Source organism: Asparagus officinalis, chromosome 10, assembly GCF_001876935.1.
Source record: "Asparagus officinalis chromosome 10, Aspof.V1, whole genome shotgun sequence".
NCBI lineage: Eukaryota > Viridiplantae > Streptophyta > Magnoliopsida > Asparagales > Asparagaceae > Asparagus > Asparagus officinalis.
This window is the reverse complement of record NC_033803.1, coordinates 69,411,903-69,544,329: the sequence shown is the minus strand read 5'-3', so window position 1 is coordinate 69,544,329 and position 132,427 is coordinate 69,411,903. Positions and strand designations below refer to the sequence as shown.

The 132,427-nt window shown below is 37.0% G+C and overlaps 12 protein-coding genes, 2 long non-coding RNA genes and 1 other non-coding gene across 18 annotated transcripts; 10 read left to right on the top strand and 5 right to left on the bottom strand.

Moving 5' to 3' along the window:
• On the top strand, positions 1,647 to 4,427 carry LOC109825318 (pentatricopeptide repeat-containing protein At2g27610). The gene has a single exon (XM_020392154.1). The coding sequence runs from the start codon at positions 1,750 to 1,752 to the stop codon at positions 4,321 to 4,323; it is 2,574 nt and encodes an 857-aa protein (XP_020247743.1). The 5' UTR covers positions 1,647 to 1,749; the 3' UTR covers positions 4,324 to 4,427.
• LOC109825319 (probable uridine nucleosidase 1) lies at positions 4,560 to 8,336 on the bottom strand. The gene is made up of 9 exons (XM_020392155.1): positions 8,119 to 8,336; positions 7,166 to 7,281; positions 6,967 to 7,026; positions 6,567 to 6,749; positions 6,251 to 6,355; positions 5,589 to 5,685; positions 5,187 to 5,294; positions 4,964 to 5,099; positions 4,560 to 4,877 (listed from the first exon to the last, which is right to left on the bottom strand). Exons 1-9 carry the CDS (start codon positions 8,180 to 8,182, stop codon positions 4,769 to 4,771), a joined length of 978 nt encoding a protein of 325 aa, XP_020247744.1. The 5' UTR covers positions 8,183 to 8,336; the 3' UTR covers positions 4,560 to 4,768.
• LOC109825760 lies at positions 17,647 to 19,250 on the top strand. Its single transcript, XM_020392648.1, has 2 exons — positions 17,647 to 18,052; positions 18,633 to 19,250. Exons 1-2 carry the CDS (start codon positions 17,943 to 17,945, stop codon positions 18,862 to 18,864), a joined length of 342 nt encoding a protein of 113 aa, XP_020248237.1. The 5' UTR covers positions 17,647 to 17,942; the 3' UTR covers positions 18,865 to 19,250.
• On the top strand, positions 24,362 to 25,457 carry LOC109825762 (protein LITTLE ZIPPER 4-like). 2 transcript variants are annotated; one of them, XM_020392650.1, is made up of 2 exons: positions 24,362 to 24,665; positions 25,107 to 25,457. In XM_020392650.1, exon 2 carries the CDS (start codon positions 25,118 to 25,120, stop codon positions 25,310 to 25,312), a length of 195 nt encoding a protein of 64 aa, XP_020248239.1. In that variant the 5' UTR covers positions 24,362 to 24,665; positions 25,107 to 25,117; the 3' UTR covers positions 25,313 to 25,457. The 2 variants fall into 2 exon arrangements, with proteins under 2 accessions (XP_020248239.1, XP_020248238.1); XM_020392649.1 differs by having other exon boundaries at positions 24,366 to 24,668; positions 25,109 to 25,457.
• Positions 28,654 to 45,493, bottom strand: LOC109825759 (diphosphomevalonate decarboxylase MVD1, peroxisomal-like). Its single transcript, XM_020392647.1, has 11 exons — positions 45,143 to 45,493; positions 44,914 to 45,071; positions 44,501 to 44,565; positions 39,834 to 39,896; positions 39,634 to 39,714; positions 37,618 to 37,704; positions 37,028 to 37,076; positions 31,577 to 31,596; positions 30,227 to 30,335; positions 29,781 to 29,899; positions 28,654 to 29,028 (listed from the first exon to the last, which is right to left on the bottom strand). The coding sequence occupies exons 1-7, from the start codon at positions 45,148 to 45,150 to the stop codon at positions 37,041 to 37,043; spliced, it is 498 nt and encodes a 165-aa protein (XP_020248236.1). The 5' UTR covers positions 45,151 to 45,493; the 3' UTR covers positions 28,654 to 29,028; positions 29,781 to 29,899; positions 30,227 to 30,335; positions 31,577 to 31,596; positions 37,028 to 37,040.
• On the top strand, positions 41,446 to 41,533 carry TRNAS-GCU. Its single transcript is given in 2 exon segments — positions 41,446 to 41,483; positions 41,500 to 41,533. It is a non-coding gene; the product is annotated as a tRNA-Ser (tRNA).
• On the top strand, positions 57,189 to 70,012 carry LOC109825758 (cell division protein FtsZ homolog 2-1, chloroplastic-like). 2 transcript variants are annotated; one of them, XM_020392645.1, is made up of 8 exons: positions 57,189 to 57,347; positions 57,635 to 58,345; positions 58,909 to 59,208; positions 60,153 to 60,243; positions 61,565 to 61,689; positions 68,673 to 68,765; positions 69,521 to 69,586; positions 69,710 to 70,012. In XM_020392645.1, exons 2-8 carry the CDS (start codon positions 57,719 to 57,721, stop codon positions 69,839 to 69,841), a joined length of 1,434 nt encoding a protein of 477 aa, XP_020248234.1. In that variant the 5' UTR covers positions 57,189 to 57,347; positions 57,635 to 57,718; the 3' UTR covers positions 69,842 to 70,012. The 2 variants fall into 2 exon arrangements, with proteins under 2 accessions (XP_020248234.1, XP_020248235.1); XM_020392646.1 differs by having other exon boundaries at positions 57,202 to 57,347; positions 57,688 to 58,345.
• On the top strand, positions 70,405 to 76,705 carry LOC109826876. Its single transcript, XM_020393892.1, has 4 exons — positions 70,405 to 70,575; positions 73,307 to 73,384; positions 75,881 to 75,928; positions 76,437 to 76,705. The coding sequence occupies exons 1-4, from the start codon at positions 70,405 to 70,407 to the stop codon at positions 76,482 to 76,484; spliced, it is 345 nt and encodes a 114-aa protein (XP_020249481.1). The 3' UTR covers positions 76,485 to 76,705.
• Positions 77,476 to 81,150, top strand: LOC109825763 (60S ribosomal protein L10a-like). Its single transcript, XM_020392651.1, has 6 exons — positions 77,476 to 77,567; positions 77,691 to 77,773; positions 79,161 to 79,380; positions 79,506 to 79,704; positions 80,466 to 80,647; positions 80,893 to 81,150. Exons 2-6 carry the CDS (start codon positions 77,769 to 77,771, stop codon positions 80,944 to 80,946), a joined length of 660 nt encoding a protein of 219 aa, XP_020248240.1. The 5' UTR covers positions 77,476 to 77,567; positions 77,691 to 77,768; the 3' UTR covers positions 80,947 to 81,150.
• LOC109825276 (iron-sulfur assembly protein IscA-like 2, mitochondrial) lies at positions 82,128 to 95,509 on the bottom strand. Of its 2 annotated transcripts, none has more exons than XM_020392094.1 (4): positions 95,227 to 95,500; positions 90,282 to 90,412; positions 90,072 to 90,180; positions 82,128 to 82,385 (listed from the first exon to the last, which is right to left on the bottom strand). In XM_020392094.1, exons 1-4 carry the CDS (start codon positions 95,497 to 95,499, stop codon positions 82,323 to 82,325), a joined length of 576 nt encoding a protein of 191 aa, XP_020247683.1. In that variant the 5' UTR covers position 95,500; the 3' UTR covers positions 82,128 to 82,322. The 2 variants fall into 2 exon arrangements, with proteins under 2 accessions (XP_020247683.1, XP_020247684.1); XM_020392095.1 differs by lacking the exon at positions 82,128 to 82,385 and adding an exon at positions 82,411 to 82,977 and having other exon boundaries at positions 90,015 to 90,180; positions 95,227 to 95,509.
• Positions 83,375 to 88,266, top strand: LOC109825277. Its single transcript, XR_002242955.1, has 7 exons — positions 83,375 to 83,947; positions 85,460 to 85,545; positions 85,682 to 85,908; positions 87,355 to 87,660; positions 87,739 to 87,812; positions 87,889 to 88,005; positions 88,084 to 88,266. It is a non-coding gene; the product is annotated as an uncharacterized LOC109825277 (long non-coding RNA).
• LOC109826875 lies at positions 99,041 to 105,116 on the top strand. Its single transcript, XM_020393891.1, has 4 exons — positions 99,041 to 99,077; positions 99,787 to 99,962; positions 103,531 to 103,752; positions 104,562 to 105,116. Exons 1-4 carry the CDS (start codon positions 99,041 to 99,043, stop codon positions 104,775 to 104,777), a joined length of 651 nt encoding a protein of 216 aa, XP_020249480.1. The 3' UTR covers positions 104,778 to 105,116.
• Positions 109,783 to 118,844, top strand: LOC109825981 (ferredoxin, root R-B2-like). Its single transcript, XM_020392913.1, has 2 exons — positions 109,783 to 109,927; positions 118,119 to 118,844. Exon 2 carries the CDS (start codon positions 118,128 to 118,130, stop codon positions 118,584 to 118,586), a length of 459 nt encoding a protein of 152 aa, XP_020248502.1. The 5' UTR covers positions 109,783 to 109,927; positions 118,119 to 118,127; the 3' UTR covers positions 118,587 to 118,844.
• On the bottom strand, positions 120,739 to 121,521 carry LOC109826874 (pentatricopeptide repeat-containing protein At2g36240-like). The gene has a single exon (XM_020393890.1). The coding sequence runs from the start codon at positions 121,519 to 121,521 to the stop codon at positions 120,739 to 120,741; it is 783 nt and encodes a 260-aa protein (XP_020249479.1).
• LOC109826252 lies at positions 127,186 to 132,421 on the bottom strand. The gene is made up of 2 exons (XR_002243255.1): positions 132,193 to 132,421; positions 127,186 to 127,440 (listed from the first exon to the last, which is right to left on the bottom strand). It is a non-coding gene; the product is annotated as an uncharacterized LOC109826252 (long non-coding RNA).

Here is a 132,427-nt window from a genome sequence, read left to right as displayed (position 1 = left end):
GCACTGTTCAGGGGGACACCTCACATGTCACCCACTTGGGTCCCCTATTTGGGGTCCCTGAGGCAACACCCTTCTAAACCTAAGCAGGGTTGGGGTCTTTCAACCATAAAACTAACGGAGAGACTAATATCAGCATATTAATACGTACAATTTTAGGGACTAATATCAAAATGTGAAGATTTAAAAGACTAATATCAAAATAAAGATGATTTAAATCGAAAGAACCCTTTTTTTAAATAACATATAAACCAAAATGAAGAAAAATTTATGCATTCGCTAGCAACATATATAAAAGATCCTTCCATTTTAATATACACAATAGCAACTGAGATAATCTACCAGAAAATGAGATGAGCCTAGCGTGCCAAATAAAGGTTTAACATCATTTTTATACATCAAATAAAGATTTTATTTATCTGTTGTCGAAACTCTAGGTGTACTTTATATTTCAAAAAAGAAGAAAGAAATTGTAAATAGTTATGATGGAGATTTTTTTTTTACTAATAAAGATCAATTTTAACATTTAATATAAAAAAATTGACCAAGATAAAAATTTTATTACAAAATCCAACAATTATAGAAATACCTTAGCTCAGTTACACTGTTAAAGTATGCCTCGAAATTTTTACTCTTCTTTTTTAAAAAAAAATTATATGTTAATATACAATGTTTACTATTCACGTTGATAATAGTTTGTTCTGGGAAAATGTTACAGGCACACTGTCTGCCACACCACCAACCATAATCTCTCTATGTCTACAGTGCAGTGGGGTCCACACATGATTTTTTTAAAAAAATCATGTGTGAACCCCACTGCACTGTAGACAGAGAGAGAATGTGGTTGGGGGTGTGGCAGGCAGTGTGCCTGTAACACCACTCCCCCCTGCACTGTAGACAGAGAGAGAATGTGGTTGGGGGTGTGGCAGGCAGTGTGCCTGTAACACCACTCTTTGTTCTGAGTGAGATAAACGCACTTGGGATTGATTAATGGGTTGACAGAAAGAACAATTTTTCAAAACAGTCTCATTTCAAAAAAAAAATTAAATCGACCCTTTTTTTTTATTTACCAAAACCAACCCGATTTTTTGATTAACAGCTTAATCACCTTCCTAAACAGTCGGGGTTGCCAATCCCGACTATTTAGGAGAAACACTAATTAGAAGTCTTAAACCCTAAAAATTAATGTCCTAAATAGTCGAGGTTGGTAACCCCGACTGTTTAGGAAGGTGATTAAACTGCTAATCAAAAAATCGGATCGGTTTTGGTAAATAAAAAAAAGGGTCGATTTAAATAAAAAAAATTAAAATGGGGCTGAAGTGACAAATTGTTCTTGACAGAAATTGGATAATATATACTGGGAAAAGCAAAAAAGGACTGATGGGTCATTTTTTATTAGTTGTGGCTACAAGGATTGCAGCCCAATGGGCTAAGTTTGGTTCTTTGTACTTGCAATTTGTCCTGATCTGCTTCTAGCATAATCCAAAATTTCAGAAATTGAAAAAAAAGGGGTTTTAGCTACATACACACAATAATCAATATTTATTATATTATCCCCAAAATCTTGATTCTTAAACTTTGGAAATTTGTTTTTTCCACCCCAAACAATGGTCTTCTGAAGTTGTTTTCTTCCAAAAAAAAACAAATTATTTATTCCTAACCCCATTATCTTATCCATTTATAGCAAGCCCCCTCTAACAAACACCCTTTGTTTCCCCCTCCACTCAACATTTCAAATTTCCCAACTTCATCATGATCCCAAGGCCTCTTTCAAAGCTTTCAGAGAAAACCCACATAGACCAAACCCTGAGATCCACGCTGAACAGGCTCAGGCTAGATAACCAAACCTCAACCCACCATCCGTTTGACGAAATTCCCCAACCAAACCTCCCCCAATGCAACCACTTGCTACTCGAATACTCCCGCAAAAATCTCAACCGCGAAGCTCTCGATCTATTCATCGAGACCCACCGATCATCAAACCCCATCAACGATTTCACCCTTTCGTGCATTCTAAAGGTCTCCGGATCGATACGTGACCAATTCCTCGGTAGGCAATTTCATTCTGTAGGTATCAAGTTTGGGTTTGACGATGCAGTAAGCGTGGGCACTTCTCTTGTCGATATGTACATGAAGTGCGATATGTTGGAAGATGGAAGGAGAGTTTTTGATTTGATGAAGGACAAAAATGTGGTTTCTTGGACTTCATTGCTCACTGGTTACCTGAACAAGGGGGTCATAAATTCTGTGTTTGAACTCTTTCTCAAGATGCAATATGAAGGAATTAAGCCAAACTCATTCACTTTCGCCAGTTTTTTGAGTTCTTGTGCGATGCAAAGAGAGATCAAAATTGGGACGAAAGCACACAGTTTGTTGATTAAGCTAGGGTTTGAAACAACCACATTTGTCTGCAATTCCCTTATCAATATGTACTCGAAATGTGGGATGATTCAAGAATCAAGATTGGTTTTTGAGGAAATGGAGAATTTTCGAGACGTTGTATCTTGGAACGCTATGATTTCTGGGCTCGTGCTCAATGGATTCGATCTTGAAGCCCTGAAGTTTTTGTATTCAATGAGAGTTGATGGTCATAGATTCTCACAGCTGAGCTTTGTGACCGCCATAAAGCTGTGCGCAAATCTTAAAGCACTTACCCTCGCAAGGCAGCTTCATTGCTGTGTATTCACAGAAGGGTATGGCCAAGATTGCAATATATTGACTGCTCTTCTAGTTGTCTATTGCAAATGCGATGAAATATCTGATGCATTTGAGCTTTTTTCGATAGTTTCAGAGGATCGTAGCGTTGTTTCATGGACTGCAATGATCGGGGGCTTCATCCAAAACAATGAATCTCACCGAGCAGTGAAATTATTCAACGAAATGATGAGAAATGGAATCGAACCAAACGATTTCACATATTCAACCGTATTAACCGCTTCTCCTGCTTGCATTTCACCGTTTGAAATCCATTGTCAGGCTATCAAAACAAACTACCTTTGTTCCCTATCAGTTGGTTCTGCTCTTCTTGCTGCATATTCTAAGCTTGGAAACACATATGAAGCAATATCGATTTTCAAAAGGATCGATGAAAAGGATATTGTCACTTGGTCTGCAATGTTATCAACTTATGCTCAGGCCGCAGATTCTGAAGGCGCAATTGAGCTATTCAGAGAGATGGTTAGAAAAGGGGTTTTCCCAAATGAATTCACATTTTCAAGCGTTATAAACGCTTGCTCGAGCCCAACATCTTCGTCTGATCAAGGAAAACAATTCCATGCCTTCTCAATCAAGTATCGGTACCAAGACACTCTGTGTGTCAGCAGTGCTTTGGTCACGATGTACTCGAAGAAGGGGAGCATCGAGAGTGCTCAGAGAGCCTTTGAGAGGCAACCCGAGAGAGATTTAGTCTCTTGGAACTCAATGGTCTCTGGCTATGCTCAGCATGGCTATGGAAAGAGAGCTCTACAGATTTTCCAAGAAATGGTCGAACAAGGACTCGTGTTGGATAGTGTCACCTTCCTCGGTGTCCTTGTGGCCTGTACTCATACTGGACTTATTGATGAAGGGAGAAAATACTTCGATTCGATGATCAAAGATCATGAAATTGTTCCAACGATGGGGCATTATGCTTGTATGGTCGACCTATATAGCAGAGCTGGGCGACTAAAAGAAGCGATGGAACTCATCACAGACATGCCGTTTCAAGCGGGCCCCACAGTGTGGCGAACGCTGCTTGCGGCATGCAGGGTGCACAAGAACATAGAGCTGGGTGAGCTCGCAGCGAAAACCCTAATTCAGATGGAGCCAAACGACTCCGCTGCTTATGTGCTCTTGTCGAATGTTTACGCGACTGCAGGAAGATGGGAGGACAGAGATGCAGTGAGAAAGCTGATGGATGATAGGAAAGTAAAGAAGGAAGCAGGAATCAGTTGGATCCAGATCAAGAACAAGACGCATTCGTTCTTGGCTTCGGATAAGTCTCACCCGTTATCCGATAGAATACAGATAAAGATCGAGGAAATAATGAGTAAGCTTAAGCAGAGAGGGTACAGGCCTAATACAGAATTTGTGCTTAGGGATATGGAGGAGGAGCAGAAGGCGGCGACTCTGGCTCAGCACAGCGAGAGGCTTGCGATTGCTTATGGATTGATTTCTACACTGAAGGGGAGTCCTTTGCAGATTGTGAAGAATTTGAGGGTTTGTGGAGATTGTCATACTGTGATAAAGATGGTGTCGGCGATGGAGGACAGGGAGATAGTTGTTAGAGATTCGAATCGGTTTCATCATTTTAAGGATGGGTCTTGCTCTTGTGCTGATTACTGGTGAAACAGAGCTCAACTATGTCATGTTTCAGAAAATGATGGATGATCAAGAAATAAAGAGATGAGATTCTTTCTTCCGTGCTCGTTATCTGAATCAAAGCTCCAATTATTTAACAGAAGCTGAAGCTTTTCCAGCTCCTACAAAAACTCTTAACAAGGTATGTAGTTGGTCATTATAACTTGTGAATGGGATCTAAAATGCTTCGGAATGAAATTTACAGTACTCAAAACTCATCGACATTGAAAGAAATTTTCAGTTATGTAATTTCATTTACATAAACCGTATCAGTACAGAAGTTTTTGATGCCAACACAACCCTCTAGAGAAATGCCAACAGCAGATTGGTAATGTAAATTTGGGATTTGATGTTTTATTTAAATGTTTTTAACACATCCCCAACATGGAAATGATAACAGAAGTTTTTCGAAATGATGTGTTCACCCAAGCCTTCAGGGTTTCATAAGCAGCTCTTTAACGTAGGCAATAACCTTGGGCACATCGACAGTCCAGGCAACTGAGACCGGAGAGTAGCCTGACCAAGGATTACTCGAATTCCACCTGCATATCCAATGGTAAATAGTTGAATAACCGATAAAATTAAAGAAAAACAAAGAAAAGGGAAAGAAAAGTAGGCATATCGGTACTTCTTCAGTCCTTGGTCCATTAATGTGTGCCCAGCACAAATTCCTTGAGTTTCAACCCTCACAACCCCCTTTTTAAAAGTAAATAGATCAGGCCTGAGGAGTGCAGTGAAACAAACTGGGTCATGGAGAAAAATACCTGAAGAGTAAACTTAAACAAAGTTAAACAAAATCCACACACTTTCCTTATTTCACGTAAAGAACAAATTACAAAAAGCTTGTTCACCATGAACCCCATCAGATTTAACGTGCCAGTCTCTGTAGAACTTGGTTATGTCACCTAAGAACTGTGCATGCCTTCCTTTGGAGTTTCTTATATCAAAGATATCTGCATCTGCGATCATGGAGAAATTGCGTTAGTGAGTCCAAGTTTCACACAGTCATTTGATGAAGGGTTAATTGTGGATAGACTCCCTGTACTATCACCCAATTATGGGTTTGACCACCAGTAGTTGCAGATAGACCCATAACCGGAACTTTTTGGCTCCGTCAGGGTAAAAGAGTCAAAAACTTTCACTGGGAGGGTTCTATTTACAACCATAGAACTATAGCGGGTCTATCTGCAATGGGGCAATAGTACAGGGGGGTCTGTCCGCAATTAATGAAGAAAGAAAAGAAACATGCTTACCTGAAAGAATGGCTTGAGTTGTAATATTAATGCCCACAACCACAATCTCTGCTCCGCAAGTGAACACTATGTCAGCTGCTTCAGGATCCCCATAAATCTGCATTAACAGGATTTGATGCATGTAAACCTTTTGCATGCTCTTAGCTGAAGATACTTAGAGCAACTTTAGCAGTTATTATGAAGCTGGTCAACATTCTACTGAAAAGCCTAAGATATGTCATCTGGAACACTTCTTAGCCTTCATTCAAACAAGAATGATCGGAAGAACAAAAGTGATTTGCCCAATGGTTATTATTATAAAACATGGGATAAAGCAAATTTCCTAGTCTTACATTGGTACCATTCTCCAAAACTTAACTTTCAATACAGTTTCAGCAGCATTTTGTGGAGTGAAAAAGCCGTAACAATTAGGCGAAAATCAATAATAGACATCTTAAGAAGTGTCTCACCGTTCTTACAAGTTAAAATTATTGGAGAATGCAATGATACTAGGTATTATGGGAAGACAAGTTCTTTTTAAAGAATAGTTACATTTTAATTATTATTTTTCATTCTGTTTGATAAGAAGCTGCTATAATCGAGCGAGTTGCAGTCATAAATTCAAAGTTTGACAACACTTAATGGGAAGTTTAAGGCAAGAACTCAGTTTAGCGTGTCTCTACATTTGCTTCAGCAGCGGGATTAACATTTCCAGATGTAAAGAAAGCTCCTCCAAGTATAACAATCTTCTTCACCTTGCTTGCAAATGATGAATCTCTTTTAATGGCCTGAAAAAGTTAATAATCAACGAGTTGTTAGCCCAATGCTAATAAGGTAAAGGATATCAATCAACATAGAGAATACATATCAGGTTATCTTAGATATAATCTATCATTACGTTTATCAAATCTTGTATTGTTAGTATGATCTAAAGATAGAGTTAGATAACATTGTTGTTGAAAGATCAGGGTAGACAATAAAGGGTTACAATGTACTTACCAATGCTAAATTTGTGAGAGGCCCCAATGCAAGTACAGAGACTTCACTGGGATACTGAGAAACTTTGTCAACCAAAAACTCGTATGCACTTTGTTCAAGTTTGTTCCCTGAAGGCGGTGGGAGAAATAAATTCCCAATACCATCAGATCCATGTACAAAATCAGAAACACAGGGTTTCCCGCCCTATCAATGAAAAATAATAATGTCAACCGATGCAAGTCAAGAACAATTAGCCTCATTATCTGTTTTGAAGTTGGGGACAAAAAAAAGAGGAACAACAATCGGTTTTTGTTTTCTATATATGCTGCAAAACTAAGAATAATCCTAAAGGGTAACATACAAGTTAAAAAAAAAGTAGTCAATTAAAACTTATGCTCACTAGAAAGCATGAAGTATCTACCTTTAGTGGTTCCTGGCTACCCTCTGCAACTGGAATTTCAGGATGCCCTGCGATCTCACACTATCCTTTTCCACATTACAATTAATAAGCGATGATGGGTATGTTTCCAGGCATATAAAACTAATAATGTAAGAATAAAAGAAACGAAGAAAACAAGTAGTTTTAACTTTTAACATACGCTAGGTGAACATTTACATACCAGAAGTAAAGCATTGCGAGTAGCATCTTCTGCATGGCAATTGCCAAACACTGTTGTCAAACCTATGACTTCTACCTCTGATGATTGAAAAGCCATCAAAATGGTCATGCTGTCATCTGTTATCAAGGCAAGAAAAAGTTTTAACAGACACCAGACTGATAAATTGCATGAATCCGGTAGTTTCATTACAGATTTCAAAAAGATTAAATTAAAATGCCTCAAGGCCTTTATATGGAGCGAAAATTTGCGTAATCTAACACATTCGATAACCTAAATAAGAGCAGATGGAGAATATGAAGCAGATTAAGCTATAAATGCTTATACTTCTGACAAGTGCATATTTCACCTTGCCATTTACATATTTCACGGCGGGGCATGACCTTGTACTTACAGGCTATTTTGCGGGTAGACCCTCGCACCGGCCAATCAATGGGAACTAAAGTGATGGTGAACCAGATCACGGTTGAGTGATGGCAAATTATGATGAATAACATAAAGATTAAGTTTTGCAATTTAGCTCAGAAATTTCCCCTTATTAGACCATCCAGCTCAGTATCTTGTCAACAGGCTAGTTGAGGGGTTCGCATCTTCTCGACATAAGCTTCAGTCTAAATTGAGTAAAATGCTTTAAGTGTCTGCTGACACGATGATTTTTTTTTTTTTGATAAATATGGGAATAGTTTTGTTTGATAAATTGCAAATTTGAGTAAATACTAATTTCGCCATTAGGAAATTAAAATAAAAATAAAAATTCACAATTATTCAGTGAATCAGGAAAAAAAAAGCAAGGCGTATGGAATATTGGAAAAGGATCGGTACTTTTCCAAGGAATCAACTAAAAAAAAGTTGAGGTCTCAATTCACTTTTCCCTAAGAATTCCACCATCAATTAATAAACAAATACATTAAGAAATCGAATAAATACAGCCGAAAAAATAGTGGAAAAAACAGTACCGATCCCTGGATCTGTGTCGATGATGAGCTTCTCCTTGGATCCACCACCATTAGCGCTCCCCATTGTTTTCCCTCTCTCTCGTTGGATCGAATTAGGGTTAGGGTTTACGAGAGGGAGTAACTTTATGGGGTAAAAAAAGAAATCCAAGGAGAGATTTTTTTTTTCTTTTTTTTTTTTGGTTCTTCCCCCTTTTTTAGTCTTGCTTCTCGTTTCCAAATTCGCCGCGCTCTCGTTGCTTATAAGGCTGACGTGAGCCACGTGTCAGCATGTGGGTGGGTGGAAGATCCCAAGATCTCTGGGGGCTCCTCTTTTGTCCTCGCTCTATAAATTTGCAATTTTTTATAGGAAGTTTTCGTTTTTCAGAAATTGGTCCCTTACCTCTTTAATATTTTGAAGTTGGTACCAACTGTGACGCCCCAGGGTTCACACAAGGCTGCAGTTCAAGGTGAAACCCGGATTGTCAAACCTATCAAGCACCAAACATCATGCTACGACATGTTTCACCATCGCAGACACTATCTCTCTAGTGAAAATAACAAATAGGTGAATGTACAAACCTGTCAAGCACCAAACATCATGCTACGACATGTTTTACCATCACAGACACTATCTCTCTAGTGAAAATAACAAATAGGTGATTGTACAAAACAGGCAAATAATAGAAGTAGTACAAAATCAATATGCACAGAAGAAGTATATCAACAAATGAGCACAACTGAAATAGAATGAAAATGTCTCTGAGTCTGAAATACATCTCAACACAATGAGTCAAATGAAATCTCACTAAGGTACTCAGCCTCTACAAAATGAATACAACTTTAAAGTCTGAACAATGAACATAACTATATAGTAGAGCTTCAACTGTTAAAACTGTGCGACGGCGACTATGCTAGAACTTCGTCATCCTGCGGCTCTCCGAAACTCTAATCTGCCTGAAAGATACAATTTAAACAAAACGAACAACAACAAGAGCGTCAGAGCGCTACAGCAAGATCACCTCCATCCGCCCCCAGGGGAAGGGCTGCTAAATGAAGTGGAGGTTCTATCTATTAAGCATAGTCTACTGTCTCAAATTGTAGATCCCTAAATACCAATTCCAACTCTATGAATGAAAACAACACTCAAAAGAAAAATACTCCAAGCCTAAACCATATAGGACCAATGTCACAATCTCGAACTACTTCTCAAATAGTTGGCGCAATAATAAGAGAATATCATCCAACTCAAAATTTACCATAGGTCATATCTTGTATGCCACAAATCAAAGAATGTACCCTACTCATGGGTAATCTAACATGGGAGTAACTACAACTGATACATGGGTAATCTAACATGGGAGTAACTACAACTGATAATACATATATGTGTACATCTCCTTGTGCAATAGCGATACTCTTGTAATATATGTGTACATCTCCTTGTGCAATAGCGATACTCTTGTAATATTCTTACTCAATCGCTCTGCGGCAATAGGTTTTATCACCCTATTCCAGATACATAAAATAACAATACTATTGTAATACTCTTACTCAAGCAAGTCATGAAAGCTGCTATTTAGTCCCCAAAGTTATGGATATTACGTTATAGTAGTCCTGGTAGTTAGCTAAAATTTGAGAAGAATATTCCATTTAACTTACCTTTTTTTAATTATGAATTTTACGTTATACCCCCCTGTGTTTAAGCCACTCGGAAGTGCAAACAAAATTTGTCTATTTAAACCCCGTTTTAGTACGGGGTTTGAGTTCATAGACCCGTTTCTTTAAGTTTTCTGGGATTATGAGGGAGAAAACTACTTGTTGCGGATATATATTTAACTCGCTATGTAGTTTGCAATTTTGACGGGATAACTAATTTTCAATTATGTTAAGGACCAGTTTCAAAATATTAAACTCTTAAGTTACCAATATGAAATTGCGTTGACGTTGGATCATGAGATGGACACGTTCACGTGCTGTATCATTATAGAGCACGTGGTAGGTTTAGTCAGGAGGATCAAGATTGAACTAATCTTGAATCTTCTTTAGATCTCAATGTCACGTGACACCGACTAATCCATTAAAACAAGGCTCTAATGAAATTATTGGGTGAAAAGTGATTAGATAATCAAGATCTTCGATATGGATCTATTATTCTATTATTATAAATTAAGAAAGGCAACACTTCTTACTCTAAATCCCACATGGGTTAAGATTTCAAAAAGTTCAATACATGTTCCCAATAATTTAGTTTACATTAAAATTAATTAGAATAATAAAATTGGAAAGATATAAGAGCACCTAATTATTACATATGACAATAATTTTCTAAAAAATATATTCATATTAGCATTTAAGGTGTTAAAAATATTTTTTTTTATACACAAGTTCATTGTGTAACGCACGCCTCTAGGGGTGCATATGGTTCGAATACTTCTCGGGTATGATACTTGCGATATCCGCTTCCGCTTAGCAACCACGGATACGAATACAAATACAGATATGCCTCGGTTAGGAAAATTCATATTCATATACTCTAAAATCAGATACGAATACAGATATGCATGCCAATATATAAGCGGATATACACGCGGATATAAAAACGGATATCAAAAACCTGGATAATTTTCAACACACACAGCACAAATATATTTAAGTTTGTATGATACAGGAGAGTTCATTGATATGTTATTATATCTAAAAAGCTAATAATAAATATCTTAATTATCAACATTAACCTCAAATCCGTAACCATATGCTATCAGTTATTGGTTTTAGTAACACAATATTTCCTCAGATATTACTGTACACCTCTACGCATCGCTGGCACAGGAGAGTAGGCTTTGTGTGTTCGTAAGATTCGGTCACCTGATAATTACTCAACAAGGATAGTTTGCATATATAGGGAATAAACTTGTATAGATGAAGCTGACAAGCGAATATTGTTATTTGAAAATTAATTTCCCATGTGCACTAGTGAAAAAATAATCAAAGGATGCGGTGTGATTGGATGAGATGGAGTCCAGAATATAGCATATCCATCTACAATGAGCCGTCCTATGCAATATATATATATAGTATATATATATTATCATATATTATCATATATATATATATTATATATATATATATTATATATATATATATATATTATTTATATATATATATTTGACAATTATAACAGCCTAGAACTTGAATCGGACCAATTAACATTCGAAGTTAACAATGTGCGGATTTGCTTTGTAATCAAATTTTACTTTGAAGTTTACAGAATATCCCCCTTGACGTGGCCCACTGTTTTTTTTTTTTTTTTTGACATGGTGGTAATTACCTCTATTTGTTTATAAAGTTTGGAATAAACAAAGTTGAAAGAGCGTTACCAGCAAAAAAAAAAAAAACCCAAGTTGTATGACTGCTCTAAGAAAGGGCGGTTCTAAGGCATACATTCGGAAAATTACCAATTTGTCTCCCTATTTTTCCCATGTGTAACTTAAGACCCCGCCGCTTGCCACCGGAATAGTTTGAGTAGGGGTGTGCAACGGTCGGTTCGGTTCGGTTTTTACCAAAATTTGAACAACCGAACCGAACCGCCTATAATTCAAAACCGAACCGAACTGTTGCAAGTCGGTTCGATACGGTTCGGTTCGGTTTGTTCGGTTCTAACTTCATCAAACTTCTTATCAAACAACAAACTATGTTAAAGAAAAAAAGATATCAACAAAGTAGGAGATTATGAAGCATTAAACACTGATATAATGATATTGTTTTCAACCCATAATGATTCAGAAAATGAGTTTAGGGTTTGAGTCTTTGACTCTTTAGGGACGGGTCGAATAGGGTTTGAGATCAGAATGGGTAGTATTGCACTATATTCGGTCGGTTCGGATCGGTTTGGGTTGAAAAGTTTTCAAACCGACCCGAACCGCCCTACTCATAAAACCGATTTTTCTAGGTCGGTTCGGTCGGTTTTTTCGGTTTGGACCGAACCATGCTCAGCCCTAGTTTTGAGAGTTCGAATAGTTCTGAGAGGATCCAAACTCAAGTTGCGTTTGCGTTTTGGTGATGGTGGTTATTTGTTTATAAGTTTGGAAGACATTATACGTGTGGACTTATTATTATTATTTTTTTATAAGATACACGTAATCTAAATATTTATTGACTTAAGAGATAAACAATTACAAGCATAGTTTGCGTAGGTTAACTCAGACATTATTAAATAATAAGCAAGGATGCGGTGGGATTTGATGATGTTGCTTCAAGAATTTGGCATATCCATTTATCTAGAATGAGGCCGTTCCAACTTCCAAGGGAGATTTCGTTAGATTTGATAAAATACGCAACATAGGAGTTGAGTTCCCCTGGTTTCATTGCTTTTGAAATTAAATCATATCAGAGTTCTCCGTAGAAAATCTACAGGAGAAAGAAACTGTGACATGCTCTCGGCTAAAATGCATAAGTTGAATCATGGTATTATATCAGGACAAATCATCAAGCTTGACATAAAATATTAAAATGTGAGTTGAATCATGGTATTATATCAATACAACTTTGGGTCCGTGCTCTGCAAGACTGCAACTCACGTCCTCAAACTTAGACAAAGCTCCATATAAGTTTGATTGATTTTTGAGATAACTCCCTCTAAGCTTTAAAAATGTCGCTTTAATACCCCCGCGCAGTTTAGGGCGCTTTTCAGAACTTTTAACCAACCCCCCTAAAGGTGTTAAATGCAAGGTTTTAAATGTCGGATGTCGGGTTCATGTCGGATGGCTGAAATCCATGTCGGATAGCGGAAATCGGGGATATATCGGGGGACATTGACTAAATATCGGATTGTCATATCGGGTAGTGCGCATATATATAATATCATGTCCTAAATGTAATCTAAGCATTCATAAATTCAATATAAGCATACTTTATAAATTCTATAGACTAAACATATAAAAAAGTAAATAATATATGGATTTGGGTTCATAAATTCTTTCTATCGGGTTTATAAGAAACCCTTAAACATGAGAACTGGTCAAATAAGTTTGAGTATTTATCACTAAACCCAAACCCGATAACAAAAAACAGATCTTAAAAAAAGTATCATATCAGCCGATTTTTCAAAGCTAAAAAATAAGATGATATGCCCGATATGACCCTGATATTTCCAATTTGGCCCTGAAAACCGACATACGAGTTGAAAACGTTAATGTCGTGTCGTTTAAACCCTCAAACCGATATGTCGACCGACATGTCGGACATATCAGCTGACATTTAAAACCTAGGTTAGATGAAATGGTAGAAAAGACCAATCATCCTCTTCAAATTAGCACCAAAGCAATTAAATTAGGTTAAGTTAATTAATCAGTAATTAAATTAATTAAATCTCTAAATGGGACCAAATTTAAGGCGGTTTCGTGAAAGTTACCATTAAAATTATTAGATCAGTAATCAAATCAATGCTCGAACAGGATTTAGAGGTAGAAAATGTTCTATTCTAGTAAAGCTGTCAATTTCGACCTCATACGATGAAATGTCAGAAGACATGGAAAAATCATGAGATCTCTGGCATACCTAGGTTTAGCATATGAAAAATCAACATGAATGGTTACTAAACTTCACGACTCCCGTGAAGTTTCGGAAATTTTTTTCAGAAACCGACCTGGTTTCAGCGCTGAGGCTGAAACCGGGTTGGTTTCTCAAATTAAGTTGAAAACGGGTCTTTTTTGGGGATTAAAAGTTCAAAGAGGACTGTTTTGAAAATTTGTCCATAAATTATAAGATGGATAATACCTTAAGAAGAATTTTTCAAAATAGCCCCGTTTTAATTTTTTTTAAATCGACTGATTATTTATTTATTTATTAAAACTGACCCGTTTTGTGTCACGTCAGTTTAATCACTTTCCTAAACAGTCGGGGTTGTCAACCCCAACTATTTAGGAATGTGTTAAACCTTAATTAGAAGCCTTAAACCCTAAAAAATTATGTTCTAAACACTCGGGTTGGCAACCCCAACTGTTTAGGAAAGTGATTAAGCTGACGTGGCACAAAACGAGTCAGTTTTGATAAATAAATAAATAATCGGTCGATCTAAAAAAAAATTGAAACGGGGCTACTTTGAAAAATTGTTCTATGCCTTAATGGCATATTGGTAAACCGCCACCTCCGGCACAACACTGTTTCTCTCCGTCTCCAAGAACGTCTCTATCCTCGATCTTCGTCTCAACACCGAGCTCTCGCCAACCATTTGATCGTGACATCTCAGAACAATTCCAAGGCCAACACGCATCCTCAGAGGAGCACGCTAAAGTTTCCCGATGGGGTTTGAATCGGTCTATGCATTTCATCGAAAACTTGTGGACAATCATTTCGTGCAACGCTTCCTAACGTATTGTAAAGAATCAAGGCCGAGCCCCCATCCTCGGAGGAGGATACTAAACGTTTTCATCTCGGGCATGCATTTGATCGAATACCTTGTGTGTTTGCTTTGCGTATTAAATAGACTGTTGCCATCCATTCCACGAAACACTTGCAACATTTTGGGAGATTTGAGAGACTAATTTCGAAATGAAAAAGAATTGAGAGAACAATATCCAAAAAAAAAAAAACACCCTACCCAATTTGATTTCATTTTCTTCTCTTCCGAAACTACCCCCACGTCTAAAACCCGGCTGTTCGAAACCCGGGGGTCGGTGATAGTAATTTCACCTACATGAAGCCTTTTAACTTTCTCAGCCAAATTTTGAAAACCATCTGATTAAAAAAAAAATCGCAAAAAACGACATCTTCTAAAAATAATTGTCAAAACTAACCTAGTTTCAGTCGTCGGGTTGAAACGGGGTCGGTTTTGACAAAAAAAACTATGAAACTTCACGGAACTTTATGGGAAAGAGACTAATTTCAAAAAAAAAAAAACCCAATTTGATTTCATTTTCTTCTCTTCCGAAACTACCCCCACCTCCAAATCCCCGCTGTTCAAAACCCGGGGGGCAATAGTAATTTCACCAACCGGAAGCCTTTTAACTTTTTCAGAAAATTTTTGAAAACCATCTGATTTACAAAAAAATTCGCAAAAAACGACCTCTTCTAAAAATAATTATCAAAACCAACATAGTTTCAGCCGTCAGGTTGAAACTAGGTCGGTTTTGACGAAAAAATTATGAAACTTAGCAGCTTATAACGAAGTTAATCTATTAACATTAGGCGGTACTAAACTTTATGGAAAAGTCCCGTGAAGTTTTATATTTTTTTGTTAAAACCGATTTGGTTTTTCAGTCTGACCGCTGAAACTAGCTGAAACTAGGTCGGTTTTGACAATTATTTCTAGAAGACGTCGTTTTTTACAATTTTTTTAAATTGGCTGGTTTTCAAAATTTCTCCCAACTTTCTCTCTCGCGCGAAATATTCCTTCCCCAAATCCCGAGCCCTAGAATGAGACCTTTTCTTCTCCTAACGGAACTCCCCTCGATCAAAATTATGGCTTCGATCCCCACTACCAAACCCTAGCGATCAATGGAGACCTACGCTGACGAGGTCGGAGCTCCGGACTCGCGGGAGACGGCGGACCTCGGCGGGAGAGTGAGTCGGTTGATGATCCTCTGGACCAAGAAACGCTCGGGTTCTCCGTCGCAGGCGCCGGATTCTTCAGTTTCGACTTCGTCGGCGGCGGTGGCGGCGGTTTCTGGGGATGGAGGCGGAGGGATCTCGTAGGTAGCGCTGAATCAAGCGGATCAGCTTCTTAGAGAGGAAACCTTGAGAGCGGTTATCGAGTAAGCGGCGACTACGCAACTACAATTCTTTTTTTCTTTTTTTTTCCTTCTTTGGTTATTCTTTGGTAATCTTGAAAAAGTTATGATTTTTTTTTTCATCTATGGTTTGGAGTTAGGGCTAGTTACTTCTCTTGTACGTACCGCTGAAGAGAAGTTCAAGAGACTGACCATTTTATTTTTTAGCTTTAATTTGAATTTAACCTCGTTACAGAATTTAGGCATTTGAGATGAAGCTTATCATTCAAAACTGTAAAGGATGCCACATATACCTCTTTTGATGGTTGGGGGAAATATCCATGGCCAAAATACATATCGGATTGCAGATGTCAAGGATACGTGGTAAGTGTGATATCCCACCAACATTCCCAGAAAAAAATATTAGTCCCACATCGGTGAGAATGAGGGAATTTAAAGGGTTTATATGGTGAAGCTAAAGACTCAAGTGTAACATCGGCTAATCGATTTTGGCAGTGGTTTGAGCCAAATAGCACATTACACTCGGTGGTTCCCACGGCTTGCACGCACCAACGAGCCCGCGGGCCCGGGGCATGACAGTAAATATTGGAGTGGTAAATATTGGAGTCATATCAGATGATTTGCATATATAATATATGTCATGAAATGTAATCTAAGGACTAAGCATACAATATAGTAAATAATATATGTTTATATCACTAACTGTTATAGAAACTTAGGGAAAAGAGCCAACTGGAATTTTGCTAAATACCTTCATAAGGCTGGAATTTTTGCTAGAAAACGTTAAAAAATTTTTGCAGAACTATATTGTTTTGTGACAAGTCACATGAAAGAACATAACAACCAACATATGGACTTACATATCGGCCATGTCGGGAACATTATCGCCCAAAAGATCTTAGCAAAGTTAACTAAAAACTCTGGTCAATTGTTTTCCTCGACGCAGCTAAAGAGTTTAAATTATTGAAATTAATAATTTGACTAGGCCTAGCAAAAGAGCAAAGTAGTTAAAACCAGAAAGTAGTGTTTCATCCTTCACCCATTTGGCTAATTATTTTTGTCTCACTTCTATCCCTTCTGGAGTATAGTGGACAAAGTCTTCACATCATGTAAAAGTGGAAACAACCTCAATGACAACTTCACCAACATCAATAACAATAAAGCTTTTTTCCTGATCTCTAGGCCCTGGGGTCAAATATAATTAGTATTCTTGATGCAGGGCTATTTAATGGATAAACAGGAAATAAAGAAGATAAAATAACAACTGATTAGTAATGTTAAATAACTAGATGGTGGTATACAATTATACATGAACCACCCGTTTTTCATTTTCCTCCATTCTTGATTGTTATTTTCATGTATCAAGAAATTTTTTTAATTAAGTTTTATTATCCATTTTATGTGCAGCAATTTTGAGTTTCCGTGTACTTCTGTCAGTATCATGTCATAGTGTAAGAAACTTGTAGTCTTCATTTCATCAGCATCCTAAAATCTAGGAGCTAAGTTATTCTTATATATATAAAGCTTTTTATATGCAGAGTACCTGACATTTTCTCTCTTTCAGTTTTGTGGATGAAGCAAGATGTAGAGAAGTTTCTTCGTGACCCCGCCCAACAACAATTGGCATTTGATGCACTTCATACTTCCTTACCTTCGATTAACAGCAGATCGTATAGCCCAGCACTATTGCCTACAGTCTTTGGCTGTGCCAGGTAATAGCTTGCCTGATGGGTCCGGCTCTCTAATTGTGCTTCAGAAAACCTCAAGAGTCTCGTTTTCCTGTAATTCATCTTGCAGGTATTCCGGTGAATCTCCCGCATGATGATGGGAACACAACTGTCAAAGTGGCAATCAAACAGAGAAGGGTTCACAAAATATTAGCAAATTAAGTTCCCATTCTTCTAAGAACAGTCATCTAATTGAAGAAAGAAAAGAAGAATAAAACAGAGCACGTGCATGCATATTTAGCAATAGCAGTAGCAGTGTAGTGGTTTACGTTACTGCTCCAGGATGATGTGAAGGCCTGATGAAGGATTTGCATTTGAAGGACCTGAAAATAATTCGAGGAGGGGTTTTGGTGGTTCTGCTTCAGGTAACATTAGGTTGAGCAGAAACAAAATGGATAAAGAGCCAGATGTCAGCAGACACAGGACAAGCAATAGAGTGGCAATGTTCCATGATTGTGTAGTGGAGCGCAAGGATCCAGACTTCGATAGATGCTATGACAGGCAAGTTTTCTAGGTGGTTGTTCTAGTCTGTTCATTAAACCTTTGGTGTTATTCATCATATTATCTAAAGATGTAGATTTCTGATCGTGTTCTCCTATTTTCTTTTGTTTTCTTCTGATGAAATTTTAAATGACTCTCACCTTTTGTTGCTCTGATGGCACAGGATGCACAATTTTGTATTATTCTCCTGTTTTGAGCCATGGAGTTTGTGTTATTGATTTTGTATCTTAAGAACTTTCCTGGAATCACAGTCTTTTTTCTAGTTATAATACGAAAAAGGTACATCCTGGATATTATTTATAAAAGAAGTCACATTCTTTCTGGCTATTCTTACAACTGCTGCTAAATTTTTACTACCTTATGTTTTTGGTTCTTTGGCGATCAATCTAGTTGGTTACCAAGAAGCTCCATGACTACTTTCTACATTCACCTGTTAAATCATGTTTCTCGTTAAATAATTGTTGTTTATGATGATGATATTCTATGTTTTCTAGAGAACATAGTGATCATATTTATCAAATCATATCGATTTAACAAGAAAGTTGTATCTAAACCTTATCCATTTTGTATGTGTTTTCAGATACATGAAAATATATGATCCTGGCTTTGGATTTAGTGCAGGCTCATACCCTGTGCAACCGCTATTTTCACCTGCAGTGAACTATAATACAGAATTTCACAACTTGGTGCAGGCCATAGGCCTCAAATTTGCATTGATTAGACTCACTGGTCTGTTCCTGAACAAATACATGGACATGGGCTTGTACAATCACCGCGTTCTCCAATTGGCTATGGTCCCCCAGACGCTATGATCACATCATTTAATCCAACTCGTGCTGGCTCTCATCCTGCGTCACCAATATATATGCATCCATCCCAATACTCTCTCCCATTGCGCCCTGGTATTTCCTTTGTCCATCCACATGAACATGTTCATATTTTTGCACGGGTAGGTGCATATGTTGTTGCTTGGTTTAAATCTTAAACTAGCAATGTCTAATAGCTCCTCTATTGAGGAGCATCTCCGATCTAAGCGATGGAGACTTAGACATGGAGGAGATGGAGATGGAGATGGAGATGGAGATAAAGATGAAGAATTTGGAAGGGAAATGGTGCTATTTATAGCCTTCTCCAAGTGATAATATAGTGCTAATTGTCATAGTACTTTTTTGCTGATGTTTGTTCCAAACAGTTATATTTTCATTTTGTGGTGGTTGCATTTGTGATTTTTTGAAGTTGGCTACCCATTCAGTTCCTTCTTCTTACAAATCTTGCTAATCAGATCATTTCGGTGAATAGGCTACTTACATCACTATCAAGTTGTCTGCACACAGACAGTTTTCTATGCCCATGGACAGGCTACTTGATCAATTTAATAAGTCGATAGTCTAATGTAAGACTTAAACTGATTGGCCCAAGTTGCTTGATGAGTACCCAATCCATATGCGGATTGTCGCAACATAATTTGGGTATGTTGATATTAAGTTTCTCATTATACGGATTTGTTAGGTTGTCAATTCTGAATATTTGTCTACTACCGCTTCTTTAACCCAGACCTTTCTTGGACACATGATGGAACTCTCAAGTGCCCGGGTTTTTTGAGATGGACACACAACCCTTCTTAAAAGCTAATGTGAAAAGGTCTGCTTAAAAGTTTAGTGTATAGGTCTATAAAGCTGATTAATGGCATTACCTGATAAGAAGTTAATATTAGCACCACGATCGTGATATAATTTCATGATTGCTAAGTATTGTGAAGTGTATTCAATTATAGTGATTGTCAACATAACACTATCTAGTTCTTTGTCTAGACAATCTGTGAGAGGGATGTCAAGGTTTATGTCAGTATATTACTATCTGTAAGAATAAATCAACTGCTATGTTCTTAAAGAAGATGACATAAAAATTTGATCTGCGAGCACTGACGCCAAAACTTTTAGTTTGCCTAATATCTCTTGGAATTGACATCGGGTGTTTTTCTTTCTTAAGAGATTGTTTTGTAAAAGTTGTACTCACGTTGCTCGGTAGCTTCACAAATGACATTAAGAGACTGTTAGGTTTGCTGCAGAAACAGCTCGAAGCAAATTTTGCAGAGATATTGTTGCATGCAGCATTTGTTGCTGGAAATCAAATTCAATTCAAATTTATTGTTTGCATATCTATAATCTTATTGTGGGAAAGGCTGAAAAACAATTGGTGTAAAAGCTGTGTAATTTTATCACATAAGGAAAAAGGATGCGTAGTTTTATCACATAAGGAAACGGGTGTGATCGTTTTCTTATTTGGAACAGGACAGATTTTTTGATGAGGTGGGATTTTTTTTTTTCTTTTAATCTCTATTTTTTGGAGGATGCAATTTTTGCTCCCTCCAAATTGGCTGTAATTTGCTACAGTTTTTTCCTACAAATGTAAGTTTGTTTGCCTTTCCTAGTTAAAATCTTGCAGACCAAACAATTGAAATATGAATTTGGTTGCAGTATTTACATCTGCAACTTTATTGACAGCCCCTAAGCTAAAAGTAAAACCAGGAAGATCTTTTTGCATGCTTTTAGTCGTAGAAGTAATGTTGTTTTATACATTCTTGTATTGAGTTTCATATTTTTAACATAACTTCATCAATGACAATAGAAGTAATGTTGTTTTATACATTCTTGTATTGAGTTTCATATTTTTAACATAACTTCATCAATGACAACCCCATGTTTTTGATATATTTTTGTTTAATATTGAGTTTCATATTTTTAACATAACTTCATCAATGACAACCCCATGTTTTTGATATATTTTTGTTTACTTTTACTGAATTTAGTCTCCTTTTCTTTTCTCCTTTCGATCCTCAGACTCATCAGCAGCAATCTGAATCAAGTTTTGGATTAGCCCGACCCTGGTAAGGGGCTTGGGCATGCCTGCACCTGCACCTGCCAGCATGAACTCTAAGCTTAAATCCATGGACTGCCTTGGCTGAGGCTCTTTTACATGCTGGCAGGATGCTAGTGTGTATCATCTTTTATTTTCTTAGGTCAAAATTTTACAGCGAGGAATGAACGCAGAGGTCCTCATTCTTCATGATGGCTTATGATGATGCTGAGTTCAATCAAGTAACCTGCCCAGCTTTAAGGCCATCTGCAACCCCTGACGATGCTATCTTCAGCTTGCGGGACAAAAAATGGGGTTATTTTTCTCATTTTTAAATCACTGAGAGTTAATTTGGATACAGCTTCATCAAGCAGAAGGAACAAATCTAGGGATCCCCACCCTCTCCCCTCTGCGCCCATCATCATTATAAGTTTGGGGAATAAACCCATGTAAATAAGAAGCAAAAGCCTGGAATCGAATTATACCTTCGATCCTCAAATGCTCACTTGGGATCAGCGGAGGGTTCTCCTGGTCAAAGGGTAGAAATTTGCAAGGAATGGTAGGAGGCTCTGCAGAGCCTTTGAATTGACCCCCAGGACCCTGCACCTCTTGCAGAAATTTCTTTCAACCGTTGTAGCTTGCCATGATGGTTGGTTGAAAGTTGAAACCCTCACGTTGAATGTTATTTATTATTATAATCTGGATGCAACCAAGGCGTGAAGTGGGTGCTAACTGAATTGGATGATGGGTGTACTGTATCTACTGGACAACCGGTGGTTAAAGAGAGAATCAGCATCAGCATGCTGCTGACTATCTACCTAACAAACGTGCACCCGTTAAATTTTTCTAAAAACGTAACCTACCATTATCGTTACTTTCTTTTTTTATTATCTCTATAAATTAAAGCCAAATTTTCAATTTTGTTGGATACTGGCTTAGGAATTATGAGTAGAGAAGTTTTTGAACCGTGACATAATGAGTTGTCTCCCTTTTTTCCCCCCTCTTCTTCTAATTTTTTAGGTACCTTATAAACTAAATTAAAGCTCAAGGGACCACATCAAGGATCACAGATAAATCATACTATTACAGAGTTCGCACAATCTATTCTAGCTTGTTTGCTATTGTTTTTTGGTGCGTTCACCTCATGGTGAGGAGCAAATCTACCGACTCCAACTTTAAGAATCATGCATATTTTATTATTGCTATACATTAACTAATAAAGCTTTAGTGTTTTGATTAACCACATCCTCATCCTTTTGGTTGATGCCTAACCTCATCCTCATTGTTTAAGTAGATTAATAAAGAAATTGGTAGTCTGTACTTCTTTTAGGTGATCAGGGTCCAAGAATCTCATACGATTCAAAGAAAATTGGTTGTCCTTCTTGAAGAAGGAAATATTAATCGCTTGGATTTGAATCTAAATTGCTCGGGTGTCGTATTAAAGTCCCTGTATGCGTGGGAAATTGCGAGAAACTTGAGAATTGAATCTGTATTATTCTATCTAACTGACTTAGAAAAAGAATGATTAACAATCCTCTCAATATAACTCTCTAACTGACTTAGAAAAAGAAACTATAATTCTCTTTATTGGTTCCCCGATTTACAAAATAGGAAAGGATGAAACCCTCCCTTTGTTTAAAATTAGGTTCTTCTTTGTGGCGATGGGAGTTTGAATCTTGTATCCCGTTGACGATCCGAACACTTCAACTTCGTGGGGGCGTTGGTCTTATCTCCTTGACTTAACGCATTGAGATAGCAAGTTTATAACTCCAGCCGAGTTTTGAGAACTCTCTGTGAGAGTGTTAAGAACTTGTCAAACTCTACACGAGTTTGGGGGAACTTGTTTGAACAAGTTGGAAACTCTCTGTAAGAGAGTTAAGAACTCTAGGCGAGTTTGAAGGAAACTTGTTTGAACAAGTTAGAAACTCTCTGTAAGAGAGTTAAGAACTCTAGCCGAGTTTGAATCCCTAAGAATGGTTGATTTTAGAGAGGAGATGAACCTCCAAGAGAACTAACTGAAATGGGTTTAAAGAGCAAGCCAAGAGCTCTAAGAATGCTCCAAGAAGACTCTCCAAGAAACCCCTCTCCTTCTCTTTCTTCTCTCTTTTTCTCTTATTTTTGGCCCCCCTTTTCTCCTCATTTTTGGCCTCCTGTTCTTGCTGGAGATCCAGCCCTATATATAGGGCAATCAGGAGGTAAGGTGCCCCTTAACACGCCTTTAATTGTGTCCATACCTTGACAGGATAGTTTTGAAAACTGTTCTTGAGTCAAAAACGCAAGGGTCGTGTTCTAGAGAGAAAACGCAGGTAAACTCTGCGTTTGAGTTCTGAAAACGCAGGGCGAACTTTGCGTTTGGTCTTGGCAACGAATAGCGACCTCTGTGTTTGAGCTCTGAAAACGCAGGGCGAACTCTGCGTTTGGTCTTGGCAACGCAAAGCGACCTCTGCGTTTGAGCTCTGAAAACGCAGGGCGAACTCTACGTTTGGTCTTGGCAACGAATAGCGACCTCTGCGTTTGAGTTCTGAAAACGCAGGGCGAACTCTGCGTTTGGTCTTTGCAACGTAGATCGACCTTTGCGTTTGAGCTCTGAAAACGCAGGGCGAACCCTGCGTTTGGTCTTTGCAACGTAGATCGACCTTTGCGTTTGAGCTCTGAAAACGCAGGGCGAACCCTGCGTTTGGTCTTTGCAACGTAGATCGACCTTTGCGTTTGAGCTCTGAAAACGCAGGGCGAACCCTGCGTTTGGGATCTGAAACACATGGCGACCTCTACGTTTGAGATCTGGAACGTATGGCGACCTCTGCGTTTGAGCTCTGGAAGCGCATGGCGACCTCTGCGTTCTGAGCTTCTAGGACGCGGAAGAGGGTTTCCGCGTTTGGATTTGTAGAGATCGTCAATTGTAATCTCTTTTCTTTAACTTTTGTGCAGATTGTTATCTTGTAATCTTTACACTTGGCGCTTGTGGAATGTAAGAGTCGTCAATTTGTAACTCTCGCACGTTGTCGTTAAAGTCTTCACATTGTAACTTTCATCGACTGTTGCGGAGGTCGTCATATTGTAACTTCCGCTTGTTGATGTGAATGATGTCAGATTGTATCTTTCATCATCTGTTGTTTTGTGGGGATCAGCTATCTGCAGTAATTTTTAGACAACCTACATCCCCTTATCTTTCTTCAAAATTACAAAACAACGGTGAATTTCGAAGGTTATAATTCTATATTCTAAAGTTATCAAGCAATTACAATCCTCATTCATGTGACAATAAATTGTATTTAAAGATTTTTGGAAAACACTAGTTGACTCATTTGTGAAAGGGAACAAAAGAGCATCATCACAACGAATACGAGGGTGATGGCGTGTGGGGACTAGGAACCAAGGGCTTTGCGTGGAGGCCCTAAAAACCCTTCTAAGTCCAACCTCTCTCTCCTTTCGATTCTTGAAAGAAAAAAAACCCATCATTGCAAATCTTGGGCCCAGCCGAATCCATCATCATTCTAATTGCCCTCCAAAGCCCCCATCATCACGTGATACGCCATTAGATCTTCTCCCCCTCATGATGCCTCACATTTATAGAGAAGTGAAGAGAGAAGACTCTCTCTCTCTCTCCTCTCTCTCTCTCTCTCTTCTATATATACCCTGCCAAGCTCAAAGCTAATCACAACTCTTTCCTTTCCCTTGAAACTTTTTCTCTCTTCCATCCATCCATCAAAGTGGGCTAAAGTTTTTGTTTGGTGAGAAGAGGCCCAACTACCAAAAAAAGGTGAATGCATGAAGCTTCTCCTAATGAGAATGCATGCCTTTTTCGAGCTCCGACTATAGTACAATATGGAAACTTTTTTGGTGGCCGTCGTCGCTTTTTCATAAATATAATACCCCCCCTCTCTCTCTCTCTTCTCTTTTTTATTTATCTAACTATTGCAGATCAGTCAATTGAAGCGTAGAGTTTGCATTGCATTCTTTAATTCTGTTTTTATTAGCAAAAATAAAGGCTTTCTCTAATAATGCATGACAAGTGTTGTGGTTCTTTGGTTGATTTATTTTTTTATTGCTTTTTTTTTGGGTATAAAATAGTATAAGAGAGACATGAGAGAATTTTTTTTTTTTGGTATAATATTGGTTCACTTTGATTAATATTTTGAGTATTTATTAATAGCAATAATAATTAACTAAAATTAACCTTGCGTTGTTGTTGTTTTTCAGGGCCGGGTGATGGAGAGGCTCAACAAGTTGTACCTGCAGAACTGCTACATAATGAAGGAGAATGAGAGTCTGAGGAAAAAAGCTCAACTCCTCAACAAAGAGAACCAGGCTCTCTTGTCTGAACTCAAGCAGAAGCTCTCCAAGCCGAGCCCGAGCCCTAACCCTAACCCTAACTCCTGCAATCCTAGCGGGAGCAAGCCCTGATTTGTTAATTGACATAGTAAAAGATTGTGACGGGGGACTTTTTTTTGGCGCTTAATTGAGGATATATTATGTATTAATCAGTTGAATGTCACATGTGAAAATATATATGCATCAGCTTTACTAGCTTCTTAATTTGTTATCTTAATTCTCTGTGTGCTTCACCACAGCGTAAACAAGAGAAGTTTGTTAGTAGCTCAAATGTTAATTTATCTTGGCTTTTAGCAGATCATATATGTATACCAAAGATTATGGGCATTGGTGAAGGAAACAATTAATATGGTTAGTCTATGTCAGCAACATGACTTTTTTTTAATGGACGATTGAAGAGGAACAGAGAAATGTCGTAATTAAAAAGGAAAATGATAGGGGTACACCCTCAATCACAACTCCAACCACACGTCATCTCTCTCTTTTGTGCTACAGTATACCGGACCCCACATGAGATTTTAAAATTTTAAAATCTTATGTGGAGCCTGATGCATTATAGCAAAAAAGAAAGAGGATGTATGGTTGGAGTTGTGGTCGGGGCACAGCCCCTAGTGCCACTCAATTAAAAATGAGTACTTTTGGATCCCCCACTGCTTTTTATCCCAAAAACCAAAAAACATAAATTTTAGTTGAATTGAAGCTACGACAACTGTGACTTCAAAAACTAAAGAGAGTAATCCTAGTATCTTTCAAACTTGGGTACAGAACAGTGTCAGGCTTCCTCAAAGCTGGCCCTTATATTCTCAATCTTGACAGCCAGTAGCATTTGAATAACCAGGTGAATTGAGTTTGCAATGCACGTGGTATAAATTTTTAGATTTAGCTAAAATTGATAATTCAGTTTAGCATTTCACTCCGATTTATTCATTGAACCCTTTTAAACTAATTTGGAGATTATGTATATGTTTAAACAAACATACGATGGACTAGTGAAGATCCAGAAGGAGCAACACTTTTTTTACAAATCTTATATCACTATCAAACAATGTACATGAGAATATAAATCAAAATAGTTTACTACACTTATTTCTAAATGAATATAAATCAAAACTCTCTCTCTTCTATATTAGGGGCTGTTTGGATGCTTTTAAGAAACCAGAGTATTTATGACACAAAATAAAAAGTGGTTATCCACCTCACCACTTTCCATTTGAGTGTTTACATTGTTTGGTTAGAAATCTTTGTGAATCCTAAAATAATAGTATTACATTGTTTGGATAGTATAATATAAACTAGAGTATTTATGACACAAAATGAAAAGTGGTTATCCACCTCACCACTATCTACAAAGTTTTGACTTTTTTTAGTTTTTTGGACACATTTATAACATTGTGTCAGTTTTCCAACAAAAATCACTCCTAATTTTGGTGATTTTGGGCCAGTTTGGTTGCTGAAGAGGGCTTGGGAAAGTCTGCCAAAACTGACAAAAACTGTCAGTTTTGGCAAGCTTTCTGCCCATTTCAACTCTTCTTTTCAGCAACCAAACGGGCCCTTTGCTTTCGGTGACAACTCATCAAAATGTGTAAGCTTTCCATGTAAAAAGGAAATTTAAACAAACAATATAAAGTGATGAAAGCTAACATTGAGACCCACTTTTTTACACTTTCTATCCTTTTACACGGTAAAAACATACAACCAAACAGCCCCTTAGTTGCTGCCTTAGAGGTCAGATCTCTTTACCCTTCTATCACACTCTGATTTTATGTCCGAGATATCAAATGATTATCAATAATGATTCGGAGGCTTTGAGGCGGGGTGTAGCCGCCGCTCGGAAACAATCGAAATCCAAGGGATGTGACCTCCGTTGCTGTCCGTACACCTAAGGCGACCTTTGTGAACTCTGGCTTCGTGATTCCCTTGATATGTTGTGAGTCTAATCAGAAAGGGTGGGTAATTTGGTCGAGCATCTCGAGTTTGAGGGTGTCAAATATTATGCATGATGATGAGTTTCGGGTGGGCAGATCCTATAGGTGTGACCTTCTTTTGCTAGTATTTGTAATCATGTTGGGAAGTGAAAAGGGGGGAGTAGCGTCTTGAAACTGATGGGGGGAACCTACTACTGAGGGGCACATCCATTATAGGCTAGATAGAACTTATACACCCCTACCCTATTGTTTCATCTGCTTGTCACTTATGTATCCTCGTGTGACATCCCACTAATTTAGTCCAACGTCGGTGGGAGAGTGAAAAATTGAGGTGTTTATATAGTGAAAAATAAATACTCAAGTGTAACATCAGCTAGTCGGTTTTGACAGTGTTTTTACTAAACAGTACGTTACACTCGGTGGGTCATACGGCTTGCACGCGCCAACGGGCCCGGGGCGTGAGCCAACGGGCCCGGGGCGTGACACCTCGTTGCCCTAAAGTTTTGTAAACTTACACTCTTATACCATCACTTGTTTTTGGTAGCACTTATATACCCCAAAGTTATTAAAACTTGTACCTAAATACCCTAAAGTTTTTAAATATGACACTTAAAAACACCGAAGTACTTAAATAATGTTGATGTCAGATGCTTAGCAGCGGGGTTTAGGGCTAATTTTGAAGAGCTTAGGATCCTTTAATCTCCTTTGATGGCTGATCTCCTAACATGAAGAGAGTCCTGCATATGTACAACTTGTTAGAGGACCGGAGTTAGGTTCTCTGGTGATTCCTCTGACGATCAAACTAGTTATGATCTGAATATGAGAAATGAATTGGTATAGTTCTAACTAAGTGTGCAAAAATCACATACCTTTATTTAGTAGGCGATGTGCCTATTTATACCGAGTTTTACGAGGGTATTTATGTAATCTTAGTCGAGTCCATGTAGTCGGGTTAGTCAGTTGATACCTTTATAGGTGTCGGCATTAGGGGTTCGAGTCACCCATGTTAATGCGACGGAGACAAGTAGAGTAAGGTGTTGACAAGTCTGATGAGTCATTAAGACTTTTGGCATGGGTGTAATGATGACTCCGACTGGCATTTAATGTGACAATGACTAATGATAAGTGCAAAGATCATCGTCTTTTCTTTTGTCTGAGCCTTCGAGGGGGACGAGAAGTGTGATGCCTTTCATCTGAGCCTTCGACGAAGACAAGAAGTCGGTGTGTCTGGGTTGAATTGGTGTGTAGTCTGCTTCAGACACGTGTTAGCTAGTTGAATGTGATTAACACTTGTTTATTTTTATAGCACAACAAACACCCTCAAATTTGTATAGCTGAGGGTATTTATGTGCAAATTTTAAAAACTTTATGGTATTTAAGTGCTAGTTGTAAAAACTTAAGAGTATTTAAGTGCTAGCTGTAAAAAAACAATAAGGTATTTAAGTGCCACTAAAAAAATAAGGGAATATAAGTACGAGTTTAAAAAGCTTTAAAAAAAAAATTTCCTCCCAAATAAAAGTTAGGGTTTAGAAGTGAAAAATAGTTCAAACAATAAGTCATATAAGCGTCATTTAGCCTTGTGTGGTGAAGAGAGTGTCGTTTCAAGATTCATGATGTAAATAACACTAATGTCTATTAGTATAGTCTTTAGGTGTCACCATCTCCTTTTCCCTATATGACTTTGTATTGGCCTTAAAATATCTAGACCCAAACCAGTTGATTTTGGGTGGGAGCTTGATCGTGTCAAGGGCTAAAGCAATCCTACAGCCCATTTAATCAGATAGCTGGGCCTGAAAGTAGTCCCCCACACAACAGTATTCCCTTTTTGCATGGTTTGTAGGTTGGCAGCCAACAACCTCCTTCCTGTTCACAAGCACACACAGCATCAAATAATCATGTGCATCTTTAACATTCACAGCATCTGGTTTTTCTACATCTATATAGAAAACACCTAGATAACTAGTAACTTGAGCTTTATTTGGATTTCAAAAAAACCTCAATATTTACGTCCCTACACTTTTTCTACCTCCTGAACAAAAACTAGATCCCGCATCCATGAACATTTTCAGTGCGAGCATAAGCTACATGACACATCGATCTCAAAATCCAAGGACGCAAAATATAGAACATTTTGTCGTCGTTCATATTATTGTTTACATTCAAAAGGAGCATCGATACTGAAGACGATCTAATATCAAACATCAGAAACATATGGCGTGGATATAATCTTAAGGTTTAGAGGATCCAACAAGATTACCAATTTTCTCTCTCCAGTTTCTTATCCGTGGAGCCCTACGCTATGAGTTCTATAATAGTTATGAAGATCCATTAATATAGAAAGGTAGCAACGTAAAAACAAGGAGAACGAATTGTACAGCATTCTAGATTTCGTGTAAATAAAAAAAATGCATTTACCAATCAATTGCAGTTGCTTAAGATCGTATAACTACAGCATAATTTAAAACAGCCCCAGTACGATCAAGCCGTACTTTCAAATCCTCAATAATGCCAAATCACAAAAAACTTATTCATCACATCAAGGGAAAGACAGAATAAAATAGAAGTTGTGAACTAATTTAAAACTTAAAATATCTATTATGGCTCACTTATGTTACCTGCAGATCTTTGAGCTGGGGACTTATCCTTTGTCTCAGAAGGAGGCTGCAAGGATTCAGTATCTTTCACTGATTGCACTCCAGCTTCATGCAGTATTGACTCGTCTCCTAACACACAGCTGAAAAGTACAATGAGAAACATGTACAGTGTTAGGACCTGTTTGTTTGCATGAAATTCTTGACAAAAGTGGGCCTCAGACCAAGAATTTTGTCAGCCACAAAATCCCAACCGAGGGTTTGGTTAGTTTATAAGGAAAAGTTTGATGGGAAAAGTGGTAGGACAAGTGAGTCTCCTGTTCAACTTTCCGCTCAACTTTACATCCGACCAAACAAAAAGCTTTCGAAAATGTTAAGAATTATGAAGAATTCTGATATTGTGAGAATTTTAAACCCCCTTTATCTGTTGGCTAGCAGAAAGCAGCAAAATCTGGAACTAGCACTTATACCTCTGTTCAATTCAGCGTCAGGAGGTCTTTGAAGCAAAAGAGAAGCGAGTTTTCGATTAGGTGCGATCAAAACAGCATTTGGCCCGGCATCAAAGGTGCATGCCGCCTGTCACGGAAGATATGTCGTATTCTTCTCTTAGTATAGCAGACATGGCGGCAAGAAAAAAAACTCAAGGTGTTGAACTTGGTAGGAAATTCAATGAGAATCAAAAGAACCAAACAGTGTTGGTTAACCTCCATGTCAACGTTTTTGTATGCAATGCATTGAGTAAGTGAATGCGAGAACTTGCCAGCAGCCATAAATGTTATCCTATCTGATGCGCTAAATAGATGGCCATTATTTTTACCATTGTAGGGTGTGTACCACAAGTCAGAACACCCATATAGCAAAAAAGATAGTTCTTTATCACACAAACCATCAAAATTATTTTCTGAATAAAAGAACGGGAATAAAATTGCAGAAGGAAAATCCCAAGATAATCTTATGTCATAATGAAAGGAGAAAAAGATCTTTTTTTCGTGAGAAAAGTCTCAATTTGAGACTGTTGGCACAAAGCATTTGACTATGCCTCTACCAACAGATATCCCAACTTGTAAGTTTACGAAATTTGCTCTGACCAGCGACTGACAGATCAGAACACCCATCCCCATCATCCCTTCAATGTAACATACACTTTAGATCCGTCAACATGAGATTGGTACTCAAGCAACATAACAACTACCGACTCAGTAAAAATTTAGTGCTATTTGCGGAACATATTCCCAACTTTGTTCTCTGCTAGAACACATATAGACGCCAACATAATCACGTAAATCCCCATATGAGATCACAGCCAGGATAAATAACAGATTGTCATTGACGGAAATAAATATTTTCCAAAAAAAATGTGAAAAAAGATTGAAGCACGCCACTTACTACCAGCAACCTTATGGAGAAGTAAGCTAACTAAGACTTTCTTTAAGTTGAAGCCAAATAGGATAAACAAGTATTATGCTAGCTTTATATGTGTCCCCTGAATAATGTGTTGGTAAGCATATTGGCAAAGCTAGTTAACTTAGCAGACTTACAAATGAATTGAAGATATAGGATCTGGAGCATGGCCTAAAGGAGAATGAAGGTGAATGACTAAATGTTGCTGGCTCTCTTTTCCTACAACATGTAATATGGAAGGAGTGATGCAGAATGGTATCTGTATCATATTATTCTTAAAAAATCAATTCAGATGACAGATGATCAAGACGTGTGAAATTTTGTCAAGGAGAATATAATGAAGCACACGAAACACAAGAGGATGTGGCATAAGGAAATCAAAAGGTTTATAGAGTCATATATGTCAACTTGTATATCTTATGAACGTTTTGGATTGGTCCTGAAAAAAAAAAGAATAGAACGTTAGTAGGCAACAACAGAATTCTATAGCATCGACGAAACAGACGGAACAACTAGGCTCTGTGAAATGTACACCAATGCTACACAAAGATATCCTAGGAAAAGAAATCCAGTTTTGCTCGGTTTAACCAATTTTCAGTATTTCGCTTCTAACCTGTTAAAGGAGAAAGGGGAAGTTTCTTTAGGGTAAAGGTTCTGTTGTAGATACTTCCCCTCTTTTTACTGTCAGTGGAAGTTCATTTCAGAACACTGGAGCCAACATCTACAGCTACCAGCTTATGTGCTGTTGGAATTATGCCACAAATGATGGGTATAGTTGTAAATACTGCAGCAGTGGGTGGCAGAGGAAGAACAGTGATCTAAAGTGCAAAAGTTGCAGTGGATCTCGAGTCTAGGCTCTGATAATTGAAATTACTCATCACGAAATAATCGACTCAACCAGTAATCAAAATGCTCCAATACTGTATTTAGTTAATTTTCTGTATTTAGTTTAGTTCCACGTTGGTTACAGTCAAATTACTTTATAATCATAATACTATTAATAAGACTTGAGAGGAGAGATACAAATCAATCCTTTCTAATTACTCTTTCTAAGTGGTATCAGAGACGCATCTCAGTGCTCCATCAAAACCCTAACCCCCATCCACAAATCTCAGCCTTTAACTCTACCGTGGTACTGTTCATCAATAAACAGTACCCAGTACTGTTCACAGTTGAAAACGGTGGCATGTACTGTTCATCAGCCCTGTTCCCCAAAAAAGACCCAATTCATGTTCATTGGTACTGTTCAGCAACAGGAAGCAGGTCCGATTCCTGTTCATTGCACTGTTTACAGACAAAAAACGGAAGGGACACGTTTACAAATTTCCCCTTCATATTGTTACCGGATATGCTTGAGATTGGTTTGTTGGATTGTACGTTGGATGTGCTAGTTTTCATTGTTGATTGATATGGTTGGTATTTATCAGAACTTGTTGGAGTTTGGTTTGTTGGGCCAGTTGATGATTGATTGTCACAGTTGTTTGGAGGATCTTTTATTTGATGGCTTCTAATTAGAAGAGTGAAGAGAAAACAAAGGTGAAGACCACTTCGAAAGTGATATCTATCAAAATCACCGATAGGAAGTTGGATGGTGATAATTACTTATAGTAGAAGCAAGTAATTGAAATTCATGTTGCGAGGCGTCAAAAGACACGACACTTGACAAAAGGTACTCCTGATCTAGTGATTGAGTGGATAACTGACGATGCGTTATTTCTTGGACAGATCATCAACACAATGAAGACACGAATTCAAGATCTGGTGCTTCATTATCAGAACGTGAAGGAGTTTGGGCATATTTAGGCCGGTTATATTCAGGAGCAAGATATGTGAATAGAGCTTACAACCTCATTCAGGAGATCCTTCGCATAAAACAGAAGGAACCGACATTGGATGGGCATTATGCAGAGTTTGATCGACTAGCTGAGGAACTCCAACAGATTTTTCCCATTACATCAAATGCGAAGCAGAGGCTGGATTAGTGGAATTAGTTGATGGTCTTGATCTTCTTAGGGTTTCAACACCCTATTTGTCATTCAGCACGACCATAGGTATTAGGCAGTACAGCAGTCTCCTACTTGCAGAGGTGAAACAAATGACTCCTACAATCTCATCTACACCTCCGATCACCTCATCTGATTGATCTGCCTTATTATCCCAGGGAAGACAGACAAGAGGCTGCGGTGAGTTTCTTAGGCCGTGGCGGTAGTCATAGGGGTGAAAGCAGGTATGGGGAATGCTTTGGAAGACGGGGAGGAAGAGGAGATAGTTCACGAGGAGTCATCAGAGATTGTTCCTTTGTTTACTGTCATTACTACGAGGAGTCACGTCAATGAAGTTTACTTGTCCTCAGTTGTAGGGCAAACAACCTCAGAATGCGCATGTAGCTGCTCAGGAAAGTCCTTTATAGATGATCAAACTCGTCGTGAGCTTGAGCAATTCCAACTACAGCTATTCCAGCAGTTTAAAAAGACGCAATCCTCTCCCGCTACATCTATACTTGCCCAGTCAAATAACCCTATTGCTTATCTTATATCATCGTCGTCCCGTATTTGAATTGTAGCTTCCGGGATAATTGACCACATGACTGGGAACCGAGGTATCCTGTCTTCTTGCACACCTACAACTTCATTTTCCCTTGTAGTTTTAAGTGATAGTTCCAATACACTTGTGGAAGGAATAGGTTGATACTTCTTCTTTTCCCTTTTCATCTGTGCTATATCTTCCTCACTTTCCATTTAATCTCTTGTCTGTCAGTAAGATTACTAAAGCATTAAATTGTACAGTGATATTTTTCTTACATGTATTTTTCAAGTACTTAGGATGAGGAAGACGAATAGCACAAGACACGAGCGGATCGGTCTGTATGAATTGGACCTATCTTCAAACCAAGTTGCATATATCAGCTCTACATCAGCCTTGGATAAGCATTATCGGTTTGGTCACCCTCCCCTTTCTATTCTCAAAACAATAACTTCAGATCTGAGTCATATTGAGTCTTTAGATTGTGAGTAATGTCAACTAGGAAAACACCAGCAAGTGTCCTACCTAGTCGTGTCAATAAAAGGGTCAATAACCCGTTTGATTTGGTGCGTTCAGATGCATGAGGTTCTTGTTCTATTTTGTGAAACATTAGTTTTAAATATTTTATTAGTTTTGTGGATGATTTTTCTTGCATGACATGGGTCTGTCTAGTGAAAACTTGTTCTAAAGTATTTTCTATTTTTAAAGTTTTTTTGCTGAAATTAAAAAACAATTTCATGCTTCTATTAAAATTTTGAGGACAAACAATACTAAAGAATATTTTGACAAATCATTCACAATTTTTTTGGATGAAAATGAAATTTCACACTAATCATCTTGTGTTTACACACCTCAACAAAATAGGATAACAGAGCGCAAAAATACACACTTGCTAGAATTGCTCGAACATTGTTGTTTCATCAAGGTTCCAAAACATTTTTAGGGGTGATGCTCTTTTAACAGCATGTTATCTGATTAATAGATTACCATCATCTGTTTCACAAAATAAAACCTTTGTATAACTTTTATACCCCAATAGTGAGCCTTTTCCATTACCCCCAAGATGTTCGATCATTTGTGCTTCATTCACAATCATAGTCCTCACATGACGAAATTAGATTCAAAATCCTTTCAGGAATCTTTGTTGGGTATTCTCGAACACAAAAAGGATACATGTTACTGCCCTTCTCTAGACCGTTATATTGTTTCCGTCGATGTTACTTTCTTTGAAAATAAATCAGGACATATTGCATTTGATACACCCTCACATGCTCAAGATGATTATGATTTTTCTTATTTTTCGAGGAATAATTGTCAATACTCCTTCCAAGCTTGATGTGCAGGCTGATCCACCATCTAAGTTTGCCGAGCCGGTCCATGCTTATACACGACATGCTACTCAGAAATATGTGCAAGAGTCCACCTCAAACCAAGGGTACAATTTACAAGTTAGTGAAGATGTTGCTATACAGCTAAGTGATACCGCTACTAATGATCTTCCAATTGCCCTTCGAAAAGATAAGAGATCTTGCCCTTCTAGATGTTCTCTTGCACACTATGTCTCTTACTTTTCATTATCATCATCATATCTTCTCAAGACTCACTCGGCTCCTAATAATACGTCGGAAGCACTATCTATCCCAAGTTGGACATCAGCAAAGCAAGAGATAACAACATTAGAACAAAATGAGACTTGAGATATTGTTCCTCTACTGCCTAGAAAGAAAACTATTGGATGCAAGTGGATTTACATGGTCAAAGTAAATCCAGATGGATGTCTAGCTCGCCTTAAAGCTTGACTAGTTGCAAAGAGTTACTCACAGATATATAGACTAGATTATATTGACACTTTCTCTCCTGTAACAAAAATGTCGTCCGTCCGCATTCTTATTTCACTTGCCGATCGCATCACTAGCCACTCCATCAGCTAGATATTAAGAATGCTTTTCTAAATGGCATTCTGGATGAGGAAATTTACATTAAGCAACCACCAGGATTTGTTATTCAGGGGGAATATGGGAATGTTTGCAGGTTTAAAAAATCTCTCTATAGCTTAAAACGATTTCTAAGAGCCTGGTTTGGAAGTTTTGCAATAGTAGTTTAGCAGTTTGGTCTTCATCAAACTTAGAAAGACCGCTTGTTTTCTAAAGATTTCATGGTGAGAAGCGAATCCATATGGTTGTATATGTTGATGATATTGTGATCTCTAGAGATGATTTACAGGCCATCAGAGAGTTTAAAAAATATCCACAATAACAGTTTCAAACTAATGATCTTGGGCCCCTAACGTATTTTTTGGATATATAGGTGGCTAGATCAAAGAAAGGAATTCTCTTATCTCAAAGAAAATATGTGCTTGACATGTTGACAAATGTCGAAATGTCAGAATGCAAGGGTATGATTCACCCATGGATGACAAGATCAAACTTCTACCAGATTAGGGGGAGCCATTGAAAGATGTTGAGAAATATAGGAGATTGGTTGGGAAGCTGAACTCTTTGATGGTTATCAGACCAGATATTGCATTTTTAGTTTGTATAGGTAGTCAGTTTCTATCAGCACCCAGGATATCGCACATGGAGGCTGTGAAGAGGGTTCTTAAAAATATCTTAAGAAAAGTACGGGTAAGGGAGTTCTCTATTCAGATAGTGAGCACACGAGTTGTAGGTTTCTCTAATGCAGATTGGGCAGTCAGCTGATAGAAGATTGACTAGAGGTTATTGTGTATTACTTAGAGAACATCTAGTTTTATAGAAGAGCAAAAAAGCAAAATGTAGTTTCTCGACCTACAGCTGAGTCCAAGTATCGATCCATGGCAAATCTAACCTGTGAACTTATCTGGGTTAGAGCTATATTGACAGAAATTGGTTTTCCTCCTAAATGTCCAATGAGCTCATATGGAGACAACAAGGCAAAACACATAGAGATTGATTGTCACTTGATTCATGAGAAAATGGAGAAGGGAATCATGAGAATTAAATATATCCTTTCAGAGCATCAGCTTGCAGATATTCTTACAAAACTTCTTGGGAGAGCAAGCAAGAATTTTATTTATGACAAGCTGAGCATGTATGATATATATGCTCAGCTTGAAGGGGACTGTTGAGAGTCTTTCCTGTATTTAAATAGTTTCATGTATTTAGTTTACTCCCATATTGGTTAGAGGCAAATTATTTTGTAATCACAATACTATTAATAAGACTTGAGAGGAGAGAGATAAATTAATCCTCTCTGATTATTCTTTCAATGAATACCTTCAGCACGGGCTAAATAGATACACTGTTACATCAACATTATGATGCACGTGATATATAGATGGCAAAACTTAGCACACAATGAAACCATACCTGAGGTGTTCCTTCAGAACGGTTCCATCTCTCCACAAGGCTGGTTTTCCTGATAAGCAGTTAACTTGCAAAGTCATACTTCTTAGGTTAAAATATGTGGCGAAAACTTTTAAGTTATCCACAACCTACATGCCTAAGAATTGATGAAAACCAGAAAATAAACTGAATGAACTAGAAAGCATATAAAACCTATGAGATGTGTCATTCATGTAGAATATAGGTGGACTAGTATCTAAGCAGACTGCATGAAATTTATTACTATCTGCACAGGTCAACTGGGTAAAGGATTTAAAATCTCAATTTTTTATTGCTTCTTCCATTTGTAGTATCTGGCTAGGGACTATAACCTGTCAATGCACAAAATAAAACGTATTAACTTTCTTTCTTTTCTTTTTTTTTTTTTTGACATGTAGATATTAGGTGTTCTACTACGAATTCACAGTGGCAAGAAGACCAATACATCAGGTAAGTCTTCTAAAGCACCATCGGTGGAAAACCAAAGAAAATAGAAACTGATTCTAAATGAACAAAAGATAGAAATTTTGATATGATCTGAACAAAGGATTATCATGAATGTAGAAATGGAATACCTCGGCCCGGTGTCGTAAAAGAGTACGGGTCTTAACACTCTCACGCCTACCCGTGGTACTACTAGTTTCTTTCTGCCTTGAACTTACCTGGAACACAATGAATTTGGTCAACAACTAAATGAACATTCCAAACTTCTGATGATCACAATACTAAAACATGACACTATAAGGCATAACCAAATATATCTATTTGGGAATTGGTCATGAATAATAAGCCAGTTGAGCTATACATTAAGTTATATACATAAAATGGCCACATGAAGTATTTGATGTATAGTAAACCATGTCAAGAGCTATTAGAATAAACAGTTACTAAAATACAAGTGACCTAGCAAGAAGTCAACTTGAACTAATGTAGAGACAATAAAAGAAACTCAATATGCCAATGATTAAGCCTTATTTTGTAATGGGAGATAATAATGGACTAAATGTCAATGACCAGATCCCAATAACCATTCAAAAGGTAGAGGCATAAGAACGGACTATGTGTTGATGATCAAATTCCAGAAACAGTTACTAAAATACAATTAACCTAAGCAAAGAAGTCAACTTGAGGCTCGGTCCAGGCATGCAATTCCCCATCATAGATATTCTATCAAAGCCATGCTAGGACTTCATTTCAGTGCTCTAGTTTTCTTTTCAATGAGCGAGAGCTAGTGACAATGGGACCTTTGGTTCATTCATAGTTCTGTACGCCTCACATGAGGCGGAATCATAGGCAAGTGCAAGTTAAATAGATTAGCTTCTATCTATTCATTAAGATGATGACATCCCTTCCCTTTGCTGGTTAACAACAGAAAAATTCAGCAAGTATCTTCCATATAGAACCCCCCCCCCCCCCCTTTTAGGTTCTCGAATTTAATCTAGAATAGTGGAGGTATCCATCAATGCATATCATTAGGATGAAAAGGCCAAATGATTCCCAATTCCAGACGATTCATGGAGTTATCAAGCTTTTCACTGATGTGATGCACTTCCTCGTAGAGCTTCTACTCGAATTCCAAGTTTTAGTATTGATATCATATAGCTAGAATCAGCCAACTTAATTGGAGCATTCTGTATGTAGAAGTATGGAAAACACACTACCAAATCCTCTTAAAATTTTCAGACAGATTATGAGGAAAGTTATGATTTAATTTAAGGTTCCCTGACATGGCCATCCCTTGCTCTCGGTTCCCTTAACTGGCCCCAACTTGCAAAAGGTTGATGCCTACATGAGAACTGTTTGTAAATTTGATTTATGTCTATGCTAGATGAGAACCTGTTAAAGGAGATTTCTAGATCCTTGTCATGTTCCATAGCCAACCCTATTTTATGGAAAAAGGCTCAGAAAATGTTGGCTATGGTGATTAACATAAGCAACTAAGAATGTGTCAGCATCTAGGTTGCATGAGTACGGGTACGGGTACTGTTATGGGTATGGAACAGGGCAAATTTGCAAAAGTTAGGGTAAGGGGACACGGTTATATATATGCATGTTATGTATATTAATATGTATTAAAATTAATAATTTATATAAAATCAATATTGTTTTTTCATTTACATAAGATTAGTGTATAAGAAATAGATGTGTAAGTGTAGAATATACATTAAGAAGCGTATGAGGAGAGTTTTAAATTAAAACATGTATTATATAATTGAGTATAGGCCCGAACAAACATATGCATATATTCAAGCAGTGTCCAAGAGGTTCGGGTACGTGTCAGGTACTTATTAGAAGTAGCCAGGTGACAATGGTCAGCATACAAGTATGTTTAGACTTATGCTTGAGAGGTCTCAAATTTTGGTACGGTTGTTCATAATGCCAGTAAATTTCTTTCAAGAAAACAAGCCCCATGTATTGAAATTTAATTTGCCAATAAAACAATGTAGAACGTAAAATGAAAGAAATTTTGGGTAAAACCTACATAACCTTTGTTGAGATTCAAGGAATAACAAAAGATCATAAGCTTTATAGCAAACAATCATTTCATATATGGTTCACTAAATAATAAAGAACATTGACATTCCACATACCACGGCTATGATAATAACTAGGTCTTCCCAGTGTCTATCATTAGTAAGTTGTACTTCTAAGCTTTCGCTCCCATTTGCATCCTTATATTTAGAAATATTCAACTATCAATTGATTAGAGTCAAAAAATAATTCTTCATATACTCACAAATATTTGCCAAAACAATTTCCTAAAACTTCAATCATCTCCTTGTAGCCTTACATTTCCCATTTTCCACTTGACAAAACCACCATATAGACTTCGGCATGCACTACTTGAACCTTGTCATTCCAACACAAAAATTGAAGATCTAGTTACGATTGGAAATAAACTTTTGTATCTTCATCCATAGATCCTTAAATTGAAGATCTAGTTACGATTGGAAATAAACTTTTGTATCTTCATCCATAGATCCTTTACTCATACTCATTCAATTGGAAGATTTGATCCAATTCAAATCAAAAAATTATGCTTCGCGACTCCATAATTCCATTTTTTATTCAATTTGAAATTGACCCTTGGATACAAATCGTGAAAATGTATATTCTTCCTCAAATATACTATTGCAATTTGAAATTGACCCTTGGATACAAATCGTGAAAATGTATATTCTTCCTCAAATATACTATTGAGGGGAAAAGGATTAAACTTTTTTAAGAAATAAAGTTTTTTTGATCGTAATATGAAAAAACCGAAAGACCCCTTAACTATTTAAGTTATAATAAAGTTTTTTTGATCGTAATATGAAAAAACCGAAAGACCCCTTAACTATTTAAGTTATTAATTGAAGGAATCGCACTTTTACCACTAAACTATACCCGCTACATATCTCCATTATTATATATGAATGGATCTTTTGTCCGCTACATATCTCCATTATTATATATGAATGGATCTTTTGTCGAACAAAAGAATGAGATAAAATTAAGGTAGCATCTTTTATTTTCAACTTCCCTTCCAACTGCCCGATCCTATGAATTTGAATTCAGATCAATTGTATTTTTCAACTTCCCTTCCAACTGCCCGATCCTATGAATTTGAATTCAGATCAATTGTATCTCAAATAAAGTTTGTCCCTTGAACAAGTAAATGAGTTATGTTATATATGTTATAACATATGTGTGTTTCATTTTTTATATAATATTTTCATTTTTTTATATAATTTAATATTAATATACGTATGTGTTCTTTTCCAGTTAAATAATTAAGGAAATAAAACAAAAAAATACTTAATTAATAAGAATTGAAAAAATATGCATATTCTATATTTCTATAGTATTAATAATAAGAAACGACACTTCTATCATAGGAATAGGGATGGGCATTTTCTTTGTTGTTGTTTCAATAACAATTGAATTATATTTGATTTAATATCAAATCAAAAATAATTATAAATTGTTTGATCTATGAAATGATTCATCAGAACAAAACAAGTAATGGCCCGGCCAGTACTTAACCAGGCCGGGGGAATGAACCTTAACCTTATCTTACAAAATCAAAGAAGTGAAGTAAGATCTTTTTTCTATATCTATCTATTCTATTGGAGATAAGATCTCTGTTTCGAATCATTAAATCATTATCTTAATTGAATTACTGATCAAATTCGTAGATATCTTATTTATTTTTCTTTTTTATTTATTTAATTATTTTTTTATTTTTCATTATATTATTTTGCTATTATTATCATTACTATATTATATTATTAAAGAATGAATTATATTATTAAAGAATAAATATAATAATTATATAACTAAAGAATGAAGAGAAAATGAGGTTTTTTTAATCTTTTTACTTCATGTGTCACATCATCTAAAAAAATTTCAATTTTGAATTGGGAGAGATGGCTGAGTGGACTAAAGCGGCAGATTGCTAATCCGTTGTACAAGTTATTTGTACCGAGGGTTCGAATCCCTCTCTCTCCGCTTCCTCTGATTATTTCAGACTTTCCAATGTGAAAAAATTTCGATTCTTTTTTTCATCATAGGTAAATGTATTGAATATATAAAAAGTAAAGAAAAACTCCAACTTTTTTATTCCTCACACCCAGGATTACGGCCCGGATTGTTAGATAAGAATCCGAAGATGAAGAGAGAAACAAAAAATATCACTACTGTGTAAACGAAGAGTTTGAGAGTAAGCATTACATAATCTCCAAGATTATTTTTTTGGAAAAAGGAAATAGATTGCCTATTTTTTCTTACATACGCTATTTTGACATAACCCCCCCAAAAATGAAGTCTTTTCTTGAATCTTGAAAAAAAAAAAAGTAATTTTCACGAATTTCTTTGTAATAAGAAAAGAAAGACTCTGATTCCTCCATTACCAAAAATTTTGGCCAAATCCTTTATTAGGTATTGTGGGGTCCTTAGAAAGTCCTTGTTTACTAGAAGGTCAGAACGGGGAAATAAGTTGATCCAAATTTATCACCACGATCATTCAATTCAATATACAAAAATTTTGACTTTTGAATGGAGGGTTTATAATGTAAAACTTATCTGATCTTATCAATTTTTAGAATTTTGTTTCGGATAAATCATCAATTTTGCAGAGTATTAAAGATTTTATCGAAAACTTACCACAGCTTGCCAAACAAAGGCTAATAGAAGAAATAGTACAGGTATAACAGGCATAACATCTACGATTGGATTCAGCTTGCCAAACAAAGGCTAATAGAAGAAATAGTACAGGTATAACAGGCATAACATCTACGATTGGATTGAAAAAGGCATAAGCCTCGGGCAATTTGGCGAAGACAGGCATAACATCTACGATTGGATTGAAAAAGGCATAAGCCTCGGGCAATTTGGCGAAAAAAAAACTACTCGAATAAAGGGTAGAATTAAGACAGATACATATTAAACTAAAGATATTAAGCATAACAAAGATTTTATTCTTGTAGATTAGAAAATTTGATTTTGGTTTAGTTTTTTTATGAAAAATGAAAAGGTGAGTCAAAAAATCCTTCTTTTTCTTCGAACTCTCCCCAATCCAAAATCTTTCCTTTCATTCTCAAATGAGAATACAAGGAATTATAGTTTCATACAATATCTTAATTGAATTTTCTGTAATGATCAATAATTTTTTTTGATTCTATATTTACATGTGTTGAATCCCAGCAACAATGTATTTTATATGTATTTGGGTTGGGATTGACGAATGACCAATATTAATATTAGTCTTTATTAGTGTCTAATATAAATCTAAATGGGGCGTGGCCAAGCGGTAAGGCACTGGGTTTTGGTCTCGTTACTCGTAGGTTCGAATCCTTCCGTCCCAGATTCTTTCCATAAGAAACGAAATATTCTTCTCTTTAACTATTTTATCTTTAATCTTGGATATTTGGATATAATCTGACTCAAACTTTTGTTCTACATTCGAGCACTAGGAAGAATTCTAAGAATTTTCTCTTTTCTTTCATTTGGTTTATCACAAACATGATCGAGTGTACGGGTAGAAATAAAGATATTTCTTTGAATTCTTAATTCAAAAAAGAATTGGGGGTGGATCATTTCCATTCAGAGTATGCTTATACTCATATTCATATTGACGTTACTTACTTAGGGAAATTTTGTGTTCCATATCCGTGAAATGGGAATTATTACATGGTGTATTCTGAATTGAAATAGAAAAAAGACCTTTTTTCTATTCCATGCCCCAAGGAATGCCTAAAGAAAATAAAAGGTGTATTCCATATTTATATGCAGACTAAAGATTACGTAGTTTTTGGTATTAATTGCATTTCATCGTTCGTCTTAAAACTTCGAAGCAAAAAAATAGGAAAAACGAATTGATCTGGATCCCATTTTCTTTTTTTGTATTTCAGCTTATTCAAATGAATAATTGGAAATCAATATAATGTAACGGTTAGATGGATGAAAATTTATATATTCCATTTACTTGACTTTATAGAATTGGCAGAAAGGTTCTTGAACCTCAAGTAAAACAAAATCTGTCTGTATAATATATTATGTATTGTTATTGTATTGTTCTATTTCAAAAACAGCGGCCCTTTCAAATCAAAATAATATATTATGTATTGTTATTGTATTGTTCTATTTCAAAAACAGCGGCCCTTTCAAATCAAAAGGGTATGTGCTTCTTTAAATATTCATGATTACTTCTGGTACCAATCGTTCGTTATATATGATGGATACAAAAAGATTAGGTTCTTGCGACCTTTTTCGCGTCATCGAAATAGCTTATATTTGGTTAATAACTAAGTTCCGAAACTGAAAATCTATTAAGAGCCTTTCTTTTGCGGTTTAGAATTTATTTGTTCGAGAAAAACAGTTTTCATGATTCACCATCCAGAACAATCTGTTGAAGATGTAAATAATACTTAAGTAAACCCATTTTTCGTATTTTTTTCTCTTTTTCATTCATATGATAGAATATGGGACTTAAATCTTTTCTAAGACTTTTCTAGATAACTATTTATCTATCCATAGATACATAGAAAGTATTATATACCGTTGATCCAATGACTATTCATGATTCTATCTTGAATCAATTCCATACCGGTTAGAAATTTAATTAGAGGAATGTTATGGTAAAACTTCGTTTGAAACGATGTGGTAGAAAGCAACGTGCGACTTGAAGGACATTATTCGATGTGGATTCTTACATCCACCATTTTCTATAGGAATGAAGATGCTCTTGAATTGACATAGTTTGTTATGTTCCTGGTAGGAACCTAATTTGTGTTGGGTAGGTAAATAGGAACAAAGCTGGTTGATTGTGGGTAGCTTTGATATGAAAATACAGATGATAGACAGAGAAGGAATCAACAAAAATGCAAATTCATGTATGCATCAATGAGATAACATACTATGAAAATCAAGTGCCATTGAGAATGTACATGTCAAGAATTTTTTTTTTTTTTAAACTGACCTTGCAATAGCAGAAAGAGGGCCAAAATCATCCTTCACATTCATTAGCTTGGCGAGGGAATACACTGCAAACAGAATTTATTCAACTTAAATCATACTCAACAATGTATCATACCTGTACAAGCTTGTTACATGATTTTTCCCCCAAAGATCCTACTGTAGTCGCATGTTAATTTAACTATGCAAAAAATGCTATGAATATACAGAGGTTACTCAACTAAACAGTGTTTAGCCATGAGTTAATATATGGAATTGATCAAAGGTGCAAAAATTATGTATGGCTAGTTCCAATAATGCCTACCACGAAAGTAATTCTTAATTCTTACTGACGAGCTAACCCTAATCTAACTACAATCCATAAAATTCACACAATGAAAGTAAAAAAGGAGTAAAGTTCAATCTTTTCTCTTTACCAAGACAAGCAAAACCCGCTGCTGATGAAGCCAATCCAGCCGCGGTAGGAAAATTATTATACGATGCAATGTGCACATTCAATCTCCCCCGATCTTCTTTCTTGATCTTAACCTCCTCCTTCTCATCCTCAAAATCTTCAGCCCTCACATTCAATTTCCTGTATTCCCAAAAAAATCACCTTAAAACCCTAAAAAATAAAGAAAATAAATGAAAATTAGAAAGCAATACCTTTCCATTCAACCGCATGCGATCGCTCTCGAATCTAGGACGGCGACTGTCGTGGTCGCCGAGAGATGATCGGGATCGAGAGTGACGCTGATGCTGTCGTTGATAGGTAGAATTAGGGTTTCGTCACGTTTTCCCCAGTATTTGATCACGGCGATGTTCGTCGGAGCTCTCGCTGTCGCCATGAGAATCCAGCTCTCTTGATCTCTCGTCATCTTGTACGGATCGATGAATCCGAGCAAGAAAACGCTCGGATCGAGAAACTAAACCCTCGCTCTTCGAATTGTTTACGGATCTGAGAACCGAAGAGAGAGAGCGTGATGAAAAGAACCGCGAGATCGAAGCTTACCTCCTGTTTGGATTCGTAGCGGGTGAAGGGAAGTCAACGGAAACTGAGTGAAGGGAAGTGAAGGGAAGGGAAGGGAATTCACTTTTTCTTGATTACACCTCAATTTTGGGGTAACAATTTTTATACTTTTAGAGGATGAACCAAGGTGAATGGAGGTGAATTAACTTCACCTCCTAAGTGTTTCCAAACAAGGTGAATGGAGGTGAGGTGAATTAACTTCACCTCCTAAGTGTTTCCAAACAAGGTGAATGGAGGTGAATGGTTCCCCTAACTTCTCTTCACCCTCATTCCCCTCAATCCAAACAACAAGGTGAATGGAGGTGAATGGTTCCCCTAACTTCTCTTCACCCTCATTCCCCTCAATCCAAACAAGCCTTTAGGAAAGGAGAATTTTAGATTCAGACCCCTGCAGCACCAAAAATTAATATCGCGTTGTTTATTTGTAAACATAAAATATAACTTTTATTTATTTATAGCTAACTCACTAATCCAGAATTATTCTTAAATCTTAAACCCAAAATTCCATAACTAAATGATTTTAAGCTCAACTTCTATCTCAGTTATCATACTAATCTTTAATTTTTTTTTATTTGGTTTAAGAATGACTTGGAAAGTTCATGGGTTTAAAAATAAATCAGAGTATGGTTTTGGGTTTATAGAGAACTATTTAAATAGAGGACCAATGTGCTTCCCATGAAAAGCACGGGCCCTGTTTTTAAGCAGTACATTTTGAACTTGTTTCTCTCTAAGTTTTAATACATCTGATACATTTGGTTATTGTATATTTAAAATTAGAAATCATATATATTCATCTATACTTAAAGAAGAATCCAACTTTTAATACATTTGATTTAGAAATCATATCTACTCCTTTATACTTAAAATGCGGATCCAAGTTTTAATACATTTGATTTGCTTTACTGGTTATGATGCAGTAAAATTGTAGCATGAATAACGACTTCAAGTAAAGGAACAGATTTGATTCACTATTTATGATAAAATAAAAAACTACAACGTAACGTTTATATTACAGTAATTTACTATATTATAAACAGTAACTCTTTGGATTGTCCTTTAGTTATAGCGGAGTATGTGTGGATTTGGATGACCGGAGGATGTGAATCTCCTGCCCCTCAGTAGGAAATCAGCCTGCCGGAATAGATATGTCCTCGAATGAAAATTTGACACGTAGTCCGTCGCAAAAGCAGCGGTTGGTGTGGATTCATGCTGTGTTGTTTTTGATGTGCGTGGGGAAACAACTGACACCTCGGGTTGATGTGGATTTAATATTTTGAATTATGTTACATCAAGAATAGTTTTTATTGTATCATGAATAGTAATTTTGAGATTTTGCTTAGAAATAGCAATTGTTATAGTGTTTTTAGTCGCCAATTTATGACCCATTGCCGACAACATGTGAATATCCTTCGTCATGCAACATTTAGTCAGCTCAACACTTAGGACCGCCAAGGTCGACCTAGCCGACTCGCCAAATTGTCGTCTCGCGAAGTAGACTCAAATGGTGATACTTGCCGGTCCTCCCATTGAAGGCGACTAACTACAAATCCACTCAATGGGATAATTAGCTAGCGTCTCGTTGTGTCGATTCGAAAGACGTTACTTCTTGGCACCCCTCTCTACAAAGTTAAAAGGCAATTTCGATCTCGAATCCCCCGATGACAGCGTGTCGACATCACATTAAATGATTAGCATGCGCCATCATTTCTCCATCCTCAGCACTATTTATGACACATTAGACCACGCCGGCTTTGCCTATCCCATCTCATTAATGTCGAAGTGACAACGCCCATCCCGTGACCGTTCTTCGTCTGACACCTGTAAAGTCGACGCTAACTCAGCCGTCAGCTCAAGCTCAACCAAAAAGACTAGACTACCCCTCTTGCATGGTTATAAAAAGGGAAATTATTCTAAATATAAAGGTAAGCAATTTCTCTGTATTTTTCTCCATTCCATTGCACTTCAGAACTAGCATAGTTCTCATTTTTCCACTCAAGTATATAGCTGACTTGATCGTCGGAGGAACAGTGGGGGAACTAGTCCCCGTCCTCTTACGAATTGTTACACGTGCAGGGACTAACAGTCCAAGTCTCAACCGGATATTCGTAGAAGTGAGCGAACCCCCATCTCAACCCCGTCCATACTACCTTCTCTTTTACCCGTGTGATTATTAACATTAACAGCAATAGATAACAATTTGATTTTTGATGCCAGCAAAAAATAACAGACATTTGTAAAATGGACCTAGGCTAATGATGAGGTAACATTAAGAACATTCACTAATGACTTACAAATATTAAAAATCCAAATGATATTTGGTTGATACGTCAAGGACCTTCATTGAACTACTGCATATTATCTATGTTTAGAGGTTAAATTTAGCAAAACCCACGAATTTTAGATGGTGTTGCACATAACCAACAAACTTTTTTTTAATTAAAGCAAAGCCCTGATGTTTGGGGTGTTTCAAGTGGGACCCCTAAAAATTTTTATTCTAGCAAACCCCTCAGATTTTGTCATGTCTTGCAAGCGTCTCTGAACTTTAATTTTTTTTCACTTGTTCCACTATGGGGCTGTTTGGTTCGCTATTATAAGTGGTGGAAAACTCAGAAAACCCCTTCACGTCAGATTTTTAGCCCTCCATGTCAGTTTTTTTGTTTCCGTCCATTTCTTTGTGCTGCTTTGGTTCGCTCAAATGGAAGAGGAAAAACTCTGCTGAAATCGCCGCCAACTAAGATTTTTTTCCCTCTCTGATTTCCTTCCCCAACCAAGTGAAATTGATGAAAACTCTGCCACGTCAGATTTTTTTCCTTCTCTGCTTTGTTTACAAAAGTTTCCCTTTTTTTTCTATGCGAACCAAACACAAGAAAAATAAATACATTGGTTTCCCACCATTTTTTATGTGCGAACCAAAGCAAAACAATATATTTCTTGGAAAAGTTTGAAAAACTCAAAACTTGTGTTTCTTTACATGGAATTGCGTTTCTCTATATCAAAGAAACGAATCAAACAGTCCCTATATGTAGTTGCAATAAGTTAAATGTTGTTGAGAGAAAAAGCTCAATCTAGCCACCTTTTATTTACAGATATCATAGCCCCAACTTCCTGAAAAGTGTTAGTTTATCTCTCGAGAATATGTTTGTTATTTGTTATTTATAGCTATGGATCCGGTGGAAAAAGTTTAAAAGCTCATTGAAGGTTTTGTAAGACAAAGTAAAGATTTTCATATGTTTAATAGGGGGTAAGAAAAGTGCGAGGCGGCATTGGCAAAATGTGTATAGTGCTCTAATGGGCAGTTGCAACCTTAGAAATATGGAAAATGAAATTTACCATTTTAACCCTTGCAAAATTATAACCCCCCCAGTGTAAACTGCTGTCAAAACAATAATAATATAAAACAAATTAAAGAGTTAGAAAATTCAGGCCTGATTGGGAGCAGTCGTGATATCACTGCCCTAGAATATTAAGGACCCGCCTATCGCCCTGGCGCAGTTTGTCCTCTCTCCCCTAGCGGTAAAAACCCCCGGAATCGGCCGGCCTCTGCACTCGGGCGTGAGACACAGAGCTTATGCTCAGACGAAAACAGTTGCCCAGAAAATAGAATATGTAAATATGTAGCCGAAATCTTTTCTTGGAGGTATAAAAGGCGCGGCGTGGCGCGCGCGCGCGCGCTCGCGTGTGTGGTAGAACCGCAAAGCCCACAAAACCCAAAACACTATTCAAAGCCCAATAAGGAGAGAACCATTATATACCCTTTACTATTCATCTCATTTTCCGATGTGGGACTATTCACAAAGGCAAAATTGCCTTTTCATGAACAAAGCTTCCAACAGTCCCCCCAAAAGGCAATATTGACTGAAAATAATAAATCAATAAATAAATCACAGAATAAATATAGGTTGGGCAACCTTTCGTATCGTGAATTCGGGAAAGGTAGCTTTCGGCTTTGAACCTTTCTTTAGTGAGTTCATCGCCACCTGAGGGACATAATGGACTAGGCCTTGAATTAGGCCCCTTTAATCAGGTATTGATGAAAACACACACAATACGCTTCATCTATTGAGCTAAGCGGGTTGAGCGTTAAAGGCCATGCTCACAAAAAACCGACTCATGAGAGTTTCTAGGGGTCAGCCCTGCCCCCCCCAACCGCGGCCATCACGGTTCCTCTCACGTAGGTAAGTCCTCAAAGGGTACTACAGCTGTTTATTTAATACCCCCCACAACACACGCGTTGGACTTATTAAGAGTAAAACTCAGCCTAGCCAGCTGTATCATAAGAGCATCGTTACCATAGAGAAGGGGTAGTAGCAAATGCTACATAATGATATATAAATATATCTAGGTCGATGCTCCACACGAGAGTCACTTGTCCAGCTTGTTTCTACCACATTGAACCGACATTGGGACTACGTCTCCAAATAAGGGTTGGGTTACCACTGTCAGTGACCTCATTTATGGGCTTAACCCCATCTCCCTCGATGAATCCAGAACCACACTCCTGGATAATCCCTTAGTCAAAGGGTCAGCAAGATTTTTCTCAGACTTTACAAAGTCCAAGATCACAACTTTGCCTAATAGGCGTTGTACAGACTTATATCTTATTTGAATATGTCTGTTATGTTTTTTATTTACATGTACTTGCTTTAGAAGCTCTATGGTAGATCTAGAATCAGAGTGAATGGAAATAGGAGGAGAGGGTTTAGGGACCAAAGGAAGTTCAGATAGAAGATCTTTTAACCATTCGGCTTCTGTGCAAGTAGTATCAAGAGCAATTAGCTCAGATTCCATGGTGCTCCTGGCAATTATTGTTTGCTTACATGATTTCCAGGATACAGCAGCACCACCAAAAAGAAATACATATCCAGATGTAGACTTTACACTGTTGGAATCCGTGACCCAATTGGCGTCACTATACCCTTCTATAGCATCAGGGTAACCAGTGTAAGTCAAGCAATAGTCAATTGTGCCTTTTAGATATTTGAATACTCTTTCTAAGGCAGACCAATGATCTTTGCTAGGGTTGCTAGTATACCGACTCAGTCTCCCTACAGCATAAGCTATATCAGGTCTGGTTCGGTTGGATATGTAAAGAAGAGATCCAATCATCTGAGAATATTTTAGTTGGGAGACAGGTTCACCTTCATTCTTCTTCAAAGGTATAGAAGAATCATAAGGTGTGGAAACAGGTTTAGAGTTATGAAAGTTGAATTTGATTAGCATTTTATCAATGCTATGGGAAAGACTCAAAGATATTCCTCTAGTGTCTCTAGAGATTTTCATTCCAAGTATCATGTCTGCAAGACCTAAGTCTTTCATATCAAAATTTTTGGAAAGATAATCCTTAACCTTTGAAATTAATTCAAGTGTTGTTCCAAAGATAAGGATATCATCAACATAGAGACAGAGAATGACATAGTCATTGTTTATCACTTTAGAATAGACACATTTATCGTATTCATTCACAGTGAAGCCATATTGTGCAATGACGTTGTCAAATTTCTGGTGCCATTGTTTTGGAGCTTGTTTAAGACCATACAAAGATTTAACAAGCTTACAGACTTTGTTTTCCTGACCCTTGGCAATGAGGCCTTCAGGTTGGTGCATATAGATTTCTTCATCTAAATCACCATTCAGGAAAGCAGTCTTGACATCCATCTGATGTATGATAAGCTTATGGATAGCAGCAAAGGCTAGTAATACTCGGATAGTTGATATTCGGGCTACAGGAGAATATGTATCAAAATAATCAATGCCCTTTTGTTGAGTAAAGCCTTTAGCTACTAATCTAGCTTTAAATTTATCTATGGAACCATCAGCTCTGAGTTTCTTCTTGAATATCCACTTACAACCAATAGGTTTACAACCTGGAGGTAAGTCAGTGAGTATCCAAGTATGGTTTTCCATGATAGATTTAATTTCATTATCAATGGCTTCTTTCCAGAAAGGAGATTCAGGTGAATCCATTGCTTCTTGGAATGAGCTTGGATCACCTTCAACAAGAAAGGTAAGGAAGTCTTCTCCAAAATCCTTTTCGATTCTACCTCTTTTGCTTCTTCGAGGTTCAATATCAAGAGGTTGAGAAGAACTGGAAGATGGAAGATCAGAAGGAATGGATGATCTGGGATTTTCTGAGATTTTAGATTTGAAAGGAAAGATGTTTTCAAAGTAGACTGCATCTCTTGCTTCAATGATGGTATTGTTGGATATGTCACTGATTTCAGATTTGATGACTAAAAATCTGTTAACATTGCTATCAAGTGCATATCCAATAAAAGCAGCATCTACAGTCTTAGAACCAATTTTTCTCTTCTTAGGTTCGGGAATAGCTACTTTAGCCAAGCAACCCCAAACCCGGAAGAAATTCAGATTAGGAGATCTCCCCTTCCAATATTCATAAGGAGTTGTATCGGAATATTTCTGGGGAATCCTATTGAGAATGAAGCAAGCAGAAAGAAGAGCTTCACCCCAGAGATTTTCAGGTGCTCCTGAACTGAGTAACATACAGTTCACCATGTCCATTAGGGTTCTATTCTTTCGTTCAGCTACCCCGTTAGACTGTGGTGTATAGGGAGCAGTAACCTCATGAATAATACCGTGTTCTTGGCAATATTCAGTCATATGATTTGAGGTATACTCCCCCCCACGATCAGATCTTAGAATCTTGATCTTCCTGTCAAGTTGGTTCTCAGATTCAGCTTTGAACACCTTAAACCTATCTAAGACTTCATCTTTAGTTTTGAGAAGATAGGTGTAACAATATCTGGAGTGATCGTCTATAAAAGTCACAAAATATCTCCTACCCCCTCGGGTGAGAACTCGGTTAGAGTCACACACATCACTATGAATTAATTCGAGGGGTTCAGAGTTTCTAGTTATAGACTTGAAGGGTTTTTTAGTGTGTTTCCCTTGAACACAGATTTCACATTTAGATGAGGGATCATGAGAAGATTTAGGAATGAGGTTTAATTTACTCATTCTCTGCAAGGTTTGGAAATTAACATGTCCAAGTCGTCCATGCCAAACATCACAAGACTCAACAATTTGAATAACAGAAGACTCAGAAATTTCATTAGAACTGGAATTGATTACATTGAGTTTGAAAAGGCCATTACAGATAAAACCTTTTCCTATGAAAACATTACTCTTTGTAATCACAAATTTATTGGATTCTTTTACAATCCTATAACCAGCTCTAAGAAGAAGAGATTCACTAATCAGATTGCGACGGAGAGAAGGAACATGATAAACGCCTTGCAGATGAAGAACTTTCCCAGAAGTCATGGTGAGCTCTATACGTCCACTTCCTATTATTGAATTAGTGGAGTCATCTGCTAAGCTTATGCTTCCTCCACGTGATTCCTGATAATTTGAAAACCAAGAGCGGTCATTACAGACGTGGATATTTGCTCCGGAATCCAAATACCAATCAGTGGAAGAAGTTAGAGAATTTACAAGATGAGATGAAGAGGCTAACCTGAAGGAGGTTGGATTCATTTCAATCATATTAACTTTGTTGGATCCATTTCCTTTAGGGGCAGGTTTGGCCGGTTCCTTCTTCCGAAAGAAACAGTTGTGAGCCATGTGGTTGGTTCTACCACAGACAAAGCAGAACTTACCATTGTGAATTTATTGAATGAGGAGGAGGTGAAACGCAGAATTCCGGCATCATCATAGCCATATTCTGCTTCAAGGGCATTCCATAGTTCTTTTGCACTTTTGAACTCATAATATATGTCATAAAGGTTGTCTGCAAGTGCACTAAGAATCCTATGACAACAATGATAGTTGATTTCTTCTGGTTTCATAGAGCTAGAAAAGGAGCTAGCACCAGAACCAGAAGTGGAAGGAGCAGGTTGAGCAGGATCAGGAGTCAAAGGTTGAGAACCACTAGTAGATGACTCAGAAGTGTCAATAGCAGATAAAAGACCTAAGGTAGTAAGCCAGTATTTCATCTGATTAGCCCACCGTTTATAGTTAACACCGGTGAACTTCTCAGGTTTGACACTTTTTGAATGATCAGGAATTGCCATAAGTCCAATTTAAGTTTACTAGTCTAGGTAGATGTAATCTGATATAAAAAAGGATTTTGTCAATATTACTAGACCAGAAACTTAATTAAACCTGCTCTTAACCAAAAACTCTAAAAGTGAAAAGATTAAAGTTTTACTCGGGTAGTTTGGCCAGGTAAGGATAGTACTAGAGGTTGATCAATGATCGATTAAGTACCTCGTTTCTTGCAGAGCGCTTTACGCAACCCTTAAACCTTTCCTTAGACACCAACTAATCCAAGAAAACTTGAACCGGTTCACTTAAAGATTTTTTGTTTATGACAGATACTGAATTTGAGCACAGAAGCAGCAAGGAAATAATAAATTTTTTTTTAACTAATTTAGATACAACAAATTAAAACAATTAACTAATACAACAAATATATAAAATTCGGGTGAACAGTAATCCCGATAAACAGTAATTTTTTTTTATTAATTTTTTTTACTAATTAACTTAACAGCAAGAATTATTAATTAATCTTCTAGATTGCTGTCAAAACAATAATAATATAAAACAAATTAAAGAGTTAGAAAATTCAGGCCTGATTGGGAGCAGTCGTGATATCACTGCCCTAGAAGATTAAGGACCCGCCTATCGCCCTGGCGCAGTTTGTCCTCTCTCCCCTAGCGGTAAAAACCCCCGGAATCGGCCGGCCTCTGCACTCGGGCGTGAGACACAGAGCTTATGCTCAGACGAAAACAGTTGCCCAGAAAATAGAATATGTAAATATGTAGCCGAAATCTTTTATTGGAGGTATAAAAGTAGAGAAGAGAAGAGAGTGTAGAGTTTTTCCTCTTCGTTGGTGTGTTTCTGAATGAGCTCCAAGCCTCCTTTTATAGGTGATGAAAGGTGTAACCCCCGCTGAATCCAAGGAACCGTTACGCACGGTTAATGCTTCCGTTACCCGCATGCAGCCGTTACAAAATGTGTAAAACGTGCAAAAATGAAGGCTTGAGAAGCAAAAGTGTGCGGTTGCGGCGAGGCGTGGCGGGCGCGCGCGTGTGTGGTAGAACCGCAAAGCCCACAAAACCCAAAACACTATTCAAAGCCCAATAAGGAGAGAACCATTATATACCCTTTACTATTCATCTCATTTTCCGATGTGGGACTATTCACAAAGGCAAAATTGCCTTTTCATGAATAAGCTTCCAACATAAACAACTTGCACCCTAACCTTATATAATCACTAAAGAAATTAAGAGTTCATTACATTTAGCCTATTTTAAATTAGTAGTCTATTACGTTACCAAACAAATAAGACAATGAGCCCGAACGCTAAAAATTCAAACACTAAAAAACTTAAACAATTACATAAATTACGATGGAACGAGGCTAATAGATTGTACAAAGTGCACTTTCATTAGGTTAATAATTATATAAAGTTAAATTTTCATTTTTAGATAAATAGATACTTGTCATCTGCGACCATGAAAACTTTTCTGAATCTACCACCACAAGGCATTTATTTGTAACACTAAAATTTCAGTGAGTTTTCTCAAATTTAAAATAGTATATTAGGGTTATAAACAACGCCCCTCGAAGCTCAACGGTTTCTAAAATTAATCGTATATTCAAAATTGAAAAAAAATTCCCAAAAATTTATCCGAACTCCGGGGCATAGAAATACGTAAATCCCGTGAACCCTGTTTATTTTACTAAAGCCCACATTTTTATCACAGTAAACCATGAATTTAAGGAAGAAAGAGAGATGGTGGTGGAGGGGGCATGATGGTAAAAAAAAAATTAATGGAGAAAAGATTGAGAGAGAAAGAGATAATGGCCAAAGCAGTGATGGCGGGAAAAGGGTAGTGTTAAATGTGTCCATGAATTCGTGGATTTATGAGAAAAGAAGAGAAAGAGGAGAGGATGGCCAAGGAAAGACTGGCGACAGAAGAAAACTGGCTAAGAAGAATCCTAACTTTTAATTAGAAAATGGGCTAAATACCCATATTGATATTTTAATTCCACCCAATTTACCAAGAAGTTATTAATTAGGAAAACCTGTTTTAAGGCATTTTAATTGTTTCAACTTACCAACAAGGCCATTTTTCTCTTCGGCGATCAGTTTTTGGTGAGAGCTCGTCACGTGCGTGGCACGTGATGACTTAACTGTTTTTTAGCTGCTGATGTGGCACGGATCTGTCCTATTTTGGGTGAATTGGGGTTTTTAGAGGGTTAATTCCCGCCTTTAAACACTGCCACATCAAAAAATCCGTGCGACATCAGCAGCTAAAAAATAGTTTAAGTCATCACGTGCCACGCACGTGACGAGCTCTCGCCGGAAAACTGGTCGCCGACAAGAAAAATGAAAGAGGAGAGGATGGCCAAGGAAAGACTGGCGACAGAAGAAAACTGGCTAAGAAGAATCCTAACTTTTAATTAGAAAATGGGCTAAATACCCATATTGATATTTTAATTCCACCCAATTTACCAAGAAGTTATTAATTAGGAAAACCTGTTTTAAGGCATTTTAATTGTTTCAACTTACCAACAAGGCCATTTTTCTCTTCGGCGATCAGTTTTTGGTGAGAGCTCGTCACGTGCGTGGCACGTGATGACTTAACTGTTTTTTAGCTGCTGATGTGGCACGGATCTGTCCTATTTTGGGTGAATTGGGGTTTTTAGAGGGTTAATTCCCGCCTTTAAACACTGCCACATCAAAAAATCCGTGCGACATCAGCAGCTAAAAAATAGTTTAAGTCATCACGTGCCACGCACGTGACGAGCTCTCGCCGGAAAACTGGTCGCCGACAAGAAAAATGGCCTTGTTGGTAAGTTGAATCAATTAAAATGCCTTAAAGCAGCTTTGCCTAATTAAAATACCTTCTTGGTAAATGGGGTGGAATTAAAATACCAATATGGGTATTTAGCCTTAGAAAATGTATAAAAATTAAATTTATTTACATTACCTCACAAAGTTCTTCTCTCTATTTTTTTTCAATTAATTTTCATCGTTTTTTTATTAATTTTCTTACATTGTTCTTTTATTGACCTGTCTATTTCTTTCCGGTAAAAAAAGGCTTATTCTCTTTTTCTATTTTTCAATTGATTCGCTTCGTTCTTTTACTAATACTCTTACATTTTTTTCTTTATTGATCGATCTATCTCTTTCTTTCGGGTCATGAAAAAAAATAAAATTTTAACTAAATAAGTCCAATTCCAATCCGAATAAAATGAATCACAACCACTAAAGCAAATTTCGATCATTTTGGTGTGACGTCTAATTTTAAACCGTCCAACTCGGTTTTTTGTCAAAACCATCCAAACCGATCGTATGCTCACTGTGTTATCAGTATTCTCAAAAAAGAAATGATGTGTTTGGATGGAGGGTAGAGAAGAGAATGGAGAAGAAAAATTTGTGTTTAACCTGGAGTGTAGAGAAGGGAAATGAGGAAAATTTTATACTACAATTTTTTTACACCTTGAATTAGGGGGTAAATGAGAGAAAAGAACAGGGGTATGACAGTACTTTTGCGATTCTAGGGAAAAAAACAATTTCCATTTCTTTAGAAGACGACTCTTTCGTCCTTTCCTGTTGCCCACCTGATAGCGGTCGGACGATTATAACCCCATACAATCCATCTAATTTACTAAACTACCCTCGTTATCACTCTGCAAAACTTTCACGTGGGTTTTTGAAGGCTCGAGCCCAATCTCAATCGCGTTTCTTAAAACCTCTCCCCCTTTAAGATTCGGTCACTGTCCTCTTAATTTCACTATCTTTTCCTCCTTCGAGAGCTCAGTGCTGGGGTTATTCTTTGAGGGTTTTCCTCTCTCTTTGAGCTATTTCAGGTGCCATTCTTGTTTATTTCCCCTTTTCAATTTATGGGTTTTTCTTGTTTGTTGAGAATTAAGCTTGAATTTGAGATTGGGTCTCTTTTTTTTTGTGGATTTTGTATCGTGGGTCGGTTTTCTATTCACAAAATTTTATATCTCGCCTACCCTAATTGACAAGCCGTTGCAATTGGATGATGACATGAAATAGATCTTGAGAATCTTATTGGTTTCTCGTTCAATTGCTTAATCTCTTGCTCGGGATTCTTACCTGATTTTAGAGTGATCTTCTTATGTTTCTGTAGATGATGGGCAACAAGTGTGTTTAAACCTTTCAGCTGCATTTTAATTTGCATCAGTTGCTGTGAATTCCACCTTGTGAAATTAAGATGGCAGTTAATACACCATATTTTGCAACCTCCAGTGGCCAGTCTTCACTTGGAGCTTCAGCCATTTTTGGAGGAAGAACTAGAGTTAGCTATATTCAGAGGTTTGATGAAGGGGGCAGGGTTTTGGGATTACAACGGGTTACATGTTTTAAGCATTTTAAATGTTGTGCAAAATCCAAAAAGATTGGGTCTTACCAGAATAATGACCCTTTCTTGCACTTGCATCCCGAAATCTCCATGCTCAGAGGAGAAGGAGATGAAACAGTTCTTGGCCGGAGGAATGAGAAATCGAGTATTAACACCAATGAAAACTCGGCGGAGGAGTCTATTCCGAATGATTACAATGCGGCCAAGATAAAAGTTATTGGTGTTGGCGGCGGAGGATCAAATGCTGTCAATAGAATGATTGAGAGCTCGATGAATGGGGTGGAGTTTTGGATTGTGAATACAGATATACAGGCGATGAGGTTGTCTCCTATTTATCCTCAGAATCGGTTGCAAATTGGTCAGGAGCTAACAAGAGGTCTTGGTGCTGGTGGGAACCCGGAGATTGGAATGAATGCTGCCAAGGAAAGCAGAGAATCGATAGAGGCGGCGGTTAATGGTGCTGATATGGTCTTTGTAACGGTAAACTCATTATATATTTTCTAATGTTGTCAATATTTGCAATGTTAATTTATTTGACTACTTTGTTTATGAATATAGATTGTGTATATTATGTTAGGTTTGAATGATGTTTTGAGATGATATTAACATTGGTGTCTTTTTTGTTACATATGTGTGGTCATTTCCCTTTTAATCTGTATGAAGAGTATGTTGGAATTTTTATCATATTATGAAACCCGTAATCTGCAAGATCCTACATAGTTTTTCATGTCCAGCATGTGAGTTATGGTTTTTCTTTCTTCGTTGCCTGAATTCATTATCTTTATCATCCTAACAATCATTTAACCATGTAATCACCTAAATGTTCAAATTTTCTCCATTTTCCTAACTTCCTTTCATTTTTTATTTTAAGAAAGATGAAACCTTTAACTGGTTGAATGGCAGAGTAACCACCTGGCTCAGTATTTATTTACCAAACCATCGCTAACCTATGAGACCTTATAGTTTGCTGCGTCTGCATTTATATATAAAATAATAAATAGCTGCTGATCGTTTAGATAATAAAGGTCTTATACAACCTGCAGGCTGGGATGGGCGGAGGAACTGGAACAGGAGGTGCCCCTATAATTGCGGGTGTTGCAAAATCAATGGGCATCTTAACTGTGGGCATTGTCACAACTCCATTTTCATTTGAAGGACGGAGGCGTGCAGTTCAAGCACAAGAAGGAATAGCTGCTTTGAGAGAAAATGTCGACACATTAATTGTTATACCAAATGACAAGTTATTGACTGCAGTTTCTCCAAATACTCCTGTCACAGAGGCATTCAACTTGGCTGATGACATACTTCGTCAAGGTGTTCGTGGGATCTCTGATATAATCACGGTGAGGAATAACATAGATATCCAGCTTTATGACGATATTGATGTAGAAAATTGCATTGGAAATCTCCACATCATTTGTTCTTGAGCTCATCTTTTAGTGCATTTTCTCTAAGCCTTCATGTTAATCTCCTGGGTAATTCTTCCCTTCATATTTATGCCAGCTATAGGTCTTTTAGATAGTTCCAAAAATCTTCTTGTTATGAATGTTAGTTTCATGCCCTTCATAGTAATTTACTCTTTCGAATAGTCCTTACCTCCTTTTCTTCTTGAAAATCTATGAAACATGAACTTTTTCCTTGTTAATTTACGCCCTTCACCATGCCCTTTCTTATCATTCTCCATGCTTCAATTTCATAAGTGCTGGGCAGTAAAATTATATTTATTATTTGTTTTGGTTGCACATAGCAAAAGTATCCAAATTTTCCAATGCAATATCTGGAAATGCAGGAAACTGCTTTACCCATACCGCAACATTTCATGCTTACTTTGTCCGGAAACTAAAAGATGTGTGGCCTGTTCAATACTGAGAATACATACAAACTTGTACAAACAATATGATCCAGTAACGAATCATTTAAATTATTGAAAGCTTCCTGATTAATCATTTGTGGTTATTCTTTATCTATAATTGCTTATAACTTTTTAACTACTATAAAGTGGAGCTTGGATCATTATCCCTTTATATCAATTTGCTTCTTATATATAATCTTTTTTCCCCTATTATATGAAAAACATTGTAATTTGACATAAAGATTTATCATGTACAATATTTTTCCTATTCTTTACAATCTTCTTCTACCATCATTCTCATCATTCATCCTCATAATATCTAACTCCAACACGGTAAAATAACTCACCCCTTGAAGTACGTTAACTGTACTCTCATTTTCATGTTTATATTCATTCAGACCATCCCACAATAATATCTGCTTTCTTCATTTACAGGTTCCAGGTTTGGTCAATGTTGATTTTGCTGATGTTCGAGCAATTATGGAAAATGCAGGTTCTTCATTGATGGGTATAGGAACTGCAACAGGTAGTTCCTTATGCAAGAACATTGGCACCACATTTGAACCTTGTAAAATAATGTGCCTACTGCTTCCAAGAAACTTGTTTACAGAATTATTTCCATTTGCAAGTACTGATTACGTATCTTCAAAGGACTTAGTTAGCCTATGGCTCTATATTATCTTTAAAGGACTTTATGTCATGTCCTCCTCGGAGGATGCAATAGTTAGTAATATTTTCGATGGGAAAACTCTAGTGATTGTCTATCATATTTTATTGTTTCTACTCTTTAAGTTTGCTCGGCTGCCTTATTTTTGGGTTGGGTAAGATGTTTTTTTACGTCATGAGCCAGTGTGGAAGGAAGCAACACAGCACTTGTAGGATCTTTTTTGTCTGGAAAATGCTGTAAAGTTTGTTTATATATTTTGATCAACAGTTTATAGTGTTGCTTGGAAGTAAGTAAGCACCCTTTTGAGCTCTTAGGTATGGGAATATATGTTGACTGTGTTTTGACTTTCACATAATAGCATTACTGTGGAAAACAGGATATGCATCCGGTTAATAGTTGGCTCCTTGAAGTAAGGGGGATAACCTAAGCTAACACGGATACGAGTACGGGTACGGGTATGGATGCGGGTATGAGTACGGGACATGTCAAATTTGTAAAAGGTAGGGCATGTGTCCACAGCTACACATACATGTATATATCATTATAATTTACTGAGATCAGTATCATTTTTTTGATTATAATGATATATACACATACATGTATATATCATTATAATTTACATGTGATCAGTATCATTAAAAGTGGTTGTCTTTTTAACTTGATATCCAAAAGATCCTTTATAATCATAGGTTTGCACTGGGTCGTCTTTTAACTTGATATCCAAAATATTCAAGGAGTGTCCACTGAAGTCTCGGTGTTGGGTACAGGTACAACATGGGTACGGCTCCAAATAGAAGTACCCATGCATACAGCTTATGTATTGAATTCTTTAGGCTCCTCGTATGGATATACTTTCTCATTTCTTCTCTCTCCTCCTAGTAGTTAGCATGTATCATAAAAAGATATACAGAAGTGAAGGGTAGGCTTGATCAAGAGGAATCACAGAAATTTGTCGTACGGAAGTACAGAAAAAACTAAGCTTAAACATGAACAGTTTTCCATAGTCAAATATAGCAATATCCTATACTCCTAGCAAAAATAATTGCGGTTCTAGAAGGAAAATAAAAACTGGCATACTCCCATGAAAAGTTTTTGCTGACCTGAATATTTTTGGGAAAGTACACGATTATCCGATATTCTATTGAAGGTTTAGTTTGATTCTTCTGGTTTTATTTCACAGGTAAATCAAGGGCAAGAGATGCTGCATTAAATGCCATCCAATCCCCTTTACTAGATATCGGCATTGAGAGGGCTACTGGAATAGTATGGAACATAACTGGAGGAAATGATTTGACCCTGTATGAGGTAAGATCTATATGCTTGCTTTTACACCTTCTAAATTGTTCATGTAATCATCCTGAAAAGAAGTTGTACATATGTAATTATAGCATTTAAACAGATTATCTTCCTCTGATAATGAAGCTTTGTTGCATTTTTTATTATATTGTGTTTCAGGATAACTATAGTCATGCTCAGTTTCAGATAGTGGCATGAACACAAACACAACCTGGTTTATTCTATTGATAAATGGTATTTGGTTAACCCTAATATATGCTGTGTTAGATTTAAGATTAAGGCACTGGCAGCCAATATGATGTTGAAAAGTAGGTTTTCATTTATGATATGGAGACTGGAATTATGTTTTGTCAGTAGCATTCCTGGTGCATGACTGCATGTTCCTAATTATTGTTCCACTATGATCTGAGCATCGACAAAACATGTTAAGAATCAGAAACCAAACGTTTTATTCCAAACATGCACCAATTTGGGCCAAATTATATTTATAGAGTTTTCTATAAAGCTTAATTGCACTTAAATACCATACAGTTTCCCTTCTGTTGCACTTGTATACCCTCACTTGTTTTTGGTAGCACTTATATACCATTAAGTTTTTAAAACATGCACTTATATACTCTCACTTGTTTTTGGTAGCACTTATATACCCTAAAGTTTTTTAATCTTGCACTTAAATACCCTAAAGTTTTTAAAATTGGCACTTGAATACCCTACCTAAAGGTTTTAAAACTTGCACTTAAATGCCCTCAAGTTTGCATAAATGAGGGCATTTAAGTGCAAGTTTTAAAAATTTTAGGGTGTCTAAGTGTTGCCAAAACAAATGAAGAATTGAAGATCATATCATATCATATCACTCCCTTTAAAAGAGGGAGTTGTAGAAAAACTTTTCAAGGACTATATTACCTTTATTTTTTTAATTACATTCTATTACTAACTAAATTAATTATCGTTGTTAATCAATTGTACTATATGTCACTTCAAGTTTGTATAATTTGGTCCTTAAAACTTCCAACATTAATGTAAAACTCTACATCATATTAATTATTAGTAATTATAATAATATATTAATAGATAATTGCATATTAATCGAGTATATATGGAAAGAGTAGAAAACATAGAGTTGTCCTAAAATTATACCATGACACTCATATAGGAAAATTACAAAGAGCATTCTTATGTTTAGGTAACAGGATAGAAGGTACAAATATAAAATTTTAGAAAATATTAAGATATTTAAGTGTAACAAGATACAAGTGGGGGTACATAAGTATAATTTTGGTAAACTATAACTTATTTAAGTTCATTTAAGCCTATAAAAAAATCAAAACTTTTGTTATCTACAAACAATAGTATATAATCTCATTGATAAATAATATTTATTATACAATATAAAGCCAGATGCTTAGCTTATTTACTCCTCTATAGTTAAAGGAGGATCCAAAAAATTGAAACCTTATAGTAGTCCTTCGAAAGCTTATTCTAAAGTTTTCTAAGCAAAGTATATAATTTTAGAAACTAATTCAAAATCTTGAGACTTATTCAAAATATGGTGCTTTTTTAAGCATTGCATTTTGAACCTCCCTCCCTCTAATGTTTAATACATTTGATTTGATTATTGTATGCGTAAAATTAGAAATCATGTCTACTGCTCTATACTTAAAAGGGTACTATTCATGATACAGTAAATTGCTATAGCATGAACAGTAGGTCCTTTAAGTATGCAGAGTAAATTTACTATTCGTACTTTAATAATTTACTGTATTATGAATAGTACTCTTTTAAGTATAGAGCAGTAAATATGGTTTCTAATTTTACACATACAATAATTAAATCAAATATATTAAACCTTACAGGGAGGTAGGTTCAAAATACAATGCTTAAAAAAACACTATATTTTGAATAAGTCTCAAGATTTTGAATTATTTTCTGAAATTATATACTTCGCTTAGAAAACTTTAGAATAGGCTTTCGAAGGACTACTATAAGGTGGTGGGCATGAGATAAATATTGAACAAATAAAATCCATGATATCAGATTACAGAAATTGGGAATTTGTATACAATACTGGATGTCATATGAGATAATATTCATACATAACATAATATTGTAATATGTAATCTAACATATTATTAAATTTTAAACATAATAATTTGTATCGAGATATATGCTTAAGATTTTGGAAAGCCGAGAATGTAGAGATTTTGGAGAAGAATTGCGGCTTTTGTGGGTTTTGGGGGTTTCGATTTTGTTTCCTAAACATGATTCAAACCCGATCCCACAATCAAATTAAAAATGACATAATTATTTCGATATCTTCAAAAGGATATATCGGCCATATTTTTTTATAGCGGTCGATATATAAAAAAAAATCACCAAATAAAAGAAAACAATATAAAATTTTATCAAGATAAAGTCTTTAAACCGATATATCGACTGATATAGCAATATATCAACTGATGTTTAATACAATGCCTATAAGAGCAAATATGTGAAAATTATTTAGATATTAGTTCCTTGATTTTAAGTATCCAATAATTCTATGTTATTCCCTCAAAATTTTAAAATTGCTCATAATTTTTAGGAATGATATTAAATTATTAAAATTTTAAGGGACAAATTATAAATAAGCCATATTTAAAAGAAGAATTAATTTTTTAAAAATCGTCTCAACTATAGGGATTGTCTCAAAAAACCCACTCAACTGATTCAATTTAATAAATCCCCTTATTATGGGGGTGTTATAGATAACCCCTCTCAATTTTGGTGCTATTTTAGAAAACACCTGTAGGTTGTTTAAAAATCATAACAAATAACTGATCCTCCATCAAACATCGATGATGGAAGTTATAATCTGACGATTTTCATAAGGCTATAATTTGAAAACTTTCACATAGATCGATGAAGGTTACAATATGACGATCTTCATAACAACCGATAAAAATTCTAGTTCAACAGCCTTCACAATCAACATCGGGAATTACAATCTGATGACTCTCATATTTTTAAGGAGCCAGATGAAGATTACAAGATGACGGTTTTTGTAACGTTCCAGCAAAGAGACCACAAATTGATGGTCTCTTCACATCAAAACGCATAGGTCATCCCTGCGTTTCACCATCAAAACGCAGAGATCATCCCTGTGTTATAACATCAAAACGCAGAGGTCATACCCACGTTTCAGAGTCAAAACGCAGAGGTCATGCCCAACATTCTAGTTGAAAACACAAAGGCCATCCCCATCATTCAAGTCTAGAAGCAGAGTTCATGGACTCAAAACGCAGAGTTCATGCAGAGCCCAACTTTGCGTCTCAGGATCAAAACGCAGAGTTCATCTCTGCATCCCAACTCTGCGTCTCAGGTCCAAAACGTAGAGTTCATGCAGAGCCCAACTCTGCGTCTCAGATCCAAAACGTAGAGTTCATCTCTGCGTCCTAACTCTGCGTTTCAGATTTACAACGCAGCGCGACCTGTGTGTTCAGCCACCAAAATAGGCCCAACTCTGCATTTTTAGTCTAAAACGCAGAGTTCGGACCCTAGATGCTATTTTTCAGCGTTTGACTCGTTCAACGCACGAACTGAACGGTTTCAAAACCATTTTTCCCACGATTTGGGGAGCAGTTTAAGGGGGCGGTTACACCCTATTTAGCTCCACTTAGGAGCGAATTAAGGGGACGGTTACACCCCTTAATCCCCTATAAATAGGAGTAAACTCAACTGAGTTCGGATCTTTGGATCTTGGAGTATCTTGAAGATCTTGGAGTATCTTTGGATCTTGGAGTATCTTTGGATCTTGGAGTATCTTGGAGTATCTTTGGATCTTGGAGTATCTTGGAGATCTTGGAGTATCTTTGGATCTTGGAGTATCTTCGAGCTTCCTGCAGCAGATCATCTTCGAGCTTCCTGCAGTATATCATCTTCGAGCTTCCTGCAGCAACAAAGTTCTTGGAGCATTCCTTTGGCTTATAAACTGATTTCGGTTAAATCAACTTTTTCATAGAGTTTCAAACTCGTTCAGAGTTATCAACTCATTAAGAGTTTCAAACTTGCTTTGCAAGTTCTCCATAACGTTAAATCATGAGGAGGAGATATCATTCCAGTGAATCAAGACGTTCGGATCGTCAACGAAGAGCAAACTCGACACGAGCATTCGAGGGAGGCACTCCATCGTCACCGTGAAGAACCCAAAATTAAACAAAGGGGAGAATTCAGATCAATTCTTTTCTCTTTTGTAATCAGAAATCCAAATTGTAATTGAGATTAAGAGAATACAAATCAAATATATTTCTTTCAGTTTTACTACAAAATTTTCGCCAAGCAACACCCCTCAAGTATAGCGTGTCTCATAAAAACTCCTATAATCTTTTACACTTCTATCAATAGACCCCCTTAATATAGTTACTTCAATATGTGATTTGGACAAAATACCCTCTTGAAGAAAGCCATTTTAGGTAAAAAGAAACGCTCAACCGGTAATAAAAGGACAACAACCAATTTATAATTCTTTTTCCCTCTATATCACCTCTTTTTCTTTTATATGGCAAAAACCAAGGTAATTCTTTTATGGTTGAGGGATATTTTGATCTTTACAAGTCAAGTATTTGTCACATAATAGATAAGACTCAATGATATTAGTTTTGAGAGGTTAGGTTTAAGTGAGAAAAGTTCACAGGGGTTAAATCAAAATTTTTATGTTGAGATAGATCACCTACTGAGATAGATCACCTACAAAACACCCAAAACTTGATGGAGATTTACTCAGTTTCAAATAGTTTTTTTAGGGGGGAGGGGATGTTGACATGCGCCTCACAATTGAGGGGGAGTTTTCAAAATCAATATTTAACCAAAAGCACAACTTAAGGCACAAGTGACATCAATTTTATAAGAGTAGAGTCTATAACAGGACCATCATTCAAAGAATTGATTTGGGTTATTTGTCCTTAAATTTATCCTATACATCAACTCTGAAAATTTTTTGCTATAAAAATCTCTAATAGAAACTTAATTTTTATTTGGGATGGGTATGTGATCCTTTTTATTCCATTGTTTTTCATGATTTATAATAAATTATTAGATAAAGTAAATTAAGTTGTCATTTTATATTACTCACATTCTTATAAGTTTATGAAGCTCATAGTTCGGATATGAGTATTGTTGCGGAAACTGTATTCTTCTAATTCCTTAGCATAATTTTTTGGATATTGTTTGACATTGGATGGATAGGAATTATTTTGTTAAAATACAATCAATATGAGTAGTCATTTTGACAGATAAATTAATAGTTGTTGAGATGTAAGAAGAGTACAATATCATATTTTGGAATTGATCACATAGTTTGTGTTTTCTTTCTTGATTGAATTTGCACATTCTAACTTAGAAAATTTTAGAAAAAAGTTCTTGAATATATAAAATACTCGGTCGCCGGTTAAACAATAGGTGGAAGTAAACAATAGGTGGAAGTGGTTTTTTTATAACTAAACAAAATCCTTAATGATTGGATAAAACCTACAATTTTCTTTGACGAATTCAAGAATTTATTTTCTTCATTAATAATAATAATAATTTTTTCATATTGGTCCCTTACATCATTAATATTTTGAAATTATACATTCAAATTACTAATTAATTTTAAATCAATAATATTTTAAGGCTTTAAACATCACTATTTCTCTAGAAGACAAAATGTTAAATCTAACAAAATTTTACACATGGAAATATAAAAAAATAAATATATTATGATAATTATAAACTTTTTTATAACCATGTTATAGTAAATAAATAAACTTAAAGTAAATAATTAAGATATTTGACCACATGCAGTGCACGTGCATTCCACCTAATATATATATAAGTGCACGTTTTAAAAACTTTTTGTATGAAAGTGCTGCCAAAAACAAGTGAGGGTATGTAAGTGCAATAATGGGAAAATATGGGGTATTTAAGTGCAATTAAGCCGTTCTATGATGGGTTTATATCTGATTTCATGTTCCTTTTCTTTAGAAACACAGACATCCAACTGTCCATGTAAAATGTCATGTTAGTATCACAGTATCCAAATACATGTCCAAACATACCGAATATGTCAATCAGAATGTACACATGAAATTTTTTAACTGATTATGTAACATTTTGATTTTAAACAACTCATAAATGTATTCTTGTATAATTTTACTATCTAAATATAAGTAAAGACTACCAAGCAAGATCAGTCTAGGTATCAACATTGAACACTTTCTTTGTGGGATATTGGGATTGGAATCTCCTCGTCAATAGTAAGCAAGGAGATTTTTTAATTTATATGGAGGAGTGTAGCAACGCACGATGATCCTGTAATATTTTGGATCTGAGATGCACGAAGGTAGTTCTAACGTGATCCAGGTGGAGGCTCATCATTATCATTTACCTGAGACTTCTTCCCACAATCTGAGGAGGCTCATCATTATCATTTACCTGAGACTTCTTCCCACAATCTGAGAATATTCTCCAGTGATGGCAGTTTCTTTCCCCTTAGTTTGGGAATTCTATCTCCCTTTATAAAAGCATGTAGACCTATGGTCTTTCTCAAAATAAAAAATAAAAAAATAAAAAATAAAAAACAATAAAAATGAAATACGAAAAAAGAAAAGAAAAAAGAAACAAAGACTAGAATAAAGGGCTTTTCCCATTTTTCTCAATATTTTTGGTCTTTTTTGTTCATATGTTAATCAGAGTCCACATTTGTTTGCGCTGATTATTGAAGTTGTTTTGTGAGCATATATTAAGGACAGAGCTATTCTCACAATATTGCCGTTTGCTCATGTTATCATATTATTACAAGAATCACTTCCACACCCATAATTTAAATAAAAGCCTAAGATGTCCGCGACTATTTTTATTTCTCTACAGAGAAATTTCAGTAGGAGATTCTTTAAAATTTACATTTTTCTTTACCTATTTTTGTTAAATTACATGGCTTCTTTATCTATTGTTCTAATGGTGTTTGCCTGAACTTGCAGGTAAATGCAGCAGCAGAGGTGATATATGACCTTGTTGATCCAGCTGCGAATTTGATATTTGGAGCAGTTATTGATCAGTCACTCAGTGGTCAAGTAAGTTGATGAACTTTAAGAAAGTACAAGTGTCCTATCTGTCAGCAATTTACATTTTATGTTAGCTTGGCTAATTCTGAAAGTTGGGCATCCGATAGTTATCAGGATAATTTATTTCAGCGAGCTCCTGTAGGATTTTTGTTAAGTACTCCCGTTGTACTTTAATTGCATAAGTGTAGAAACTGTCAGTATTTCTCTAGCAAATCTCCTACCTCTGGATCATATACCACTCCAAATTCCAAGGAATATGATGCTAGAAAAGCGATAATTTCCCTTTTTCGTCATTGAAAAAAGAATGCATGACAGATCAAATATAGGGGAATGAAGCTTGAGGTATTTCTTCTTTAATGTTATTGGCAAAAAAATAAAAATAAAAAGATTAAAAAATGTTGAAGTTAAATGAAAGAAACTACTTTGTTCTCTCTCTCTCTTGCAGATTTAACATTACAATCAATCTATTGGGATGCTATTTTCCAAGGGATTTGTATATTATCTTTAATAGTCTAAGGGGTTTTACATATAATAATTAATAACATATGTTGATATGTCGCATTCCACAACTGCACAACTGCGACCAGCCATTCGAAGTGCCTACATACATTTCCTGCAGATAACCTTCTATATACATGTACATCACCTCTGACCTCTTTTCAATTAAATTGTAATGAAAAGTTTTATGACCTTCACTATTGACCTTAATTTATAAACTTGTTCTCCTGCCCCGAGTGTGGCATCTGATACTATATCCAATGCAGGTGAGCATAACCCTAATTGCTACCGGATTCAAACGTCAGGATGAAACAGATAGCCGCCCTTTACAGGTACGCCCCCGTGAAATTACCAATTGCATCTGTCGCGCTATGGTTTATTCTTTCATCTGATTTTACGTTCTGATACGAATCCTAAAGAACATTTGTGTTGTTGCTGTTTTTATATTGTTGAAGGGAGCTCAACTGGGTCATGGAGATGTTCTTGGAATCAATAGACGCCCTTCGTCGTCTCTTGCTGAAGGGAGCATAGTGCAAATTCCCGAGTTCTTAAGAAAAAAGGGGAGATCTCGGTATCCAGGAGCCTGAGAACTCAATTGTTTTTGTATATATCACCTTGTTCATTAAGAGTCCTAGTGCCTATGCATAATAGTATACTAGTACTGTAGGTATTATTGCAAATAAAAGCACAACTCTTTTTTTTCTTGTTGTATTTGTGCTCTGTTTCTAATTTCTTAACGAGAAGGCATGTTTTGTTCAGTTCGCCTGTTTTTGATTCAGATTATTTTTGCTTCTGCTTGTAGATGCTAGTACTAAATTCCATGTTACAAACATCCTCAGAAAACAATTTGTTGCTTTCTTCATTAAACCGTCTTTAGCAATTTATCATGGCACCGCATGTGAATGATACATGATATTGATACTGCACAATTACTAGAAGAAGAATTAAAAAAAAACATTTTTCAATAAATAATTAGCAAAACTACATTTTTGTAAAATAATTAGCAAAATCGACTTCTTTTTTGTCATGTCATCATAGCTAGCCAAAAAAAGGTTGATTTTACAAAATACAATCTTACTAGTACTGTATATACTCACTCCCTCTCCTTCTTCAACCTCTCAAAACCAACCAACCAACAACAAAAACCAAAATGACAGGTCAGAGCAAGATTGTTCAGATGGAGCCTGGCACTTCAAAGCCGAAGAAAAGAGAGGCGGCAGCCGAGGAGGACTCGACAGGGTCTGCTTCGGTGATCAAGAGGTCTTTGGTGATCGAAGGGCTTTCGATGGCTCGGAGAGCTTTGGTTGCTCCTTGCAGGCACGTAGAATAGAGAGAGAGAGGGGGATCTTTTGTAGATGTTGGATGTTGATAAGAGATCGGAGGTTTCAAAAGCTGTGTTCATGTTCTTTGCTTAACTGGCTCGTTGTATAAGAATGAAAAATGTAGTAGAAGCAAAACATCATTGTGCAATCTAAGCTGTAAGCCCTGTCCCTGATTACAAGCTACTAGTGCACAATTTTAGTTAGCTACATTTATAGAATTGACTGATTAGTCTGTATATTTGCAATGTTATCAACACAACAGAATAAAACGGCTGGTGGACGAACGTAAAAACAGAGAACAGACACACAAGACACAGAGATTTGACAATTAATAATATTAAAAAAATGCACAACACACAGGACAAGAAACTCCGCCTCTCCCACGACCTCTCCCTCCTCCCCTCGCTTCCCCTCCTCTCCTGCCACTTCACCCCCTCTCCCACAGATCCAACCTCCTCTCCCTCCTCTTCCAAGACCTCCATCTCAACAATCCACAGCCCTCCTCCCTCTCCCGCGCCTCCCTCCTCTCCCTCACGACATACTCGTAGACCACCTTTATTATTCGCCCAGGGTAAAAAAATAATCCTAGCTACGCCACTGATATTACCTACATCCAATAATTTTTTAGGATTACGAGTCGAATCTCTCAAACTTCACAGGAGTTTGCAAGTACCGTGTAACCGGGACGTTTCAAGAAGTGTACACATCTTCATTGTTCCATGAGCACTTGCAGAAAATAACTGTCCCAATCCTCAAAGCTGTAGAGAGCGTAAATTCGAGGCTTGGATAAAAGTTTCAAATGATCATACCGAGATAGGAAGAACGCAAAGAGTTATGTGGCTACAATTGCAAGGAAACGTCGATCTAAAAATGGTGGCACAGTACACAAGGCTCTCACCATCGTTTGCTAAAAAAGTTAGATTAATTATTTACCCTCACGAACCAGAAACGACAAGATTGAGAAGAGTAATAACTCTGACTCAAAATATATATATTAAGAAGGGAATAGAGAGAACACTCGGAGAGCTTGCTGTTGTGCGCGGTGCGGAAGCGTGACAACCAAACGGGCGTGCTTCGAGAACCAAATTAAACAAACGTCGAGATAAAGGCCAAACAAATCAAAACAACGGTACAAATCCAAACACAATAGTTTTACGTGGTTCGGCAAATTGCCTACGTCCACGGGGCAAGAAGGGGATTGGGTTTTCACTAATAGAGAAGAAGAGTACAAACTGAGATTACAAAACGCTCAAACCAATCAACTAATCTCACCAACAAATCTCTTAATCTCTCCAAATAAACCCTCAAACAATTGCTCAGAAAAACTCTTCTTTTTCTGCGCTCAAATATCCCCAAACCAATCTCCAATCCAAGCCCAAAGAAACCCTAATTCGTATGTTGGTATTTATAGCAAACACTAAACCCAAACTGAACATGAAACCAATATTGGGCCTGACCCGTTACGCGGTCGACCGCGACCAACAACAGAACTCAGAAATCCAATACAGGATATGGCGGTCGACCGCGACGGTCGACCGTAACGGTTGACAGAGCCAAAGTCAACTACAGGGTACAGGCGGTAGACCGCAACGATCGACCGCGACGAATCCAAAATCACACCCTGAGCCTGTGCACGTTCGCGGTCGACCGCGCAACTTCCAAATAGTTCCCCTGCGCTTCCAAAACCTGTTCTTCACCAAATTTCTCGCTGATTCTACACCCGCAATCTATACAACTCCAAGTCATAAGCTACTGTCAAGTAGCTTTTATAAAATTCATATAAGTTGGGAGGGAAAAAATAGATAAAGATAAAAAAATTATGGAAAATGACCTTGAATTCCTACTCATAGATTCATAGCTTGCAAAATTCATTTCAAATTATATTTTCCTTAAAATATAATATTCTTGCTTCAGCGTTTACGACTTTGCTCAGGGAAAAAGTGACAAAATTTGTATTTTTTTCATTTTATATATAATATTCAATTTTTCACTTTAGTTGTGAATCTTGTGATTAAGTTCCTCTAAATTATTCCGAAAAAGTTTTTTGGCTCGCTGTTGGACCGCGAGCCAGCAACTCGCAGAGGGAAACAGTGGGGGTCAAATTATTCAAAAAAGCTATTTGGCTCGCGGTTGACAGCAACTCGCAGAGGGAAACAGTGGGGGTCAAATTATTCAAAAAAGCTATTTGGCTCGCGGTTGAACCGCGAGCCCTCAACTCGCAGATAGGTGAACAGGGGGGCGGGCCCCATGTTTGTAAATATGCCTTCTTTTGGAGGGCTATTTTGACAAAAAACGCAAGGGCATCTTGTTTTGCACAAAACGCTCTGTACCTTGGTGAACAGGTGGGGCCCTCAACTCGCAGATAGGTGAACAGGTGTGCCCGCCCCTGTTACACACACTGGCGAGTTGACGGCTCGCGGTTCACCGCGAGTCCAAATATGAACCACGAGCCAAATAGAGAGTTCCAATTATTATGCAAAATTCCAAGGTACAGAGCGTTCTTGGTTCAAACAAGTGCCCTCTGCGTTTTGTTCAAATACAGCCCTCAAAAGAAGGATATTACAAAACATACGGATTCCAGTCTTATACTTTAGGCTTAGGCGACTCCAGTATCTCGCCAACAGACGTAAAAAAAATCTGAAAGGAAAAAAATCACACGATATTCAACGACCTCAAGATCGAATCGATGTCGTCTGGCGGGCGTGGCAGAGCGCAGAGGCCTGATGGGAGGGGCTCTACAGGGTTCTGATGCGTCGGAACTCCGTCTACGTCACCTTCGTCATCGCCGGAGCTTTCGCCGGCGAGAGGGTGGGCCCATCTCAACCCTTTTGACCATTTAACTTCTTGGTTATTTTGAAATTTTAGGGTTTATTTGATAGTTGCCATGTGATTGGTCTTTTGCTCGGTAGCTGCTAGGGTTTTCTTCTTTCAGATCTGACGAAAATTTTGGGGATTTGCTTATGATTAGAGTGTTAATTTAGCTGAAAGTTTGGATTTTTATGGTTTTTGGTGTATTTAATCAGGGTAAATTAGTTGAATCTTCTACGCGTCAAGCTTTGTGTTTAAGAAATGAATTCGTAGCTAGTATAGGGAATTCATGCCGCGTTAATTGGGAAGGACTGCGGTAAAATTCCAGGCTTACAATATGCGCGTGATGAATCTGAATGATAAAAAAAAACCATTTAGTATGTTTTCAAAATGGGCTTTATTGATTTGGTGAACTTTCATGCATTCTACATATCGTATTATTTGTAAATTGGATCCCTTGTATCAATGGAGCCACTCTTTCTACATTATGTTGGGAGCCTATTGTGAAAACTATGCTTACATTTTTTCCTTGTGTCTCTGAAAATGAAAAGGTGTGTACAAAATTGCATAGTTATTGTTCTTTTTAATTATTTATATTAATACATATCCATCTTTTAAGCCTGTTAGAATCTTTGTTTACGAGAGACGGTCATGGACTCACAGAGACGGACATGCAGGTAGATGAGATTCTAAGTGGAACCAATATCATTTGAATTTTCTATGTCTTCAGATCCCTTAATACAGATGTGTCACAAGTATGTATCTAGCTTACGTACATCGGTTCTAAACAGACATCCTTTTATAAATGGAATATATTCAAATAGCACAATATCTGCTTCATTGTATATACTCTCTGCATGAATCTCTGTGACTGTTACTTATTCCTCATGTGGTAAGTTGTAGTATTATTACTAAGTTACCATAATTATAATAATGCTAAGATGAACTTGAGATAAGTATATTTGGTATAAAAAAAAATTGGACGTCGAAACGAAAGTTTAAATGTAACCAAATACCGATATCATTTTCTAGGTAATTGGTCAGGGCTTGACGAATTTGATGATATCATGATATCACTGGATTCGATTTTTGTCAATATTTTGAAATTCAGTCTGGATATGTTATCTGATTCAGATGTCATAATATCCACTTTGAAGACACCCGTAAGGGTATGATTCATAATTTCACATCCTATGATTTATGTTCATGCCTGTGTGGCCATGTAACAACTAGAATACAACATGATGGAGATACTCTATTTACTAAATATACTTTAGATTATAAAAGGTTTTTTTTTCATATAGTTTCTCGTAGATCTCTGTCTGTCTAAAATGTGCATGAGAATTAAGAACTTGAGTTTTGAGTAAAACTTTAAATGTTTTGAGTTGGGCTGATTCCTTATCTAAGTTCTGTCAACTTATCCCATCTTGTTTTGGGGTAACAAAGTTTTGAAGGGTTCGACTAAATAATTTATGTATTCCTATCTACCAAATTCTTTCTGCAATTTATGAAACATGTTCTATTGTTGATAGTATCTCATACTAGGATCATGACATACTAGGATCATGACGTCAGACGATAAGATTGACAACAGCTTCAAAGCCGTAAATATTTGTCACGCGGTCCATGGAACCTTGTGCTACATATACAATAGCATTTTGATAGAAAAAGAAGAGGAAGTAATTTAGATGAAACCCCTTAGCTTAGCAAGCATAAATCATAACGCATAAGAATGTATGACAATCCTAATATTTAACTCATTTATTTTCCGCAAATGTCTTCAGAATTGCAAACTAAACCACTAGCATCCAACAGGCTTGTTATTTGGAAAAGTTACTTGTTTGTTTGCAATGAGAACCCGTTTACAAGAAACGTTCCACAAGTCAAATGGAACTTATTAGGTTCATATTTCAATATTAATTTAATCTAACAAATATCTCTCCACCCTGCCTTGTATTAATGATAAACTTTTAGATAGGTGAATCCATCTCGTATCTACCCATTAAGTGTCTAATATGTAAACTTAAACGGTGTGGCTTCTTCTTTCAAGCGTAAATTCTTAGTAGGTTTTTCCATGTCAAAGTTCCGTCTGCATTACATGGGCAATCGGACAGGCAATTTGATAATTTTTCAGAAATCTGAATCATCTTAGCTATTGCATAAGCTTTAAGTTAACCATGTCTCTATGCACGGTGGCTAGCATGCAATGTCGCTTAAACTGTGTATGTAGCTGTTTTCTGCTCGATTTATCTTTACTTCTGTAGTTATTCCTGACCAGCATGTGAAAATATGTAATATTTGTGTTGATGTTGACAAAGGTATAAATTAATCCACATTGGCTCCACTACCCTTACACCGAAAGGGACAGTTCTTACATGAGGATATTGATTTGATTCATAGCTGTACTTTATATTGTCATATGTGATATGTACTTCATACATTTAGCATATGCTATTCTATGATATGGCTGTCTACTGATTTGGTTTACGGGTACAGGCAGTTGATTATGGAGTTCACAAGCTATGGGAACACAACAATGTTGGGGTAATCACTCTACACTTGCCCGCATAAGCTACATGTGTTTGTAACCATTTTACCTAGCTATATCGGTATCAAACAGCAAGTCAAGTCTTACGGAAAAATGCTTTCATCGAGTATATCTTTTCTGGCTGCTGCCTCCTTAGCAGTATGTTGCTTGATACTGATTGCTGTCATCTCCTCACGCTTGCTTGTGTTTTGATGTCTAACTTCTCATCCCCTGACATTTATTTTTTCACTTCCATGCTTCCACGCTGTCCAACTTAAAAATTAAATATTTTTCCTCATTTCACCTGGACATTTAATGTTTAAACTTTAGTTAATTTGAGGCTTGGCCTTTCTTATATGCAATTGCGAATTCTTCATCTTCTCAACCATTGATACTATCTGTAATCTTAGTCGTCGTCTTCACTCTACGAGCTCTTCGTCTTGGTTACTGCTGCTGGTGCAGCGTAAGCTATTTTCCGCCCTCTTTCTAACTTTGTTCCATGACCCTGTGTTTCCATTTTTGCAGAAGAGGTATGAGGACATTTCTGTGTTGGGCCAAAGGCAGTCAGAATAAATCGAATGCGCTCTATATCATGATTTTTCTTGCCGAACTTTATAGCACATTTTGCTGGAACTTGTATTTCCGTGTAATAATCATTTGAACAGACGTTTTTGGTGCTGTCCTGTTGTCTGAAATTTGTTCACAGTTTTGTTGATTTAAGGGATTGGTGAACTTGAAAAATGAAAATAAACATTCATGGTTTGAGACCGATTGATATTTTATTTGAAGAGCGCGTATACTTTTTTTGTAGTTTTCTTTAAATTTTATGAAACGATGAGCGGATGCACAAATTTTTTTATATTTTATTATTTACTTTTTAAAAATATTTGAAGCAGGTGTGTGTTCTGTTTTGTTCGATGTGGGTAGAGGCTACCCACTTATTTAAGAACCTAAAGTACTATAAAAATTTGCATTTATTCTCTCAAAATTTTAAATATTTTGCAAATTGCCGTCTCGGATTTAAATTTAGTCACACAAGTATTTAAAGATTTTGAAATTTCTCCGTTGAATGTTCAAAATCTAAATTACCCCCTCCAATATTTATACATCTTGCAACTTACTATTCAAATTTAGAATAGCCCTTCAAATGTTTTAAGCTTTTTGAATTACTTCATCAAATGCTCATGTTTTGAAACCGCTCCGTCGAATTTATGTTGGCAACAATTTTAAATGTGATGATAGGTCTGTTCACCCCTCAATTTATGCTCACAATAATTCTGTCCTGCATGGGTGGTAAGCGCGTCACAGTGATCAAAACCCTGATTTCTTTTAGCTTGAACCAAACACTAGAAAATAAGAGAATTTTTTCACACATCACATTGATTTCTTTTTTTTAAAGTTAAATCAAATTTAGAAAAGTGATAGAAATTACTTATAACTCGAAACGAATAATTTTTTTTTCTTCTATAAAAGCGAAGGAAATACAAAAAAAAAAAAATTTGAAGGAAATATGTTTCCTTTCAACTATGAAAAAGAAGAACACGTGCGCTGCGCGTGACTCGGCTCCGCGATATATATATATATTCACGTCTCGACGTACTGAAACTAGGGCTCGAGCTTCTCCCGCCGCCGTCATTTCCTTCCTCCCAGCTCTCGGTAAGATCCCAAAACCCTAATTCTCTTTAGGTTTTCTCAGCGCCATTCGCCGTTATCTGTTCATTTTCCACAAATGTCGGTGTTTTACTCACGATCTACGCTCTAATCTTTGCTTTTCTGAAGGAGCGAGGTGAGGAAAAAGAAGGGTTTTTTTTTTTAAAAAAAGGGAAACCCTAAGGGAGCACAGATCCAACAAGGACGATGAGGTCAGCGTCCATTCTAAATATCCGCATGAATTATTTCGATGTCCGTTTCGGAATTATGATTTGGTTCTCATAGTATTGTGTGGTGTGCACTCTATAATCTTGACGATGCGAGAAACGCTAACGAGATTGATGATTGTTGACAAAATGACGGTTTAATACGCATAGAAATGAAGTAATCTGTTGTGGGTATTTTTTTTAATTAAAATTTGTTAAGTGAGAAAATGAAGTTGATCTCTGTTGTTAGCTTTATTGTTATAAAGCGAGAAATCATAGTTCCAATATGCTTCAACAATCCGAGCAACACGGTCTCCAGGTTCCATAACGGTCCAAACAATGTTGTTTGAATTGTTGAAGCATCTTGACACTGTTGTTTGGATTGTTGGAGTTTCTTGACATTGTGTTGTTGTTTGGAATATTGCGCTTGGTTTCTTGATTTAGAACGGTGAAGTGAGAAATTGAGGACATTTAACTGTGTTCATGCTTTATTTGGAATGTTGTGTTAGATTTCTTGATTTACAATGCTGAAGTGAGAAATTGGGCACATTTGACTATGTTTCCATGCTTTATGTGGATTTTTGTGTTTGACTTCTTGGTATAAAAAATTAGAATGCCATAGTGAGAAACTTGCACGTTACATTTATATGCTTTCTGAGATATTGTTGAAGCATTTGCATTCAAGATATGAACATGAGAATGACTGGCAATTCAATGTATCATTTGATTTGTAATGAAATATGCCAGAAGCCTTAATTATTGTGTAACAGAGGTTATATTTATTCCAAAATTTTGCACAGTTAGCTAGAAAAATGCAAATCAGAGAGATTATTTTTTGTTTTTCGTTGGAGAAAATGTCTGGTTTGTTTTGATAATTGTGATCCATCTATTCCTATCTGTCTATATTTCTCACTGGTTTGAATTTATTTCATAATTATTAAGCTGATTGTTGAATCCTATATGTTGTTTCATGATCCGCAATTTCTATGGTTTAGATTAGGGTTATTGGCACTGTTATACCCTCAAGTTTTCACCCTTTTTAACTTTGATACCCCATAGTGTTTTTTGACCAATAAATAAGCAAAATTGATTTTTTTTATACTCAAAAATTTCTTACTGGTGTCATTTTTCTGACTTTAGGGTATTTTCGGGCAAGAAAATTCAGGATATTTAAGTTAAATGTGGTGTAAACTTTGGGGCATTTAAGTGTAAATGACCCTTTAGACTATTATTCAATCTCATTATAGAATATTAGAATGCACTTTTTATTTTGTATTAGGTGCTATTCTTCTTTTTATATGTTACCATGTTATTCTTGAAACAAATTAAGATTGACATTCAAAGTTAACAGCTTTTCACTGAATGGTCTTATGTTATTTTTCACCTCCTACAGCAAGTTGCAGAGTGATGTCCTACGGGAAGCTGTGTCCCAGCTCAAGAATGATTCTAATACAAAGAAACGTAAGTTTACTGAAACAATCGAACTTCAGATTGGTCTGAAGAACTATGACCCCCAGAAGGACAAGCGTTTCAGTGGTTCAGTGAGGCTGCCACACATTCCTCGTCCGAAAATGAAGGTTTGCATGCTGGGTGATGCCCAACATGTTGAGGAGGTAATACATATTTGGAAATTCGTTGGAAGAATTATTTCATGTGATAATATTTTTTTATGTTCATCAACACTTTATTATACTCTACTCATTTGATTATTATTTTAATATCATTGTTGTACCTCCAGGCTAATAAGATAGGACTAGAATGCATGGATGTTGAGAGCCTTAAGAAGCTGAACAAGAACAAGAAATTGGTGAAGAAACTCGCTAAGAAATTCCATGCCTTCCTTGCATCGGAGGCTGTCATCAAACAGATCCCACGTCTCCTTGGCCCTGGCCTCAACAAGGCAGGCAAGCACTTTTTACTTCCCTCTTTTATTAAGCGCTGAGTGTATTGAACCAATTAGTATCGAGGGTTCCAAAAGTTATGTTTTAAGAGGTAGATTGCCTCAGTGGGTAGTTTTTTTGGTTCATAGTAGCTTCCTGGAATCCTTAGATTTTATCAATTGACCCTCAATTGAGTTAAATAGAGATAAATTTTTTTTATAAAGCTGCTTCCATAATTCTCGATAAAGGTTCTGTTTCTTTTGTTGTATTTTCCTCCAAACATTTGTTTAGAACTAGTATATCTGCTACCTTTGGTACATGATAAATTGATGTTATATACTTGTCAAATAAATTCCTTATTCTCTCTAGTGTTTTTGTCATATGAGACCCCAAATGTTTGTTAATGCTATATTAGTCTTCCAAATCTCTGTTTAAACCCCAAATCATCATATTTTTGAATTAGACTCCAAATCCATTATGTTAAAATTTAAATTAAACCCTAAATTTATTTAGTTGTAGATGTGATCCCCAAATCTATTAAGTTCTTAGAGAAGACCACTATTTTAAACTAATATGGAGATTTAAGGGGGTCTAATATAGAATTAACAGAGATTTGGGGTTCTAATATGACAGAAGCCCTTCTTTATGAACTGCCTATACTTGTGTTGATCTCTTGTTGCATGAGCCATTCCTTGTAAGTATTTCCTTGCCCGCACCTTGTACTTTTTTGCTAATAAACTTACATCATGAGCCTTATATGGGCTCATACAGTGTGCTTTGTCCCATGTTGACATCATGCATCATGAAATTTAACTTTAATTCTTCGTCGCTGGAGTCTAAAGTCAATGAGACCAAGGCCATGGTGAAGTTCCAGCTGAAGAAAGTTCTTTGCATGGGTGTTGCTGTCGGAAACTGTGCTATGGATGACAAGCAAGTCTTTCAGAATGTGCAACTTAGTGTCAACTTTCTCGTTTCCCTTCTCAAGAAGAATTGGCAGAATGTAAGTTGTTTCCTTTCTTCGTATAAAATGGGTTTATAATTATCTGTTGATGGTCATCCTTTTAACAACTTCACTAAAATTACCCTCGTTGTTAATGTTGAAAGCTCTTTCGAGTCATCATACAAAGGGTTCTTAAAAAAGTAGAGTAGGCTCAGTTATTTTAATTGATCTGCTTCAGCTTGTACGAGTCTCATTTCTCGTGTGTTTTCGATTATCATTATGATCGTCTATATTGGACTTTTCAGGTAAGATGCTTGTATCTGAAGAGCACCATGGGGAAGCCTATCCGAATTTTCTAAGCTGCATCTTCCAGCAGTTTTGAACCCCGCGAGTCATGGGGAAATTTTCCTGTTGCTTTTGTTCCTGTTATTTTCTTCATGTTATCAACTATTGTGATTCCATTGGAACTTTGTTTTCTTTGAGCTTATTAGAAGGTAGAGATTTGATGAATTACATTTTTGAGACCTTTCAATTGATATGGATTTCCCCCTTGTTTGGAAGCAGGCATAGTAGTTTATTATAAGACACCTCTCTCTCTCTCTCTCTCTCTCTCTCTCTCTCTCTCTCTCTCTCTCTCTCTCTCTCTCTGTGTGTGTGTGGGGCATTCATTTATTTCTTTCAGGGTGACGCTACAGGCACACCCTCTGCCACACCTCCGGCCACACCCCCTCTCCCTCTACAGTGCAGGGGGCCCACCTGAGATTTTTTAAAAATCTTAGGTGGGGCCTCCTGCACTGTAGAGGAAGAGGGGGTATGGCCGGAGGAGGTGTGCCTGTAGTGTTTTTCCTTTCAATATGCCATACTCTATGTTGCATGGGTACTTTTAGGTGGAGCCGTACCCGTGTTGTATCTGTGACCGACACCAAAACTTTAGCGGGCACTTTGGATATTTGCATACTCTTATCATATGATACATAGTTTATCTTACACTTCACATGCAATTTTTTAAACTTGCTGGACGTAAGTTGGGTTCATTTCAACTTATACCCAGTTTAAAACTATGAATATAATGGGTCTTTTGGATATCTAAGTTAGAAAAAAATGAGTAATTTTCTAATTTATAGAGTTATCTTATAAAAGAAATATGTAAATGCTATTTTGTAGCGTGTGAAATGAAAATTGATCGTGTACCTGCACGCCACTTTTTATGAATTTGTCCTGTTAGTAGTTTTACAAAAGTTCTTCCCATACATTTTGATTTGAGGAAATTTTATATCATTATCTAATCGGTATCATATGTAACAAACATTATATTTGACATCCAAAGCTCTAAGAAATTCACCCAGTTTTTAAGATATTACAACCGTTCGATTGGATTCCCTTGGATCCACACTGCCATGAAAGACAACCGGTACAACATTAAAGTGTAATATGCAGGCAGACTGCATTATTTTCATTGCATTTGTGCTCATAAACAGCATCTGATGCCTGAACGTATTCTTTCAAAATTTTATTGTACAGTAAACAGACCAACTGAAAGTTACGAGCCATGAAATATGATCAGTGATCCTGTTCCAGTGTAGCTTATACACAATAATACACACTCAATTGGCCCTGTTACAAAAATGTCATCGTTATTACACATCCTCGGTCAATCTTATTATAATAATTCAACAAGAATCATCCCCTCCCGGGAAATGAATATATGCTGCCATCACAACGAGAAGGTAACTCTCTACTTGACCATAAAAGAGCTTTTACAGCTGCATCCTCCGACAGCACTAGGATTTGTTGCTACCTGCGTTAACAAACATACCGGTAAAAACTACTACAGGGCGACATTAAGGGCGACAAAATGTTGGATCCAAGATGATGATAATCTAGAAATATAATAGATAAAGCATGTTTTGACTATACGCAGCTGATATATTATCGCGAAAGGCAGATCTAATAAAAATTGATGCAAATCGACCTTACAAGCAAGGAAAAAAAAAATCAGTGTGGGTCGAACATTTTCTTTTTCTAAAGCCCCCGCAAAAAAGCAAAATGTAAGAAAAACAAAGGTCAGCATGTGCAACATCAGAAACGGCATAAAACAACAATGAGTTACGGAAAGCAAATCCAAATTAGTAAAAGAACCGATATGAGCTTAAGTCAGATTAAGCTAATCCTATGCATTTTCAAGCGTTTGGATAAAAAAGTTTTGAGAAACAATCAGTGTTCAGAAAGATGAAAGCGGGTTAAAATGAGTTAATCATTTCTTTTTCAATAAACATGATTTTCTAATCTTCGCAAACTAAGAATGCGCGTGCATTTAAGCTTTAGTACGATTCATCAGCTGATGCAAGCAAAAAGATAACATTGCAATGATGGTACATGTGGTTCAAAATCATCTACCTTTTAAAAGAGGGAGTTCATGAAAAAATTTTCCTTCCCCAAAATACCCTTCAACCAATTTAAATATACCAAAGTTGTCCCTTATAATCGTTAAACCCTAAATTTTCCGTCGGTTACGCCCCATCTCCGCCCAACAGTTCATCGGTTACCCTTCTCCTCAGCTTATCTCCTCAGTTCATCGGTTACGCCGTCCCACGATCTTAAAGATGAGTATTATTACCCTAATCATCAACACCATACCTCCGCCATCATCTCCTCAGTTCTCAGAATTTTTGCATCGGTTAGGATTAGGAAGGAATTTCATTGAAGAAGGTATTTCTAAATTTTACCTATGATTTTTAAATTTAAAACGAATTCTATCTATGATTTGAAGCCGATTATACTTATGCATAGATCAATGATACAAAATCTGGTAGATCTAACCAAGCTATGACATGGCCTGGAAAACAAGGGTTTTCTAAAGTTTCTCATAGAGGAGGCAAGCGGTCTGGGTCGGTTGAAACAATTACAAAGCCCCCTGGCACTCAGACATCCACATGTAGAACTGTAGTTGGTAACTAAGAGAATGAGTTCTTCGTGGAAAGAAGATGCTAGGAGTTCTACTGCTGGATCAATGAGTGCTAACAAGACCTCTGTTGGTTCTTCCCGCAATCGAAGGTCAAGTAATGGATTGTTGGCAATTGGTGTTTCTGGAGTTCAGAAGGAAACTAATTTGGTTAAGGCTGGCTCTGTTAACAGGAGTGCGCCTATTGATCTTATTGATTCTTTCATCAACTTTTTCCTTTCCAATTTGATTACTGCGCTCAACAGGATTTTGAGTATTGATCTTATTGATTATTGATTCTTTCATCAACTTTTTTTCTTTCCCATTTGATTTCTGCGCTCAACGGGATTATGGTGGAGAAGATCGTGCCCCCTTCAAAGACCTCAGCTGGGATCTTGCTTCCCGAGAAAACCGCCAAGGTACCATCTTTAAATTCCGTGCCTTTTGCCAAATTTTGCCGTTTTCCACCAATTTTGTTACTGGGTCTTGCTCCAAAATTGAAACTTTGACATGGGTGACTTTTTTCTTCTGTTAATTGGTTTGTTTGGTACTTATGTGCTTATTTTCATTGTTTTTTAATCAAATGGTTGCTAATTTGGGAATTTTCATGTGTCTAGATGATTATGCATTTTCATGTATATATTGTTGTATACATGATGCAAAACGAAATGCATTAGAAATTTATTTGTTAGAAGTATGAAACAAAATTATGCAGCATTGTCAATCTATAGAAATGTATTGGGTCTACTACTGTTATGTTTGTTATAGAGTTAAAAGAACACTTGACAAAGAAACCTTTCACATCTCGGAACAAGACATGCTAAGACAAGGTACTTGTGCAGGCTAAAGCTATCTTTTATTTGTGGTGTACTTGATCTTGTTATTTGGCAGAATCGTTTTGTATTCGTTTGATATATATGTAGCTTATTGTCCATTGATTGCGTTAATGAGTTATCGATGGAATGTAACATGGTACATTCTATTTCTAATGGAGACGAAGAACATAAGGACTGGATGGAGTTTACCAGTTAAAAATCTCACAACTTGTAATTTCTTTTTGTTCTTTATGGTCCACTATTGTGCTTTGACAAAACTTACGCCTTCCTTTTCTTCAATATAATTTGTTTTCCTCGCATTTGAATCCAGTTTCCTATTGTTGATTGCAATCTACCTTCCTAGAACTTGTATTTAAGGCTCTACAGGATGCAAGTATTGATCAAATAAAAAGTAATTACTGATGCTTATGAATTTAAAAATAGTTACCATTGATAACTCTTAAGATGTGTAGAAGTTACACGAGCAGTTGAAATCCTCTTATATGCAAACAGTAACCACAACTTTGAATCTGGGTTGGCATTAGAAATTACTGATGCTTATGAATTTAAAAATAGTACCATTGATAACTCTAAGATGTGTAGAAGTTGCACGAGCAGTTGAAATCCTCTTATATGCAAACAGTAACCACAACTTTGAATCTGGGGTTTTATTGTATAAGCGCATGGGTGTGGTCTAAACTTTATACATATGGTAGAGTGAAGAAGTTGCTTGCGCAAGGTGTATCTCAAATCGGTATCATGAAAAAAAACCTTATCAGATCGATATGTGCCACATTTATTGCTTAAAAATTCCTTCATCCAAGCAAATAAAACTAATTTATCATGATAAGTCATCTTGTCGAAATACATCAATAGATACAAACTTCTCCAAAATGTTAGATTTAAAATTACTAACATTAGCATTATCTTTCTTTCAAATGTTGTTTCACTTATTTTAGCTGTCTTTATTTAGTCTACATGCTATAATTATTCGTGTATCCAACTTTTATTAGTGATTGGACTTGCCTTCTGGTAGTTCTGTTACTTCATATTTTTGATTAACTGTTAGTTTGAATCACTTTTCTTTTCTAGATAATTTTAATCTATTGAATGCAGGCATATTGCATACAATTGTATTTAACACAGCACTAGGACTTGTTCGGCCAAACGATGTAGATTGTGAACTTTTTGAAATTACTTATGTGAGTAATTCTCCACCTTTAATGTACATGATATATAGGTCCTTCTGTTGCTCATTCCAATTAAATGAATCTTGTGAACTTGTAGAAGAAAACTGGACAAACCAATGTCTAAACATATTTTGATCTGCTGACGAAGAGTTAACTGAGTAACATGAACCCATGCTTGCAAGGAATCCCAAAAACAAAGAGAGGTAACTTTTACTTTAAATGAAATATTCCATGTTTTGCGACAATCTGAGAATTCTCTTCTGCAGCCTCAACTGACGCAAGCCTAGCACGAAGAGAAATTTGTCGCTGTTATGATTCACCCAACGTATGTGTGAATGAAAAGTGCCAGCTGCAACTTCCTCTCTTGAACTCAAGGTGGTACTTTATTGTTGTTAAGTAATTTTTATTCTGTAATGGCAGTTTAAATTTCATTAAAGTTTCCGCCATTAGACCTGGAAATTTTCTATCATTAACGAACTTACTTGAGAAAGTATATGACTTTTTACTCAAATTCTTTTCATTTTAGTAGTCAATAGAAGTAAACATGGTTCCGTTGTGAAACCTGTGCTAAATGAGGGTATCTGACAATGAAAACATGTTCAACAAGTAAAAAGTAAGATTTGATAATTTTAGTATAAAGCAATCAATATTTGGCTTTAATCTATTTGTATATTTCCTTTGCTTCGTTTCCACTTATTGTGGAGGTACTCTAGGTTTTAATCCAATGTTTAGATACTAGAAAAATAGCTTTATTAGTCCTATACAGAGACGATAAAGTGAGCTTGTGTTGACTTATGTGAGAGACTACTACACAACTATTGATTTTAGTTGTGAAGCCTAAAATAATTTAAAATTTTAGAGTGAAATACCAACTACTTAGATTTATCTAACACGGTAGGGACGCAGATCTTTGGTAAAACCCTCAGTTTTGTTTTTTCCATTGGAAACCAAATTGCACTGCGATTGCATACTGGGGTTATAAACAACGCTATTTATGGATAACCACAATAATTTACTAATAAGTAGACTGCTATTGATGGTTCTTTATTTATTAAGGATTAAGGATCTGAATTGGTTTTTGTCTATGAAAGACCCAATTCAATTAGCTTGCCTTAATTGCAACGATTAGAATCCAGATTTCAATCATTTTCCAACTTGAGTAGTTTTTATTTGGATCTTTCTCATTTGACCCAATTCACATCTTATTGGAATCGATAAAGTTCCCAATCAACATTAGATATATTATTGTCGTATGACATACATAGACATTGACATTCATGGTTGGTGCTATATCGACTTTTGTGCGATTGTGTTATCATAAATTCTATTATTTACGTTCAAATATTTAAGTTCGGGTCCACATATATGAAAATCCTAAAGTATCAAGTTCTTTGTGTAAATAATTTTGACTCAAACTCGGCTTTTGATTTTGTTATAAAGATTTTCCCTACTCAGTGAACAACTTCTGCCCTAACTAAATATTAGTATAAATAATATTCGTGTTAAGCTAGGAATTTAGGAACTTCAGAAATGCAAATGGACGTGAAGTCGGATATCTATCTAAGGCATATTTTTCCATACTGTGAATATCAGAAATCTTTGAGGGTGCTTCAGCATTGCTGCCATTTCATCATTTAGCCAAACTGCTGCGTGATTTAAGACATGGGGTTACTATAGAAAATTTGGATCTTTACCTAGCTGAAGATAAGACATGTTTCCTTTTGATAGATCTATCATCACTTAGAATAAAAGTAATAACCCTAAGTGCTTAGAATAAAAGTAATAACATTACATTATTTTCTTCGTATTTTCTTATCATAGATTGCAGATGAACCTGTGTCAAAGCTGCTTTTAGGCAGGAGCTGACACCAGTGAAACTGATAGAGATGGAAATACAGTGTTCCACTTGTGCCTGAAAGCAAGTCCTTTTCGTTGGAATTTAAGGTAAACTAAAAGCTGCTAGAACATAACTTATGTTTGCACTCATTTACACAATGTTTTACTTGTGTGGTATTTTTTTGTAGGCTTGGGTGGCTCTCTCTCAACCATGGTGCCAAAGTATCTCAACAGAATCTGTTACGACTTACAACAGTTCATCCGTGGTAGAGACATGTAACTGAATCTCTGGTACCCCTTTTGGACTTAATTGTTTGTATTTATCCTACCATGCTATCTTCTCTTTGCACATTATGTTTACTTTCTCAGGAAATAAAGACTGATAGATTTGATAGGTTCACAAGACATCCACTTCATTATCAACCCCGCAAACCAAGGATTTGGTATGGCTATCTGCATGTATATAACTTTAACTAGCTATTGTGCATTATTTTTTTGACTCTTGTATTGTTTCTGCAGTATTTCATGAGAGGACATTCAAGTAGACCATAATCATGGCATATTTTGGGTTGCGAACAAGGAGTTAATTGAGTTACATGTACCTATGTTTGCAAGTTATCCCCAAAACAGAGAGAGGTAAGTATCGCTCCCGGTAATTTTTATTTTAGACATGGAATTCCCTATTTGCAACAATCTGAGAATTATTTTCTGCAGCCTCAAACTGATGCAATCTTAGCACGAAGATGGAGGTTTTTTCCTGATTCACTGTCATTATTTTCCGTCACTTGTGCGAGAGGTGTCATTGCAACTTTGCCCATGGGGAGGGTGAGCTGAGTCATGGCTCGCTTGAACCCAAGTAGTGTCTCCTTTCAGAACCTTTAATAGGTAAGTAATTCTTTTTTCGCACCTTCAGTTAAAGTTTCTTTACAGTATTCATCATTGTACGTAAAAATGTGCTGTCATTTGCTATAAAAACAGTCAATAATCAGAAGGCTTTAATTGGGGCCTCCTACTCTCTGTTGACTCAGGTCTGTTAGTATTTAAATTACAATGCTTTTTTTTTGTTCTCTATTTCACCTGACAGAAAGAGGTTCTTACATTATTCTCACTTGAGATTTTCCTCTCGTTTTCTCATTTACAAGCTGAAATTGGACTGGTGGAAGACACCATAGCGATCACCTCTAAAGCAGGCAACCATTCGCACTAAATTTCCAAGGGCTAACTTCATGACCACTATAATTCCTGAATCTAAAGGGATTAGCCACTTATTGCTCCTAAAATTTTTGGGCGGTACTTTGAACTTTTGATGCTAAAGAATCTAAAGGGATTAGCCACTTATTGCTCCTAAAATTTTTGGGCGGTACTTTGAACTTTTGATGCTAAAGGAGTTCGATCTCCAAAGTGTTGTCTGCTCCTAAAATTTTTGGGCGGTACTTTGAACTTTTGATGCTAAAGGAGTTCGATCTCCAAAGTGTTGTTCGACATTTCATTGCATTGAAGTTATCCTATTCTCTTATTTGAATGGTTGTAACATACATCCAAATGATGGAGAAATTATTCCATCTAGGAATGTGCCGTTTATATGCCAATAGAACAATATAGAGACGATAAGTGGCTATCACTACACATTAAGAAAAAGAATCTGTGATTAACCATAAAACTTGAGTGCTTGATTTTAACTTGAGTGCTTGATTTTCATCTTGCTTACAGTCATGAGTTTTTCGCTATAGGCACATGACAATGATGATCCAATGAGATATTAGGCGACATAACAAGTCGGCATAGCTTGAATCATGAAGGAAGCCAGTCAACTAACTCTTTATTGAGCTTTCGTTTTGGGTATGAACCAATTTTCAGCATAACAATTTTTAAACATATTAACATTACTATACATACATTCTGATGCTGAAGAAGTGGGTTATTTATTTGCCTAAGCCTCATCACAGCATCTGCTACTTGCTCAACATGCATCCATCCAGCAAAAGATATAGGGTTTATGTAGCCTTGTATTTGGTGAATGATTGCTACTTGTTCATTACGTTTATCGACCAGGTCATTGACAAAATTATGCAATCTCTTTTCAATGAGATATTAATCGTCTCTAATGGAGTTGTGGAGATTAGTGAACCAAACACAGAAGCTATTGACAAAGAAGAACAACACGTTGAAGAGAAGGCAACCGGGCCAAGCAAACCGATAGACCGTATAGTTAATGATCAATGGATAGCCAAACAAAGGGAAAAGACCTCTGGAAAATACATAGGAAACACAAAGTGTAGTCAAAAGCTTCGAGATGAAAGGAAAATCAATGGCTTTTGAAAGAAATCAGTGCAAAGACATAGAAAGCCTATAACGTCATAAGCTTGGATTTACATCCACATCATCAAACATTACTTTTACGTATGTTCTTGTTATAGTATTTAATTGATCAATCACCTTGTAAATACAATCACTCTACTATCGCATAATTGATTCCTAAATATAAATTTATTGTTCAAACAGTTTGAATTTTTAGCTTTTGTTCATATACTAGCAATATTGTGTACATTCAATAAATTTATAACAAATCTTTCCATAAATATAATTAGAATTTAAAATAATATTAAAAATTTTACCACGTGCATTGCACGTGTAATCCAACTAGTAAAACTAAACATGAGAGTTTGACATTATGTAAATGCACTGTTAATGAATATACTAACCACGAAGGCTGAACGAATCAACTCTTCCACATAGTCAACAGTGGCACCTTTTACAAAGTCATAGGAGATATTGTCAACCACTAATTTGACGCCGCCTTTCTCAAAAACCCTGAAAATATAACAAAAACACAAAAGACACCTACATAAGAAAATGATTCCAAGCTTTCTCAAATAAAAAGATCACAGTAGTTTCTGAAGCTAGAAAAGCACCTATCATCTGTATTTCTTTTGTCATCCAGTAAAAAGACATATTGGAAACCGGAACACCCACCAGTTTCTACACTTAGTCGCAGCATCTTTTCGCATCCAGATGCTTGTTTTGCTTGTAGCTCTTTCAATCTCTGCAAGGAAAAAAAATAGTTAAGACATACAAAATAGGAACAAGTAAGACTGTTGTAAAATATTTACATTTGTAAATTTAAAAAAAAGAAAAAAATAAATAAATTCTTATTTTTGGGTTTTGAACTATTTGGCATATATGAAACAAATTCCAGAAGGAAAACGTTAATAGTTCTTACTAAAAGCTGTTCAAATAGTTCTTACTAAAATCATGCTCTTCACCCAGAGATAGGTGAAGAGCATGGTGTCTCTCAGCTCCCAGATTGGTTGATGTATGATTATTCTTTACCATTGAAAACTTGTTGATTGGTCTACACGTCTAGTCCATAACACGTTTCCACTAGGAAATACTGTTCTTAATAAGTTCCCAAGGTGCATGAAAGCTCATAGCATGGCACAACATGGTAAATACTACTATTATACTGATAATATGTATTAGTCCAGTAAACTTCAACTTAAGCCAGTATTTGAGCCTTCACTAATGATAGTGAACAAAGATTCTCTACAGCAATATGGATTCTTCTAAACAACGATTTCTGAGATTCAGGGAAGAGTTCCTGAGTCCTATAACTAATGCCAAATGTCTAACACTTGTATTTGCCTATCCCGTGTCTCTACGACTAACTCCTTTGTTATCCTAAAATTGGCAATCCATGTCAACACTAGCCCCGTTTAAGGGAGGAAAAAAAGAAGTTGCAGGATAAAGTACAATAGTCAAGAAGTAAGCAACAAGCAACTATTCTGCCAATAAGAATGCCTGTCTACGTTTTTGGATAGGCATCCTTGCTATCTGTTGTCCCTTACATCTTTCATTTCTCAACTTAATCTTCTCTCTTCCCACTTATCTTGCTTGCAACCATTATATCTCAAAAGATAAGCATAAATTGACACATACAACCATAAGCCTCATATTCTTTTCCCACATTATCTTTACGTCCCTTATCTCCATCTTTTTCTATTATCTTCATTGTATTGTTATTGAACTGGTTTTTGATATCATAAGGAACTTAAGGATTGCCTTGCAGTTGATAAGTTTTTTTAATGCAATGACACTAATAGCTAATATCTTCCTCTCTTGTTTAATTAGTGACTTGTATAAATTGTCTCTATGATTTGTACTATAGAAGTGTATCAACTATCAAGCTCATTATTTTCGAAAACCTTCATAGTAGCATTTTGTATTTTCATGGTCTTTTTCAACATAAATAATTTCTAGAACAATCAAGATTATACTTGGCATTTGAAGCCTATAGTTCACTTCTCTTTTACGTCACGCACTTCATGCAAGTATATGGATATTGCTAATTGGTTATCCAACTTGTTCAGTTTTTTTAAGAAGCTTCTCTATCTCGAGCTTTGCTTCAAAGCTGACTTTGTTTTGGTGATACCTTGAATGCTGGTGATGGTAAAATCATAAAACGTAATCATCTCATCTATCCTTTTCCACCCCAATGCCCCAGTACAAAAAAAAAAGACCCCCCACATCGCCCTCCCAAAGAGAAAAGGGTTCTCCATCCATATTGTAGACGCTGCCTAGGTAGCCTTACAAAGGCACGGAATATGTCATTTTAAAGACAGATGCAACATGACATCTTAAACAAACAAGGTAACATGATTATTCTACATGTAACTATTGCATTATCCAATGGCATAATAGTCAATGCAGGCAATAAAAATCTGAAATATGTTTAATAGGTGGTTGAAGCTATACTTGAGAACATTTCCCTCAGATTAGAAGATTGTTTAGAGTGTGCATATGCACAGCCATGAATGATATCATGCCTGGATGCATACACACTCTCTTTCTACCAGAATAGCCCAGATTAACAAATCTTTTTATCTTGGAAAATAATAGAAACATTCCAAAAGTGCAAAAAAATCAATGTCTAACAAGATCGAGCAGGGCATAACGAAAGCTGAAGCAATTACCGTTCACTTTAAGTGTAGGTACTCACTGAATATAGTGAATGACCAGCTCATTTGATAGTTATTAATTACTTTGAACTTAACTTGATTAAACAATAATAGGTCATTTGAATTTTGAATACTCATCTAAGGTTGGAAATGATGGTAGATATAAAGCATATCATCAATCTTCTCTTCCATCCATTATCCTTAATATTTTATCAATAAACTGGCAAAGATAAAGTTTGAACTCCCTTAATTGTGCTCGTATGCGCATGTTAGTCTAGTAATATCCCATTTGATAGAAGAATGTCAAAGATGCACCTATTTTGGTACTTGATGCACAAATAAAGGCACCCATAAGTACTGTCAATTAAGAGGGTATGTACCTGCATAATGATTCAGTAGTCTTCTATCACATAATAACTCAGGTATAAGTGGGTAATAAACATGTACAAGCGCATGCTTAACTAGATTAGCTGATGAATAAATCAAGACGCGAAGTGTGTGGAAGAACCAAACAAGTCGCCAAGGCCATCAGAGCAATTAAATGCAGTCCTAAAGCCTTCACATAAATTATAACCAAGATGAGTTAAAGGACACATGCATATCCATTAAAGAAGTATCCTGATTCCTGATTCCTGATTCTTAGTTCATAACTAGTTCTAATTTCAAGAACATAGACACAGGTCCTCTCATGCTTTACACTATACTTCGCTGAACAAAAAATAAGGCATATTTACAAGTGAAAATCATTATCCTACTATAATGTTAGATTCATGAGACTGAGCTCATCTTCAATAAACTTGACCAGAAATTCTAGAAATTTACACTGATTTCGATCAACTTCCAATTTACATATTTCAACCTTCAGCAGTCTAATATTACATAGTTACACCTTCAACGCACTTTATAATTCTTCTCTCTTTCAGCACACGCCATTAGGTGATTACATAATACCCTCTAGGAGCTATGCCATATACTTGAATTTTTGCTGCGTTAAACATGTAAACTTACAAATGATAAATTATTTTTGCATTTTCAGCATGGTCCTCAGAGCTGATTCTATGAATTATAAAATGAAGTGCCACAGTAGCTATAAATCTCAACGTGAATTGCTCTAGACCAAAAGTGTAATAACTAATAACCTGTTCTTTCTCTTTGTGATGCATAGTGTTCTTTTGTGATATTTGCATAGGCAAAATATCCTTCACGAAAACAACATTCACAATTTCTACTAGATTGGACACCCATAACCTTTACAGTAACTGCTTATATCAATAAGCGTCTCCACATGATCTAGTGGGAAGGCCCTTTCTACAAGCCTTTCTAGCTCTACAAGCCTAATCTAGAACCTTAGTGTTCGATGTGTTCTAAGTGGCTAATAATTGGCCAACTTGAACAGACACTCACTTTCGAATCTTTTTAGTCATAGACAAGTACATCTCCTATTTCAATATGTTTCCATTAATTTAATCATCGAAATTTGAGAGCATACTTAGCCATAACAGAACTGAATGGAAAATAAGGTTCTTAGCCAATTTGGAGAGGGATAAGATTATAATAAATGGAAAAAGGAGGAGAGGTAGACCTAAGGAAACTTGGTTGGAATCAATTTGAACTAGGTTGGATGCCTATAACCTCCACAAACTCCTGATATGTCCCTACAAATCTCCACATGATCTAGTGATAAGCCCTACAAGCCTTTCTAGCTCTACAAGTCTGATCTCATTCAAATCTTTAGTGTTCAACAAATCATAAGTGGGCAACCAATCAGCTAAAATCATCGGCTCTCTTGAACGTATGAGACACTCTCTTTCAAATCCTTTGCTCATAGCCAAGTCTATCCCCTATCCTATTTTCCTCCTTCAATTCAGTTATCAAATTTTGAAATGATATACAGGCCTAAAAAAAGCTTAAGGACTGATACAACTTATGTAGCCAATTACAGGATTAATGGAGCAAGGAGAACTAGAGACATATAAGAGGACTAGTTTGAAAAAATATGGCAGTGTTTGACTTAAATGAAAGAGGTAGCCCTAAACAATACTGAGTGGAAGAATAGGATTCACGTTGTTGCTTGTTGTTGAATATTTAGAATAGAGGTTTTGTTTTGACTGAGATTGAGTTGCTAAAGCTAATTTATCGAGTCATCGCAATCTTCCAAGTAAGAGTTTGATTAATGAACAGAAAATCAAGATTAATTGCTCACAATCCTAATCTGTTGTTCCTGCTTTTAACCTAAACTTTTCTTTCCCAGTCGCTTGCATTCATTTGGTCGGTTTTCCATGTTTAGCTATTAAAACATGTAACTATGTATTCTATTCTTTGGGAAGGGGGAAAATCTTGTAAATATATCTCATATACTCTAAACATTTCTCAATTTTCTAACAGCAAGTACCTCTATTTGTTCTTACAAATTGCAAACGTCATTTCCTAAAATAAAATGAAAAAAAAAATTGCAAACCACATAGTTAGTAAATTAACACTATCCGCTTTACTAAATGATATCTGAATCAAACACCACCCACCCACGCACCACCTGTTCGACCATTTGCCGTAGATAAAAATTTCAAAAAGCTTTTAACTTCATCCGTTCATTCATCAATTCCTACTACCAAAAACTAAAAAGAAACGCATTCCACTGAAAAAAAAAGAATAAAAAATTTAGTTGCATTTTCAATATAATAAATTTTTTTACCTTTTCTTCTTCTTTCAGCTATTTAACCCTAAACCCGTCGAAATTAAACGTATCAGTCCATTCCTTCATTAAAATTACCACAACCAAGCCCCCAATACCACTATACACACCCAAAAATGGAAAGGGGGTATTAACGTCATCCTAACCATCTTCGTAAGAAATACAGGACATTTAGGGGGAAATCTAGGGTTTTGGGACCTGGTAACTTACTTTGATGCAGCTCTCGGTCAAATGAATGGATTCTTCTTGAGATTCAGAGGAGGATGGAGACGAAGAAGCGTCGGCGGCGGCGGCGGAGGAGGAGGAGGAGCTGAGGAGCCTCGAGTTCTGACGGATTCGGCCGGCGATGAACGGAGTTAGGCGACGGAGCGCGGATCTCGTCGACATCGCTGGAGAAATTTTTGTGTGTTTTGGATTTTGTTCTTCGTGGTCGTTTGACGATGATGGGAGCTTTGTGTGCCGAGCACGGATCTGAAGCCCCATGCGGGTTATAAGGGAGTTTTTAACCCGACCCGACCCGTTCGAAGGAGAAACGTTGTGAGGCTTCCACGCGTGCCACGCTCGCTCCCTTAGAAACGAGGGGAGGAGCTAAAAGCCTAAAAGAGCAAAAAAGGTCGATTCTTTTTTGGCTAAAACTATAAGAACCCCCGTAACTTTGGGCGATTATCAGATGACCCCCCTTAACTTTGAAAATATCGGAAAACACCCGATCAATTGTAGGGGTTATCAGAAAATTTTCATTTTACAGATTCCTCTTCAGCATTGACATTTTATCAGAAAAGAACCCCAAAAATATTCATTTTTTAGGGAGTTTCTGAAAAAATATCAAGGTTAAAAAGGGCTTTTCTGATAATCCATAAACTTAATGAGGTTTTCTTGATGTTTTCAAAGTTAAGGGAGGTTGTCTGATAATTACCCAAAGTTAAGGGGGCTTTTCTTATATCTAGCTATTTTTTCAGCTAACTCTTTTTTCCCATTGTAAAAGTAGTCTAGGTTTTTTTTCGCTTTAGTTTGCTAAAATTGCTTAGCCTTTGATACCTAAAAAACTTTGACGTTTGATACCCTGAAATTTCTCAATCTCAGTCACATGTCGACGACTCGAAAGGCGTTACGTGTCGTCTCCTGGCTGAGTCGACTGCTTAACCACTCCACTCGGCCGACCAATCAGCCGACATCTTGCGAGGGCAACTCAAAAGGCGATACTTTTTGACCATCCGAAGAGTAGAAAGGCGACGAAATACCTCGAGCCTCGAGCCCCCTCATGTGCACTGATAACCAATCACCTCGCAATAAATGACATTAAATGCTCAATAGGCCCCATTATTCTTCTGCCCCTAATAGTATTTATGACACATCAGATCACGTCAGCACCACATGCCCCCTGTTACTTGGCATTAAACACCAAAGTGACCTCTCCTCAACTGCTCGGCTGACATATGTATAGTTAAAGTTGACTTGGCTGTCAGCCCATGCTCGGCCGAAGTTACCATCCTACCACTCATTTGGAGAGTTAGAGGACCTCCATCAATTCAATTAACTTCTTTGATTTGACTGTGTGATTCCATACATTAACGATGGCAAAACCACATATTTATTTCTTTTTCAAGGGCACTACTGAGATTAGCATAGCACACTACTAAAGAAGGATAAATTTGTGAAATTATTAATATAAATTCCAAATATAATAATAATAATAATAAAATGATACGAGACACGATTGGGGTAGAAATCCTTGATCCTTCACCGACACCATCTGTTTTGATTTTATTTTTTTCAAAATAAAAAATCTCCGCGTTTAACGTGTAATAAATTTAAGATAATAGTACCTCATTGTGAAGTTGGGTTCAGGGACTAATTGTTAAACAGCTTGTAAGACTTGAAAAACTGAATAGAAACTTCAAGATTTGGGGGACTGTTTCATAATATGTAAAATGTAAAGGGCTGACTTAGAGAAAACTAAGCTTTTATGTTGTTCCTATTTAGGTCTTATTTTTATTAAATTATCAAATTGGTATATTTTATAAGTCATCCTTTATCAGTTTGGCATTTTTTTTTCTCCGATGACCTTTTGGTATTAAAAACCTACCCATTCAGCAATTAGGCGTTTTCATTTTAAACCTACTCTAATTCTAACGTTAAATGGAATTTCGATAGGTTTAATGGTGAATTTAACGATTATTAAGAGCTAAAATGTGTTCTAAAATTGGCATGTGATGGCCGTATGAAAAATTTGGGGAAATTCTCATTCCCACATAATTGAGGGTATTAAAGTGTAAATTTTAAAAACTTTAAGGTATAAAGTGCCGCTAAAAACAATTGAGGGTATACAAGTGCAAAGTAGAGGGAACTATATGGTACTTTAAGTGCTATCAAGCCTTATTGGATTGCGAGCTAGAAATAGGCCGGAGAACACACAAGGGAATTGTTTGCAATTTTAGTCCTCTAAAATGGTCATCTATTTACATCAGATTTGATTGTAATTTCTTCAAGATGACTTAGTTTTAGAATATAACAAAGAGCTATGTGCAGATACACCTCTGACGCTTAAATTTATGTTTAACATGCATATACAAAATTGAGAAGAATTTTCTTTTCTTTCCAAATTCTAGAGTTCTCTCAAAAATAAAATGTATGTCCGGAATCCTGCAAACTTTATTCGAATGCACTTCTAGGGCAACTGTCTTTCCCACAAATATTTCAATAATTATACGGAGGGAAAAAGTTCAATTGCATTCCTTGACCAAAACAAATAGGCCATTAAGAGAAGTCGCCGCTTAACCAATAAACCGAATAAAATAGTACGGAGACCGCTACGTAATCACAACCATTAATTATCTAGTTGATGGTTGTGATTTTTTTTTCTTTTGAGTGCAAATAGGTACGGTGAGCATTAGATTTAGATTGAGGAGCGAAGTAGAATCTCTGGATAGCCCACGATCAGCGCCTGGCCGCCGCCGCCGCCCAACGAAGTCACCTCCTCCCACTCGCTCTCCTCCTCGTCGAGCCTGAACATGCTAACGTACTGGCTCTCCCGTTCCACGAAAACCGACGTGAGTCTCCCGTTACGCTCAACGAGGGAGCAGCGCAGAACGTCGCCGCCATCGTGCACGGGGCTCGGCCTGTCGAGGACACGCCACTCGCCCCGGGAGGGGTCGAACGTCGCGAGGCTTCCGTCGCTGGCCAGGCGGTAGAACCTCCCGTTGCGGAGCACGGGCGGCCGTGCTCGAGTGAGAGGCCGGACAAAGGCTTTCCGATGCTCGAGGTCGTCATACCTGTCAGAGTTTTGAAAATCGATTATCGATCAGAAGATCAAGAAAAATTTTAAAAGTTAGAATCATGAAGATAAAAGAATTAAGAGGTGAACCTGAGGTGTTGAGAGCCATCATGAGGACTTCTCTCTCTCTCTCTCTTGCTGACTAGCTATGGGTCGATATATATATATAGAGAGGTCCAAAACTTATAAAAACCCCGCAGCCTTTCTAATTAATACAATCAGGATTCTATTAGAAATCACAACAACATTGAGAATCACAATTAGAAAACTAGCTCCAGCTCAATCTTGCAACAGATATCGGTTTGTAAATTGCATTAGCCGTCGTGTATGCATGGTATCAGCTGATATGTTTCTTTTTTTGTTTCTCTCTCTCTCTCTCGATCATGATTTCTACGAGAATTAATTGTAGTAGTTGGGAAATTAGTCATAATCTAGGAAATTTTTTTATTAAAATCTGCCTCAAGTATTGACTTACTACTTACTTGCAAACATCTTATTGTGTAACTTTATTAAAATCTGCCTCAAGTATTGACTTACTACTTACTTGCAAACATCTTATTGTGTAACAACAACCATAAAATATTAAATTGTAATGCTCCTCTGTAATTTTAACAGTTTCGTGAGAGAAATTCGACCGATTTCTCGTTGATATTTTGCTTCTTTCGGAAAACAGTTTCATGCGTTCGTATTGCAAAAGAAATCCAAACTGAGCAGTATCTGAACAAAGCTGGAGTTCTCACGACTGCAATAATGATCTCGGACAGAGCAGGATGCTCAACAATTGAAAGTGACATTAGGACCCACTTTTTTATACTTTCCATTAGTATAAAATTATACATTTTTCGCATCTCTTTGATCCATATCACATCATCTAAACTCTGACACATCATTTAAATGCCTCGTTGCTGTCAAAGGGGGTGATAGAAGAAAAAATCTAACTCCGTAATTTATCCTTTGTTTACTAACTAGGCGAATATAATAATAAGCCATATTGGGCTGGGCCGGAGCTGGAGCGGCCCAAAACGCTGCCGGCCATCCAACGGTCACAATTAACCTCAACAAGATAATTTTCTCTCGAAGAAATTATCAAAATAGCCTCAAATTAATTTTTTTTTCTGTAATTCAATCCTCTTATGTTTTTATTACAAAGACAGACTCACTTCCAGGTCACGTCAGCACTGTGGCCAGAAAGTAAGTCTATTTTTCTTTAAACACCTTCCTAATTAGTCGGAGTTACTAACCTTGACTAATTTAGACATCAGTAATTAAGAAGGTGTTTAAAGAAAAATAGACTCACTTTCTGACCACGGTGTTGACGTGACCAAGAAGTGAGTCTGTTTCTGTAATAAAAACACAAGAGGGTAGATTTTGAGGGAAAATAAATTTAATTTGGGGCCATTTTGAAAATTTCTTCCCTTTTCTCTCCCAGAGAGAGAGAGAGAGAGAGAGAGGGAGGAGCTCTGCGCTTATCTTTCTCCATGGCGCTACTTCTCAAGCTCCACGCTCCGACCCCTCGCTCCCAAATGCCATTTCTCCTAAAACCGCCGCCCGTTCACTCTCTCGGTCGTCCTCCGTCGTCGGAGCCCCGACCCCAGATGGGACCGCCTTCAGGACGCAGCTCAGGTTGCGGCGGCCGCCGTTCTTGGGCCTGCTTCGCGACGGCAGGAAACAGGTTGGCTCCCTTCAGGCCGGATTTTTCCATTTTTTTTAATTATCAACGAAGCTTGAAATTCACGATGCTCTTAAGGTGTGAGCATCTAGGGTTTTTTGTTGACCTCTCGTGTGAATCCGTTGACCCTCTCGTGTAATATGTCATGATGAACAAAATTTGATTTTTATTTTATGCATAAGGTAGGAATATATGGAGCTTGTATCTAATGATGATATAATGCAAATATCTCTTGGCTAGGTATCACTCCTCGTCATATTGAAATAATTAACTTGCCAAGCTTACACATCTACTGTTATAATTATATCTTGGAGACGCCTAGAATCTTGAAACCTTTGTCGCTGAAAGGGATCAGGACATGGGCATAGAATACATGTCTGTTTTCATATTGAAATGTGAATTGATGAGAAAAGGTGATGCTAGTCGAGGAGGAGGTTTTTAGCGCCTTCTAGGATTGATTGTGTTGTTTGAACGTAAATATTCTTGATTAGCTTTTCGTAATTAATCTAGCATGTAAGCCATACGAGGTCGTCTCTTGAGGAAAGATGAAACGCATCTTCGATGAATGGCAAAGTTTCATCGACTAATTTATAAAATCTATTTCCAACACCACCTCTATTTTTTGTGTAGTGGTTTCTCTTGCTCAGGGGACAAACCCTCATCAATAATTTTAAACTTCTAAATAAATAGGCCAGAGTATCTTGTTTAGAAGTACAAGAGTTTTCATAGCTAATTTCTGATCTGACCATAGTTATTAAGCTAGGAATACATGGTTATTGTTTATATTGCACGAAGTTGTGTGGATGACAAAAAATAAATGAATGAGATATCATCAAATTCATATGTTTAATAGTTAAATTAACCCACATTTCTCATGATCAGGCTAACAAAAATGGTATTCTAGTCCATACACAAATCTGTGCCGATAGGTTTCAGTCAATTAGAACAAACCACATGAATGGTGTGTTTCTAATGGACTGTTTGGTTTGTTTTTGTAAACCCGTTGAAAGTTACTATAGTAAAATTGGAAAAAGAGAAACTTAAGGGCGATTGGGATTTCTTAATCCGCTGTTTTAGTGCAAGCGTGTATAATTGCTGAAATTATGTTGGAGCTCTGTCATGATGAGGAAGTTAGCTTATGTGAAAATGGGAATAAATGAAATTTGTACCTAATAATGATAACTAGTATTAAGGGGAAAAGGCTGAGTTTGTAACTTTTTTATACCAATATGAGCATGCAACATAGAAGCTCTTCCTTCAAATCGGAGTTAAGGTTATTGACATCTATCTTCTTGGCTAGAGTATCACTCCTCCTTAGAGTGTAGTAATTAGCTGCCTAGAGCTGACATCTCTACTATTCTATCATTAAGTACGGGTAACCCATACAATTGATAAATATGAGAACCATGTTGAATTCACCAACTTAACTAAGTTGATGCAAGCGCCTATTGCCGCTGCAACATGCTATGGGTAACACCTCGACCATTATGACACATGTTGAAATTTAGTGGTTTCCGAGACCCACATTAGTTACCACAGAATGAAACTAGATTCGTGCAAGAACTAGAACCAAATGTATTAGATATCGAAGCCAAATATTGACCTAGTAAAAGTCGTCAAAATTGTTGGTAAAATCACTATAGCTACATGAAGTATTGAATATGGTCTAGAAGGCCGGTAACCATATAAGGAAACTTCCATCTGGCGTCTCTGAAGAAAAAGGGGTAAGATTTCCGAGCACAGGATGACTAAATAGGGAGATTAGTGGCATCACTGCCTTAAAGCCGTAGGCAATGAAGTGGAAGGGCTTCTGTTAACAATAACTGAGGAGGAGGGTTTCAATATGCATTCTGATAACATCTTTGTTGTAAACGTAGTATTGGACATAGTTGCTTATTATAGACTGTAAATCAGTCTCTCATTAAAAGTAATGCCAGTCAGGAGCCTTTAGTAACGATGCCATATTCTGGAAGCCATTTTCAAAAGGAAGTAAGAAACGTCACTAGATCAGGGACTCATGGTTACAAATGAAGGTTTAGATGATACGAAGTTAACTCATCAGAAAAGGACTGAGCAATTCAAACTCAGACATTGTATAAAGGTTAGCATTAATTAAGGTTGGTGTCTAGTTTTAGGTTCTTCAGCTTCTTTGCTGATCACCTTGACAATTATGTCTATTACCAATGAGCAACTATGTTCAATACTAATAAGCAAGTATAAACTCTATGTCCTATTACTTGCGTTTCAATACTCAGTTTAGTTAGAAGCAGAATTTATTGACAGCGGATTCCAATAGTGATGACTTTGCTGGACCAATGAGTTTATTATTGTTGCTTTTAATAGCTGTCTTTTTGTTTCTTGTACGTATATATGTACTTGTCAAAAGCCATGTGTAATGCTTATTTCACAAGATCCGTAGTTACACGTTGATGCCTCAATATTACAAATAAATTTTCCTTTTGACAATAATGAATGAACATAGATGATAGATCCCATCAATCTACGTGTATATCTAAAACTGTGGCTTAACATCAAAAGTGTCACTCGACGAACTCGCATCTAAGACCAATCATTATAGTTCGTCAATTGAAACTGTTCCTTTCAAAATTCCATAGTAAATGCAAAACTTGCATCTAAAACCATTTCAAAACCCCCAAATTTTGCATGGGACGTCAGTTTTTCATCCAAAGAGAAACCTTTGAATTTTTAAGCTCTTTTGTGGCTTCTATGCAACTTAGGAAGCTATAATATGATGCGACTCTAGGAATGCTCATCAGGAACTTCCGAGATTTTTGGATGTGGATGTCTTGAATATCTCTCGCTGGTAGAATCTCTTGGTTCGTGAAGGCTTAACCATATCACTGTTAATCAATTAGATGAAGTCGTATTATGACTGTGTCTAACGTTGAATCTTGAATGGTTTTTTATGTTTTATATTTTTGGGTCCTCGAGTATTTCTTTTTGATAGTGTTTGTGTCTTCGGATATTTTATTTGACACAAGGAAACTCTTTCAAAACTCAAGAATAACCAAGCACTAAGTATGAGGACCTTCATTTTTCTAAATAGAAAATGTAAATGTCGATCATGTCTCCACTTTCTGCGTCTTTAGACCCTTTTCTCTCTGAATTCAAACAAAGAAGTAGTTCAACATGTCAGGTAGCATGTAGGAAAAGCGTACGTCCCTTCAACCTCCTCCAGTTCATTCTTTAAATTGAAACAAACTGAAGAGCTCGATGAAGAATCACTTCAGAAACTTTGAGAATCTCTTTGAAGCAAACAACATCCACACATGGTAAACCTCCTATATTGAACTGAGTTTACCCTCCAGGGTTATTCCTGTGCTGTTTTGTCACTTCTGTGGTGCTTTAATCGATCTATTGTTTCTTTCACTGCTGACTGTGAGCCTGGATAAAGGAATAGACTTGTGTTAGGTTATCTGTTATCAATGAAATGAATTCTTATAGATAAAACTATAGTGAGAGTTGACCCCAGATGTTTGAGATAAATTTTCTTTTTGATGCTGTTTATCTTCTTCGTTTTGTTCACCATGACTAATTATCATGGTTGCAGGAGGAAGCTAGAAAAGCATTAGAAATCGCTCTTGGAGAAAAGAAAACAGAGTTTGAGAAATGGAATAAAGAAATTGAAAAGAGGGAGGAGAGAGGTGGTGGAGGTACCTCTGGCGGAGGAGGGTGGTTTGGTGGAGGAGGATGGTTCGGCTGGTTCGGTGGAGATCATTTCTGGGAAGAGTCACAGCAAGCAATCATTACCATTGTCGGCATCATTTCATTGGTAAGAATGTTGATCTTTTTGATATGGTTACTTGCGGTCTTTACCCCCTCTGGCATCGCTATTTTGAACTGTCCTTTAGTTTTATTATTGCAAATAGAGCCCCTACGTGAGGTTTTTTTTTTACTCTCTTGCCCTTGGGGTTCTATTTATCAGAAACATTTCCCCCTTTCTCTAGGGGTAAAAGAGTAATAAAAAAATCCATTCACGGGGTTTATCTGCAAACATAAAAGGGTAATTGCACGTAGCTTCCTCTTCTATTTTTTCAGTTGCACTAAATCCTCTCAACTCATCTACTAGAACTTGGAACCCCTGAATGCCATTTTTAGAAAGGTAAATTGCATGTGACACACCTCTTTCTTATGAATTTAGGGCCTGAGTTCAGGGGGATTTGGTGCAACTAAAGGCCTTGATCAGGGGTGTTTGTAAAATTTACTTAAAATAAAAATTGGAGGGTTGTAAGTTCTAAACGACTCTATACCCAAACTAAAAACCCCTCAACTCATTTACTAGCACTTAGCAACCATGAAATGTCATTTTTAGAAAGATAAATTGCACGTGACATCCCTATTTCTTATGAATTTAAGGCGGCTAAGTGACTTGAGGGAGGTTTGGTGCAAGTAAAGGTATAGATGAGGGGGTTATGTGCAATTTATGCAAAATAAAACTAGAAGGTCTTGTAAGTTCTAAACAGCAACTCTACAGGGGTCTATCCACAAGTGATCCTTCTCTAAAGCCTAGTTTCAAATCTCTACTCAAAACTATATTAATTCCTTGGGTTTCAAAGAGCTAATTCTTCACGATTATAACAGTACCTCTTGCTTGCAAAGGGAGGCGTCATGTTTGCTATAGTCTCCAATTCGATTCTGTTCGTGTTACGAGGTATGAGAAATTGGTTCACATTTGTATTGTCCAAAATCTCCAAACAGAGCTCTCTGTCTGGTTCTAGAGTGGAATCAGTTACAACAGCATACCCTGTAATGATGTCTGCCAAAGAACGAGTTGTGAAAAAATGGGGGATCGATTAAAGAACATCAATAAACTAATTTTGCTTTGGTTATGGAAGGACTGGCCTTTTGGTCATGCATCGCTTGATTTTTTGGATGTCAGTAACTTTCGGGGAATTGGACTGAGTTTCATAGTTCTGCAAGGTTATGTATTTAGTATGCTAAAGAAGTTAGAGAAGCATATGCTTGCTTAATTTTTCGGAGATAACTCAAGGATTAGGAGGTGTGGTTTCTCTGTGTCATGTTTTTTTTTAAATGTTCTGGACGATATCTGTACAATTGATTCATTCATGGAAAAAGAAAATCATGTACTTGAATCTTTATTTATGCAAAAAAAAGTTTGTTAAATCTTTTCAACAATATTTTATTTCCTTTGTGTATTTTATGATGTGCTATTTTTTTTTGATTGCTTTTCAGCAAGACTCTTTACATCCATATTTGGTTCTCTATTGATGGATGCCTAAATGTTTGGCATCTTTGGGTGTATCTTGTCTAGTCCTATGTTATATACATTTTATAAAACAACATTTATAGGGAAAATTGTATAGTTTTGTAAAGGATTATGTGGGATAATTTTTTTTACATATATTTGACTCTGATTGACCTTTAAATTGAAAGTTTAACGTGAGGAGAAAGATGGCGGTATCATCATATTTGGAGCATGGAGAACATAAGAAGTCTATTTGTGCAAAGGAAAAAAGTTGTGATCTCTGTTCTTCTGATTATAGCTCCTGTTATTGTTATTACTATCATCATCTTTCTCTCAAGAAATGTACTACTTCAATTCGGCTTTTGAGTGCATCACTGCGAACTCGGAGCTTTTTGATTAAGATCAGTTTGGTATTGTTTTTTAGGTTGTTTATGCTTATTTTTTCAAGAAGTAGTGAATAATGGTGTTTGGTAAAAGTTTATTTTACATGCTTATTGAAACTGCTCCTATATTTCAGGAGTGCTTTTAGAAGCAGCATAAGGATGTCTTTAAAATCAGCTTTTGCTTTTTGTAGTTGTAATTTCATATTAATCCTTTAGCTTTTGACATTATTATTTTATGTTGGGTACTAACTCAAGCTTCAAGTCGGATGCGGGTTTGAAGGCTAGGTCTAATCCTAGTAGTTTTCTTAGAGGTCAAGTTAACTTGGCGGGCAAGTTAAGATTGTGTTTTTGATTCTTTGTATAGCTTCATGAGAATTATATAGGGTTAGAGATCTATCATGATTATGAGATTGAGTGTCATCATGATTAGGAGTTTGAATCCTATTCTAATTAGGAAGTTAGGTTAGAGATATGATTTTGATTTCCTTGTATATATTCTTCTATTGTTGGGGGAAAAACCAATGAGAGTAGAGAGAAGGAGAGAGACAATATTCTTGTATCTAGGGTTCGCAGAGGGCGTAACCTGATTCAAAAATATTATGCAAGAGATAAGGGTTTCGTAGTCTTTGTCCGTGCAAAAGATTACATCATTAGGAGAGGGTTTTACAGTCTTTGTCTGTTCGAAAGATTGTAAGGAGAGGGCTTCGGAGAGAATATGAGAGTTGATTATGTATGTGAGGTTAAGAGATTGAGAGACGAGAGTTGAGTGGTTCCTCTTGTGGTTCTCCCTGATACATAGTGGATATCTCGTATTGTTGCCCCGTGGACATAGGTCGAAGTTGGTCGACCGAACCACGTAAATCTCGGTGTTATTTCTTCTTGATTGCGGTTGTTTTCTATCTTATTAATTGTGGGTTAGCTTTCGAGTTGCGGAGATCGTTGTACGTGGGGGGACTAAAATTCCCCAACATTTTATATATCTTTAACGTGTTTTGTCTATTTTGATAACTAAATATGTCTATTTTTGTAATTTCCACTTGTAATGATTTTTAGCTACGGTTTTATCAAACGCCACTGCTTTTGGTAGTAGCTTTTGATATATGATTATCAAACAGTTATTTTCAACGGTTTTTATGTATTACTTTTATAAGCTGTTTATATAAACAATTTATTATAAGATCCAACAGTATCAAACTAACCTTAAATCTCTTGGGTTTACATAATGAGCTTATTTATTTACTTACTCTTTTGTGGTTGTGCTTCAAGTTGACCTCAGAAGTACAATTGGAATTGATTTACTTAAATTGTTTAGTTTCCCACTTTGATGCCCTTTGAATAAACATTCTTTGCGGATTCAATGTTTTCGGAGTTGTGTCTGCTGATCAGCAACTAGAGCTGTTGAAGTCCATTATGGCCCTTCACATGACTATACAGCCAAAATGTAAGAACATTATGTATATAAATTATAATTTTTTGACCTCATGTTGTCATTTTATACTGTTAACCTGTTTGGATGAATGTGATGGGATTAGGGGGTGTTTGGTTACATTTCTATAAATTATAGGAAATGTTTTCTATCCCAAATTTGATTTCCTTGTATTTCTTAAAAAAAATTATAGGAAAAGTTTTGAGAAGTTAAAAAGTACAAATTTTCTTATTTTTTGTATTGTGCTTGTTTGGTTCAAAACAAGAAAATGAGAAATAACTTTTGGGAAAATAGCAACATTTCCTATAATTTATAGAAATGTAACCAAACAGCACCAACTTTATAGAAAAGTGAGAACTTTGTAGAAAATAGTTAATGAGTTTTATTATTTAAATAATGAATGCGTCAGATTTCCAAGAGATTTCCTCCCATTTTAGAAGGAAATCAATTTTCATAAAATTTGGTACTTTTGGGCACTTTACAGAAAACATTTCTGTAAATTTTTTTGGAGCCAAACACAGTTTATAAAAATGTATAGAAAACTCTTAATTACATAAATGCCATGCGTCAGTACTTTTGAGAAAACATTTCTCAAAAACAATGCAACCAAACACCCCCTTATTGAATAGCTAGGTTTGAGATTTTATCTGAAACTCCCATTAACTTTAAGATTTTATCGGAAAACTCCCGCAAATTAGGCGGATTTTCTGATAGAATCTAGGTTTTCTAATAAGCCCGAACTTAAGTGGGGTTTGGTTTTCTGATAATTTGAAAGTTCAGGGGTTTTTTTTAATGATTTTTAGCCTTTTTGTTATAGCAATTTCCTCTTGACTACAATTAAGGCTGCGCCACATTGCGCTTAGACACATTTTAGGACCTAAATGCTCAAACTAATATGAAAGGAATCATTCACGCAAATGGGATTTCACCTCGAACCGAAAAAGAGACGATTAAAAAGATAAAAGGATACGAAAGATGCATGAATTGCTGGATTTCTTTATTAACCAAGAAAATTTGCACCTTTAACTCCAGTCTCCTATAACAAGGCTCGACAAGTGTTTCAATCTCTAACCTCTTAACCTTTTTTTTGGTAACGAGGGAACCCCGGTTAGCACTCCAGCGCCCCACTTTTGGGTCTGGCGGAGACCACAGATCGAGTCCCCCGATCCCCCCACAACTGCAAGGAGCTTCGCCCAATTATTCTTAGGGGGCTCATCCCCACGTGCCAGGACCAGCGTGACCTACTTGCACAGGGAGAGCAGTGTGTGGACCAATACGACCCAACCAGACCCCAATCTACCGGCTGGCCTACCAACAGGGTAAAACCCCGGGTCTCCATCCCCACCCTTAAACCAAAGGAGACCAGGTGAATGCGGCGACGGGGATTCGAACTCCCAACCAACAGGGCACGAAGGCCTAGGGAGCGAATCCTCCCCCATGGTGCTGCTGACCGAGAGTCCCACCCGCGGGTGGTTCTAACCTCTTAACCTTGTTTACAACAGAAGAGGACCTTATATTGCGAAATCAAACAATTCTTTCTCACAGCTGTAACTTTCCCTGCTTCGAACAGAGAACAAGTTTTTTTTATCATGATAGAACTCAAATCATATTCAATTACGCAAAAATGACAACATATCAAAGAGGCAATCCGTCAGATACTATCTCGTTACGTAACAAGAACTTAATAGAGACATTGTACTCTCTGTTTATGCTGCATAAATATTAACCAGAAGTAACAATTTTATTCTTTGGAGAATTTATTTTCCTTCATCATTTCTTCTTTTGTAGTTAGAACAATGAACAATGAACAAAGAACAATTCATGTTTTAACCACATGAAAACTTTTGTTAATTAATGCAAGCTTTATCAGAATATCTTGAATATGAATGGAATGTTCTAAAGTCTAAACCATAAAGAAAACAAGAAAAAAACTGAAAATTATCAAGTTTTATCGTAGCACTCTTTCTGTACGCTGCCGTACAAATAAAATTTGATGAAAATTTTTAAAATAAATCCATTCATTTTTTTTTCTAAAAATAGACCCCCTTAAGTTTTATTTATAAAAATAGACTCATTTTGTCTTAATCCGGTTCCTAAATAGTCGGGGTTGTCAATGCCGACTATTTAGTGCATAGAATGTTAGGGTTTAGGGTTATAATTGGGGGTTTACAACCTTCTAAATAGTCGGGGTTGGCAACCCTGACTATTTAGGAACCGAATTAAGATAAAATGAGTCTATTTTTGTAAATAAAATTCAAAATGGTCAAAAAAAAAATATGAATGAGAGTATTTAGAAAATTTCTTCTATAAATTTTTTTCTCAAGTTTTACTTACCAAAGACGGGTCCCCGTTAAGAATCTTTTTGGGTCAATTTCACAAAACCCCCCCCTTCACTCTGGGACATCTCTCTCGACCCCACGACCGACGTTTAAAATTTCACCGGGAGGAGAACTCTCGATCATCGCTGGAGGGGGTACGTTGCCTGTAAATATCAAGTTATCTGCCAAACCGCAGGTAAAAGGTGAAAAGTCAGCTGTGATAACTTCATTCAGGGGGTTTGGCGAGAACCCCCAAAGTTAGAGGGGGTCTTGTGATACGAGAAGCTCAGGGGGTCTCGTGCGAAACTACCCAAACTTCTGGGGCTTTTGTATAACGTTGCTCGATACAAATATATTTTCCCCTGCCCTCGTTGCCCCCGTACCTCGCCGAAAGGACGCACGCCGAATCCCGACCCCGAAAAAAAGACCGATCTTCCCGAACTACCCCTACCGCCTCCACCCAAAGAACCTGGACGCGAGAAGGGCAGCCTCGTAATTTAATCACAACGTCCGGGCCAAATTTGTTCCAGTTATAAATTCACTAATTAGGGCACGCTTCCTCGTTCCTCATCCCTCTCTCTCTCTCTCTCCGGATTCTCCGCTCTGATCCTCAGGTGACTTAAAATTTTTTTTTTCTCGCCAAAAAATCTTTCGATATATTTTCTACCTAATTTTAGATTGATCGAGAGTTTATATATCGCTGTAATTTAATTTCCCAATCAGGAAATTAATGATCTTTCCTAATCAAAAAAGAAGCGTTCTTTGCCTAACCATCTTTTTTTTTTAATTTACTGAAAATGGTTCATTTCCCAGCTTTTTATGCGCGCTGTTGCTTGAAATTTTCCTAATTATATCGCAGTGTTATGAATCGGGGATTATGTATAGTTTCTAAGGCCTTTTTAGAACACAGAACGTGAATTGCTAGCGTCTTTATGGTGGTCTGGATTGCGTTGACTTTTTTTCTTTCTGCTGTCCAAGCTGTTGGATTTAATCTAATAAATCTATTTGTGGGCACATATGATTAATCAATGTGTATTGCTATCTTTCAGGATAACCCATTAAAGTGATCAATTAAGTTGGGTTAATTTGGTATTTAAATAAGTCATGGGGTTATATGTGCAGATACCAGGTTGTAATTGTAATTTATTAAGGGGCTAAATTACAAAAGTACAACATCTATAAATAAGGGGTTATGGTCCCTAACCTAGGGTTACATTCTCTAATTCTCTACACCCCCATCTAGCTAGAGAAATTCGGTTTTAGAGAGAATCCTAAGGTTAGAAGATCCAACACCCAAAATCAAGATCAAGCAATGGATTCAGGTATAAGCTTCCGCTCTCTTTTGATTTTGTTAATCTCTTTGAATTAATCATGGCTATATGGTTTTAGATCTCAAGTTTTATGATGTAGATCTAACATTTAGATCTCAAGTTTTATGATGTAGATCTAACAAGTGCTATCAGAGCCACATTGATTAATTCTTAGGGATTTAAGTTTTATTGGGTTTTTGATCTTAAATCTCTGGTTAAAGATTCAATTTTTGGGTTCGGATGAACAGTAATGTTCTCGGATGAACAGTAACGAATTTTTTTTTGGATGAACAGTAAAGTATTTTTTTGGGATGAACAGTAACTTTTGGGAATTTTTTGGATTTTTCTTTGATTTTTCCTTCAATTTTTTCCAATTTTGGATCTGTTTTGAAAATAAAAATCAAAGGTTTTTTGGGTTTGTCGGCGGCGGTTTCAATTTGAAACCCTAAGGGTTCATGGCGAAAATTAAGGAGGTGGTTACCTCAAACGAACCTCGCGTTTGTTCAATTTTAACCGAGCTTCGCGCTCAACGAACCTCGCGTTCGTTCTAAGGTGAACCTCGCGTTCAACTCAGGTGAGCGTCAAGCTCAATTTTAACGAACCTCGCGTTCGTTCTAAGGTGAACCTCGCGTTCAACTCAGGTGAGCGTCAAGCTCAATTTTTTAACGAACCTCGCGTTCGTACTTCAGACGAACCTCGCGTTCGTACTTCAGAAGAACCTCGTGTTCATACTTCAGACGAACCTCGCGTTTCGAACTTCAGACGAACCTCGCGTTCGTACTTCAGACGAACCTCGCGTTCGTACTTCAGACGAACCTCGCGTTCGTACTTCAGACGAACCTCGCGTTCATTTTTTTTAAAACGAACCTCGCGTTCGTACTTCAGTTGAACCTCGCGTTCATTTTTTTTAACGAACCTCGCGTTCGTTCCTAAGTTGAACCTCGCGTTCTTTTATCAAACGAACCTCGCGTTCGTTCATTTTCAGACGAACCTCGCGTTCGTGCTTAAGTGAGTTTCGTACTCAATACAGTCGAACCTCGCGTTCGAAGTTAAGGGAACTTCGTGTTCATTATGGTTAAGCCTCGGCTTTTCATGGGTCCACTTTGGTATACTTAATTTATTCAATTAAGTTATGGGCCCTAATTAAGCTGTGAGACCCCAATTAAGTTTTTGAAAATTCAGTTGATTTAAAACATCAACTCAATTCCCATGCTAAATGGGACAAACTTCAAGGTTTGGAAAGAGAACATATTAATTGTTCTTGGCTGCATGGATCTTGACTATGCATTAAGAACTGAACAACCCCAACCTCTCAATGCGGATAGCACTCCTGATGCAAAGAAGGAGCATGAGAAGTGGGAGCGTTCAAATCGCATGAGTCTTATGATCATTAAGCGCGGCGTTCCGGAAGCCTTCAGGGGCATAGAATCCGAAGGGATTACTAAGGCTAAAGATTTCCTTGCCGAAATTGAGAAGCGTTTTGCGAAAAACGATAAGGTAGAAACAAGCACGCTTTTAGCTCGCTTGATTTCAATGAAGTATAAGGGCAAAGGAAATATCAGGGAGTACATTATGGAAATGTCTCATATTGCTTCAAAGCTTAAGGCACTTAAACTCGATCTTTGTGACGAGTTATTAGTGCATCTGGTTTTGTTGTCTCTTCCTGCACAGTTTAACCAATTTAAGGTCAGTTATAACTGTCAAAAGGAGAAATGGACTCTAAATGAGCTCATTTCATACTGTGTGCAAGAAGAAGACAGGTTGAAGCAAGATAAGACAGAAAGTGCTCATTTGGCCTATGCCTCTAAGGATAAGGGCAAGAAAAGGAAGAATGATAAGGAAGCTGCTAAGGGTCCAGTTGAGAAGAAACAACATAAGGATAATCAGGGTTGTTTCTTCTGTAAGAAGCCTGGACATGTAAAGAAGGACTGTACAAAATATCACGCCTGGCGTGATAATAAGGGTACGTTCCTTGCTTTGGTCTGTTCTGAGGTTAATTTAGCTTCAGTACCTAGAAACACTTGGTGGTTAGACTCTGGTGCTACTACTCACATAAGTGTTTCTATGCAGGGTTGCCTGAGCTACCGAAAGCCAAGTGATGTTGAAAGACACATCTTTGTGGGCGACGGACAATCGGTAGATGTGGAAGCAATTGGGCACTTTAGGTTGTTGTTAGGAACTGGTTATTATTTGGATTTAAAAGATACTTTTGTAGTACCGTCTTTTAGACGGAATTTGGTTTCTGTTTCTGTATTGGACAAATCAGGTTATTCTTGTTCATTTGGAAACAGTCAATTCAGTTTATCTTTTAATTCAAATGTTGTGGGAACCGGTTACTTGAGTATTTATGACAACCTATATTTGCTTGATACAATTGCTTCTTACAATGAATCCTTGCATGTGGAATCACGTGGTACTAAGCGTAAATTAAATAAGGAAAATTCGGCGACATTATGGCATAAGCGCTTAGGTCATATCTCAAAAGGTAGAGTTGAGCGTCTTGTGTCTGATGGCATTTTGGATTCCCTTGATTTTTCGGACTTCGACGTATGTGTTGAATGTATCAAGGGAAAACAGACCAAAGTGAAGAGATTAGGTGCCAACAGATCTTCGGATGTCTTAGAATTGATACATACGGATATTTGTGGGCCATTCCCTACGGAATCCTGGAATGGTCAACAATATTTTATATCATTCATAGACGATTACTCACGTTATGGGCACCTATATCTTATTCATGAAAAATCTGAGTCTCTGGACATGTTCAAAGCCTATAAAGCTGAAGTTGAGAATCAACTCAACAGAAGAATTAAAACCGTCAGATCTGATCGTGGTGGTGAGTACTACGGTAGATATGATGGTTCAGGTGAACAACGTCCAGGACCATTTGCTAGATACCTAGAGGAATGCGGTATCGTCCCACAGTACACTATGCCGGGTTCACCTAGCATGAATGGTGTAGCTGAAAGACGAAACAGGACTCTTAAGGATATGGTAAGAAGTATGATTGCTCATTCTTCTTTACCAGAGTCACTCTGGGGAGAAGCACTTAAGACAGCAGCTTACATTCTGAATAGAGTACCAAGTAAAGCAGTTGCTAAAACACCTTATGAGCTTTGGACTGGTCGAAAGCCCAGTTTAAAGCATTTACATATTTGGGGATGTCCAGCTGAGGCAAGGCCTTATAGGCCAAATGAAAAGAAATTGGACTCCAAAACAGTTAGCAGCTACTTTATTGGGTACCCTGATCGCTCTAGGGGCTATAAGTTTTATGATCCCACTATAAGGAATATTTTTGAGACGGGAACAGCAACATTCTTTGAGGATGTTGAGTTTGGGGGGAGAAATAAGGTTAGAGACATTAGTTTTGAGGAGGAATTGGCTTCAGATCCAATCCATACAGTTACTTTTGACAATATTCAGGTTCCTATACCTGTTGTTGCTCAAGAAGTAAATCCGGAACCTCAAGATGATAATGTTGAACAACTCCCTGTTCCAGAAGAACAAACTCAACAACCTCAAGAACCAGTGCCATTAAGGAGATCCACGAGAGAAAGGAGAAATGCTATTCCGGATGATTATATTGTATTTCTCCAAGAACATGAGGAAAGTAGTGGAATGTTAGAAGATGATCCAATCAACTTCTCTCAGGCCATGAAAAGTTCTAACTCTCAACAGTGGATTGATGCCATGAATGAAGAGTATAAGTCTATGCAAGACAATAAGGTTTGGGAACTTGTCCCATTGCCAGAAGGTGCAAAACCAATTGGTTGTAAATGGATTTTTAAAACCAAGCGGGATGCAAACGGTAATGTGGAGAGGTATAAGGCGCGTCTTGTGGCTAAAGGCTATACTCAAAAGGAAGGCATTGATTATACAGAGACTTTCTCTCCGGTTTCATCGAAAGACTCTTTCAGAATAATCATGGCACTTGTTGCTCATTATGATCTTGAGTTACATCAGATGGATGTTAAGACTGCATTTCTCAATGGAGACATTGATGAGATGATTTATATGGTGCAACCAGAAAACTTTGTGTCAGGAGACCCAAAGAATATGGTTTGCAAATTAAGGAAATCCATCTATGGACTCAAGCAAGCTCCTCGTCAATGGTATCATAAGTTTCAACAAATAGTTATCTCGTTCGGTTTTGAGATGAACATTGTTGATGACTGTGTATATCACAAGTTCAGTGGGAGTAAGTATATTTTTCTGGTTCTGTATGTGGATGACATCTTGCTTGCCACTAATGATATAGGCATGTTGCACGAAACCAAGAGATTTCTATCAAAGAATTTTGAGATGAAAGATCTTGGGGACGCCTCTTTTATATTAGGGATCCAGATACATCGAGATCGCTCTCGGGGTATTCTTGGATTATCACAAAAGAGCTATATCGATAAGGTACTTAAAAGGTTTGGCATGCAAGATTGCAGACCAGGTGACACCCCTGTTGCTAAAGGAGACAAGTTTAGTCTCAATCAGTGCCCTAAAGGTAACCTTGAAATTCAGGAAATGCAGAAGATTCCTTATGCTTCGGCTGTAGGAAGTCTAATGTATGCTCAGGTATGTACGCGTCCGGATATTGCGTACATTGTTGGGATGTTAGGCAGATACTTAAGCAACCCTGGTATGGATCATTGGATAGCAGTCAAAAGGGTTATGAGGTATCTTCAGAAAACAAAAGATTACATGCTCACATACAGAAAATCAGAGAAATTAGAGGTCATTGGGTATTCGGACTCTGATTTTGCTGGATGCCAAGATAGCAGGAAGTCTACATCAGGCTACATTTATATGTTAGCAGGAGGAGCTATATCATGGAAAAGTGTCAAACAAACACTAGTAGCTTCCTCCACTATGGCAGCAGAATTTGTAGCTTGCTATGAGGCATCCAATCAGGGAATATGGCTGCGAAATTTTGTCACGGGACTGCGCATTTTGGAAAATGTTGAAAGACCACTAAGGTTATATTGTGACAATAAATCTGCAGTAATGTATTCCAATAACAACAGGAGCTCAACTAAGTCAAAACATATTGACATTAAGTTCCTGGTTGTGAAAGAAAGGGTACAGAGTGGACAGATATCCATAGAGCACATTGGGACAAACTCCATGTTAGCTGATCCTCTTACTAAGGGATTGCCACCTAAGGTCTTTCATGAGCATACTGCTCATATGGGTGTGGTATTATTTGAGGATATTATGTTTTAGTGGGAGTTTGTATTTGTGGTGCTTTATGTTTGTTTGTATTGTCTGATCAGAATAAAGTTTTCAGTTAAGACACTCTGTTACATTATGTTTGGTTTTGACCTCACTAAGGAGGACCAGTTGAAAATAGACATGTACTGATCACATTGCATGTAATTTTCATGCTGCACATCCATGATTGATCTATGTCATTTGATTGTATTGGTATATGTGACCATTGATGGGTCGAGTCACGATAAATGTGACGAAGGCCGCTTTGATCCTATATTGATATAGTCAATGGACGAGATTGTTCGAAAATACCCTTTTCAGTGATATTTTTGAGCTCATAAGGTTATACACAGTTTAAGGAATCATATGGTGCCCAAGTGGGAGATTGTTGGATTTAATCTAATAAATCTATTTGTGGGCACATATGATTAATCAATGTGTATTGCTATCTTTCAGGATAACCCATTAAAGTGATCAATTAAGTTGGGTTAATTTGGTATTTAAATAAGTCATGGGGTCATATGTGCAGATACCAGGTTGTAATTGTAATTTATTGAGGGGCTAAATTACAAAAGTACAACATCTATAAATAAGGGGTTATGGTCCCTAACCTAGGGTTACATTCTCTAATTCTCTACACCCCCATCTAGCTAGAGAAATTCGGTTTTAGAGAGAACCCTAAGGTTAGAAGATCCAACACCCAAAATCAAGATCAAGCAATGGATTCAGGTATAAGCTTCCGCTCTCTTTTGATTTTGTTAATCTCTTTGAATTAATCATGGCTATATGGTTTTAGATCTCAAGTTTTATGATGTAGATCTAACATTTAGATCTCAAGTTTTATGATGTAGATCTAACACAAGCCAGAGAAGTTCATGTTGGGTATCAACTCAAACTCCGAGTTAGTATAGTGTTTTTAATTCTTTGTAGAACTTCATGAGAATTAGATAGGGTTAGAGATCTATCATGATTAGGAGTTTGGGTTCCGTCATAATTAGGAGTTTGAATCTTATTCTAATTAGGAAGTTAGGCTTGAGACAGAGTTTTGGTTTCCCCTATATATGTCCTTCTATTGTTAGAGGAAAAACGAAGAAGAAGAAGTGTAGAGAGAAATAGAGAGGGAGTTTGGTAGTCTTTGTCCGTGCAAAAGATTGTAATTTGGAGGTGATAGTGGATTGATTTTGATCTCGTGGTTTTTCCCAGTCGATGGTTTTTCACGTTAAATCATGTGTGATTTTATTTGCTGCGTTTGGTGGGTTTTCAGGGTTTTTTTCGAGATCTAAAAATCCCTATAGTTCATTAGCTAATTTTTGGATTTTGAGCCCGCTAGTGGTGGTTCCACCCCCATCTCATTTGCATTGATTTAAGGTCTCGTGGTTCTTGATTCATCCACGATGAACTGATTTTAATTGGATCACGCTCTCCTTCCTTTCTAGTACGCATCAGGCTCAATTTCTTGGGGGCGCAAAAAAGCTATTGTTTGTTTTAGAGGTATTGTAATCAAACACAGAGAAGAAAGATGGATTTTGAGGGGGGACTTCGGTTACGGGCAAGGAGTTTTGATTTCTTTTGTTGTATTTTCTGAAGGAGATTGATCCTCCTTTTATATAGGGGCTAAACCCACTGTCTCCACCAGCCTCATATCCACCCTTGAGATATATTCTCTTAACAAACCCACGTTCAAATTTTCCACGATTTTCTCTAATGAGAATCGTTGATTTGGTCATATTTCACTGAGTCAAGATAACATCAGCCTCGGCCTCTACTATTATGCGTTTTCTCCCTCTTTCTCCCCCTTTCAAAATTTTTATCAGTTGACAACCTGAAGCGTGTCCAAGAATTTTGAATCCGCCATAAAACCCTTGAAAGTTTTAATGGGCTTGGCTATGTTTGCTGAAGTTTCCTTTGGATTCTGTTGATGCACACTAGTTTTAGCAGCACAGTTTTCTCTTTTCTCATAGAAGACAAACGGAAAAGAATTATTAGCGTGGATCATTTTGTTCCTCATTTTATTGGAGTCTGAGTGAAGGTCAGGGTTCCTGCTAAATCTCCAAAGAGCAAGCCTGCCCTTTTGCATGCGACCAAAACAACTGGAGACCATTTGCACCTTCCGCAAGTTTCTCTTCACAACTTGATTTGCTTCTCCAGTTTTTTGCAAAATTTTTCTTCTGTGGTCTAAAATGACCGAATCATGAAATTGACATATACCTGACGTGTATTCTTATATTTTCCTATGCAAATAGTTCTGAGATTTCACAGATGATAACATATATTGCTTTTTTTCCCTCATCAGGCATCAACTATGTCAACCGCTACCCTCTCAACACCCAGCGCAATCAAATGCAGCGTCAAAACCCACGCCCCTTCCCCCGCCCTGCTCAAGTCCCCGTCGTCCCTCAGCTTCTTGAAGAGCACATCCAAAGCATTCGGCCTCAAGACCTCGAACTCCTTCAAGACAGCCGCCATGGCCACTTACACGGTGAAGCTCATCGGGCCAGAAGGCGACGAGCATGAGTTTGAGGCCCCCGACGATGCTTATATCCTCGACTCGGCCGAGACCGCAGGGGTGGAGCTCCCATATTCCTGCAGAGCCGGTGCGTGCTCGACCTGCGCTGGCTTCAAGGTCTCTGGTTCGGTCGATCAGTCTGATGGGTCGTTTCTCGACGACGAGCAGATGGAGAAGGGGTACGTGCTTACTTGTGTCTCGTATCCTACTTCGGATTGCGTGATTCATACTCACAAGGAAAGCGAGCTCTACTAGTCCGCTGCATCTGTCTGTGGACCTGTGGAACTTATTTCAGTGAGCTTGTTTTTTTTTTTTCGCAATGAATGTTTTGTGGAGGTTGTAACTGAAAGGTTGGTTGTTGTCTTTTGAATAATTTGCGAACGTACCAGGAATTGTACTTGGATTTCCCCGAGCCCATCTGAATGTGTTGGATCATCGGTGGAAATGAACAAGTATGGTGCTGTATTTCCATTTAAAAATTTAAAAAAATACGGTCAAGCTTTTGTTGTGATATTTTTTTTTTCAATTTGAGTTGTATATTTTCATATATGTTTTGAGCAGTGCTGCTTACTCAATGTGCCACGAGCTTATGTTTTCAAGAACAAGATGTCGATATGTTAGTAATTTAGTTTTTATTAATTTGAATAGGTATTGCATTTAGGAAGTCCATCAGTGTTTTTATTCCTTTATTATGCATTGAGATTTGAGATATACATCAATGCTGACTTTGAGAGTTTTGTCTCGATGTGTATCACATGCTAGTACAAATCTCAATTCAATATCAATGGATAGAAAAAATTTGTGTACTAAAGGCTCCTTTCTACTTTAACTTCACAAGAGCTATACTCTAAATCCATGATGTTGAATGATTGTAACAACTTTTTATGTCACGTCAGTGAAACTATGTTATGTTAATTGGCGAAAAACGTTAAGAGGTAATTGATGATCCAGTTTGTCTTCAATTGCATGACCAGTCATCTAAGCAATTAAAACATATATATAAAACATGCGATTAGAGATAAATACGATGACGGGTGATATAGTTAACCCAAACTATCCCATAGTGATGTTTATTTTCTATTTATCCTTAATTTAGGATAGAATTTCAAGAAACCAAGTGGGATCACACATCACACGTCTTGGCTTGCCAATGTTTGCGGTCATAATATCTGAGTTCTTGTCCCTTGTTTGATCTCAGAGATATTTTGAGTTTTAGCAAGAAGTGCTCATTTCGTAGGGTAAGTGTCTAAATACAACCTGCATACTTCTTCAAATAATAATGGAGCGTAGAAGTAATACTAGATGGATCATTAAAATAAATTTCCCCCAGTTTGGGAGTTTCTTTTATACAATAACTAGTTTAGTGAGATATTGGAGAAAACCATTAATGGATAATAACATTTGGATTCAGTGAAGCTACCTCATAACAATTAGAGTGTTAAGATTGTTATGAATGTTGGAAGAAGAAAAAAAAGGAGAAGAAGAATTATCGGGCATCCATTTATAGTAGGAATACAGCGCCGCTCTCTTGCAGTCGTCACCAGGGTAGTATTTGCTTCGACGTTGCGATCCACTCTCTTACACTCAACTTCGCCTGCGCTCTCACTCTCCCCTCTAGAATCCGCGAACCCAAGCATCCAGAAACTCAATTAATGCCATTCACCTCCTCCATCCTTCCAAACCTCCCTCCGCAGCTGACGGCTGCGATAAACATCCCAACAAAACAGTTTTTTTCTTGGAATTATCGGTATCCGATTACCCCTGATGACCAAATGCACCTTCAGATGCGATGATAATCCGCTCCGTCTGACATTACAACCCATCTTTCGATTTGTTATAAGTCACAATATCTGGTATAAAATCGTTGATCAGCGTCTCATTCGCAACCTTCTCCCCTTCTCTCACTCTCCTTTCTTTCTAGCGAAAAAAGAAAACACCAATTTACTCACACCTTCATCATCCTCCCATAATTCTTCAAGACTCTCTCGTCTTCAAGGTATTTTATTTTTTTAAACAACAATGGAAAATTGCGACATCCAGCGAAACAGTTACCTTGAAATTTGAATATATAGCAAAGAACCAACTACTCCTGACCGAGCACACCCTTGGATCCGAAAACACGCCTACTCTGACATTTCAACATGTCCCTCAACTTATTACAGGTCGCAATGTTCGGTATAAAGCCCCACCCGACATCTCATCCGCAACCTTCTCCTCCCTCGAAAACCCACGAACCAATACTCCGAATTTTACCGCATCAGGTTTGAACACTTTCTTTCCACCAAAACAACCAATCTATTCGCCTCAATTGTCCTCTCAGATTTTCTGGGACACTGTTATAAGATACATCCAATCAAACACTCCGTATTGGAATTCAGATATTTGCTAGAATCGCACAGAAATCCAATTACTCCTGGACAGACACACCTTTAGATCTGAGAACACGATTGCTTTGACGTTTCAATCCGTCCCTCAACTTATTATAAGTCGCAATGTTCGGTATGAAACCTCCATCCAACATCTCATCCACAACCTTCTCCCCTTCCCTTACCCTCCCCTCCCTTGAAAACCCACGAACCAATATCCCGAACGTCGTCCCATCCACATCAAAACCTTTCTTCCCCCACAAAACCCTCAACCTATTCGCCTCCATTGCCCTCCCAGAGTCGCAGAGATCTTCAAACAAACAATTGCAACTAATCCTATCCAAAACCATCCCCTTCTCCATCACTCTCTCCATAAACCCGATAGCTTCATCTATCTTCCCACATTTCCTCAAGCTCTCCATTAATGAGCTACAAGTCACGACATTTACCGATTTCCCATTCTCCCACAACGAATCGACAAGCTTGATAGCTCTGTCCTCATTCCCGTCGTTGCATAAAGATTCTACCAGCACAAAGCAATCGAACCCGTCGGGCACCGCTCCCTCCGCTAAGAAACCCATCAAAATCTCGCACATCTCTAAAGCCCTCCCTTCTCCACAGAGCCCATTGATCAAAATCTCGCAAGTCGCCGCCGAGAACGTGCAACCAATGTCGAGCATTTCACGAGCGACCGCGACCCCCTTATCAGTTTCCCCCTCCCTAAAAAGCCCCGAGATCAAGGAATTAAAGCTCACCACGTTGGGCTTCAACCCCCTCCTCTTCATTTCCTTGAACCACTCCAACCCCGACTCGAGCCGCCGCATCCCGGATGCGAGCTACCGATGGAGGATGTAAACGGTGTACATCGTCGGGCTTCGACCCGATCCTTGATCATCGGCGGCGCGTACCACGCTAGGGCTGCTGGTCGCTCGGTTGCTGCTTGGCGACAGCGGAGATGAGGAGGTTGTATGAGGGAGGGTCGGGCCGAGAGGTGCTGAGGGAGGGTTTGAGGAGCTGAAGGCCTGGCGAGCGTCGGGAGGCGGGAGGAGCGGAGGAGGGGAGCGAGCAGGAGAGGCGCGAGGAGGGGAGGAGGCGGGGGCAGCGAGAAGGGGCAGGAGGCGAGCAGGGGCAGGGGTGGTCGGCGAGGCGGGGAGGGAGGGGGAGTGAGTCGAGGGAGGCGGCGAGGGACTTTCGCCGGGCAGGAGGGGCTCGGAGGACAGGGAGTGGTGGAGGGGAAGGAAGGAGGGGAGAGCGGAGGAGGCGGAGGAGGGAGGAGATTGAGGGGTTAGGGTTAGGGTTTGGGATCGGGTTAGGGTTTGGGATGGGGTTGAGGAGGAGGGGGATTTTGGGGACTTTTCTTAGAACCATCAGCGGTCATGGGGGCGTGGATTAGAAATGCTTGTTCTGTTTGGTTTTATTATTGGAAAAATTGCTTCAAGGCCCCAAATCACAACTTTGAATGTGCCCCGGCCCCTCAACTTTCACACATGTGGTACAGCATCATTTTTTTGAAAATTTTGTGTCCAAACCCCTCTTCCCAAATTCTCATGCAAACTCCATACACAATCCTCATTTTACCCTTCTCCCCCACCTCCCTCCCCCATAAGGCTGAGCATGGTTCGGTCCAAACCGAAAAAACCGACCGAACCGATCCGAACCGACCCGAAAAAATCGGTTTTATGAGTAGGGCGGTTCGGGTCGGTTTGAAAACTTTTCAACACGAACCGACCGAATATAGTGCAATACTACCCATTCTGATCTCAAACCTACCCAACCCGTCCCCAAAGAGTCAAAGACTCAAACCCTAAACTCATTTTCTGATTCATTATGTGTTGAAAACAATATCATTATATCAGTGTTTAATGCTTCATAATCTCCTACTTTGTTGATATCTTGTTTTCTTTAACACAGTTCGTTGTTTGATAAAAAGTTTGATGAAGTTAGAACCGAACAAACCGAACCGAACCGCACCGAACCGACTTACAACAGTTCGGTTCGGTTTTGAATTATAGACGGTTCGGTTCGGTTGTTCAAATTTTGGTAAAAACCGAACCGAACCGACTCCGCCTCCCCCACCTCCCTCCCAGCCCCCACCTCCCTCCCCTGCTTCGTTCTCTAAGCATTTCCAGGCGATGAGGGTTTGGCGGAGATGTTGGACGCGGCCCACGTGCCAATGGGAGGGGGAGAAGGATGTGCCAATGGTTTTCGTTTGAGCTCAATGTGTGAACTGTAATAGTTAACATGTTATTTATAACAGTTAACATGTTATCTATAACAGTTAACATGTTAACTATAACAGTTAACATTTGCTGGCATGAGAAAGAGAAGAGCGTAAAATCGGGATGTTAAGAACTGGTAAGTCTAATCATGAGCTGTCATATCTCATCATGAGCTAGAATCATGATGGAGGGGTCTGGACACAATTTTTTCAAAAAAAAGGGCTGAAGCACATTAAAAAAATAGGAGGGGATGGACACATTGAAAGTTCGAATTTGGAGCCTAGAAGCAAATTTTCCTTTATTAATATTTTATTTTATTTTTTTGATTCGGAATATTCAATTATCTACAAAATTAAGTTTCTTCTATTTTTAAGGTTCATTAGTTTCCTCGTCAATGCCTCTTTCTCCATTTGATATATTTCAAAAAATGAATCAAGTTTCTTTTGTTCATATATTTCAAATTAATAAATAAACTATTTACATGTACAGTTTACACACTAAATCAATACATATAATACCTATTAATATAGCAAAAAAGACAAACAAGGGAGAAATTAAAGTTTAAACAATCATATTTGTCAGTCATGACTCACGTAATAAAAAAAATTAAGAGAAGAACGAGGATGTGAAAAATTGTACCTCTAGGATTTAGTGATGTTTTGAATCTGTCCCGCACACCATTAAAATTTGCTATTAGGCCTGTCAAAGTTATTATAAAATTGGTCTCTCAAATTATTGAAATTGCCAACAGGTCCTACAAACCTTAAGTTATTTTGCAATTAGTCCCTCCAGTTAAGAGTAGCCTCCAGTTAAGAGTAGAAGTAGAATTCAATGGGATTCATTTGAGACAACATATAAGAATTTGGAGGAGCCAGTGGCATTTTCAATGATCTGAGGGAGTAATTTCAAAACTTACATGAGAACTGGTGGACTTAATAGTAATCATAGTGGTTTGAAGGACAAATTCAAAATATGAATGATTTAAGTGACTAATATGGCAAAAACCGAAAAGACCCACAAACATAGAGATATTTTGATCATTGAGGAATTAATTTGGAGTACCCTCAAAGATTTGAGTAATTTGTAAGCAATTTCAAAATTTGTATTTTATCCAAGTTATCCATTTTACCCTCTTTTATTCTCCATCCAACACTCTCCATCATCTCCTCCCTCCTTCCTCTCTCCTAACCCACTGTGATGCTACTTCTTCCTCCTCTTCTTCTCGCTCTTCTTCCTCACATCCTACGTTGTCTCCTAAAGCTTAGTTGGTATGACAAATTGGTGTGGATTTCTTCAAAGATTTGAGTAATTTGTAAGCAATTTCAAATTTTGATTTTTTATGTGCTATAATTGTGTTCGTTTAGACCCACACACAGTGTATTTGTTGTTTTGCTTCGACCAGAGAACTTGGCATATGTTGAATTGCTTCAACCAGAGATTCTCAAGGAGACTTTGACTCGGGGAGTCAACTACTCGAAGAGTCGGCTCAAGTAGCAACGAGAATGACACCTACTCATTTGTTTGAGGGGGGATATGTTGGTTATATATGAGATAAACACCCAAATAAGTGGTTGGATTATATCTTATCCTAGAGATAAGATATTTATAATCCTAATAATTGTAGGATTCTATCTCCAAGCTCTCTACGTATGAATGATTTACAAAAAAAATTTGTTCACTTCATCGCTTTACATTTTAGTTTTTACATTGTTTGTTTTGGATTATGTTGAGAATCCTCAAATGAAAAAATTCCATTGTTTGGTTTACATAAGAGATTGTAGGAAAGTGATTGTTATATGGACCCAACTCCAATGATCATTTTACCTATAGGTAAGTTCACACCCATCAAAATTTATTTGGGTTATTTGCACTTTAATACCCAAAACTTTACATCTTTTTTAACTTTGGTACCCAAATGTTTTTATTTGAAACTTTGATACTCCAAAGTTTTTTCTAATATTTTGATATCCTAAAGTGTGCACAGTTTTCAACATTGATACCCAAAAGTTTACACAGTTTTTAACTTTAGTGCCCAAAAATTCACACAAATTTTTACTTTGATACCCCAAACTTTGGGTGTCAAAGTGTCAAAAACAATATGCAAGGGTATGCAATAACGTGTAAACTTTGGGGTATCTAAGTTTCGGAGAAAAACTTTAGAGTATCAACCTTAACAAAGATACAAATTTTTGGGGTACCCAAATACAAATAGCCCAAAGTAAAATTTCAACAACTTATATCCAGTTGACAAACATATTTTATATACATGATGTGAGATCTCAATCCATAGTCAATAACAATGAATAAATCTACACATTAGTCTAGCGATGCTGAAAATGCATGTATCTTATCATCATTTCTATTAATTAATTCACATAAAAAATAACAACGTAAAATGTGGAGTTCCCAAAAGCTATAGTAAAACTTTATCAATACCACAAGAAAATTACAGAAGACATGAATATACAACTTCGTCTCAACTTAGCAAGCTTCATCAACTGCCCAAGTGATAATAAAAATTCAGTGAACTTGTCCATCTTCTTTTCATCACCATCACCATCCTCATCATCATCTCTAAGACTCTTTTATCTCTTCGGATTCCCTACTTAGACCTATCTACTCCCCTATACAAATGGGAGAACCCAAGATTCACCATTCATGCTACAGAAAATATTACATTGGTATTTACTGTAGTATTATTACTGTAGCAAACATGAAGCGCTGGACACTGCTGCAGCAGAGGTGGGATACTGTAGCTATTAAAAATACTGTAGCAATTAAAACCAGGATTACCGTAGCGGGGAAAAATACGCGGTGTTGACACTTGTATCCTTCTAAATCGAAATAAGGGAAGTAACTAATCTCACTGAGTGACTGAAAGACAGAGAGAAGACGAGGGACAGAGTAAACAATGCTCAAATAATTCCATATTGCATTAAATTTGAATACAGTCACTCAAAGCTCCCAGCTTTAACAGAAAATACACCCAAGCTCGTAATGCTCGTCTTCGCGTCGAATTAAAAAACCCAAACCACCCAACTTTGATCCCGAACCTCGCCGGCGAGGCCTGTTGATGCCTTCGATGGACGCAGGATGAGGTGGAGATCACTGGAGGTTACAAGAAGAAATAGAGAAGGAAGAGTGGTGATGGAAAAATGAGTTAATTGGTAAAAAAAAAAATTCAATGACCTTTAGGTGCTGTTTGTTTCCCTTTTTTTTAGAGGGAAATGTGGGGAAAGTCTATCAAAAGCCTGCCAAAAGTGTAGCTTTTGGCAGGCTTTCCCCACCTTTCCCTCTCACACCCAAATCGCCTTTTTTAGAGGCGATTTGGGTGGAAAGCCTGCCAAAAGTGTAGCTTTTGGCAGGCTTTCCCCACCTTTCCCTCTCAAAAAAAGGAAACAAACAGCTCTTTACTGACGTTATAGCAGCTTTCCGTCCAAAACAGCTCATTTTGGGTGGATTTTGCTTTCGTGGGACACATCAGCATAAGGATTACAGTTTAGGGGCTGTTTGTTTGCTTAAAAAAAATGAGAAATCCTCCCGTCACGTCAGATTTCAAGAAATCCCTCCTGCTACGTAGGATTTTGGTTTCAACCGATTTTTAAATCACATGTTTGTTCGTTTTGTAATTTAAAGAAATGAGGTTGTCACGTAAGATGTCACGTCAAATTTTTGTGAAAACTGTTTTCGCACCAAAAAACTCTAAAAACACTTGAAAATATCACTTCAATGAATTTTTAATTACTAAAAGCACTGTTGAAACAGTGATTGTGAATAAAACAAATTATTTAATTGCTAAAAACACTGTTACTATTGCGGCTCCATTTCCTTTTTTTTATGTTCAAACAAACACAAGAGTTGGAAATCGAAACATTGTTACTATTGTGGCTGGGTTTGTTTCTTATGTGACGTGGCGATGACGTGACAGTGATTTCACTGCGAAACAAACAAAAAAAATACAGGAACTGTCTTGAAATCTCTTGAAATGTGAGTTTTCCATTTCCGATTTTTTTTTTTTTTTTGGAAAACAACTACACATGGAGATAATTCAAAAACACCACATTTCTCACCCTTCAATCTTCCGCAAATAAGTTAACCACCAATATGTAACCAATATATAATTTTCAATTTCAAGATCCTCACCGCAAAACAATAATCCTTCTCCTCACCAACAAGCCATGAGGAAAAAAGAACATGGAAAAATTTCCAGAATTTACAATCATAAAGAGATGCAACTGTACAAATGATGATATTCACAACATGAGAACATAGCCACAAAAAAGCAGAGATGAAATAAGGGGAAATTTTTCCTCCATACTATTCTATGTACAAAATTCTGTCACAACATCAAAAGAACAAGTGCTTGATTGTGAGCACTAAAGTTGCTAATAATCCGTAAATTGGTATCGGCTACAACAGTAGTAGTCAACAAAAGCAATGAATATCAACATGAAACCATCACGAGGAAAAACTAGCAGGCCAGAACAAGCAGTGTTTCTTCTCCTTGAACTAGTCCCTTAAAGCCTGCATTGAGAAAAATATCATTTAGATGAAGATTATATCCCAGAGATCCAAATGGTAAGGCAAAAAAAAAAATGAAAACCTGGAAGGAGGAGAAAAAAAATCATCAGAACTGAAACACAGGATAACAGGCTGCAGAAGTGGATAGAATGAGCTAAATTTCTTTCCAGGAAACTGCGGTTATTTCCTATCTCCATGGGTGACTACAAATCCTATCAGAACATTTATCATAAAAGTTTCCTATAGTCTCCAAGGACTGAAAAACCAAAAGCCCACCTGGCTGGTTCCTAATCGGCTGGGGTCTCAGCCCATCAAAATGAAGGCTTAAATTTCTGTTTTTTTCTCTAACCTATTATCCTTTTTATTCAATGACACTTCAGAAATTGAACCATAACATTTGACATAACAAGATTATTCCAAATTATAAACCTACACGAAGGCTTCAATATCTAAGTTGGCAAGAGAAGCGACAGGACCCATGAATCGGCTTTAATTCAAGAGTTTGACAAAAACAAGAATTCAAATAGAAGGATGCATTTTGTCCAAGGCTCCCAACAACATTCACTCTTCAAGTTTGATCAGAGAGCCCGTGCTACTGACTATAAATTTTAATATTTAAGTGCACACATGATTATGAATGATCAGTAGTAACTATCAAATTAAAACTGGAAAGATGTAATATGACTACAATGTCAATTACGTATAATGATGAAGATAATAAGAGATGCATTTCTTATTTTATAAATTTGTTTAGACTGAGCACATACCAAGTGGATCTCATAGCAGATGACCATGTAGTAAGCATCTGATATTTTTGTGAAGTTATAGGTCACTTTATATATGAAGGGGACAGTAGAGTCCGCAGAAATCTGGTGTCTTACACTAAGACAACACTGTACCACACTTACAAATTGTACTAAAGCTGTATAGGGCGGTATTTATTTCTCATTTATATCCTCAGCATTCTCTCTATTGACCTTTTCATTTATTATCTCTTTCAGGTGTGAGAGTTCTGAGTGAAGGTTATATTTTGGATCAATCAACCAAATAGAAGAAATCATGACCTAAAGTTTTGAAGGACCAACTCTTCAATCAACCGCCTACGATGGCAGAGCCACACTAGTCCAAGAAACCTTCCTCCTTGCTGCCACTCAATTTCAGTGCCGTATTCGGCATAGTCTTCATTTGCTTCCACGCTCTCACGGGCAAGACATCATCCTCAATCAGTTCCGCTTCTCCAAAAACTCACCCAAGGCAAAAAAAAAAAAAAAATCTGCCTTTCCACCGATCAAATGATTCTTGAACATATATTGTATATTTGATCTTTTTAATGTTCATATCAATTTTCCATATTTTATAATCTTTTCGGAGAATGTCTAACAAGTAAAAACACAAGTCAGGCTTTTAGTTCTTGACTATGATCTATATTCGTACATTACGAATTGAATGCGATTAACAAAAAAGTAGTGACTTGTGTAAAACCAAATGTTGTATACTGGATGATATATGTACCTTATCATTTGTATCTCATACACATGCAAGCATTTACTAATGAGATGTCAATTGTTAGTTACATTTGGTTATATGGAACTTTGTTCATTCACGATGTAAGTGTTAATTTCATCCTTATATCTACCTGGTCATTCTGTACGTAAGAGCAAGTCCTTGCTTTGCCAAGTAGAAACATCATCTTCATTGTGCCTATATGAAAACATGCGGTCACAAGCTTCTAATATTCACCAGCAGCCATTAGCACAAGCAGGAGACTGTAATAGACATGGCTATGTGTTCTATGGTATAGGTGCAGGTAAAGTAACAGAGGCAGTGGAAAACAAGATGTTCACACCAGGATGAGAGAAGAAGAAATACCGTTAGGTTTCAAAAGAAAACGAGAAGTGTCCTCCTTAGACTAAGAAACTAATGATAAGTTTCTACCACCATATGGAAAGCTCTTAGAAGATTGAGAGGTAATTCAAGCTCTACCTCCACATTTGAGCAAGAGAGCTATGATAATATCAAAATTATGTTCCTATCTGAAGCTTTTGAAAGCAGACTAAGGTTATTTTACTGAATTCTGACCCAATTTAATTTGCTTGCACATCTATGAAATAATTGTCACCATAATAACTTTTCAGTATGTTCTCACAACAGACACTCAAGGAAACCTATGTCCGTGAAACATTTCTTGGTTCTAGGTAAGTAGCAGTTGAAAATGATCTTTTCCCGATAGGAGGAAGGGTGAAGAGAGTGAAATAGTAAGGGTAAGATCTCATGTCATGCTCAGGAGTTGTAGGTTTCATTTTGTGCTACTCTGTTCACGTGTTACCTTCATTGTCGGATGTCCAGGCTGAAAATATAAACTCAACTGAATTGAAAGGCGTGTCTTGATCTACTAACACAATGAAATTGAAGAGAATGAATTACCTGTGTATTACATTTGATATAAAGCGTTAAATATTGTCATCTTTTTGCGTTTTTTCAACAGTATACCCATTTGTTTAAATATAGTTTGATTTCTTGTTTTCCCCTGCATCATGTGGGAAGTATTTGCTAGTATTCAAGAAAAGGGGAAATTTTCAATTCTATATTATTAGCCTATTAGAAAATGTCATTAGCATGGGGAATTCATTTATGTTGCAAAACACATTTCTATTTTGCACTCACTCAGTGTTTCCTCGTGTCATCCATTGGTGTTCATTCATTGAGACTCTGTATAGACCAGTGCCCATAATCACCATGTTGATATGTTTCCCATGTCAATTATTTCTTATTACTAATTCAAAACTTAGCCACATTGTCCTACAATCACCTCTTGAACTGTTATCTACAACCTTACAATCTTCACTCAATATGGAGTTTTCTTTGAGATGGCTAAGTATCCAACTTCATCTTTATCTATGTATCCCTCCACTGAATTGGTGACTGCTAGACTTGTTGCCATCATTTCCAGTTCTCTTAGTTGAATAACTAGATCCACTTCAACATTGATGCCAATACTTTGATATGTGCTATATAATAGGCCAGCATTGCTTGAAAGATGAACAAGCCTGATTCTAAATCAGATTACCTCAAGAGCATATGCATCAAATGATTTCACCGGAGGGCCAAAATGATTCAAACAAAAAACAAGGGATCCACTAGGTAAGGTACCTACACAAGTCCAGACAGATTCTCTACTTGACTATCATTCTTGTTTGGTTTACCGGAATTCAACTAGGTTTTTTAAGAAAAGTTAGGCTTTGTCTGTTGCAATAAATGCTAAGAGCGCTAACATGCCTTTCATTGATCTGCGAGAGCTAACTTACAAAAATGAAAGGAAAATAAATTTAACATTATTGTCACTTAAATATACAATATAGACCTCAGGAGAAAAAATGGCAATGAAGTATGAGTAAACAGCCATCAAATGAACTAGTCTTTTTAGTTGTTGCATCAACCAAGCTCTCTCTTATGACCTAATACATGTTTGTCTTCTGCTCCCTAGTGCTCGGTTTAGATTATCCCTCTCTCTTGTGTTATGAGGCCCCTCCTATAACCATTATGACCCATGTCAGAATTATAAGTTTGCTTCCAATTCAGCGAATAGAGTAACTAGCCCAATGCTTTTGTCCGTCTAAGGTTTAACAAGGGAATTCAACCCTAAAGCGAGCAAATATTATGTAGAAGTACAATTCTATGGATCTATGATCAAAGTTCTAGTCTCATGAATCCTAGAAAAAGATTTTCAATTCATGCACCATTGATATTTTAATGTGACATGCTTTGCATTTCCTTAGCTTATTTAATCAAGGAAAATCCACTAGACACACTGAAAGAAGATTTTTCTGTTTGTAATTGTTAACTTGTTGCTCTTGGACAATTCTACAAGAAACAACCATCTGATCGTAGCTAGATGAAGATCCACCCCAATCAATTGTACCACATATTAACACAACTACTATGCACCACATTTCCTAGATAGTGTCATGCATTTCAATATCCCAAGAACCTCCAGAAAACATGAACTGACTACCCATACTAAACGAACACCATAAGGTAAACTTACCAAAATGCACAGTGCACCATCAAAATCGGTTCCGCATTCTTCAACATGATCTACAAGTTCCAAAATATTAATGGGATAAATATTAATATGCTTTATAGAGGTTTCAAAATCTATCAAACTTGTCTCTAGATGTCACTAACTCAACTAGACAAAATATTTGCTTTTACACTAAATGCTATCTAATTCATGGTGTTCACAATTCTACTAAGCTAGCTCAGCATAAACAAGCAATAAATAATGTTTGCACAACTACAATACATAAAACATATATTGGCAAGAAAATCTTTAAGAATCATACATATGGGTATATTCAGTAGGATAAAGATGCAAACCGATTAATACCAATGTGCTAACCCAAATGTTTGCACAACTACTACATTGAAAATCATAACCTAGATACCTTCATGTATCTAAAATCCCGATAACCTCCAAAAACATGAAATGACCACCGACACTAAAAGGTAAACTTGCCAAAATGCACAGTGGAACATTGTTTACAAGCTTTATGGGATGAATACCCATATAGCTCACAGATCTTTCACAAATCCATCAAACCTGTATCTAGATGTTGGTAGATTAACAATAACAAGGTCAATCGTTTTGACATCATATGCTAATCTAATTCATGATATTAACAATCCTAATAAGCTAGCTAAGCAAGTAAGCATAAAGAAATAAACAAGAGAACACAATTCAAATTTTCCGCTTACCTCCAAATTATATGCTCCCTTTCACCAAACCAATATAAGGTTCCACCGTGTGCACCAAACAATTTCCCATCCCAGCCGTCCTCCCCTCCTGCCCCCTCGGCCACCACCACCTCTTCCCAGCCAAATCACACATCAGAATCAAACTAACTCCATCCCTCTTGGTGCCAACAAAGCAGACCATCCCCTTACAATTCACCGACTGAAAGCGGTTAACCCCTTCGCTCAACCTGCCAAA

Coding starts and splice junctions, on each gene's coding strand:
- LOC109825319 (XM_020392155.1), bottom strand. CDS start 8,182: ATGGGGAGCGCTAATGGTGGTGGATCCAAGGAGAAGCTCATCATCGAC. Junction 7,282..8,118: donor CGACACAGATCCAGGGATCG/GTACTGTTTTTT, acceptor CCTTGATAACAG/ATGACAGCATGACCATTTTG. Junction 5,686..6,250: donor ATCCCGCTGCTGAAGCAAAT/GTAGAGACACGC, acceptor CTGTTAATGCAG/ATTTATGGGGATCCTGAAGC.
- LOC109825759 (XM_020392647.1), bottom strand. Junction 44,566..44,913: donor AGCGGGTTTTGCTTGTCTTG/GTAAAGAGAAAA, acceptor TTCTGTTTGCAG/TGTATTCCCTCGCCAAGCTA. Junction 39,897..44,500: donor CTCTTTCTGCTATTGCAAGG/TCAGTTTAAAAA, acceptor GTGTTGGAATGA/CAAGGTTCAAGTAGTGCATG.
- LOC109826874 (XM_020393890.1), bottom strand. CDS start 121,521: ATGCGGCGGCTCGAGTCGGGGTTGGAGTGGTTCAAGGAAATGAAGAGG.
- LOC109826875 (XM_020393891.1), top strand. CDS start 99,041: ATGATCTCGGACAGAGCAGGATGCTCAACAATTGAAA. Junction 99,078..99,786: donor AGGATGCTCAACAATTGAAA/GTGACATTAGGA, acceptor CTACTTCTCAAG/CTCCACGCTCCGACCCCTCG. Junction 103,753..104,561: donor TTGTCGGCATCATTTCATTG/GTAAGAATGTTG, acceptor CGATTATAACAG/TACCTCTTGCTTGCAAAGGG.
- LOC109826876 (XM_020393892.1), top strand. CDS start 70,405: ATGACAGGTCAGAGCAAGATTGTTCAGATGGAGCCTGGCACTTCAAAG. Junction 70,576..73,306: donor TGGTTGCTCCTTGCAGGCAC/GTAGAATAGAGA, acceptor GCCTGATGGGAG/GGGCTCTACAGGGTTCTGAT. Junction 73,385..75,880: donor GAGCTTTCGCCGGCGAGAGG/GTGGGCCCATCT, acceptor TTACGGGTACAG/GCAGTTGATTATGGAGTTCA.
- LOC109825763 (XM_020392651.1), top strand. Junction 79,381..79,505: donor ATGCCCAACATGTTGAGGAG/GTAATACATATT, acceptor TTGTACCTCCAG/GCTAATAAGATAGGACTAGA. Junction 79,705..80,465: donor ACTTCCCTCTTTTATTAAGC/GCTGAGTGTATT, acceptor AATTTAACTTTA/ATTCTTCGTCGCTGGAGTCT.
- LOC109825762 (XM_020392650.1), top strand. CDS start 25,118: ATGGAGAGGCTCAACAAGTTGTACCTGCAGAACTGCTACATAATGAAG.
- LOC109825318 (XM_020392154.1), top strand. CDS start 1,750: ATGATCCCAAGGCCTCTTTCAAAGCTTTCAGAGAAAACCCACATAGAC.
- LOC109825758 (XM_020392645.1), top strand. CDS start 57,719: ATGGCAGTTAATACACCATATTTTGCAACCTCCAGTGGCCAGTCTTCA. Junction 59,209..60,152: donor GGATCTCTGATATAATCACG/GTGAGGAATAAC, acceptor CTTCATTTACAG/GTTCCAGGTTTGGTCAATGT. Junction 68,766..69,520: donor ATCAGTCACTCAGTGGTCAA/GTAAGTTGATGA, acceptor TATCCAATGCAG/GTGAGCATAACCCTAATTGC.
- LOC109825760 (XM_020392648.1), top strand. CDS start 17,943: ATGGATAAAGAGCCAGATGTCAGCAGACACAGGACAAGCAATAGAGTG. Junction 18,053..18,632: donor TTCGATAGATGCTATGACAG/GCAAGTTTTCTA, acceptor ATGTGTTTTCAG/ATACATGAAAATATATGATC.
- LOC109825981 (XM_020392913.1), top strand. CDS start 118,128: ATGTCAACCGCTACCCTCTCAACACCCAGCGCAATCAAATGCAGCGTC.
- LOC109825276 (XM_020392094.1), bottom strand. CDS start 95,499: ATGGGGCTTCAGATCCGTGCTCGGCACACAAAGCTCCCATCATCGTCA. Junction 90,413..95,226: donor TGACCGAGAGCTGCATCAAA/GTAAGTTACCAG, acceptor TTTTCCTTGCAG/AGATTGAAAGAGCTACAAGC. Junction 90,181..90,281: donor AAAAGAAATACAGATGATAG/GTGCTTTTCTAG, acceptor TTATATTTTCAG/GGTTTTTGAGAAAGGCGGCG.